Genomic DNA, 144,179 nt, shown 5'->3' with positions numbered 1-144,179 from the left:
TTGGGACGGGGCAAACTAAATGAGGACACAGCTAATTGCCGTGCAAAGCAGTCTGCCATGATAGGGAAAATCGCCTCTCTCGCTCTCATTCCTCCTCTGTGTCCTTTGCTCTGGTGAAAAAAGGGGAGACGTTTGCGGTTGTAGGGCTGTGATCTTCCTCTCCTGCCTACTTTCAGACCCACCAGAGTTCACCGGCTGTCCATAAATCAAGAGCTGCTTACAGACTGAACTAGCCTGAGTCATCAACATGCAATAAGCAGCCTGACAGATTCCATCTGACTACACAAAACTGGGCTCAGATACTCATGGTATTGGGGTGGACAAAATAGTTTTTGTAAAATGATGATAACAATAATCCGATCCTAAACTGTGCCTTAGTTGAGGTTGAAGTATTATTCAAAAGGGAACTGAATGTAAAATTGACCACAAATGTGTATTAATATAATTTCATTAATATCATAGAAAACTGCAGCATTTTTACTTTTATTTAATACTATTATGTACAATGTACATAAAGGTGCACCACTACTTTTATTTATTTTTTACATTTTTTGCTTGTTTCTCTAGAGCTGTTATGGCTTTGCCTGGGATGTTCCACAGTAGAGCATTATTGTTAGCCATTTTTCATTTATTTAATGGGGAGTTTTATTGCTCAAGAAATACCTTGAAAAACTTGCATTTTTACTGTGAGCGGGGGCCTGTCAGATCTGACCTGTAACATGATCGGGTGGTGTCATCTGGTCCCCCTCCTCCCCCACCTTTTTTAAGACAATAAATTGGCAACATCTACTTGTACAATCCACTTTTTCCATCTTTCTGTCTGCCTGGCACATATTGAACTTCTTAGACAGTCATCGAGGCGTGCCGAATCCAAAACAAAAAGCCGGTTATAATCATAAGATGTGTGCACCGTGCCAAGCGATCTGGGGGTGTACAGTGAGTGGAGGGGATAGCAGGACAAGCTATAAGTGGACCCAAAGTGCTTCCAGAGGCAGCCCCCCTCAAGAGTTCCAGAGGTGGGAGCTAATGTCTAAAATGGTGGGGTTAAGTATGCTGGCACTCTCCTGCTGCCAACTCCAGCCAGAGCCTTGTTCATTATGGGGAAGGAACAGAGTCTACTGGGGATGAGAGGGATTGGAGGTGGCACAGAGTGGAACTGATTACAACCTTGGTGATGGGACTTTAGCCCTTTTCAGCTAAGTCGCCAGGAAACATTTTGTCATTGGATTTGCAACCATGGCTATCGTCGTTTTTTTTTTTTACACAAAGTTGTTGGTGGTCGCAAGGAACACAAGAAATCTCAGTAAAATTAGGCAATTATAGTTAGTTAAAAGTTCAAAGTAGACTCCAGTCCACAGACAAATAACACAGCTATAATATTATTCAACTGGCTTACTGAATATTCTTGGACATGAAGTTTTTGCAGGAGACAAGGAAGCAAAATTAGACTAAGCCTCCACAATTTAGTTAAATACTTGCTATGTTGAGCTAAACCTATGCTTTAAAATATGAGCAACACTTGAGCAGAATTTGGCTAAAAATCACAATTAAAATGTATTATTTAAAGGGCCAATATTACGCTGTTTTATCATCTATGTTATAAGTTGTTGTTAGTTTTTTTTTTTCAGAAGCATACCTGGAGTTGTGCTTTGTTTAATTCACACATGTTTGACACACAAATCCCTCATATTTAGGCTGAGTTTTTCTCTCAAACAGAAAATAATTGTGATGTCATGTGATACAGGAAGTGCTCCAAACTCCATACACATTCACTAGAATTATTTAGATGATTTCAGCCCTGGAATTGCCAATGTACTGAACTAAAGGTAAAAGGTAATAGTTAACTGGAAAACTCCCGCTTCATGACATCAACATTTTGATTAATAATAAAGGATTACTCAAATGTGTGAATGAAACAAAACACAATTCTGGGTATGTTTTTGATGAATTAACAGCATTATAACGTGGCTTAAAGCAATTCTGTGTAATATAGAACCTTTAAGTAAAATCTGTTCGAGAAGTTAATGCTTAGAACAGTTCCCAACATGTAATTGTCACATAATTATCACAATACAAAATATTTCTTTCCGTTGTTCCACTATGAGCCTATTTTCTATGCCCTTTACCCCCAATCACCCTAATTATTATCATCTCTATTCTAATGGAGACTATGTGTGCGCTAACCAGTCTCTGCCCTTTTCTTTGCCAGCGCCACAGAGCCATAAAACACAGTGGATCCAGCAGCTCTATTACCAAATGATTGTGTCAGCCGTGAGCTTAATTTACTTTAGTCCAAGCTGTGATCTTGAGCTATTAATTCCCCTCTCAGTGCAGTGAATGAGCTCTTTTTGAAACAATTTTACCTCAAACTAATGAAGAAAGCATTTTCTTTGGTCGGCTAGCTGAGCGTCGCTAACCTCAGAGAGACATAGAAAGGCTTTTGAGCTGTCAGGGGAGCTTTTGTTTGTTTCCATCATTCGCAAAGATCTAAGATGCAAAAAGTTAGCAGCTAGCTTTGGTTGTTCTTCAAAATGGCACGGTCATACGAGGACGTGAATACTAGAAATACAACTGATATTGGCCAAAAATAAGTTGCTAATTGTACCTGGGGGCATTTTTGTTTTTCACCTCAACTTTTCCTTTTTCTATTGATTGCCAGCTTCAAATCCCATTCCTGTTCTCTTTGTTAGAACTCAATGGCTCCGCTGTTGCGTTTATCCTGACAGTAGATGAACTCAGACTGTTAGTTTAATTCCTCCTTGTCCCGATTGGAAGCACAGCAGGAAGGAGAGAGGGCCTCGCCAATGTCTCTTTGTTTATCTCAAGGTGAGAATTGTTTTTGTTCTCACAATTCTCACAACACACCTCCCTCCCCGGCCCACAGCTCTAGGGGGGCATGAGGATGAAGCAGAGGAGAGCGATTCGGTCTCTGATATCCTAGGAGTTTTTTCAGAGATTTTTATTTTGGGGAGTCTTTTTATCGGTAAACTCATAAACATCAATGTCCAACAAGAACATATACATAAGATATTTGCGCTTGTGGTATACAGTTGAGCGCAGATTAAGTTTTTTTCATACTGACATTGACATGTTCAACAATACTGTGGTTACTTAGACCGTAAATGTAATGTTTTAAATAAAAGATCCTTGGGCTGGTGTTAAAGATGCACAATGAAAAATGTTGGAGGGACCACCACCTGCTTGTATCCATGGTGATGTTATTGTGGGGATGTTCTACCATATGGCATGATTTATCTCCATGGGAACAAGCAGATGGTGCCACCAGGCCAAGTTACAGTTCAGATCTGTGGAGAGGCAAGCCCATTCAAAGTAAGAATGCATGTTTAATATATTTGAGCAATGAAAACAAGGATAAATGCAAGTTAATGCCTTAGTGTGGAACATTTCAGGTAAAGCGGTCACTGTGGAAACATGCTAGGTGACTGATACTCACCAGAAAAGTTGCACAATGTACCTTTAAAGCATTTCAGAAGTATTATTTATTTTTGGCAATACATGTCCTAAAGTTTTAGGTCCAGATACTTAACCTTAATCTATCATAATAGAAGGTAATAAAAATATGGGAAACTGCAAATCATTTTCACTCTGTATTTTATATCTATAATCAGACTTTACAGTGGAGTCATTATGATATAATACATATGTGTATAATTGTGGTTTGCAGATTTCAGTATGAGATGATGTCATACTCCCAGATGGGAGGCAAGAGCCAGATTTCCCAAATGATTACATTGTACTTCGCCATGAAATCAAAAGGTAAATTAATAAATGTTGAACCTAACAATTTCTACTTTTGACTAAACCCAAGAACTCACTGTATGAAAAAGAAAATCTGCATTTTACGAATATACATTTTAGCAGTCCCCATCTGCATTAAATATTATTGGCCTACAGAATGTTGTGATGTCATCTGAAACCCCAGCAATGTGTTTTTGTGTAGTAATGTAATTTTTTTTTATTGGGTTAAAAATCCTATATTTTCAAAAACAGGGTCAAACTCAGAATAATTAATAGTTTGCTATATATTGGGCTATATTTTGACTTTCAGAAACATTTATAAAAATTGACTATTCTGTACTAACTGTTCTTTAATTCCTCCAGTGCCTCCTCTAAACATGCCACATGTTTCATTGCTGTTAATCTTTGTTTTTAGCCATGTAAATTGAAGGCTTTAAAGAGTCAAGCAGTGGAAACATAACAGCTCCCATACAAATCCACTAGGGCTATCCTTCTAATGCGCAGCTGCTGTTCCTGATCAGTTTTTAATATAAAGCAGTGTTTGGACCAAGCCAAAGTGTCCAAAGTTAGAAGTCTCTTTTTCAACATTTTCATTACAAAGTGTTTTTCTCACTTTTGAATTTTACATTTCATTTCATTGTTGCTGGCAATGAGGAAAATAACAGGAACAAATGAATTACAACTCAGGCGCAATTCCGGCCCCAGCCAAGGCGGTTATGTAATCAACTGACAAATGAAACTGTATCCGCATATCGTCCAACTTTTTCTTTGTTTATATTTTTCATAAACTTGGGCCCGGCTGCTGAAAAACAGAACGGGTGGACTTTTGAATGAAACCTGACAAGCCTCAATAAATCACGCTAAATCACCAATCGATAACAAATGCATTCTAAATTATGAATAATGGCCCTGCGCTCATAAACCAACACAAGCACAACTCAGCAGGCTATTCATTTTGTAGCGGCGTGCAAAATAAACAGACACGTTTCTTTCACGGCGTTAATAAATTTCCCCCTGAAAAACTCAAAGAACAGTCCATCTGCTTCCAATAATTTTTAATTTCCTTTTCTGTCCTGTCCCCATTAGGTATTCCGCAGAGATATTTTGGAAATTCTTTCATTTACCTCTTCCCATATGCATCCAATTACTGTTACCCCTAGCAACAGGCCGGTGCATGGGCTCTCTAGAGTATGCCACGAAATACCCCCACCTGTACCTTAAGCAAACTTTACGCCTCTTTTATTATCTGTGAGAACCTGGGAGTCATTGGGGCTGTGTTTGGTGGAGTTTTTTTTTTTGCTTTTTTTTTTTCCTGGCGTTGGGTTTGATGTCTTCTGGCTTGGACCACAAACACCTGCACTCTGGTCTCTCTCCGCAGCCTGATCTATTAGCTGGCTAAATGGCCCAGCAGATGTTCACAGGGCCAGCAGGGGAATCGGAGCCTCTGCTATGTCCGCTACAGCAGCCGGGAACAAGCTGAGCATGGGACTGAGACACATTTAGTTAATATACAGTTAATTTATCAGTAAATCATGTTTAGGTAAATAATTCCTACGGGTGTCGTTAGGGTAAATGTGATGGAAATGACCCTGGATTTCACAAGGGACTTATCTCTATCTAGTGTCTCTGAAGATTTAAAAAGGAATTTCATTTGATTTTTTCTTTTGTTGTTTTGGCAAATTGGTTTTATGACACTGAATAAACAAGTGACATGTTTCTGAATAGGTAGTTTATGAATTCAAGAGAGTGATAACATTATATTCCCAGATTAGGAAGATTCAGTTTTCCTAATGATTACCAAGCAATTTGTTAATTGATAGCACTGTAACAAATGTATAAAATATCCTAAAAGAAAATTGACAAATGTTCAACACTTCTATATTAATGACTTTACTTTACTACTACAAAAAATCTGCACATTGGTAAGTAATTTTACGTGTCTCTAATGAGGTCTAAGGTTGCCATCTTAAAGGTGCTGTGCATGTAGTCTTAAAACTATGAAACTTCATTCTAAACGATTTTCTGGTCAATTTCCTACTTCACTATGATAATTGCACAGATTGCATATATAAATTAGTGTTGTTCCGATACAATTTTTTTGGGATGCAATTCGACTTGGCATTAGTGTACTTGTCGATACCGATACCAGTTTGATACCACATAGTGTGCAGAAGTAGACTAAGGCTATTGAGTTTTGTTACATTACAAGAGCAATAAATAAATCTACAAAAAGGCTATTACAAAAAAAATCTACAAGAACAAATTTGATTTTGAGAACTAAGCGAGACAAATATATAATGATCTTGACCATAAGTAGTGCTGGTTTAAGCACTTATACTTTTCTAATTTGTTATTTTCTACCACAGTGCATGAATGAAAACAACAGTGAGGCCTGTCAAAAGCTGCTCATCCTCAGAGCACATGGCTAATTATGCAGAGTAAACAAAGTCCGAGGTAGTGTCCGGTTGCACTCTTGCAGCACAGTTTATCTACTAAGTTCAGTGTCCACACTAAAGCCTAAATGAAGGTATCAAAGAAGTAACACAAATGTCTTTTCTGTTATTATTAGCATGTCTATTTAACCTGCTCTGGGCGTTAGCTGTAGCATTAGCCACTGATGTGAACAACAGCTGCACTTGCATCTACAAGTCCTCACTGTGGAAAATACACAGTGGTATCTGACCACCTGATTTGGGCTGAGTACTCATCGATACCAACATCTGAAAAATGTGAGGTATTGGAGCCTTTGCCGATACCATTATCCGTATTGGAACTAATATAATTGGACATAGCCGACCCACTAGCCCATTCCAAATAGAAAGTGAGCATGTGGGTGCTTCCGGCTCCATCAACTCGGTTTCCAACTTCACATTGGAAAAATGTCACCCCTTCTCTCACTGCTAAAGTGAGACTCGTCATTTTGTTCTTCAAATGTTCATATTAACCCACTCTATGTTAAACTTTTTATTCCAGTATTTTGTACATAAATGTCCTATTCCTAATATGGACCTGGCTCCAAATTCGCTCCTATAACTGCTAGCCTTGTGAGCTTCATTTCACTAGAGCAGAAAGCAAAAGGTGACATCACACTCCCATAGTCCACTTCTTTATACAGTCTATGGTTATTGCTAACAACAGCCATGCCAACAGTGCATGCAAAAATGTTATTCAACTACTTAAAGTATATGTCCATTTTAAACCCAGCAATAGTTTGTTATAGTCTCGTGAACTTAGTGTACTTTTTAATTACAATTTCTAATGAGCAGAAACTTGCAAAGAAAGCAAACTATTCAAAAGATGTTACAAGTGTGAACAAATGTTGGTCAGATGATACTTGTTTTTTTCTGCATAAACAATGTCATAAGCACCATAAATTAAAGTTGCCTTGGTCCTTTGGTGTAAGTAAAGCAGTGGAGCGAGGCCTCAGAGGTGTGAACTGCTGCTGGGCTGTGTCAGTCGCATGGTGATCTCGTGTTCGCACAGTCCTTTCTCTCACACTTTGCCCTCATCTTCAACTTGCCCTCAGGTCACCACGGCTCTAAATAGGACCCTGCTATCTCTTTTTTACACCGCTGCTTTTGTGACAGGCCGTGGAACAGGACGCAGCAGCTAATGAATGCCCCCAGACCACAAGAAGTGTCTTTATTAAAATCTGTTTTTAAAAAGTCTGCACTAGGACGCAGTACAGATGGAGATGGAGACATAGAAGGTAATAGCTCTTTTGAAGATTATTTAGTTATTGATTATTAGTTTTAGAGTACTGATCTGTAATAAGATCAATCAATTAAAAAACTGCAAAAAATATAAATGTAATGAAAGATCTTAATCTGGAAATAGTCATGTAAGACGCCATTGTCATTAGAGTTGTATTATTTTGCATGGGGCTGCCGATCTCCACAATAAATCAGTTCCATCTGGACCAAAGCCATGTTAAAGTCTCCCAGAGAATCGGTGCAGTGTTGACTTGTTGGTGCACATGGACACTGAACATGCTACCACAAAGAAAGTGAGGATTATTCACGTTTACGGCAAAAGTGGGTGGGGCAAAATAAGGTCAATATTCTCCTCACATCCTCACATCCACATTTTAGCACATTTCTGATGGACTACTGTGCTTTCACTATTGTTATCAAGAGAATCCCTCCCAAAAAGACCCCAATATTTCACTTTTTCTCCATACTGCCCACCCTTTGTAGAGGACACGATCCTTTTCAGAGAAACTTGCACTCACATTGATGGGCACACAGTTTGATTGATAAGTTGATTTGGCAATTGCTGAGCGTGTCGATTTGGAATGTTTCCTGGGCTGGAACATATGGTTTGATTTACAGAGCAGTTCAAGAGGACAAGCCTGACAAGCCGAGGTACGGATTGAATGACATTTTTGGTAAGAGAGCAATAATTTATGTTTTCCCATGCCAACTATTAATACCCAGCTGGCCTCAGCACTGCGCCACTTATGTAGGTCTTAAAGGCCAGGGAGGACATGTTGTCAGTGGCGTTTTATAAATCTTGCCCACAGGAATGCAGCACTAAACAGAAGACTGGAAACAGAGCTGTGAGTGATGCGTGTATGTGCGCAATGTGCGTGTGTGGCGGCCGTCACTATAATCTATAGCCCCCAACTTTATGACTGGGACTCCATGGTGGCACCCTCAACTCTCGTTACAGCGGATCACAAATTTCAATGTAACTTCAGCAGCAAAACTAGGCTCTGGAGATGATATCAGGACAAGACTGAGTTATCACTGTAGTAAATCATAGCATCATCATAGCAAGTGAAAGGAGCAGAAGAATAACAAGTCCAAATCATGTGGTTAGACTGAAAACATTCACCCAAGGCTACTTTATCCCTAACCAAAATGACACCAAGTTCTAAAAGTAAAAGTGTCATATCATCTTTGACTTTTTAATTAATGGGCCTCTTAAAGTTTTATAAGGCCAGCTATTATATACATCTAAGCTGAGGGGAGGAGGGAGAGCTGTGATAGCCATGCAGCAGTAAAGAAGTCTTTGCTCTTTAGAGAATTTACTGGGCCCAGCATTAAAGGGGAGCTGCCTGTTCCTGGACCTGACAGGTTGATGGCCGTGTGAAACTCAAGAAAGGCCAGGCTAGTTTGTTTTCAAGCTGTTTGGAAAGTGAACCAACATGCTGCCGCCACTAGCTGCTAATTCAACGTTGACTTTAATCACTCATCTTAATATTACTCTTATCACTACTAGACACATATACACTCTTTTGAGCATGCTGAAGTGTGGGGTGTACTGTATTTGTAATGCAAAGAAATGTATCACAATTTGGTCTCTGATGGATGTCCCAATCAGTTAAAATTTGTTGACAACGTGGTTTCAAATGTGCCGGTTCAAATTTAAAGAGTGTTATGGTCTGTATTTGTTGTTGTCATATAATCATAATTTAAAACACAGTGTCATAAGTGATCTCAAGCATGTCACTGTTAAAGGTGCACTATGTGACCTTTTGCTTGGGGGTCCATCACCTGCTTGTTTCAATGGGTTTGTCATTGGTCTGTCTGGAATGTTCCCCAGTATGATATTAAACAGCTTTATATTTATTCAATCCCAGGTGGTTTTATAGCTCAAAAATACCTAGAAAAACAGGCATTCTGACTGTGAGTGGCGTTGCTTCTCCACATATCTGACCTGTAACTTGGTCTGGTTTGGTCTCCATGAAGATAGAAAGGTTCAATACCACCAAAATTCCAGACAAAGAAATAACATTTCCACAGAGAAAAGCATTTGACGGACACTCCACCAGAAAAGTTAGACAGTGCACCTGCTTATTAAATTAGATAATAGCTCAAATGTATTAGGACACAAAGCCACTTAAAAGTTATGTACCTGATTTTAAACAAGTAAAGAAGAAATGGGTTTTGCCTCCATACAAATATATTGTAAAAATTGCTCCCAATCTCAAAACAAGCCCAATGTGTGCTGTCTGCATCTTAAAACAAAGTGTTTTTAGACGCAAAAAAATAGGTTAAAAAAATAGCAGCTTTAACAGGTACTTTAACACTTTTCTCCAAGTCATGTTTCTTTGTCAAAAATAGTGACAGCTGTATTTGAAACCACAAATTTGGCTTGCTCATTGACACCAGGTCTCTTGTGAATCTACAGTATTTCCACACTACAACAACTTCAATTCAACACTTGGAAGTTATCCGTTTCCTTTGAACTGCCTTCAGATGATCCACAAATGTCGATTCTTTATAAAGCCACACAGCTTGGATAAAGTTTACCAAACAAGACTGATTGAGTGAGATATTTTCTAGAAGCTGCTAGTGACGAGAGCAGAACTTTTATGTGGTGGTTGTTGGAAATCTGGCGAGTCTGTTTTTCCTTGGGAACTTCAAAGAAACACTTGGCTTCTAGTAAATCTTTTCAGACAAAACTCTAATGTACCAAACAGCCCCAGCTTTCTGTTTTGCTTTTAACTGCTAAATGAGTGTCCCTGTCCTGGGTTTGGGGTGCTAATCTGGGGTCCAAGCATTCCTGCCTCGTTCACAGGACACTTGTCAGCTCCTCCAGGGAACAGATGCTTCCCTGTCAGAGCCACTTCAAGGCGACGGGATGGATGGTCGCTAGGGCAGGGCAAAGACTGTGTCCATCTTCCGTGTTAACTTACAGTGGAAAATGCTAAACACATCTCATGACCCCCTCATGTCCATCAGTGAGCTAGTTAATGTGAATGTTGGAGAGCTTCAAGATGGCGGAATCTCACAACGATGGAGGGATAAGGAGTTTGGCGAGGCGCTTCTGTTTTATTTTGGTTGTGTTGCCATGGAGATTGTTATTCACACTTCCATGTGGTCTTAACTGGGTGATATATTCATCTGCCGTCAAGTTTATTAAAAGTCAAGTGCTACATTTAACTTTTATGGGCAGGCACTTAAAGAGCATGGGTTTCGCCAAATTAAAGTTTCATGCTTACGAAACTGGAGACAAAGTCCAAACACCACGTCCTTCCTTTTGGGGAGTTTATGTGGATGTTTATAGGGATTTCATTACCACGCTTGGGCAAGTTCAACACATTGGTCTGTTATCTATGGTATCAGTCAAAATAGCACTCTGTAAGCACCAGTTGACATGGGCCTTGAGAGACAGCCCAGGCACGGTCATCCCATAGCGGCTCTTGTTTCAGGGCCGCATGATTGAGGCTGCCAACCTGACAAGCCCACCTGCCCCTGTGGCCCTAGCCAGCTGGCCTGTACAGTGATTAACGGCTAGCGTAAACTTACTCAGCAGGCTCTCAGACACATTTGTGCATTCACTCACACGTAGAAGTGTTACATGACGCTAAAAGCTATTAGAGAGCGAGGCCCTGGGACCCGAGCAGGAATGACATCCATAAATGTTTAGTGGGACTGGCCTGCGAAGCTTTTCCGACCAAAAAAAGGGGCGTCAATAGGAGAACAGTTCTAGAGATCAGCCGGGCAGATTTATACACTACAGTATAATGGAGATTATAGCAAAACCTGGTTCTCATATCTGCCGTGAGCTTTAAACCTCCTGCTTCCTCCATAAAAGAGAAAATGACATCATAAAGAGTAAACTAGGCTTGATATCAGACTCCGCACTTGGCTCTGATCCCTATAGGAGCTTTTTCATACCTTTGATTTTCATTTTCCAAGGGCAGCACATTTATAATGTTGTGGTGCAGTGTAGAAAGTGTTCTCTCTGTGGGAAAGTCCTTGACTAGAAGGTCTCACAAAAACGACTTGAGCGCTAAGAAATATGATAAATATTAAATCAAATATGTATAGTGTCTTATGGGTACTATATAAAAGAGTATGTTTTTTGGTATTTTTATCTAAACAAAACCATGTGGGAATCTTTGGACATCTAGATCAAAACTTCAACTTCTGTCTGGCACATCTGGAAATTGTATTGATTAAAATGAAGAAATGAAAAATTACACTGACTTCAATGAGCTTATAACCATGTCAAAACATAACCTTGAGTTGCCAAGCAGTTTGTGAGCAGTCACTGATTTTACTACTAACTTCTAACTATTTCCCTTTTCAACACACCAGCAGTCTTAGTCCTACAGCTGGCATTTGTTTTAGATATTTCCAGTGCACAAACATGAATTTAATTATTACATATCAGTGTTAAAGGTGCACTGTTAAACTTTACTGGTAGGTCCACCACCTGCTGGATCCACTACCTGCTTGTATAGGGATGTTATTACCTTGGGCTGGAATGTTCTACTACAGTATATGAATAAGCTTATTTATCACCATGGAGATGTCACCAGGACAAGTTACAGGTCAGATCTGTGAAGAGGTGACCACAGTAACAGTAGGAATGCATGTTTCTATGGTATTTTTACAATAATTAATGTTATTAATGCCATACTGTGCAACATTCCAGGCAAAGCAATAACATCTCCATGGAGACAAGTACGCGATAGACTAAAATAGTTAGGCAGTGGACCTTTAAGGTTCCCAGAGTATTGTTTAAAAAGCCAAGCCATAATAAATCATAAAATATCATCTAAAAGGTTGTGGTCTGAACACTACCACTTGAACATGTTAATTTGCCAGGTTCCACCTCATAACAATAGTAGGTGCTTGCATATGTGGTTATCCCAGACCTGTATGTGAACTAGATGAATCTTGGTGATTGCGTATGTAAAGCATCTTTATCCCATTATTTCTCAGCTAACAATGTGCTACCACCAGGACCAGTAATGCACAGAGCCATGCCTCCCAACAGCAATAAAATGAAATGCTTCGGAGGATTTTCAAATGCACATTATCACCGCCTGTTAATTTTAGAGCGTAATTCTGCACAGGATAAAGCAGAATAGGAAGCAGGTCATTTTTTAAGAGAGCCATTTGTTCGTTATGTAGATATTGATAAGAAACCTGGCGGTGCAGCGGATAGTTAGTATTCTGGATAGGGCTCTGGGAGAAATAGGCTGTTTTTTATCCCTCCCATGAAACACCGCAGGCCATACCATTGCTCCAGCTCCAATTAATTTCTACACCCCATTCGTATTACTCTTCGATGTAAGTGCAACGTTTTCTAATTGCATTCATCACCAAAAGCCTCTCTTAAGTTCCCTCAGTATATTTATTATCACACTAACTGGGTCTAAATTATTAAACCTTAATGATGTGGGCTCTGAAAATATGTTGTCCTTTATTTTCCCCACAGAGAATCAATGTTACACATTAGCAGTATAAATTAAGTAATACTTTACCTAGGCATGTTGCCGCCTTCAATATCCCCCCTCACTGAAATGTATTCTCACAGTCCGGTGGCTCGGGGCTGCCTCTGGGGAGCAGATGATATAGTTCATTCTAATGAAAGAGCTCGCTGCTGCTAATGGTTTAAATGATACATTTGTGCAAGAGCAGCAGAGAAAATACATATGAGAGATCTGGTGAAAACAAGATAATTCACACTCCCATGGGGATATGATGTCATTGCTCGCCTGCTTTCCTGGGAGGCCCTGGATTTAAAGAATGGCTGCATATTCTGGTGTGATATATGTGGGTCAGTAATAGAAATGGGCAATATACGCTAAAGTCCATCACACTTAAAGGTTAATTACAATAGCTACTGTAGTCTTACCTCTTTATGACGAAATTGGTTGGTATTAATCAACTTTAGAAGCCCCTTTTCACATTGTACGCTATGGAGAGGTGTAATGGACTGACACAATGTAATCTCTGTCTTTTCAGGACACTTAAGAAAGTCTTTTATTTGAAAATTATTACCCTGTGCCAATATACAAACTAAATCAAAATCTTCATGTAATAAGCTCATGCGAAGGAGCAACAGAATCAATGCAACCGTTAGCGTAAGTCGCATTAACAAATGTGCGCCATTTTAAATCTCCCTTTTATTATCTTTCCCAGCAAATCTAAATTAGCTGTGGTGCTGCCACAGTTTTTCAAGCAAGGCCTCCAGATAAACGGAGATTAGAGCGCATTGTCTCATTGCAACAACATCATTTATAACACCTTTCCACAGAGTCACTTCAATTACATTAACAAGCTAAATGCTAGCAGCAGGAGGAGACATTTAGAACATGCTGATATGAAGGCTGTATAAGATGCTGCAAGAACTGTAGAAAGATATAGTAAGAAATAAAGCAAGCTGGGAAGCCATGATAGTTGCCAAAGATAGTAAAGGACTGTCTAGTGTCTCTTACTACCAGGATAAATCCCAGCAGATCACTAATTGTGTGATTCTTCTTGTCCACATCAACTTCAGCGTGACAGGTTATTTCAGCTTGTTATCGGGAAAACATTTATCCACTTGGAATTATTACTGTGCCAGGGCCTGTGGTGAAACACAAACAGTAGTGAATCTCGGAGAGTTATGGTAAGGCCTCTCCTCATTAGACGGCCAATCGACTGGCGGAGCGGAGGGCCCAATCTCAGGCTTTTATTGAGTGTTAAGGAGACACAGACTGACATTTACATCTCTTGCTTCTTCATGACTGGCTAGAGAGAAAATGGCCGCCATAGATCCTGGCACTGAGGAGCGGTACGGAAGGTCAGGCAGTACGAAGCGCCTCTGTCTGTGAGCGATGCCTCATGCACGAGATAGCACATTTCTGTACAAATAAATAAGATGAAAGTAGGGGATTGTATACGGTTGTTGCTTGCTAAAATCATTTGTCATTTTGATGAGAGCCCAACTTGCTTGCATAGAACAAACACTGTTGTTTCAGGGCAACAGATCTCCCCAAAACCCACCTAAGAGATGTAAACAAGACAAGTCACCCAATCTCATCTTGTCTGCATTGACTTATTGAGCCGAAAGAGAGGAAAACACAGTAGTGGATAAAGCACCCTAAGAAAGCACAACAGCCTTTCACTTCTGAGGTGCTCTTTTCATTCAATGGCAATTACAATCCACACCTGGCAACACACAAGACATCCCAGCGCCTAACAATGTCGCAGAGGAACTCTCTTCCAAACTACCCTCCCAAATTGGCTGTGTAGCTTCCACCCAATTAGGGCTGAAATATGGTAACAGCATCAGCCATTACGGAGCCACAGAGAGTGTGCAGAGAGAAGTCGTGAAGGTTAGGAGGGGGTACGCGTTAGAAGTGATGTGTGGTGCGAACTTGTGCTTACACAGCAGAAAAGAGTGCCATGACGAGGGGACGGCACAACGCAGCACAGGGGATGATAAATAAACAGCCCGAAATGAATCGCCCCAAAACATGTATTAAAGAAGCACGAAAGATTAGTGTTCGTACCCAGAGGTGGATTTACTCATCTGAGCATCAGCCCCCCCAATAAAGAATGTGTTGGTAAATGCTAAAATGGTCTGTTCACTGCCTCACCTAATGAGCCATACCCATACTCTTAGAATAATTTTGCTGAATTTGCAGTTCTGCATGAACTATTTTACCAATTTATTGTAAAAACGTAAAATGCAGAAGCATTTGCCCAGAAGCTCTAGAATACTAGAATGCAGACAGTGAAAATAAAACTGTATCTTCAATAAAGCACAAAGTCACAAATCAAGGTATCTATTTATTTTATTGCCGAGAAGGAAAATGATTTTTTATAGTAGCTCATCAATATCTCTGGACATTTTAGCAGAGGTGCATAAAATAACAAAGCGCCTTGGCTCTTTTTTTCTTCTGCATGGCTAGCCGTGGCCTACATGTGCTAGTGACACCAAGGTAACTAATGTTTCCTGTGCCAGCAAAGGATTCTGATTTGATATAAGCATTCAAACCTGTCTGCTGTGAGATATGGCGTGTGTCACCCTCCGCTACGATTGATTCCCCCTTGCCCTTAAATGCAGTGCTTGCAATGCAAGCCAAGGACACTGCCTGCCTGGTCAAGTAATGACAATCGTCTTTAAGGAATAATGGTCTGAGCGCTGCTTTTGAAAAGTTACTAGGCCACATTCAATAATGAATTCCTAGTCGATGACACATTGATAGATTCCCATTCTTCAGATGGGACACTGTATCTGCAGTTTAATTGACAAGAAATGAATTCAGAGGCTTGAAGAAGGAAAGAAGGGATGAGATGAAGGAGAGCGGAAGCAGGAGGGGGACTAAATTCTGTGTGATCAGCAAGGTTTCAAACAATCATTGGCAAAGTGAAGTCTCTGCCATATCTATAAGTCATCATGTTTTATAGGCCATTAGGATCTCCAGAGAAAGGCTGCATAGAGACCGTAGCTTTTTGTCGAAATTAAAATGTCAGAGAGGAAGAAATAGAACAAAACATGGAATCTGCAATTAATTACCTGGCCATAAAAATTCAATAATCTGGAGGCAATACTGTTTTCTGCACAGCAGTACCTCTGATCACAGCAAACTGGAATAGAATACATTCATCTCCCCAAATTACATTTCTAATCTAAAAGGGGATACACTGGAGAGGAAAAGCACAATCAGAGAGTGCAGCATTACACAGCGCAGTGTCCTGGCTGGGCTGCACATTCACATCACATTCAGCATGAATAATGTTCTACACTAAATAGCTGGTGCCAAATGATTTGGTGTTGAGTTTCACATTCTTTTTGTCCTTTCGAGTGTTATGATCATCAGGGATTATTCAATTTATATGGTCTTTCAATAGTTTGCCATATGTTGTCAGAATCTACATCAGTTTTGCTATTTATAACTGCAGTGTTTTTTTTGTTGTTGTTTTTTTTTACAGTTTTAATCATCATCAGTTATCGTGTTGAATGATGTATGCCCAGTACACATGAAAACACTGTTTCAACACAATCACGGTCATGAACCAACAGCTGGGGTTAGATCTGTCAGACCTCATGAGTCCATCTAGTGGTACATCCTGTAAGAAAATGCACAACAGAATGCTCTAAATAATAACTGCAACCTGTAAACACAATGTGCAAATCATTATGTAGCCTTTTCTCTGTATTATTTTACTGTTTTATTTGTGGGTCGGTTGGCACTCTGACAGCCTATTCCATATCAGATTTAACTCTTTGAGAGCATCATCCGTCACTGACAGAAGTGAAATGTGACGTGATTGTCTAGGTAAGATAAGTGCCATCCGTCAGTTTGATCGACAGCTTTCTTTATCAATGACGTAACAATGACTTCAAATTCTTTAAAACTGGTGAAGGTTATTTTAATTACGAATAAATCAGAACTGTCACTGGGACAATATAGAAAATGGAAGACAATGAATTGGGAGTGATTTATTGAGGTGTGGTGTTATAGGTCCATTCTGTGGCAGATGACTAATGTGTTCAACAGCTATTGTTCCAAACTGATCAAAAAGATTGACTTCTCAAAGTTAAAACTTTCCTTCGAGGTCATATTTTTTTCACAACTTTCACCATAAATACATATTCCTTTTGCTTATTGCATGATTCAGTTGTTTTCCATACAAAGCTCAGTGTTTCCCATAGATTTAGTTAAGACTATGGTGGCACACATCATTATTTTTTTATTTGAATTATTTTTGATTTCATTCAATTAGTGATGTATAAATGTCACTTACTGTGAATATTTTATATATGTTTAAAAATATTTTTAAGCAGTCATTTTTGACTAGTGTAGGCTCTTTTATAAGTTTATGGTAATACAATGAGCAACAAAGTCTAATTTTCTGGAATGCCTTTCACAGTCTGGCACTAAACATTTTTATCTTTATGGAAACCAAGCAAGACCAAGTTACAGGTCAGATCTTTGGGGAGGCGATCCTGCTTATATAAAACCACCTGTAACTGAATAAATGTAACGTAGAGGTGTTTAATGTCACACCGTGGAACATTCCAGGCAGAGCAATGACATATCCATAGAAACAAGAAGATGACAGACCCTCCACCAAAAAAAGTTACACAATGCACCTTTAACTTGTCTTAATTATGCAACTGCAAAGTGTAGGATATGAAGGTGAAAGAAGGGCAGTCGACAACACAGGGGGGTCTGAATGTGGGAAAAGGAGTGGTTTTAATTTAGCGAATGCAGCGGTGCCATATTTCACCCTGTGCTGTTGTCTCCCATTATCTTGGTAAACATCCCAGGTACTAATATGATATATTTCAGAGCGGGCGGTGTTTCATCCTGCTCCTGTGCGTGATTGATGAATGACTTGCGAATGAAACTGGGACAGAGATTTATGGAGCCCCGGGACATAGAATATGTATGATTATCAGCTGTGTGGTGAAAGCAGCTCTGTTTGAGCGATAGGCGCAGGGAAAGAAATTTACTAAATGACTCCATTCTCCCTGAGAAGTCACAGATGGAGGTTTTTCATCTCTGTCAATTTTGTTTTACCTTTTTTTGTATTAGCATGGATGCAAGTATAGTGCCATAAATTTACTTTAACCATCACTGTATGCACATTTCAAATTAGTTTTCATTACATTCACTTTAAGTCTATGTGTTGTGAATGATGCTTACAAGCAAACTACTTACCAAGAGGCCCAATCCAACTTTGTCCGTCATCTCACACATCACAGTCACTTTGTCTCCTCTCGTCAGCGTCTAAAAAAGGTGTGACAGTAATTATCAGAAGGAGATGCCATAGTTTATCTTGTCTTATACTGTAATTCTGTCCATCCTCTGATTCAGTTATAATACCCATTGGCATCTGTGAGTGCTTCCAACAGTCAGCTCCTAATTGATCGATAGGACGTCATCATAAATCCCAAATCCTATGCACTTTATTGATCCTTGTGGAGCGCTTGATGCGTCGCTGCATATGTGATTGCCTACAGCCTACACACTCACCAAGTGCCTAGTATATTTTATCCAGCAAAGCCATTATCATATGCAGACTGTATTGTTTTCCACATCTGTGAAATACTGCTTTCTGTCGCCGCTTGAATGACACCCAGGAGAGGACTTCATTTCCTATTCACCTCAATTTATATTTACGCCAAGGTCATAAATATCACTAATGCGCCGTCAGGGTAATTGTTTATTTGTTTCCTAGTGGACCCGCTTGACAATACTGCTAATGAACACTCACATGTCTGTTTGAAATGGCATCAGAGGGAGTGTTACATGAGACACTTCTCTATTCCCTGTTTAAAGGTTACAGCATGCCATATCAAATGATATTGTTATCATATTCATATTGATCATAACAGTAAGGATCAGATATGAGTGTGCAAAATGTATATATTTTGTGTTTAACTGTAGTTAAAGGTGCGCTGTGTAACTTTGTATAACTCTTTGTTTCTGTGGACATGCCATTGCTTTCCCTGGAATGTTTCACAGTATGACATTAAACTGCCTCTACCTTACATTTATTCAATTGCAGACAGCGATATAGCTCATAAATACCTACAGAAACAGGCATTCTGACTGAGCAGGGTTGCCTCTCCACAGATCTGACCTGTAATTTCATCTGGTTTGGTGATGATGATAGAAAGGTTTAATACCTGTAAAAGATTCCAGACAACATCTCCAGAGAAAAGCATTTTGTTTCCAAGTGCACACATTAGTAAATTTTTCTCCATCAGAAAAGTTGCTCAATGCCCCTTTAAATAATAAAAATAACATCTGTGTAATTGTTTGTTTTTCAACTTTTTTTTTTTTTACTTTTTACATCTTAGAAGGTTTGTACCTGATTATTTTGATATAAAAAAGATAAATCTGATACCACTGTGGTCATCTAATTATTACAGAGCTTTTTTTTATTTTTTATTGTGAGCCAGGAATTTACGAAAATGGTAAAAATAGCAGTTTTGGGCTAAGAACTAGTTTGTTTTTTCATGTTTTGAGGGGAAAAAAAACATATAGTGTCTTGTCATAGTTCACAGAGTAAGTTGTCCGTTATATTTTCTGACTGTTTTAGGCTATGGAGTTTACAGGGAAGATTTAAGTATGAAATGCAAGTGAAAAGTGGGGAGTAAAAAATTGTCCAAGCAGTGAATCAAAGTCAGAATGTGTTACAGCCTCAAGCACTAAACTATTGTGCCTATCACTCCTTTATATTTAGTGAAATAATTAATCAATCATTTAATTTATTAAGAGCCTTTCGAGACACCCACTTTACAGTGCATTCTTCATTCACTCCACACCTGCTGGTGTTAAGCTACTACTTTAGCCACAGCTGCCCTGGGGCAGACTGAGGCTGCCAATCTGTGTCATCGGTCCAACCAACACTCACGTACACACCACATCCATACAAGGCAATGTGGGTAAAGTGCCTTGCCTAAGAACACAACAACATTTTTTGCTACTGGCACCCCACTGTGGCACCTGGAATTCCCAAAGGTCAAAATACTAACCAGGCCCAGCCTAGCTAGCTATTAGCTAGTAATGTATGGTAATAGTCTGTATGTGAGTGGACAACACTAGCATTTAGAATATGTGGTGAGGTTTTAAGATCTGTATGACCCAAAATGACTTTGGAAAAAGGGGAATATAATGCAGAGAGGAATAACCTCCACTCAAAACAAGTAGCTATATACCCTAGTCTATAAACAGCAGCAAACTATAATTGTAAAAGTATATAGGCATAGTGGCTCCAGTAAACAGGTTTACAGAGAGAGAAACAGTCTCTGATGCCATCCATAAAAATGGTAATGATATGGAGAAATGATCAAGCTGGCTCTTCTAAGGCCACATGTCAACAATGTCAATGATTAGTTCCTTGAATAAGGTTTAAAGACTAAGAATAGTAAGTCATTACAATGGTAAGTCTTACTTCAAAAAGTTATGTACCAGTTGTAGTGGAATTATTGGTTGTTTTCCACCTGTAATTGTACCAGACAGTTCATATATGTTCACATTATGTACCCTGTGCTGTTGAGTTGCTGTGAAGAGCCAGGCGCCTGAAGGGTAAAGCCTCATCCTTGAGAAATGACTCACCCTGTGCTCATGTGACAGTGGCACGTGTCCAAGCAGAGTCCATAAGGTGGAACAATGAGAGGATTTGTCGTCTCATAATTGTAATTTAATAAAGATCTCACATGGTATCAGCCAGCCTGACAGCGAGGGCCTTCCGGCGCTTGTTAATGCAATTGTTCTGGTCAGACAGTGCTGTCACAAATCATGCTGAAAGTTAGGTGACAGGTAGCAGAGCACATGGGCTCTTCCTGAGGAGCTGGACGCAGGTTTGAATAAAAGCTCGAGTGGATGACCATTAATTGCAAACTCATATTAAATTTGTATTTTTAACAGTGTTACTCTTACCAAGAAATTGGGCTGCCTTTGACCAGAAAGCAGAGCAAATGTTTTAGCTATTGCTGCTCAGTGAAAAAACTGACAATGAAATAAAATAAAATCAGCATTACACTTGTTTGAATCATAAAGGATATCAGGGTTATCGGAACAATCGCCCAGTCAAAAGAATAGACTGTATAAAGAAGTGGACTGGGGAAGTTGGAGTTCCATATTACAAACAGGAGTTTATTTATAGCCAAAAGAGCAAAATAAAAAGACCAGGATCATGTAAAGCAGGTTAATACGAACATTATAAGACCAAAATGAAGAGGCTCAATGCAGCAGTTACAGTGAGGTGTGACAATTTTTCAATATAAAGTCACTTGGAAACCAAGTCAATGGAGCCGGAAGAGCTCCATTGTTCACTTCCTATTTGGAAGCAGTTTAGCTATGTCCATTTATATATGCAATCACATCAGCATACAAAGGCAGAATATGCTTCTCATAATTTAGTAATGATGTGATTCATATAAAAACCTCTGTAGATTAGATGAGTAGTTTTGCTTTAGATTTTGTGGAGAGAATGAATACCCATATAATTCAGGACATTCCCCGATTAAATCCTGATCCTCAATCATTTTCTAATTGACTGAAGCTGTAGCTATAACCAGAATCAGTTACTGTGCAGTCCTAAGTTTTGGTAAATGTTGAAAGATATTGTGCGATATTGTGTGCAGCTCCAATTGGCATAGTTTTCCTTTTGTGGACAATAAAGTTGACCTGAAAATATAACATTGTGGTGCTTTTGATGGAAATTGAGCTTGGTAAATATTGCAGCATTTGAAAAGATTGAAAGCAGTTTATACTGTAATTATAGCTTTACTCTGTGTTCCGTTCTGTGATGTCCCAAAGTAAATAAATGAGGTGCTGACAGTTTGAGTGAAACCATTTCCAATGTGAAGGCCGCTCGAGGCTTCCACGATGCTGTCCCTGGACACTGACACGCCGCCCACCCTCTGCTGTTCTTGTTTCACCTCTTTCTTCCCAGTCGCTGATGTACGAGTGATGTATGGTGGGGGGAGCTCCAGTAAAACCCTGCATACATGCCAAAATACATTTTACAAGCGCTGCTCTAATCAGCCTGCAGCCAGAGGGCCATAAATTGCCTCAGTGCGTCTGGAGGCAGTGAGCAAATGCAGCTTATGGTCAGTGCTGAGAGCTGGATATACAGCAGGCCATGCTCCCTGGGCTGGACCAATGCGAACAGTGGCGTTTGTGTTTGTGAGTCCATTCAATAGAAGGAGGAAGGAGTCATTGCCTTTATATCAAATGATGACAAGGGACAATAATTTATGCAACTATTTAATCAGCTGAGTGCATGTAGGCAAATGTTTGCATATTACTGCCTACATTATGTTCGGTTATGGTTTGTGAGAACATGGTCTTACAAATATACAGTCCAAGTCACACAGATGGACACTTGTACGTTAAAGCTGCCATTATGTCTGGATTTAGACACAACTGAAGAGTTCTTTGTGCTCATCTCCAGAGTCAGAATTATTCACGGCTCTGTGGCAGGTAGAATGTGTCACCATTCTGCACCACTTGTTTTGTTCTTTTTAATCTCCACCATAACCTTCAGTGTCCTCCACTGACAGGAAATGCAGTTTATCAAGAGGGGCTGACACCGGCGGAGGTGATATATGTGGGGCCGTACTTCCCCAGATAATTCTAATAGCACACTGCTCCTGTTCTTGCTGTTACTCCTGTTCAAACTAAAGGGAAATTTCTAAAGTAAGGCTTGGTCAAATAAAATAAGAGTTTAAAATGACTTTAAAGTGTGCGCTTGGGAAGACTCTGCTTAAATCCTTCAATGACATTTCAGGATTAAATAAAGGCACCTTGGAATGCATCTTCTGTATCAGTTTGTTATCTGATAGTTTGCATGTCAAACTTTTATAAAGGTCTAGTACCATACACAAGTCAATGGGAAACCCACTAAAACCCAATAAAACAAACAGATTATTGTTTATATACAACAGAAGGGTGTCATTTCATAAAGAATAGTTATTTATCTGACGCCAAAATGTGTCTCTTGGCTTTTGGACATGACAGTTTGTATTACAAGGGACAGCATGTAAAAGTATGTGTTTTAGCAATACAGATGTAACTGTTACTTTGTAAACTTTGCACACAGTGGCTTTCAGCATTAAGTCAAATTAACACACATACATATCTTTTATATCTATAAGTAAAATACCAACCACTAAATACAATATCTTTAAGTAGGCATACCCCAAATTTTGAGAGGTTTCACCTTCAGTATGTTCTTTCGTTTACACTGTGTCATATAAATGGCATGCATAGGACAGTTCATAGCCTCTCTAGTGTCCATGAAATAATAGATAGGTAGGTAGGTAAATTTGTTCCAAATATTCATTACTGTACTCACACATAGAGTACTGTATGCTTGGTCAGTCAATAAGCAGCTTGTGAGCTTGGCAGTGCTCTATCTTATTTACAGGACGTTTGTTGCACTTGACATTTATCGTGGCTCCGGGGCCATGAACTTCATGCAAACGCCATCGAAGCATTCAATGCCAAGGGCCCGGGGCCTCCTGTCTCAGCGTCATCACAAGTCTTTCCACGCTGAGATAAATCACTCGTACAGGATCGTGAGCAGTGCACAGGGACCCAGCGAGGTGGGGTGGGACGATGGACATTTGGAAACATGGGGGTTGTATGGACCAGGAGGGTGCGACCACTGAAAACACCCATAGGTTAGAGCCAACCTCATTTCTCTTGTTAATTGCTGGGTGGCCTCATACAAATATCACTAACCATTATGAAAGCAGCATATGGATCAGCTAAATACCGTTTCTGAAGGGATGTAAAGATTCTCACCATATGACCGTCCTCATGGCCACTGGCAAGGGAAGACCTTCTTTTAACTCCTATCCAATGCATACAGCGCATTAGCTATACAACGAGGCTTTGTCTTGGTACAGACCTCTTAAGTAAATCTTAAACTTATTGTCTTTCATGTGTCTTCTGCAAAAGCTACATCTGAGGTATAGGGCTCAGTTTAAGACATAAATCCTTAATCTTCTAAATTCAACATCTGTTAAAGGTTATTTGGAACTGGAGCTTATCACAACATCTTTAGGCATGGGATAGAGTACACTTTGGAACAATGGCCACCTCACTGTTGCTAATTTGGAGACGACCAACAAGGATGTGGTATAAAATGTATATCTAGGCATGAAAAAATTTGAAATGACAATATTTATGATGATATATATAGACAGTAAAGCTGAGGCCTTTACTCTATTAGTAATAACTTGTTTAGGCAATTAGTTATACGTAGCTATAAATATTCTGCTTACACTGCATAAATCCATTTCAGTCATGATTAGAATTTGTTAATATCTGCAGAGCCTTCCACTATCAGTTGTGAAGCTGTTCTAGGCATTACCCACTTGTACTGTTTACATGCAAATTACACTGCAGTATTCAAATATTCACCCAAAATACATAAATATAGCATGAGAAATATAATATGCCCTACTACTCCTAAAGCAAACTACACCATTTACATTCAATGTCCATAGGCAAACCAGCATGGACAATGGCCATCTCTTTGTTCTGCCCCTATTAAAGTAGTAACCGGATTATACTACTTAAACTTTACCTAATTCAATGCATGCTCTAAGCTACTTGTGTATGGTTAACGTACATGAATACTACTGCTGCCGAGTGAACCTGTAAGTATCCAAAGTGACTTTCAGTCGACCCTGTTTTGTACTAGGAATTAACATAATTGAGTCACAGCACTTACACAAGCAAAAGCACATTTTACAAGGTGTAGTTAACTCAATTTGACCGCTGGCAGTGTCATAGGACAAGTCAAATAGGACTACACAGTCTACACAGAGAATGTTTGCTTTTGTCTTCCATCATAAAAATGGGTAAATTTTTTCTGGACTATTTGCCCCACACTAAAACTCATTCTCCACAACATATAACCATGGACAGGTTGATAGCCAGTCAGTGCCGACTTCTCATATCCAGTACAAGACTTAATAGTAGCTGGAATTAAAAATGGCTTCACTATGGAGTGATAAATGTGCCTATTGCGCTCACCAAATCTTCCCAGCCTCTCTCAAAGCAATATATCCTGCCGCAAGTCCAAATTATAAATCAAACATCTTGCAGGTCTATATATGATTCATTACAATTTATCGACAATCATTTACAGAAGTGGTTTTCAGATGCTTTTAACTTTGCGGTGGCTGTAAATTACAAACCGGGGGAAGAAAAAATAAAATAAAAAACAACAAAAAACAACAGTCTATTTTTTCTACTTGACTGGCAGTGTCAGAGCTAAGCGATACAGAGGGGGAAAAATTACATGGCTGATGAAGGCTCATTGATTCAAATGCTTGATGTTTTCAGAAAGGCAAAAAGGATGACAGCGAAGAGTTAGCTTGGGGCTGCCTTGTAAGCATCTTACAAAATGCTACAGAGCTATCTTGACTTAGATAAACGAAAAAATGTGATAATCATTTTTAGTATACTCCACCTTAGGCAAACAACATCAAATAGTACAAACAAGTTAGTTACACAATACCTTTGCATCATTTGATTCATTATTGATAGAAACGTTTGGAGTATGGCTTTAACATCCTAAATCTTCTTCTGTGTTCATTATGGTCTCTACTGGCCGGGCTATTTCTGGTGACATATGACACCGATGATGTTGACAGCGATCGCCTTCCCACATCACAGCCTTGCCCGCGAAAGGTCAAGCCAAATGAGAGATATGTGTAAGCAGGGCCTGTCCGCTCGCCACATCCTCCTCTGGCCCCGGGGCGCTCCAGCTGATGAGGCTTAAACATCAGCGCGTGGTCATTATTTCGACTATAGAGGTCCACTTAACTTCTCTGGTCCCGGAGGAGGCTGGTGAGGCAAGGTACAGAACACAGAGAGGGAGGGCTGGTTTCCACAATGTTGGGCTTTGTCCCTTAAGTATGGAGCAGAAAGACATTTTTTCCACCCGCCTTCTTGCCATCTCAGTAAATGTAATTCCTGAACACCCCGAGTGAATTAATTAATTACAAAGCTGGCTTGGTATCAAAGGTAAATGATTTAATTATATTCCCAGTGTCTTTGTTAAGAAGCCAACTGTCAGGCAGTGGTAAGTGGGGCTGTGGCCCTGTGTGGTGCCTGAGGCAGGAGAGCTGGTGTGTGTGCGTGTGTGTATTTTTATATTTGAGAGAATTAAATCGCCTCTGTTTGTCTATATCGCCAGTGTTTGCCTCCTCCACACAGATTCTTCTCACATCTATTGCCGCTCAGAGCGACCTATAGTATGTTTATGTGGTCAAGAGGGCGATGACTGTCCCATTTCAAAGACTGAATCAGCGTGACGTTTTTATAGTGCCACAAAACCTCTTCCTCGGGCTGTTTGCGCCAGCAAAGTGCTGCTTTGGATACTACAGTGAATGCCCTGTCTTCAGAAGTCAATGCTGGACTCTCAGCCATAACACAAACTTTCCCTGACCTTAACAGTTGTTTAGTATTATAGAGAGGTATGGGAATTTCACATGAGTCACTTTGTGGAGACTCATCATGTTTACCAGTATAAAGACAGCCTTTATATGTTGCAGTAAATGTTTTTGTTGAACTTTAAACATGCTGTAAGTAACTAATGTTAATGTTACAAATATGTAATTATGATATTTCCAAGACTTCAAGCATGCTTTTATCCCCAAGTGCAGTTAGTTTTATACTGATATGGAATATTTTTTGTTAATGTTATTTACTAAAGTTAAATCTGTCTTATGTGGGTATACTTTTTTGAGAGAGAGAGCATCCAATATGTACAAATATGATTAGAGGTCTAGAGCATTATTATTATTTTAGAATAAAACATTTCAGTAGCTTAGTTTTAGAAGAGGAAACACTATGGAGCAAATAGCATTACTATAAATGCATCCTACACAGTGCACTGCCCTGGATTTTAAATGTATAATCAGAGAAAAATATTATTTTGAAATGATCTTTAGACATTCCCTACTGGCCTGTTATCAACACCTCCTTCTGATGGACTAATTTATCAAATGGACCTCTCTTTTTGCTTTTTATCCAGTACCCTCACCCATGTTTTAGAAAAGTTACTAAAGAGAGTGGGTGTCTTCTGGTTCTCACCAGTGAGTGACATAGTGTTCACTGTGTATATAGGAGATGAGAGAGACTTAACTGTCAGAAGACTTCTTCCCTTCAAAGCCTGGGTTTGAGACTTGTGAAGGTGAAACTGTCTGGAGATGCTGACAAAGCCTTCTGTAAAGAAACACAAAGAGCCAGAAGTAAGAGAAGTTATTTTCTTTACAGAAAAATAATACAGGTGTCACTCATCAACACAAAGCATTGCGTGATTTCTCAAGTGGCCACGAGCATTCATCAGTGCTACTATAATGCACTGCAGTAGAATTAGAATGTATTACTATTTACTTTACCATTTACTATGCACATAACAATTCTTGTGTTTTCTCTGAATAAGTGAAAGATAGAAATATTGCTATCAGAAAGATTATTTTAACCATTAGTTGGGGAGACTTAAATACATAAAGGCTAGAGCATTTTATGACTACCGTCAATATATAAAGCACACTTTAACATCTCCTACTATTTATATGTTGTTGTTTTTTTTTAGTTTCTTTTTTTTTTTCTTTTAGTTATATTTTGAGATCACTTTTTGACATTCACTTAAAACCTTTATATTTCTCCTTGGGGTGTTCACAAGCCTAAAAATACAATTAGTTTTATGGAAAGTGACTTCATCAGAATAGTGACATGAACCAACTGGTCACATCCGGTATATGCAGAGGGGGGCAGTAGGTGAAAAGCCAAATGGCAATGGAATTTTTACAGTTTCAGCAGGGCAAGTTATTATTCTACATGTGCACATATTATATATATTTGAGATCTACTGTTTTGAGTAGCGGGCAGAGATGAGAAAAAAAGACTCTGTACATGTCTGAAAAGATAAACTGTGGAAGAAAAAAATCCTCCATTCACACAGTTGAATAATTGCTGAAGAAGTGGGGGCCACAATTCAAGATAAATAGAGGTGTTAGTGGGGTTTTGTCACTGCACAAAGGAGCTGTTTATAGCACAGGGCCTGGGATAAACCATTTTCAGGCCAAACAAGGTAAATGAAGCATAATTGGAAGCCCATTACCAAATTGAAAAACGGGTGTCTTTTGTTTTAACTGTGTTAGAATCGAACTGGGGGCGCTGCTCCTACTCTGTAAACCTGCATCCAACTGCAGGGCTCAATAATTATAATGTTCAGGATCCTTCTGAGGGCCCAGGAAAATCAATAGACTAAGGACAAAGAACCTATAGCCATCACTTAATTCTCTTATCACTGTGATTTAGAGGAAGAGGAGGATGTTAAATAACTGTAAATCTTTAGCTATGACTTTGAGGGTGCTTTATGGCACTTCTTACAGCTTCTCCCAGACAGAATGTCCATACCTTCCGCAGACCACACAATTTATAGCTTTATTACCCTTTGTCTTAAAGAGCAGGGAGACATAGCAGGCAGGAAGGAGATAACAGCCAGCACAGCAGCACGGCACAGGAGCAGCTGGGACAAAAAAAAGTGGGATGCCATCATCTAGAGAGACATATCTTTGTGACAGCTTTACGACGCAGGAGCAGAGGCTTCTATTTGGGGATGGGAGACAAGAAAGCGTGGGTGTCCCAATCCACTCAACTCCACCTGGTAAATCGTGAAGAAAAAAAGGCCTGACCCCGCCCCCTGTGGAGGCAGAAAAAATTCAATTTGTGACTTATCCCCAGATGATCAGATTAAGTGAGATGTTGGGATGCTTCCCCGCCCTAGCACCAGGCATGTGTAGAGGTCACAGGGAGGACTGGTGGAGGGGGTAGGGTTCACTCTCAAGCAGAAAGGCTGAGTGCTTTTTCACCGCACGCAGTCATGAGTTCCTTTGGACCGGGCAGATGCTTCCTCATATTTTCTTGCGGCGCTGACAAGTGGCTTATTGTTCCCCTTGATAAGGCTACAGTGTTCCCGGTAATGGGAATTAGAGGGAGGCGTAAGTCACCGAGACACAGGGTGAGCGCGAATCAATAGATAATGGGAGATTTTTCACGGATGCAAAAGGCAGGGTTATTATCAGTGCTGTTTAAAAGAGCAAGGCCCCAGATTTGTCTTGGAGCGACTCTCCCGGCCAGTGTGATGGCTATAGGAATAAAAGTTACACTCTGCTTGAACCCTGTAAAAGTGGTTTTACAATGTTTCCAGACACATGCCCCAGACACTATGTTCTGAAGTGTGTCAGTTCATGACAAACTGACTGTATACTATTTAATGAAGAACACACTGTAGCACTGTGCAAATCAAGTAAAAGCACAAGGCCAGTAGTTCAGGGTATACAGCATCCCCAACGCATATTTGATATCTCAATTAATTTTATTGAAATATTTTTGATTTTTTTTTTTTTTTTTCATGTCAAAAATATCACTGCAACTTAAACACAAAAACTTACTTATTTAGGTTCAGGTTTAGTTGACTTTATTTATACCCACAGCTAGAAATTATTACCTACAGATTTTTTTGAAGCAAATTTAGTATTTGCTTTTAACTTTATCCAAAGGGTGTAACATAAGGAGGACCCCCTTGAAAATGAGATGGTGAGAAATTTCAAGGGGCTTATCCTCCAAACAAACAAATAAATTCCAAATAAAATACCATAATACAAAACAAAAAGAAAATACTATCACTATATGGTAGGCAAGAAACTGTATGACTGGGGTAACACTGAAGAGCATCAGTGGAGAAGAAGGCTAAGAAATACAGCACCACACTGTGGTTGGATGAACACAACAGCACAGTAGGTTACAAATATATAGTGATTAAATTTTAAATGGGCCACTTATTTATGTACTGGATTATTGTCATTATCGTCAGCTATAGTGAACACATTTCATCTGGTATTGTACTCTAATCCTTAGTTGCAGTTGGTAGCATAAAATACATGTAAGGCCACTACAAGTGTCCATTTTTGGGTTTGAGTCTGTAGGATTTGCCAAATGTCTCTCTCTTCAACCTCACCCGCAGTCCTATCTTAAAATAGCTATGGCCAAAAATGCTTTTAGGTTCAAAAAGCAAAACAAAATATATTCAATGCAATTTACCAGCCTATTATGCATCAGAATCAGAGACAGAAACTAACAATACGCTTACAGAAATGTGACTATTCTACAACAACTGGGCATTGCCTGCAAAACCACAGTCATCATGAGCCCAGGCATTGTGCTCTGTCCTCCAAAACTTTGTCACAATAAGTGGGTTACCAGAAAAGCAAACCTATTTGTTACTTTGACCCAGTTACTGACCGTCTCCCCAAACAATACCACGATCAAAGAGCGCCTGGGTTCTGCTGCTTGATAACTTATTGCTAACAGCTGCTCAAACAAGAAACTACTTGCCACGCCTTTACACTTCACTGCAACGGCCAACAGGAAGCCAACAAAACAATAGCGCTTTCATGTCATAAACACAAATGCTTGATGGCTTTGACTTCAAAACCTGCGGCAGAAATATGTACTTCATCTCTCTTTTGTGAACGCACAGGTGGATGTCACTTGCTTTCCTGTTCATCTGGGTAGCCGTTGGCGCCGCAGGATTTACAAGAACTTCAAGCATTACAAAGCATCATTGAGAGATTAATAGATGAAAAGCGCAAACATGGTCAGCAGCAAGCAGCGTGGCTATAAAGGGTGTCCTCGTCGTGACAGCTCCCCCTAGGGCCCTGGAATACATTAACCGCCACGCTCTTATGGGTGTTGGGAATAATTACTCACTCCCGTTGTGTGACACCCTCAATAAATTAAAGTCCCTTTTAAGTTCTAAAGGCAAATGCATATTGTGGCCATCACTTAGAGGCTGCCCTGTCCGTGATTGCGCATAATTTGTTGTAACAATGTGTTAGCACGACTCTGTAACTCGAGCTAGCAGCTGACTACAGATGACTGAGCAATGTGCCGATGGAGTCAGAGGGGAGGCCGCAAAGAGTATCAAAGGCTGCGTGTGTGTCTTCATAATTAATAAATTCTACTTCGTCAAGCTGTAATCTAATTATGAATTATGCCCCCATGAGCTGTGAATCATTTCAGCACTTTGTTAGCTAAATTGGGGGAAAGAATCTAGACATTGAACATACAAGCATGGTAGAAGTCAGCATCCTAATAAAAGATGATTGCTTAAGCCCTGCAGTTAAAGGTTCTCAAAGGAAATAGAATTAAGATTTAATAATTGACAAAATAAGCCTTGGGAGTTTACATTTTTTGGCAACGGCTGTGATCCATAAAATCAGTAGCGTGTCCAACCGAGGTAATTACATTCTCATAAAGTAAACACGCTTCGCAGACAATTGTAGATTAATGATGAGATGGAGACATCAGCTCATCCCCACAATGACACATCTGGATAACTGGGAACAGCATCAAATCTACTGGTGCTATTTTTTTCTCAACAAAAAGTAACAAAAAAAAAAAAGAGGAGAAAGAGAATCTCAAAGTAACTTCTTGTGCAGCCCTGACAGCATGAAGACAAACTCCATGAGCGGCGCTGAAAAACGTCAACACCTCTGCTCAACAAAAACGCGTCAGCCACCAGGACTAATTACATGTCACACCGCGCTCTTATTGGGAAAATTTTACTCGCTTCACTTTAACATACAGCAAAACAAAAACACTAATTCTTGAAATAACTTTTTTTATTCCTTTACAGTGGCTTGTTGTTGGAAATTCTCGCTCCGACATGTAACAATGCAGCTACACTTGTGGAATCGAGTGTCAGCCTTCCAGAAAGCAAGTCCTCCCCCCCAAATAACGAAACTGACAATTCTCGTCTTATTATATTCTCTGGTGCCGGCATTCTGTCATTACATGAAACGTCCAGCTTCTTCAAGTTGAGTGAAACCTAAGATTTCCCCCCTCTGTGCTGCTTTCAACACGTACTAATGATCTCGATGAGCAACACATTCTGAAGAGAGATGGAGCAAAGGACACGGCGCAGATATAGAAACAGAATGTAAAGTATAATTTGTGTAATGTGATTAGTCAAGTCCCACAACCAAGGCTCTCACTCAAAGCCAACCGGTAAAGATCATAAAGCACATTAGGAGACACTCTGTCACGACGTGAAAGAACATCTGAGTTCTCAGCTGCCTCCATTCATTTCCGTAATGACAGTGAATGCGGTTTGAAAGCGCTGGGATTCCTGTAAGGCGATGGGCTCTTCTCTTCTTTCAACTTTGATTAGGTGACTTAGGCGAGATGAAGAGAAATCATTTAGGGAGCAGATAAGTGTGTCAGGAGATAATGACTCCACAGGTTGAACACGACAGAGAAGCGCCGGCGTCCCAAGTGAAGATGATGAAACACAACAACACGTGCGGAAATCCAGGTGTGGGACTGTTTACTCGCGCATTGTTTAGCGTTTGCAACAGTGAGAGCAGGATCTGAGACATGCACCTGTTTACAGCCCCGGATGTGTGTGTTTTCAACATGTCGGCCATCTTGGAAAATTTTAAATACACTACTCAACAACATACTTGCTCATCTGAAAATGTTACACTGAATAAGGATTATACAGTTTTAAGTCAGTTTTATTATAAAATAAACATATAATTACAAAATTAATACAAAATGAAGAGGATCCAAGCATTCTACAGTACTTGCAAACTTGAGTAGTAGAGACATTATTAGCAATAAATTTCCAACTTAAGACTGTGATCTGGAAATTTACTAAGACATGCAATTTTATATTTCCAGTCAGAAGTGTTTCATAATTTCAGTAAATATATTCATGTTTTGGGTTTTTTTGGATTGCAGACTATTTTCCTGACCCACACAATAAAAAACCTTTTACCCAAATATAATTTTTAAAAAACGTGTTCACAAGTAAACAACTGACCTGATGACCTCCTAGTCAGAGGTAATTAAGACTTGCCAGAATTTTTTAAAATGTGATTTAAACCAGGACCATGACTAAACCAAACAATGGCAAATATAATGGGACACATACAATTTTACTAGGAAATTAAATGTTGGTTGAGTATACCATTTTTGCAATTGCAAATATGCAATATTTCATGCAAATGTACAAGCAGAGGTTTGACTCAGCTACTTCACTATGATGTCACATTAACAATTTAACGAGTTTCACTTTTATATTTCACATATACAATTATCTGAAAATCAACTGGTCTGGGTAATACTTTAAATCATATATAAACTAAGCTGTTTTTGAGAATCGTGAATAGAAATGGGGGACTAAGCCTCACCTGGAGATTTCACATGTATCTGAGAAAGTACTAAACCCTTCCAAATGTCTTTTAAAACTTTACGAATGTTCTCTGTACCCTGACCAAAACAAAACAAGATGACAGGTGCCAGTTTACGACATTCCCTCTCTTTATCTTTGAGTCTCCTCCATTCCCCCTGACAACGGGAAACAGGGAGAGAAGAGAGGGAGAGAGAGGAAGAGAAGGAAAAAGGCGGGTAGCGCAGAAAGAGGGTTGCAGCACGCGGGGGACCTGAAGTGTGTTTAGGAGGAAGACGCCTGTCAGTAGCTGTCAATCGTCTGGCTTTTTGATGCCATCGTCTCGGCACAGGCCTGTCTGTCTCACAGTGTAACAGCTATCAAAGACTCACTCACAGAAGAGACAGGCGCTAGGTTGGAAACACGAGGAAATCCACACGTTCACTCATTTACACCTGGCATAAAGAACTTTCAGAAATCCAGCTCTGACAAATTTCATGGCATCATCCTGACCTGGGCTTGTATGTAGTAAATTTTACAGTTGGAGGCTTAGTGTGAATGGATACACAAAGTTAACTATTTTCAAGATAATTTTTCAGTAGTAAAACATATCATACAAAAATAAAGAATATATTTGGGGTACTTGAGGCAAGTTACTTAAATTGACAAAATTTACATTTACAAACTGAACCTGTTGTCCACGCCATGTAAAATATAAAAGCATACTGTATTATTCTTCATAATACTGGTTGGCCACTAGAGGGCCATAAATAATACACTGCATCCTGAAAATGTTCGGCATGCATACATTGATTGCATTTATTGGAACTGTTTGTTGTTTTTAAGAGAAAATAAATATGATAGATTATATTCATATCTGCTTTGGGTTGGTAGCATGACCAAATACAAGATTTTGTCATTAAGCACTTTCTTAAATTTCAAAACTAGAATATAAACAATATAGAACATCAGTGCTATAAATATTAAACGTTGCCTTGAATTGAATATTCCAAATTCAGTTAACATTTTAGGGTGTTTTGTTATGAAAGTTAATATCAGAGTAAAATTGTGTTGAGTTAAATGCTTTTTCGAGTAACTGGAAACTTCATAATTAAATACTTTGGTACAAGTTCAGCTCTTTTACTAGACATGTCATAAAATATATATCAGTATAAATCAATGTAATGATCCATTTCCAGAAACTTGAATATCGATCTTTTTTTTTTTTTTTTTTTTGCCATGAACCGCTCAGTGCTGTCATTGTGATAATAACAATGTGTCCTTAGTGAAATGTCTGTTTTTCGTGTTGTTCAGGATGGATTACTCACTTTTCTCACAGCACATCTGCTCTGCTTCACGAATATTACTGCGACCAGATGACCACAAGGCCATTGTAAAAAGCAGTGTCCAGGCAAAGATCTGAGTTGCCTTTGTCAGATTGGCAGGTCCACAGTACACAGACACAGGACTGCTGCTTTCACACACAACTCAATCACACCTCACCTCTGTCCACAGTGCATCCTCAGGGAACTCCTGTCAGCGCTTACTTGGCCTTGAACCAGTGCTAAACTATTGAGTTCATCATGCATAAAACATTAAAGATGTACATCCAAAAGGCGGATGCAGCCTGTTTATTGGCACTCACTGCTCCATAAACCATTTTCATCCCATCCAGGATGAGACACACATGCTGCGCAGTCCTATTGATGACATTTAACACAGAATATAAACCATAAAACACAATAATAAACATAAGAGTAGCAAATAAATCAGATTCATTGAAACCCTGAGGTGGGATTTATGTAAGCAAAGATAAGAGTCTTTGAGCAAATTGATGGTGTGAGCTGTATCAAAGCACCACTGAGACACTAATATAGTCTTATAAAAACACTAGCAACACTCTAAAGTAGCTTCATCTCTCCTCTTTGGCTGGCCTAAGTGCTTAAGTAATGTATTGCTTTCATAAGTGTGCAACTTCACAGCACTTTCTTTGGCAAAAATATGCCTTCTTCCTCTGGGTAGTGTGATTAAGAATAAAAGAGCATTACTATGGAATAAATTCAACCCGCGATTTAAGCAGGGAAGTGTTAGCTGCTGTGAGCAGAGAAGCAGCAGTTCTCTCACTGAGAGGTCCCAGCGACAACAGCCACTCGCTCTAGAGGTATCCATCACCAGCAGCACTGTCCCCATGGCACCGGAGCTAATGTATCACCTCTGGATTGCAGTAATATCTGTCTGATGGATGTTTTCGGAGTGGAGTGGGCCACATGTACCCTATAGTCAGAAAACCCGGGCGCTGGGAGTAGCTCTGAGGAGATGGGACTCTGCTCCTGGAGGTCCATTACACCCCTCCTCCTGAATCCTACACCTCGGCCTAAGTCCATTCATCCACTATCCTTCCCCATGCTCAGTCTTTCTGTGTACGTGCGTGGGTGGGTGCGTGCATGTGTGTGTGCATGTGTGTGTGCATGTGTGTGCTCGCCTGCTTGCATGTGTTAGTCACAGGTCTCCGGTGAGGGGCCGACTGCCATCCTGGGGCGATGCCTGGGCTCCTCCAGTCAACTTTACTGCCTTCATTTGGTCTGATGAATGGCCGGCCGCCTTATCAGTCCCTCTGCCTGCAATCTCAAGTGGTTCCCTGGAGCCTCACAGTGCCGGCAGCTCCGCTAGCTCTAGCCAGCATGTACTCCTTTTGCCTGTTCCACAAACGCCTCACACAGCCGGCAACATTCACAAGGATACATAGGTGCACAATTACACATAGATAATACTATTCTAGATGTGCAATTCAGAAAATGACACACAAAAACAATTGTAGAAGAATTGCAGAGCATGCAAAGACAACTGCACACCCAAGCACATGTCAACTACCAAATCCATCATCTTTATTTCTTCCCCAATGTGCTTATATATTTTTCTTGTGGCTGCACCGTGCTCACAAAAATATTTATTTTGCTGATTTTTTTCTTTAGGAAACACAAAAGAAATCACACCTCTCTTCCTCCCTGGCTCATGCCAAAATAATCAATGCTTTCCAGAGAGGGACTTGTGGCGCGACATGCGTAGAGGGAAGGCAGAAGGATGCAGACATTGCTTCAGGCTCTGGTTGTAGATAATAAGTGAGGAGCAGTCCTTGGGTATGTTTTACAGCTATCAAGACTCATCATATTTGACATGCATTCTGGTGTTTACACAGTCTCCTCCGTAAAATCCTCTCCAGCTATAGAAGGAGCAGGGCGCAGGGAGCACACAGAGCGCAGCACGTACACATTGTGCACACACAAGTGCTTAGAAAAGAAGAGCCAGTTGTTGCCTTTGCTTTTCTCTCCCTCCTCTCTTCTCCATGTCCCATCTCTTATCCACGGCACAATTGGCGGCGTTAGCACCTGTCAGCTGACTGACTTCTTGTTCCCGGTGGCTTATGAAAAAATCATGGCTGTTGGGCTTCAGAGGCTGCTTTCCCATCAATATGAATTCACCATGGTCTTCATGCAACATTAGGCCAGGCCCTGTTTTCATACAGCCAGCCACACGTTGCTCTGTCTGTAATACACAAGAGGAAATGAAAGAGTAAATAGTCCTTTTAGAATGTTACATTCAATCATGGGTGGAACCAAGTCGCCTATGAAAGGGACTAGTATATTTGGCTTTCAAAAGCACATTTGCTTCCACTCCCTAGATATTACTGCATGATGCTATGTACCTTATTAGAGTGTCCTCTTCTCAATGAAATGAAACATTACAATTTTAGTACACACTTATCCCCTATTGTTAGAATATAAACAAGCTCTTACTGCCTAAAGCCATGGCGCTCTTCTATTTTGGTTTTAGTTCCTCAGGAATTATACTGGGAGCAGTATGTAAGTGCATGTAAGAGTGCATACTGTAACACAGTTTACAAAGCCAAGAATCTAACACAACATACAGTATAATATACTTTATTTGTTCATATTTTTAAATGTATATTATTTGCAAAATAATTGTGTTTGTATTACCGAAAACACTTTGGGCTTAGAAAGATAAATTATTTACTTACCAGTTAGAAGAACATTTTTTTCGGTCTCATTCTGTTAATAAACAAATGCACAGCACAAAAACACGGGCATGCTCCAAATGGCAAAATGCTGTAATTTGCTTCTTTCATCAGCGCACAAACATTGTTTAAAATTAAAACTGTAAAACTGTAGTGAAAAGATACTATAATTTCAAACAGTTCACACAACAATAATTCGTTTAGTCATCATTTCACATGTGCTTGGCCGGACCTGCTGCTAAACCTCTGCTTCCCTTCATCTTCCCTTATGCTTTTAAACATGTTGAAAGTCAATTATCCCCACCACTTCTCTCCGACATCATCACGCTAATACAAGCTGCTCTTGACCTTATGTTTGTGTGTCTCCGGCGGATGGGAGCACGAAGCGTCTCCCTGATTGGATTAACTTCAGATGTGCTGCGTGTCTGCCTGTATTACCCGGGCTGTTGTGATATTGAACCTAGAGCCCCAACCAACCAGGCCCCTCCCCTTCTGCAGCCACTGTCCCACCCTTTACACCTCCCTGAAGGCCTGCTTGTTCCCCATAGCGCCCCATACCAGACCGCCGCACGCACACACTTCCAGCGCAGTCATATCCCATGTGTCGGAACGCCGTGATGGAATGCCCCAAGTCCCTCTCTGCTTTATTTTCCCAAAGTCCGGAGGGGTCGTCTTGTATGGAGAGCTTAATCAACTCAATTAAGTGAGCCTGATTGCCATGGCAAATTGGTCTGGGGTATAACATTATCATTAGAGCCGCAAGCGCAATCACAATGGGACACGGCAGTCGCAAGAGAGTTTAAGTATAAGAAGAGGGTTTAGCTTGGAATTATGTTGGTTGTAAATTTTAAAGGTAGTTAATGTACATGTATTTTTTTATTTATATCTCATAAAAATTACCCATGTGTCCTTGGAGGTTCGCAAATATATTCAGATCAGTGTCTTTTATTGTGCTTTATATTTCTTGCGGTTAGAGGTTAAGGTATGGTTACTACATTTAGAAAAGGTTTATACTGAAATAGCATGGGGTTACAGAGCTATATAATATTTTCAACCCAATAAATTCTATATGTTGTGTCCTTATATGACAGCTAAATTTGAGACTTTAGTATCACTTAATAAGTTCAAGACAACTGTAACAACTGTAGCGTTCTGAGTATTTTTATTGATTTTATTTTTGGCATTTCTTGTTTTTACTATGTAATATTCTGAGACCTTTGTATTGTATTGATAATGTTGGCTGCTGCTTTTGGTCTCTTTTGTAAAAGGGATCCTAAATGTAGAACTTCGTGGTTAAATAACTTCTGGTAGAACACTGCAATCTTAAGCTGCATTATATATTGCCATATTTAAAACACTAGGAGCACATGTTACAGCTAATAGTTGGATTTAAAAAAGTTAGCATAGGAGGTTGCAATGTTGCTGTTTTTGTTTAGAATTCAAAAGTGCTATTAAGAGCATGCACCTCTTCTGACACTCCACTGACAACCACAGTGAGGTGTTGTGGAGGCAACTCTATAGATGCCAGCATGACTTTCAGCAGCCACAGAATTATAAAATTGCACGTATAGCAAACATCACCTGCAGTAATTGTTTTCACATATGACAATAGTCTTTTTGTGGTTTACTCAAGGTGTCAACCCTTTTTCATTCATCTGAATTTTTTTTTCAACGGTGGCTCGTGCCCCCAAGCAGCTCTTTTGATCTTTTTGAAAACTGTCAAGTTATCGCGTGACTCCATACAAATTGAATTCAATATTATTTGTGCAATGGGTTAATAGAATAGATACCAGGATGATTTGAAAGTCAAACAACCACTCCTGCCATTCACGTATCCTAGAGCCAAATCCTCTTGTTTGTATTATGAAGGTAAAAGCTACAGTGAGATTCTGAATTGAATAGTGAACACAAGTGCTTATTACAGAACTATTGTATATTAGAATTATATTACATCCATGTCATAAAGGGCAGTTTTAGCTATGATTGTCAGATCTTAACAGCTCTAAATAAAATCACATGCTCTCTAAATGAATATATATTTAGGTCTGTCACGATATCACTATATCATCTCACCATTCAATATATAAAAGCTAGAACAATGTATTTTGGGATTCAATATGCATCGTGTGTACAATTTGTTTGTAAAAGTGGAGAGATTTGAGGTATTTCTATTTTAATACGATAAGATTTGAGCAGCAAGAGGTTGAAAAAGTAAGTTCTGCTGCTAATTATTGGTTCATTCTGTTATTTATTTATTGCATCTCAGGGCTTTTAATGATACTGTCTATGTAAAATGGTTTACAATGATTATTTTTGCATTATTGTTATTGGATCAATGGCATAAAGTAGTTTCAATATAATAGTACATCTCTGTAGCGATATATCATGCTTCAAAATGTAATATTGTGAAAGGCCTATACATATTCAAGCTCCATAATGGCACGGTAGCTGGTTTAGGATAATATCAAAACCAGTGCTTTTCTAATAGTGCATGCAAGCGTACAAACCTTTCCGAGATGTCTTAAACAGACTTGTCAAGCTGGTAGACGCTGCTGTCAAATGGAGGACGAATCAGAGGTTGTCAATTGGATGCTGAGAAATGTCTGTCAGTCGCCTTGACGTTGGTCTCTCCATTGTGATTAGCGTCACTTGGTATTCCTGCGTGCGCGCCTGACGGCTGAGTGACTGGCGCTGAAGCTGCATCATAAGTAGGACCCTGTGATAAACACACAAATGATGCGGCTAACAGTGGGGTGTCATTACATGCATGTTACTGTGTAGTTGTGTCACAGGTCAATTCAACAAGAGGAGAGTGATATTACTGACTATGTATGGGGAGGAGGCCCAGACGTGTCTTCTGATTACTTTGACAACACTGCCACTTTCTGGTCAGATTGGTGTACTGTATATATTTACTAGTCACTGCATGGTATGTAATTCAGAAGATACAGTATTTTAAAAAGTGGATAATAACGCAGTATTTTTTCCAATAATATAAAATATATATATATAAAAACTAAATTGAGCATATTATCTTTAAAGGCCCTATTTAACACAAAACTGACTCGAAGCTTTTAGCCATATTATGTTACTGCCTCAAACACATACATGGAGTTGTGTTTTGTTTCATTCACACGTTTTAGTAACTCTTTATTATTAGTCTGTCCAAATCTTCAAAACCTAAAATGCTCTCTTCCACCTTGTGATGTCATGTAGTTGTGGTTTTCAAATTAACAGCTACCAGTTTCAGGGTTGAAGTTATCCAAATGGTTATAGTGAAGATGTATGAAGTTTAAAAACACAGTGGAGCACATCCTGCATTATCACATGATATCATAAGGTGGAACAGTTTCTGTCTGAGAGAAGAACTCAGCAATATGCAAGGTTTGAGTGTTAAACAGACAGATACTTTATTAATTCCAAGGAAAAGTCCAGTTTTGCTGTAGCAAACTGTTGCAGTTTCACAGGAGGACTGGTCAGGTAGGATCAGCAGATTCTGTCAGAGCAGTTTGAGGAAGAACCAAAGGTGTCCCTCCTCTGTGTCCTGCAGCATCACAGGTGTGTCTAGGTGGAACCAGGTAAACACAACAGGAAAGGCCTCACTCCTACCTTTTCTGGTGTTTCTGGTGGTGATGAAATGGTTCATTGCCTTAACGTGTTTCCTCTGGAAGATCTTCTCTCACATGTGTTGCCACATATGGTGCAAAAAGCATGTAGCATCTCAAATGTCCATAGCTAGCTTCTTTCCTTGTAGCCACAAAACAGCTTACCACTCTGTAGTCATGTGTGAAGGAAACGAAACACTACTTCACGGATGTTCTTGATGAGGAAACATAATATAGATCAAAAATAGCATAATATGGGCCTTATAAAGGATAGTTTCTTACATTCTGGGTATAGGCTATTTATAAGTTTAACATCCATATAATGTCAATATATGTTACCACATTAGCACCTTCATAATCAGTTAGCCTACTGATACTTTGCAGCTGCAAAGTTACTCAAGTTAGACTTTAATCTAGTTTTATTTTTAACACAACCTGACCAGAAGGATCTGACTTGGCAGGTTGGAACTAGAACAGGTGAGATGATTTGTGAGCTTAAACAAGTCTCTCACACATTAAATTACAGTCACAAGCTATCCATTAGTTAGTCACAAAATGTGTATTGTTCAAACAGATTTTGTATTTTATTTTATTTATTTATTTAGTCTGTGTGTGTCTGTATGTGCATTGTGTCGCCATAGTCTACGATATAAAACACCCGGCGTGTTGTCGCTGCATTTGTTATTTAGACTAACTTTTATTATATTTTAAATTTGATTAAGTTTTGTTAGTTTATACTATTTATTTTGTAGACTCCTTGAGGCATACACTCACAGTACTTTGAGCCCTCTGAGCACAGCTATACATGAAGCATTTAGCATGGGTAGCGAGCATGGATGTAGCGAGCAGGTGATAGCAAGCTAGCTTACATGTCTGGAATAGTTTCTTCTTTGTTGGCTTTAAAATACTGGTGGGGTACTTAGTGTTCCTGGCCCAAAACACAAACAGGAGCCTCTTGAATAATTTTGTTTCATATTATCAGTTGTACGTGTCACTTTTCTTTCTTGTTTCACTTCTCCTCACCTGAGAGTAGTGTACGGTTGTAGCACGCTGACAGACACGGGCTCGAGCAGAGGAACAGTGGAGGGCTCGTTGCAGATGGCAGCGCACATTTTTTATTCCTTAAACAGACACAAAAAGCAGCGGAGGGACCACGGCCTGTCTGCAGAATGTGCCGGGGAAGAGTAGGTACTTGGCACAAGTAGCAGAAACAATTAGCGTCACATAGGCAGAGCAGAGGCCCGGAGCAGCCGCGGGAGAGGGGGATAGAGAGAAAAACACGCGCTTCATTTTCAGTGGCGCGCATTCTACCATTACAGGTCCAGACATCCCTTCTTTCTTTTATAGTCTCAAACATTTAAAATGTGCTTCGTGTCGTAGCTCGTTTGTTTGAGATATTCCTGTTGGTGGCATGTTTTTGTTATAGGCCTAGTCTATTCTTCTTAGGCGAAGGAATAAATTTAGGGCCTGAGTGTCCTCCTAGAAAAAGTTTCCTTGAATTTACCCATGGTAAGTATGTTGCTTGCACTATTACAGTTTAAAAATGTCTACTGCAATCACAACTTAAACTGCATAAGCATGCCCTAAGGCTACAAGACACAAGATTTTCTCATTCTCAGCAGGCAGATGCCAAGAAGGCAGAACCACTGGAACTCACTGATTGAGCTGCAGAGGCTGCACCAGTACCATTATATGACCAGCACTACAGGTGCTCGGGTTTAGGTAGAGAGAACTTTTAGGTTTAAATCAACTGGATTTCAGCGTTGGAGCTGATAACCAGAATGAGAGGCTCAGGCTCTGCTTTCTAATGATCTCTAATAGATCTTTAGAACCTTAACACCAATATACATATATTGGCCATCACATTGGCCAATGTTTGTGTAGACTCTAATTAAGAATAATCAACAGTACAATTGTTAGTAGTAAGTACTAAGCTTCTAGCCTACTGGATTTGAACATATAAAATGACCCGACCACCACCAGATTGAATAAAAGAAATAAGCCTAGACCTACTGTGCTAGCTATCTTTGTGGATTTGTGGACTTACTTTCCAAAAAATAAATACATGTAAATGTAATCAATGTAATTCAACTAAGGCCTAGATGAAATGCAAATTATATCAAGTTTATATTGTTCAAACTATTAGTAACTGCTAAGGTTATGTGATGATGTGATGTGTTTAGTTTGAATGGTGTAGTTTAAACCTTATAGATGGTATTTTTATCATCATGTACAAGGGATTGATTGATTGACTATTGGAAATAAAATTCTCAGAGTCAATATACCATACTGGCTTGTCAAAGCCTGATCCTGTCAGATCTCAGAAGCTAAGCAGGGCTGGGCCTGGTTAGGACTTGGATGGGAGACAACTGGGAAAAACAGGTGACACAGGGTGGCGCCAACTGTAAAAAAAAAATGTTGCATGCAACAATGCAAAAAAAACAGGCCTTGTGTCCTTAAGCAAGGCACTTCACCCTCATTGCCTACTATGAAAGTGGTGGTTAGAGGGGCTGATAGTGCAGATTTGCAGCTTCACTTTTGTCAGTCTGGCCCAGGGCAGCTGTGGCTACAGTAGAATCTTACCACCACTGGGTGTGGACTGAATGAATAATGCTCTATAAAGCATCTTTGAGTGTCCAAAAAGTGCTATATAAAACTGATGCATTATTATTAATATAGTGTGTTACGGCCCCAGGCCTTAGTTCTAATATTTCTGCAGAGGTCTCTTGATTCCTGCTGCACGAGCCCTGGTCTGTGATTGGTGGGGCAAGTCGACGCCCACCTCACCTGCAGCCACCTCCCCCTATTTAAGGAGATTGCCAGCACCTGTTTGGGGCTACTGGCCTTGGTGGCCAGTATGCCATTTTGGTTTTGTGTTTGTGTGTTAGTCTAGTTCTGTTTTGTGCCTTTTTTGATTTGGTCACTCGATTCTGTTTGTGGGTTTATGTGGTTTAATTTGGGGAACTTGTGTTTTAGTTTAGTATGTGTCCCTAAGTTTTACCACTTGTTTTTTGTAAACCTGCGTGACCCCTTTTATGGCACAAAACTCTGTTTATTCTGTTGTTTTGTTTCTTAGTTTAGGTTATTTTCTGTATATTTTTAGTGTTTTGTTAATTTACCTTTACATTCCTGTTAATTAAACATTACTTAATTTATTCCATTTTACATCTTGGTTTTATTTTTGTTACTTCCCTCACCCCAAACGAGCTGGGTCGTAACAAATTGGGGGCTCGTCCGGGATTTGAACCCGGGACCTCTGGGTCGTAACATAGTGCAAAGCATAATATAACCAGTAGAGGACAGCAGAAACCTGAGGACCAACAGAGCACTTCAAACAAACCCCATATCCAACAAAATAGCCCAAATGCCTCTTTAAAAAAGTTTATCTCAGAGACAACACTGAGTGCACTCAAGAGCCACTTTAGACTGATTTTATTCTACAAATAATTGTTGTTAAATGGCATAGAAGATTAAGATAAGTAATGTTAAGTACACAAAGGGCCAACTTGTGACAAAGTTATTAACAACTCCCAACTATGTAAACTTTTTCCGAAAGGTGCACTTTCTCCATGGGGATATTATTGTTTGTCCTGGAATGTTCCAAAGTAGGGCTTTAAACATATATATTTGGCATTTGTTAAATTGTGAATTATATATCGCAATATAGTATATTTTGTGCAAGGTATATTGAATATACCTTGCACAAATACATGAATACCCCTTCATATTCTTAAAGTGAGGAGGTCTTTACAGATATGACTAATAACCTAAAGTCATGGATGTGACCTGTAATTGTAATTTTGTATGTATTTTATTATGAGATAATGTGGCTGGTAAGTATAAAATCAATGTGCTCAAACATGAATTGAGAAATGCTGTCAAAGGTTAACTAGAACAAACAAAGAATGTCCCATTTTCAGAGTAACCGGACTTAGTTTTTGCCTAGAAGTGCTGACCAGCAATCATAATGGCTGCATACATGGTGGTTTTATTCTGTACTGCTTTGGTCCTATTCTCAGGTCTGTATAAAGATATGCATTTGACTGTATATGCGTTGTCACAATACAAAATTTGTAAAATCGATTTCAGTGCTAAGGAATGGACTCAAAACCAATTCTGATACCAGAATGATAATTTTTAAAAAAACTCTGTTTAGACAATAAAATGTGATTTTCAACTTTAGCCTAATAATAGTACTTTCTTTTATATTACCGTGTAGTTTTATATCTGTGTAATCCCTAAATCAGTGTAACCCCTCAGTTATGTTCCATAGTGGTCCATGGGCGTATACTAGTCTTTGTGATCTACTTAAGATCATTCTAAAGCTATTCAGGAAAGGTTCTTTTATGTTCTGTGAATGTGACTTTTTTAGTATCGACAACTGCTCCAGTGAGTCTAGTTTTAATATTAGTTTTAATATTGATTTGTAATTTCACTACTTTTGACAATCCCATAATGCTACACAACAAGAGTCAAGGGTTTAAGGTTTTTTATTTGTCATTTACACATGCAAGAGAAACACATAAAATTTGTTCCTTCAGGCCCAGAGATTAAAAGATAAGATAAAAACACTAAAATTAAGTAATAAATACATGATGCATTTCTGTTACAATTCTGTTTTTGTTTGTTCTGTAGGTTTGGGATACTCTGCTTTCATTGGGAAGAGTCACAGTGGAGGCAAAGATGATCCAATACTGCAATATGTGGTCAACAACTCCTTAAGAGAACACCCTGTACTCACCAAACTCAAACTGGTAAGATACAAATGTGTATTAGAAAATGTATATACTAGAAGCTTTATTTTCATTTCTGTCTTGTAATTGGCATCACAAACTGGTAGAGGATTTTAAAGTTTTGTTACATTTGGATAGAATTACAGAGATGACCCATGAACCAGGTCAAAACATATTGGGTAGTGAGAAGATTTTGCGGTAAGTACCACATAGAAATTAGTGTTGTTTGTTATGATACTAAAATTTCAAACGCAATTTCAGTACAAAGGATTTGGTATTCAATACTGATTCCAATACCAAGTATGTTCCTTTATATTATGTGCATGTTATATCTGTGTAATCCCTCAGTCATTCAGGTAGGTTCCATAGTGGTCCACGGGTGTATATGAATCTATGTGGTCTGATACAGCTCAAGATCATTCTGAAGCTATTCGGGAACAGCTCATTTCTTTCTTGTGAATAGAACTTTTTTTAGTAGTTTTAATTGATTCTAGTCTCAAAAATTTAAATGCAAAATAAAATGTTTTGTTCTACCTTTACTACATCTTTCATTTATTTCAGAGAACTCTTGAAGATCGTTGGAGTCGTATGATGGTTGCAGCTGAAGAGGCTCAGTTTATGGCAAACCTTATCCGACTCATCAATGGAACCAAAGCTATCGAAATCGGTTAGAATACTGTACTTTATACTTCTATTAGCAAACAAGTGGGTAGCGAAAAGTAGTACTCAAGTAAGAGTAACGTTACTTCAAAATAATATTACTGGTAAAAGTACATAGTAAGAGACATAACATCTGATTTATGATTTGAAGTTAATCTAATTGTAGGGACAAAACGTTAAATAATACACATAATCTGGTCATTTCAAAGGACAGGCATAAAAATTATTATAATAATAAAAAAAAAACGAAGTCATATGGGAAGGAGCAGTGCAATAATCACAGTCATTTCATAATGTCAACATAAAGCTTTTGTCACTTATAATTACAGTAGGAGGACAGTAAGGGTATAGTTACACTTTAAGTATATTACTCAAGTAGGAGTAAAAGTATGTGGTCTGAAGCACAATTTCTTTAAAAATAAATACTCAAATAAATGTAGCTGAGTACTGCTCACCTCTGTTTGCAAACTTACACCTGGCCTAATGTGTAAATAATTTTCTTTTTTCCCTTTACTTGCAGGGTTGTACACTGGGTACAATGCACTGAGCATGGCCTTAGCAATGCCAGACAATGGACGTGTGGTTGGCTGTGACATAGAGCAGACCTACTATGAAATTGCTAAACCATTTTTCAAAGAGGTGTATAAAACAGTTTTATTTAAAAAATAATAATAACTATCATTAGTCAAATTATAGCGCTTTACTTAACTGGTGGGTTACCATAGTAGTAGATACTCCAGGCTTGAGAGTTTGAGGCGGAGAACTGTAATCTACAAAGTCCCCGCCAGATGGCAGTAGAAGTTAATCATTAAGGAACACAATTTTAACAATTATTTGACACACTATGAAAAGCTGATAAAGCATAACTCATTAACCCAAAGGTAAGTGGTTGTAACTTCATGGGAATTTCATCAGCACTGTCCACTCAAATTTCATCAACACTGTCCACTCAAATCATGGTCCTCGCATAAAAACTGTCCCTGTGGTGATCCTGAATGAATAAATCCATAACATTTCATTGTCAGGACTGGATATTATGATGATATTATGATACTACCCAATAAGCCAACTGCATTTTAGTTTGAATTATAACACTAATCACATTGATTTTTTTGCATTTTCTTACTGCCTGTGACAAGTTGAATCATTATATGTAAGAGAATTATTTTATTCTCAGTTCCCATTTTTTAGGGTTCAAATTTAGGCCTTCATTTGTTTCTTACATTTTAATTGTGTAAGAGAATTATTTTATTCTCAGTTCCCATTTTTTAGGTTTCAAATATAGGCCTTCATTTGTTTCTTACATTTAAATTGTGCTGAACATTTAGATAGAATTCTCCCAATGTGATGTCATGAATATGTTTTAGAACTGTCCTGTAATTTTCCTTTTTTTTCTTCTTCTTTTTCTAGTTTAACATTATCCTACAATATATTAAGTCAAAATGAGAGAATCATTAAAACCTGCCATACGCACTTTTATAATCCACTTTTATAATTAAATATTTATGCATATTATACATTTTACAAATCATTAAGACAACTGTTAAACCCCTAGATAAACCCCTAACTAGCAAACTACTTAAAAAAAAAAATGTTTATAGTTAATTTCAAGCTCTGACTATAACTGAGATGATATTTGCTATCATTTTGAATGCTTTGTGAGCTCAAGTCTTGATTGATGTGTGTGTCTGATCTCATTAGTGCAGCCATAGCACAGTGCCTATCTCGACCTGTCAGGCTGTCTTCACTAACTGCTGTACACAGGACAATAAAAGGTGTCTGCTCAGGAAACAGGAATGCGGTGCAAGTCAGGAAAATCAAGTTGTCTTACAAACAAACCGAGCTTCTTCTCCTTCCCCGTGCCATTTGTCTTTGTGCTTTTCCCTCCAGGCTGGTGTTGAACATAAGATCGAGGTGCGAATTCAGGAAGCAGTTAAGACTCTTGGTGAGTGAAAGTGTGTGTAAGTGACTAAATTCCATACACAGTCAAAGGTAGACTAGTACTGAAAGTACATAGTAATTTGAACAGGTATTATTAAAAAACACCAAAAAGTACAACATTTTTACCTTGTTCATTTTTACCTGAGTAGTTGTGTTTATTCATTTTCACAACTTTTTAAATTAAATGGTTGAATATTTTTTGACTATGCTGTCATGGTGACTTCTATTAGAGTTGTCAACAAGACTGTAGCCTAGTTAGCAGAATTTACTTTAAAATTACTGTTAAGATACTAAACAATACTAAAACCAGTATCACTTATTTTATTTTTCATGAAAGATTACAATTACTACTACTATTTGGTGTAGTAAATTCCATCCTATTGTTGAAAGTAGAGGTCTTGTATTGAATATTGAGTCTGATCCTTGATTTCTAAATAGGTTTTGAAATTTTAGTATCATGACAACACTAAAAATTCATATATATTTTTATATATATCATGTTTCTTTATACTCAGTATATTAATTTGATGTATTATATGTTTCAATCAGATGAGCTGATACAGGCCGGTGAATCTGGGACCTATGACTTTGTTTTTATTGACGCTGATAAGATCAACTATGACACATATTACGAGAAGTCACTAGAGCTGATCCGCACCAATGGGATTATAGCTATTGACAATGTAAGAACTCAACTCTTTACAACATTGCCTTGATACTAACCAAAATAAGTAAATAAATCATTAAAACTATGCTGTTCTGTGTCAGGTGCTGTGGAGTGGGAAGGTTCTGAATCCCGCTGAAGATGATGTCAGCTCCAAAGCTCTTGATGCACTGAATAAGAAGTTGCATAAAGACGAGAGGATCGATCTGAGCATGCTCACTGTGGCTGACGGCCTGACCATAGCAATCAAAAGGCCCTTATAGTAACAATCACCATAGACATTATACCCACAGAATTACTGCTGTTTCATTTCACAGGTTTCAGTTTCATGGTATGGGTGACGTTTTGACTCTTCAACACATGATGTAACTTTTCACGTGAAGGGTCTGTCAAATGCTTTTAGCCATGAAGATGTTATTGCTTTGTCTGAAATGATTCCCAGTATGGTATTAAACCTTTCTATCTTCATGGAAACTAAACCAGACTGAGTTACAGGTAAATTCTGTTAAAAGGAATCCCTGCTCACAGTCAGAATGCCTGTTTTTCTAGGTACTGTATGTTTGAGCTGCAATTGAATACATGTTAAGTAGAGTTGTTTAATGTCATACAGTACTGTGGAAGATTCCAGGCAGTGCAATGACATGTCCATAGAAACAAGCAGGTGATGGACCCCCAACCAAAAAGTTACATTGTGCACCTTTAAATTGTCTATAGCTACAGCAGAAGTTCTTATTTTTTTGTTCATTCTGAAACCCATAGATAGGTTATAGAATTTACATTCCAATGGAGGGCAGAATTTATGTAACTCTACTATTTGACGCTTCTGTGAAAAAATAATTTCACTTTGATTCGTAGTATTTTTAGTAAGATGTTCGACTTGATGCCAGTTTTTGTTTTGTTAGGATAGGCCTATATAAACCATATATATAAACCATATACCAGATCAACAAATTTCCAATCTGAATCTGAACTACAACAGTTTTTACCAAAGAATTTTGACCTATCCTCCAGCTCATATTACTCATTGACCTATAAAAGCATTTTCTGTTGGTTGAATGTTGTGCTGCTGATTCTGGAGAAGTGTCCTCTGATGCTGCAGTATAAACACCCACAGCTCCTGCAGCTGTCACAATGGCACTGAATGGGTCAAATGCAGAGGACAGCTTTTCCTACATGTGAGCAATAAAGTATACCTTGAATATGCTATTTTTTATGTTTTATAAATATTTTTATTAAGGAATCACAGTATATTCACAAGATATACAAATCACATTTTTTTTCCTTTTACATTTTTCTTATTTGCAAAACTACCAACTTAATAAGTGTCAAATCCAGATGTTATCAAAAATTTTAAAAGCTAAACAATTAAAAGATAATAATCATGAATAATTAATATCAAAAGGTAAAGAGGTAGAGGATGAGAAAGAAGAAGTAAGCGGGGGTCAGTCTGTCAGTCTAAAGGCTGGAAAGGAGGTTTTAATGATTTGCAGTATTTCATAAACAAACTCCATTTCTGTTTTTCTTCATTGTCCTTAGGTGCAATATTAATCTTTTCCAATGACTCAAGTTTTTTAAACCATTACACTTTTTTCTCTGTGCAATAGCTAAAATGTATGATATATTGCTTTCAGTTCCCTTCTACTCTACAACACAGACTACTACCATTGCTGATACTAAAAACTCCTAGAACACCTGATTATGATGGCACAGTATCTAGTACTCACACGTCACATCAAGAAGGTCCTGGGTTTTATTTGAGCAGTGTGGGACCTGGTGTGGAGTTTGCTTGTTATTTTCAGGGTGCTCTATCCTATCCCGTCCTATCACTAAAAGCATGTACCAAAGGGTCCCTCCAGAAATCCCCTAAAAATTTGATTCTCAATCTCAGTGCTACATTCAAATAAAGAAAGAAAAGCTTGTTGAATAAAACGAAAACGAACGAAGAACAGCTTTTAGTCTGCCTTGTTTGTCACATTTGCAAAGTAGTCCTGAGACATAAAGTCAATCCAAAGCTGAACCAGGATGTACAGCATACATAAACAAATTGCTATTGATTCTGACCTCCCTGGTAGGGTAACTGTATGTGCACTCTGCCTGTGCGTGCGTCACTGTTGTGCGCGCGGCTCCCATTTGACCGCTTCCTGGCGTTTCCCCTGGTCAGCACCTCGGACAGCGACTATGTGCTGCGCGAGCGAATAGGGGCTTCTATAAAAGCCCACGTGAATCTTTTCTTCAACGGGATTTCACACTATAAACCTACGTATACGACGCACATCATGGACCCCATAATACCGCATAGGAGAAGCGAGCATCTGCAGCATCAGATCAAACGCGCGGGAACAGACACGAGCAGGGGACTGGATTTGGAGCGAACCGCATCCACCACGAGAATGAATGAGAAAGACTTGCTTCGTGGTCTTAACGGTCGTCTCGCGGGTTTCATAGACAAGGTGCACCAGTTAGAACAGCACAACCAACTACTGGAGAGGGAGATAAGGGAGATTCGGGGGAGAGCGCAATCCGTCTCGTCTTTGGAGGAGCAGTACGGGCCGGAGCTGAGGCGGTTGAGGCAGCTGGTTCGAGACATAACTCAACAAAAGCATCAAATTGAACTTGAGCACTGCAATTTGGAGGAGGAGCTTTGCGATTTAAGAAAGCGCCACGAGAAGGAGGCGAAGAGCAGGTCGGACACTGAGCGCGATATTACGGTCATAAAGAGAGAAATAGATGACGCATATCAAGCCAAACTGCAACTGGACAAGAAAGTAAAGGTTCAGGTGGAGGAACTGCACTGTCTCAAAAAGAGCCATGAGGCGGAAGTGTCTGACATGCTGGAGGCCATACAAAACACGGAAGAAAATTATAGAGCGCGCGAATTTGGGAGCCCCGGCGTTACTGCGGCACTCAGGGAAATCAGGACGCAACTGGAGAGCCACGTGGGTCGTGACGCACAGCAGGTAGAGGAAACCTTCACATCCCAGTTCGCGAAGTTGACAGAGGCAGCCGAGAGTAGAAGGGAATGTCTGAGAGCGAGTCAGCATGAGATAAACGATTATAGGAGGCAACTACAAGCTAAGGATGTGGAGCTGGAGAGCGCTAAAGGCACGAAGGAGGCGCTGGAAAAGCAACTCCGTGAAGCAGAGGATCGCCACAAGCACGATCTCCTGCATTACCAGGTAAAGTCACACACTAGAAGTTTATGAGAAGATACGGTGGCCTGGAATGAACTCAAATATGTTTTTCTTCTGCCCCAGGACACCATTAAACAACTTGAGAACGAGCTCATAAATTGTAAATTTGACATGTCTGGTTACCTGAGGGAATACCAAGACCTGCTAAATGTGAAGATGGCGCTGGATGTGGAAATACTGTCCTACAGGTAAGACGGGTTCATGCAAATACAGTGCACATATCTCAAATGACTTTTTAATATAGGTATATTCACGATTTGCTCTATATTTCAAAGTTCATCTCGTCAAAGTTATAGCTCACAGCCATCCAGGGAACTGCTGCTTTGTAAAAGGCTTTTTCAGGATGAGAATGAAATTATATAAAACAGTGCACTGAGACTGGTGTAAACAATTTAGAGCCTTTAACGATGTAAATTATGATGGTGCTTATGTAAAACCTTTCATAATATGATTTTAATATGAATAACATATAGGTATTCACAGTGTTGTCTTGAGTTTATGATGAATCAATGAAGCTAACTGCTCAATATTAAACATCAGATGTTTATAAACATTACATCACGCCTGTACCAATAAACAGTTAGGTTGTGTACATAGTGTTTTTTGTTCTCTGCATTTGACCCATCTTTCAAAGATGCTCTGACACCGTGTCAGGAGCAGTGGGTGGTGAAGAGCTGTGCCCAAGAACCTGTCTACTACAGTAGGTCTTGAACAAAGCTTGATCAGGACTTTCTTGCTGAAGGGTTTGTCAGAAATCAGAATTGTGGTTAAAAGTGTTTTTTCTTCATGGTCTATCCAAATGGAGGAAAAATAAAACATAATCTACTGCCATATTAATGAAGACATAATGTATTTTGAGGGTATTTCATATTTTACCTTATAAATTGCAATATTGATAATGGTCTAATAATAGAAATGGCTCCTTCCTTTTCTTCCTTTTTCAAAATTACAGAACTGAGAGGCCTTGAATTAGATGACATTTCACTAAAGCAGCAGATTGTAAATTTTTTATTTTTAGAAATGTCCCAGAGCAATTTTTGTTCATTGTGACCTGGAAACAGATTTATATATATTTTTTTTACATAATCACAAGTAAGAACTGAGCAGTGGGTGGATAAGAGGAAGGTGAAAACAGACATTGTATTGTATGTAATGTAATGTATGTATCATTCAAGCTTCAAATAGGTTACATTAGGTTATTTTATTTGACATTTCTAGTTAAATAACACATTGGAAAACATGTGCAAGTAGCTTGAAGTGCACCATGAAGCATAAAAAAATACATTTTGACACTGTGATAAATAACACTGTGATAATAAACAAGCAAAAAAAATTAAGTTGCTAAAAATTTCAGTTTCTTACAAAGGGCCTCAAGGACAGAAAGGTCACAGTTCACAGTTGCAGGAGAATGTAGGATTTTTTTTAACCTGCATGAATCCATCAAAATACATCTCAAATTAAGACAGTGATGAAGGAACACTGTTAAAAGCTCATAAAGGAAGATTTTACATATGTCTCCTTTGACATATGTTCACTTATTATCTGTCATTTATTAGTATCTCTGTTTTCTTGTAGGAAACTTCTGTGCGGTGAGGAAGCACGGCTCTCCTCTGTGACGGACAGCCCTGTGTCTCTGCCCTACATCTACCACCAGTCTCCAGTCTACACTCTGCCCTCCATCAACAGACCAGGAGGCCCTCACCGCCGCCCCGAGCCCCAGTACAAGTTTGTGGAGGAGATCATCACCGAGACCACAAGGGAAATCATCTTGTCCGAATATGAAGATCCTGAAGAGACACTGGTGCTGCCAGGGCAACTGTGCAGCAAAAGAGGGAGCGAAGAAGAAAGTGACCATAGTAAAGACAGTAGACAGGAAAATACTGAGCAGGAGTGTGACAGTCAGCAGGATAACGTAAAATCACAAGGAGGTGAAGGGGAGGAGGGATCTAAGGGAATTGTAGAAAATGATATTGGTGACAAGGTTACAGGGGAAATAGAAAAAGAGCAGGATTTAAAAGAAGTTAGCGCACAACTTAAACATGATTTGAAAAAGGACGGGAATGTCACAGATGAAAGTAACACGTCTTCAGATAAGGTAAGGTAAGATGCGTTTGGGTTTATTCCAAGAGTTATAAAGTGGTCTACTGGGAGCAAAAGGAGCTACACTGAAAGCAAAAATTATGCAGCTTTTGGTTATAGACTTGAAACTGAACAAAAAATAATGTAACACTCATCTTGAAATCTAGATGGCAAATAATAATGCACTGTTGCAAAAGCACAAGAGAATAGGCGAGTTTCCAAGAGAGAGAAGCAAACTATCTATGCAGGGCAGAGGACACTGTGAAAAGCAATATAATGCCTGAATGAGTACATATTTACTATCAGCTTCAAAATATGAAATGCATAATTGTATGTAAATAAAAATCAGGAAGTTTGCATGTTTCAAAGATTGTGTAGCAGTCTGTTAATAAATTAATAAAAAAAACTATTGAAAGATGAGTTTGTCATTGAAATCAATACACTCCCTAATGATTCTGCCTTATAAGATTCGAGTAAAAATAAGTAAAAATTATGTAAAATCATTTATTCAGGTGCAAATGTTGGATGTGTTACATTACACTGGATGCAAATAGTCCACATTCAATAGAATGAAAAATAATTTTGGTACATATGCTAGCTGTAGTTATTATGGCACACACCAGGTAAGATAGAACTAATCTTTGAATCCATCGCATGAATACTTGATAATAATACCATTACTCAATTATTTATTTTCAAGACTTTATTGAAACCTTATACATAAGGACCTCCAAGACATTGATGTGGGTGTGACTGCACCCAGTACAGAAACTTAGAAGCAGCCTTTGTCTCCCTTTACAAACATTTGGCATTGTTGTGTACAATGACTTATTCCCACTGGGTGAAAGAATAGTTCTGCTTGGCCAGCCAAGATTTCGCCCTGACCTTCTGAGTAAGCTTAAAGCCAAACCTCGAAACTATCTAGTTTGAGGAAAGAGGCCAGAGTGGAGCAGAGCGTGCCCCTGTGGCTGATTCAAACAGAACACTACAGAGCTTTAGTGTACACAAAGACAAGGGCAAAGTAATAACATACTGGAGTAATGCTGTGGACAAGACACAGGAATATCAGATGTCACGGTTGCAGACAACAGACTGTAAGAAATAAAATGGAGTGGTTGAAAATACCAATAAACGAGACAACAGCACTGATGACAGGGAAACTTATGTATTGAGTTTATGGCAGTGCTGGACACACACAGTGGCGTGATTCATAAATAATATCAACAGTTGATCTAAAAAGGTAAAAACAGGGGTACAGAGACCAAAATAAGTGTAAATCGTACAGATGATTGGAGCTATAGCCTTGAACCCTCCTCCTGCTCAATCTCTTGCTGGTTGAAGTTGGACATACTTAAGGCCAGATTCTGATATTCCTTAGTCCCTTTCAGCATGTGACAGTTTAGGCCTCCAGCTCCAGGCCCAGCCCCAGTTTGTGTCCTCCAGCGTTGATGTTCTTTCCATCCACGAGGGCTGACAGGGTGAGCTTCACACCTATAAACACAAAACCATGTTGAGAACGGCAAGTTTACACATTCCCGTTTTTCACAGTAAACCTTGCTGTTAAATTGCTTTGTAGGAACAGCAAGAGAAGAGTTTGGACTACTGATCTCAGCTGAAAATAATGTACATTTCTCACTCTTTAAACTAGATATTGGGTGCAGTGTGAGCCACAAATATTACCACTGATGCCACTTAATCTCAAATGGAAATGCAATCAGGCTCTCTATATAGTATTTGAGTCCAATTTGGTCCTATATTACGCAAAACTGACTCTTGTGAGCTTTTAGTCATGTTATAATATTGTTTCCTCAAAACTATACTTGGAGTTGTTTTGTTTCATTCACACATGTTTAGAGTAATCCTGCACCATTAGTATGTCTACATCTCCAAAGCTCAAAATGCTCTGTTCCACCTTGTGATGTCATGAAGCAAAATTTTAATTAACAGCTACCTTCTACTGTATGTTTTATAAATCATTTGAATAATCTCTACAGAACAAAGTGGAATATTTCCTGTAATACCACATGACATCAAAAAAGGTGGAACAGAGTGTTTTCAGTTTAAGAGAAGAACCAAGCCTAAATATGCAGGGTGTTTGTCTTTAACATGTGTGAATGAAACAACAAATGTGGGTAGGTTTGTGATGAGGAAACATTATAACAGATCAGAAAACAGTTTAATATAATCTTTAAAGCACGTTTTGGTATTGGCAGTGCACTTTTTGAGGTCTATCAAACCACAAAAAGTACTTACAGATCATGTGCAAAAAAACTTAGAAGGTAGTATTAATAAATCAGTGTTATTGTTACATACCTGGTCTAAGAGACTGAGTGTAGCCAACACCAACCAGGCTATTGTTGTTCACTTTAGCCTGAAATGAAACAAAATAAAATTGTTAAATTCTTGTACTTTCACACATCAAATCAAAAACAGTGTCTCTCTTTTCTTACATTGATAGAGGCATCCTTGTCCAACTGGTATTTAGCTGCAATACCAAAGCGTGTGCTGTTGCTTCCAGCGGTCCATGACAGGCTAACTGCTGTCTCCAGAGTATCGTTAACCTTCTGGTAGATTGAGCCACCAAACTCTGCTCCATCATTGCTGTATACACAGGAAAATAATATGGTTTCACAAATTTCACTTAAAAAGGTGCACCATGTAATGTTTTGGTTGGGGGTCCGTCACCTGCCGTTTCTATGGACATGCCATTGCACTGTCTGGAATGTTCCACAGTATGACATTAAACAGCTTTGCCTTACATTTATTAATTTACAGGTAGTTTTATAGCTCAAAAACTGCTAGAAAAACAGGCATTCTGACTGTGAGAGGAGTTGCAGATCTAACATGTAACTTGGTCTGGTTTAGTCTCCATGATAATTGAAAGATGCCATAAATGTCATACTGTGAAACATTCCAGACAAACAGACAAAGTAATAACATCTCCATGAAGAAAAGCATTTGACAGACCCCGCACCACAAAACAATGCAAAAAAACAAAAAAACAAAAAAAAACACAAATACAAATACATGCATGACAATATAAACCAATGGTGAACTTACACATTGGTGTGCAGCTGGAAGTCCCCTGTCTTGTAACCAATGGCGAAGTTGTTCTGGCTCATTCTGGACTTAGCGGTATCGAAGGTCATCTGGTAACCAGCTAACCAGCCCTCATAACCGACGACAGCGGCGCCGTGGATGGTGGGACCGGCGAAGTCAAAGTCTACGTCACAGCCCAGGTTCACATACTCGCGCTTGTATGCGGTCTTCACTTTGCCACTCTTTTTGCTGTGAAGAACATAGACTGTAAATAAATGGATTTAGCTAACCTCGTTGCAAAATAGGAAATGAACATGGGGGCGCTTCTGGTTCCATCGACTTTGGCTCCTATTGACTTTACATTGAAAAATTGTCACCTCTCTCTGGACAACTTCTGCTGTGAGCCTCGTCATTTTGGTATTTAAATGTTCATATTAACCCACCACATGATCTTGATATTTTTAATTTGCCATTTTGTTTGTAAGTAAATTCCTATTCCTAATATGGAACTGGTTCCAAATTCACTCCTATAACCGCTCGCATCATCAGCTTCATTTGACTGCAGACAAACGCTATGGGTGATGTCACTCTCCCTTAGTCCACTTCTTCACAGTGTATGGTGAAGAAATAGCAGAGAAAATGTACTTAAATAAAAAGCAACCATTTACTCTTATGAAATTGGAATTATATGAGCCAAAGTCAAGACAAGGAGACTAGTTCCATATTGGGACTGCATCACATGGCCAGGAGCATGTGCAACAGAGATCATGTTACAAGTATTACTCAGACAGAAGAGCACAAGATGGGTAGTTCAGTATGCAGGCTGAAAATACAGATCCCATAGTCACGATTTAACACAGACACTTACCCGGTGTTTGGTGAAAAGGTAGTGTCAAAAGTCAACTTCAGTCCCTTAGCAATCTGTCACAAAAAGCAAAAATGTATACTGTAAATTTGAACTACATTATGTTGGCATACAACCATATTTAAAACTGAATTGGGGCACTTACCTGATCTTCAATCGTGATTTCTGTCCCTAAAGTGTTGTCAGTGTTCCATTTCTCAGTGAAGGTCAAACCATATTCTGCCCTCTTGTATTTTGTTTCCAGGGTGCCAGCCACTTTGCTGGTATCAGTGTTAGAGGAACCAGATGTTTTGAATTCCTATAAGAGAGTTTTGAAGAGGGACAGACAATCTTAAATGTTTTTGCCATGACATAGTAAAATATATTAGACAAAGCAGAACATGGAGAGGTTAAGCTGTCCACCATAGCTATGTGAGAATGAGTTTAATGAGACAAATATAAGCCAAGGTAAGAAGTCAACGACAGAATCATTGAAATATTTAAATACCATTATAAACAATATTAAGACAATTGAACAATAAAAACAAAATCACTTTACCACTCCACTTGCTGACTTGGTCTTGACATCAAGTTTCACCAAGCCAAAGCCTAGAAGACAACAGAGTCTTTACACGAGGTTCAAAGATCATGCCATATATGAACACATCAGTGTGCAGTGTACCATAGCCTTTGTTGAAGATGTCCTTGGCAGCCTTGCCCAGGTCAGCATATGCAGGAGGCACTGCCATTGTGTCTGAAACAGCCATAACAAGCGTTACAATAAGGTTTTACACTGTACAGAGCAACTACAGCAAATAAGCACAGTCAAGTCAAAATAGTCTGGAAAGAGAGGCCTCTTAAACTTAAATACACCACAGTTAAATCCAAAGCACATTGACACTCGTGCTATTGCAATATTCTCCAGTGAAGTGTTTCCGGGTGTCCGGCTCTTCTGTCAGGAGAAAGGACAGTGACAGAGGAGCCATGTTGGCGCAGCTCCGTAAGCAGTGCCCTGGCAGTTATTAACCCGTTTCTCCACATGAGGTGCCTGGTAAAACCAGGCGTGGCAGGACACACGTCTGTCTTCATTACTCAAATGTGTTCATTACCAATCCAATTGAACAGCTACAAGAAACATACCAATGTCAACTACGGGTTAGACAGCGCACAGCCACACGGTCAAAAAGGCCAAGAAAAGACAATCTAATTAACTACTGCTTTAAGACAATTGTAGACGCTCATGTGTCCAGTTATTCGATATTTGCACATGTGACAGAGTGCATGCTAAGTTGAGCTGGCTAAGCTAACATGCTAAAGTGCATGGTACCGGCGCCGGTAGCGCACACGGACGGGTGGCCTGGTTTATAAAGTACACTCACAGACATAAGGTTTAAACTGGAGCTTCTTACCAGTTGAAAATGGAGGTAAGTGCGTACGAAAGTGACTTTATTACAGATCTTCCTCACACCGCACGGTAGAGGTAGGCGTCACCGGTTGGAGGGCGAGCTGAAGGAGACTGCGCTGCAACGCTCTCACTGCTATCACATCCAGTGAAGGGCCCCGGCTGGCCCACAGGCTGGCCACGGGGAAGCCTGAGCACAAAGCTTTAAAGACATACGATCATAATATTTCATGGAGCATTCGTTCCATTTGGTCAAGGCATAGGATAAAGCCAAGACCACTTTCCCCGTCATCATGTTCTATTTGACTCTCGTATTTGGTTGGTCCAGGTCAGTAGAACACTTAAGGTAGGCTTAATTATAATCAGTGTTGGGAAGGTTACTTTTAAAATGTAATCCCCTACAGATTACAGATTACATACCCCAAAATGTAGTTTGTAACGTAATCCATTAAATCACTTAAAGTGAGTAACGTAATCTGATTACTTTGGATTACTTGATATTGTCATGTTTTTTTTAAACGACATGAATGTAGCAACCACATCCTGAAAATTCTTGTTTGTTGTCTTCAAATGTCTGAGCCCAAGTCTCCATGAATAAGCAACTGTTTGCTGTAGAGAAACAAAGACCATGAGATCTTAATATAAGAGGTTTTGTCTGTTAAAAGACAGTAACAAGATCAGACTTTCCTTCACCAGATTAAAAAATATTATTGATAGAGAAATTATTTTTTATATGAGATCACCTTAAATTATGTCAACCTACTGTTAGGTGTCATGTTGTTTAGTTCTGGTTTAGTCCTGATTTTAGACCTGGTTTAGTCCTGATTTTTAGACCTGGTTTACTCTTGATTTTAGACCTGGTTTAGACCAGGTCTAGACCAGGTCTTTAGTTCTGGTTTAGTCGTGGTTTAGTCCTAGTTTAAACCTGGTTCAGTCCTGCTTTAGTCCTGGTTTAGTCCTGGTTTAGTCCTGGATTAGTCCTGGTTTAGTCCTGGATTAGTCCTGGTTTAGTCCTGGTGTTAGTTCTGGTTTAGAGGCGCACAGGAGGAAGCGCGGTTTACGCGAGAAAACACAGTCCACACGCGGCGCACGAGACGGCGGTGTCCGCGCTGTAACTACGGAAGGAGACGTGGTCCGCGGGTTGTCAGGTTGATGACGATGATGAAGGTGTGTGTTTTTGTGTGTTTGTGTGTGTTTGTGTGCACGTCCACTCATGTGGCAGGTCATTATATGACAGTAGAGCAGATATTATGAGTCTATGCAGGTTGTTTTCACCAGCGCCAGTAGCTCCTGTTTCACATTTAAGTTGTAGGCGATTTTATATTAGTTTTTTTTATATATATATCTCACATCGGGAGAAGAATTTCCAAGACACAAATGCGTTTTTACCAATGCACTGCTGCTTCCACTGTGTGACTGACACCGCCAACTTTAACATGACGTTTACATCGCTATTTATTGCGCGCGTTCTGTTTGGGTTTCCGGCAATGAGTGGAATTACCGAAATAAAAAAATAAATAAATGGGATGTAGCACAAAATGTGAAAACAGGAAAATACCGCCTTGTAATCCACTTATTTCAGCAAAGTAACTGTAATCCAATTACCACTTATTGAAACAGTAACTGTAACGGAATACAGTTACTCATAATTTGTACTCTGATTACGTAACGGCGGTACATGTAATCCGTTACTCCCCAACACTGATTATAATACAGCCTAGTAAAATATCTGCACAGGCTGAAAAGACAGGCCTTTCCTGTTGAAAGCATAGACTGTATAAAGAATATATGTATATTTATGTATATTTATATTTATATACATATTTATAAATATACAATCTGTGGCTGAAACCCAACCCCATCAGGAGTGGCATTGCTGATGCAAGACAAAACCAACACACAGATGCTCTAGAGGCCCCAGTTCTCATTGCAGGACACAGTGCCAGAGTATATCAATTTATTATACACAACACTGGAATTGCTTGCACAAGAGTCTGAGTGAGCAACAGGGCAAATATACACACAATGAATCACTAATACCATATTTATAAAATAAAGCAACACCTATATTAACCATAAACCGTATATATTGTTTTTTTTTTTTACAGTTTATGGTATTAACATACCCCACATGCAAAACCAAACCAATAGCCTACATTTAATATATATAAATTATAATGTAATATTTGCAAACCTTAAATAGCCTTAAACACTATAGAGCTTACAAATGTTAGCAGCTTTCCTTTCAGGATCATTGGGCCACATAAAAGTACCAGACAAGACATGACTAGTCTATTGATAAATATGCTGATAGTTTGTCACTGTTTGTGCTACAGATCAGAATCAGCAGGTTACAGTCATTATCGTTGAGCCAATGTGCTGTACAAGACATCCTCTTCTGTAACTGCAACCTGGGGAACAGAAGAACAAGTTGAGCAATTATGTTGTCATTTGACAAATTTTTTGGAAACTGAGTGACAAAAATGTACCTCTTTTGAACATTGCCGTTTCATGAAAGTCACACTGTTATACAATACTTCATCATCTTTGGCAGCATCTGTATTCTGTAAAAATGAACAAGCCCAGTAACTTAAGCTTTTATATTTGTAAGTAGTAATCAGTGTTGGAAGAATTACAAAATTTTGTCACTTAAGTAAAAGTACCAGAGCAGAAAAAAAAATTTAAATAAAAGTATAAGTAAAATAGACATAAGTAAAAGTACTGAAGTATCAGTTTAAAACTGTACTCAAAGAGTTAAAAGTAAAAGTATTTCATTCAGATTTTGAGATCTATCTTCAAATGTAGTGATATTGACTAAGATTTATGCTGAATTTTGTTCAGCAGAAAAAAACTGAAACAGTTTTTTTTATTCTAGCTGTTTTGTTTGTTTGTTGTTTTATTTGTGTTTGCTACGACTATGTTAAAAATAAAACCCTCAGACTTTTCAGCAGGTTTCAGACAATAATAAAAAATATTTCACTTTTCAGTTCTGTTCAAATATGTAGTGGAGTAGAAAGTAAAAAGTATACACTTTAACATGTACATAAGTAAAGTACAGATATCTTTTTTTTTTTTTTTTTTTTAAGTTTTTTGGGTTTTTTTTTTTGTACAGTACATCACTACTTTTACTTTGCTACATTCCACAACTGGTAGTTATATAATTTGTTATTACTAACCTGGTGTGATGCTTGCTTTGTTGTGACATTACTATATACAGGGTTATCTACACACTGCAGAGAAAGTAGCCAACACTATAATACCATATTACTAGCAAGTACATACCATCAAACACACAACACAGGAAAATATACAATAAAAGCTAAACTTTGAAAATGCGATCTGATTTTTCTTTAAAATTTAAATTTCCTATGGTCGATTACCTCTGGAGATGATGACGATTTGCCCTTAGTCTCTTTCACTATAAGTAAGAAAATGGTTTTGTAATTTAATCAACAGTGAACAAAATATGAGCTCTTTTAAGTACAAACTTACTTTTTCTCTTCAGTGTGCACCAGGCAACCAGTGATACTATTATAATAAGAATCAGCAAACCCAGTGCAATGGCAGCTGCTATAAGGGTATCAGACATACTATGAAGAAAAAATAAATAAAATCACCCTCTTATAAATATAAATTTAAAATATACACTATAGGTCAAGAGTTTGGACACACCTTCTCATTCAGTGTTGTTTTTCTTTATGTTCACTACTATGTAATGGGAAGAATACCTTAATAATGTATTTAGTTACAGTTTATTTTGTATATTCTGATACATGGTCCAATCAGTGTAATGTATTCTGAATCTAAATATTGTAAAGCAGAGTTATGCACATTGTAGTGTATATATAAGATGAAATATTAAAAACAGCTTTTTATTTGGTTCATTGTGTTCAGCATTTCCTATCAGTAATTCGAGAAGGAAAAACTACACATGCACACGGTATATGATCAATGTTTTCAAAATTTTTTCACTATTTATGTGCAGTTAGAAGCCTAAATTGTGTGATCAAGCACCATCATGTATTCCTTGATTTTTAAAAGTATACTATCTATCTAGCTAGCTTTCTATTCCACATGTGTTTATTGGTGTTGGTTTATTTATAGTTTTGGTGCCTTCACAGAATCCACAATGTAAAATTTCATGAAAATAAAGACGAAACATAAATGAAAAGATGTGTCCAAACTTTTGTAAACTTGGCATTGACTGACCTTATGCTTCCAGGTTCAGGAATAGATGTAACTGTTGACATTATTGTAGTAGTGGCAATTGTAGCTGATTAATAATGGAAAACATACACTTTACATGCATAGCAAAAAGTGCACTATAATTTTTGGCTGTACTTACTAGTGGTTGGCCTTATAGTTAGATCTAAAAACACAGGCATCTGCAGGTCTCCGAAGCCACACCAATACCAGCCAATGTCATCAGCCTTCAGTCCAGTCATGGTAACGGCAAACACCCCAGCGTCACGAGTGTCTATGCTTATCTGTGCCTTATTTAATATTCCAGATGTATGTATGCAACGACCACCAAATCTGCACCACGTTTTTTGATCAGAACCATTGCACTTGCATTGAATAGTTATTTGGTCATCGAAGTATCCTAAAACCCACTGAGAATCCACAGACAAGTTTGATTCAGCTACAAAAACAAATGAAACAAAAGAAAGAAAAAAATGGTCATGCATTAAAAAAGGATCAATAAGTCTTTTGAAATGGCTATGCAATATATACATTTGGGATGGGACAATAAATAGTAATATCATTTATTGTGATAAAAAGGGTAGACAATAATCGTTCATGGGACATTTTATATAATCGTGATAATTGCCAACAAAGATAAAGGCTATTATAGCGCCAAAATGTGTAAAAAACCTACTTATTCATCATAATCTCCGCTAGATCATGGTTATTTTCACTTATAACAAAAAACAATTACATTAAACCTGAAACATGGAACTTATTCATAACAATAAAATTATAATTATTCATATCAATAACATTTTAAACTGTCATCAACTATAATAATTACTGTGATATAATTGTGCCTAATACACACTGTACTAAATCACAAAACAAGAGTAAAATGTTTTCCCCATGACTATAAAAGCATCTTACCTTTTCTGGTGACTGACAGTCGAAAGGTCTTACCATCGTCTGTTCCTGCTTTTTCAATTATACACCAATAAACATCAGAATCATTCAGTTCTAGATTCTTAACAGTAAAGGTAACAATTCTTTGAACTTTGTCATCATAAATAGAATACTTTGTTGAATTTTTGTCCTTTGAACGGATTTTAGTTTTGCAGTTGTTCCAAGAAGCATCCCTGCACAAATATTTCACGTGATCTGTGTACGCTGCCTCATAATGACATGGGATGTGGACAGTGCCTTCAGCTTCTATCATTATATGACCAACTGTCTCTAAACTGTTGATGCCTGAAATGAAAGAACATACCATTGTCATTTTATATAGATTACATAGATTAGATAGATTAATCAAATAGATAGATAGACAATGATAGGAAGAATATTTTGAAGATGTATGTAGTTGCAGAATACTGAATAATGTCATTTGTATTGTATTATGATACATGGACAAATATTGGGATACTTTCACGCAGCGTTGCTGTAAAGGTCAAGTTAGCTCTTATATACATTAACACGCAGTTTATGGCATTTAATTGTAAGGTTGCGCTTTTATTTTGATGACTTCCGGTGTGAACGAAAGTGAAGGAAAAAACGTTAGCTTGTTATAAAGATACGACGCATAGTAAACATGGCAACGTTAATTGTGAAAATCAAAACAACGGAGAAAAGTTATATAAAACAAAGAAAAGATTGCTACAGTCGACAGGGGAACAAGGTTTGTTTGACTTGTTAATGTATATTTGAACTTCTTGTCACTTGTATCAAATTAATGTTAAATATGGATAACGGTTAAGCAATGTAATGAGCTAGTGATGCTGTAAACGTATGGTAATTGCTGTTATTTTGTTCTTGTCTAGCTCTTACGTTGGTTCTATAACACGGCAAGGAAAGATTAAAAGTCATTTAACCATCAGTTCTGGCCTTCTCAGTTCGACTGGATGCATTTAAATTATAGTGTAAAGATGCAGCATCGGATTAAAAACTGCACTGTGTTCTGCATTTCATGTCACTAATTAGAAAAGGAAAAATTCTGTTATTTATTTATTGGTACTGCCATGTATTTGTTTGATTTTATAGAAAAGCAACTGTATTTTAAATACCACCAAATGATAGAGTAACTGTACCAGAATACTGAGAATACTGACTATTTCATATTCTCAGTACATGTTTTCAGTTCCTTCCCAACACTGTACACAGATAAATAGAAGTTGAAATGTTCCACTCCTTAATTTGTTGATTGTCGTCACATTTTACATAAAACTATTTGCACACACATTACATATTCTTATTTCTTATGTTAACAGAATGCTTATTAAACAACATATATCTTAATCTCCTTTTTTTAAAAATATAATTCTCAGTTAACTTTTGTATATATACTGTGTGTATGTTTTCTTTTTGTTCATAGTCTTATACCATTATACCATCGTTATACCATAATCTTTAATCTCATCACTGTCCAATCCATATTTCCTCCATAAACTGTTACCTATCTGTTTTGACCATACTCCTTACAACTGTACAACTCACCCTTATGTAACGGATAACCATATGTCCTGTCAATCATCATATCATTATTACACTGTTTTCTTATGACCTCTTGTACAAAGCTGTGTATTTTATTTTGACTTGTATGTCTACATTTATATAATTATGCCTTATGTAACACCTCTCTCTTGCTATCTTTTTTGCTACTTATTTAGAATTTATTATTACCATTTATATTTTTTCCTCTTTGTTATTATAATATATTGTGATGTGTGAGTTACTGTGTCCAAATTTCCTTTGTGGAAACTGGCTCTTTTTTGTAAGACGTATAAACAGATAGACTGACAGCTAGACAGATAGCTAGATAGATAGACAGATATTTTATTTGTTACTCACCAGAGAGTCCAGCACAGATAAAAAAGAATGTTACAAAAGTAGCCATTGTGAAAAAGTGAAGTCCCAGAGAAAGTGCACCAGTTTAAGAGCAGGTTCAGTACTTCCGTTTTCTTCGTTTTTTTGTTTTTTTTTTTTTTTTTTTATTATTATTATTATTACCAAACGTTTTTAGCATAACAAATAAAAAACAAACATAACAGGTCCAGAACAAAATTAAATAAATGAAAGATGAGCATTAAACTCAGACAAACTTAAAACAACAATATAACTTCACTGCTCAGTGGTCTATATATAACTTAACAAGGTGGCTTTCAGACCAGATACGATTGTTTTTCAACTTCCTTTTTCTTTTTATGTCATAACAGATTAACAACTCAGACACTGACCAAAAATTGTTCTCTTTGTGGTGTTGTGAAATGCTGTGTTTTCCTTCTCTCATACAGAAAATATTCTGCTCCACCTTCTGGTGTCATGTGGTAATAAAGGAAATACTCCAGTGTGTTTTTAAACTTAATACACCTTCATTAGAATAATTTGGATGATTCCATCCCTGGAATTATCTATCTCTACTGAACAAAATAAAGGTACCTGTTAACTTGAAAACTACAATTTCATGACATCACAAGGTGAAACAGAGCATTTTGAGCTTTGGAAATGTAGAAAAACTAATAATAAAGAGCTGTTCAAACATGTGTGAATGAAGCAAAACACAACTCCATGTTTTTGAGGAGGTAACAACATGGCAAGCCAAGTCAATTTAGTGTAATATAGGGCCTTTAAATGAAATGTCTATCTCTATGGAGAAAAGCAAGTGATTACACAAGCATATTCACAAGTCACATCTGTAGAGAAAATGCATGTTTTTTCAAGGAAACCTTGAACATTAAAACACTTGTGATTGAATAAATGTTTAATGCTCTACTGTGGAACATTCTAGACAAAGAAGTAACATCTGCACTAAGACTAGCACGTGTAAACTGTCCAGAAAAGTTAAACATTGCTCTTTTAAATGACAGAGTTTCAGCCTCTTTTGCAGTCACTTCCCCTCCCATTAAGGAAACCAGAACTTTACTATTTGGAGACTGTGCTGTAGATCACACTTTCTTCTGCTTGTCTTGCCTAAAAATAAATTACAGTCAGAAATATCCTCATTCAACAGTTAGCATTTTAAGTTGCCATAGCTTACCATTTGTTGAGATTTGTTGTGCTTTACAACAGTGGCGTATATCACACTCGCCTCACTCAGTCCATCCTATTGGAAGAAACTGTCATCATTACAAGATACAGAGGCATGGGTGGCACTGCGTTCCCTGGTGACTGAAGTATGCAACTACATTGCGGAACACAGGGACATTGGGGCTCAGTCATGAATTTTTTCTTCAAAAATATTATAACTTACCATACTCAGTGTGCGGTAAGCTACTATTGCGCATGCGTCAGTGTCTGTTTCACTAGCTTAATCGACTCCCAAACAAATGAACTTCAACAAATAGTTTTAACCAGTAACTAAGACATCATTTAGGGGAAAATAATCAAAGCAGTTATTGACTTGGGTTACTACCTGAATCTGAAATTACCTGAAATTAAGCCAACCAACGAAATTGCACCAGTAGGCCACAAACCGGCTGCGTGGCTACAAGTGAGCTACGTACTGTCTCACCTTTACATCCAGCTGTGAGTAGAATAGAGTCAGCTCTAGATCTGGTTGCTCCACTCAAAACTTAAAACATCAAAACCAAACTAAAACCTCCATGGAGAAATGAAGAGTTGAAAAAATCCAGTAGAGAGTGCAGGAGGGCAAAACAGAGATGGAGAAAAAAAAAAACAATTACAATAAACCATCAATTATTCAGTAATCAACAACGGACATACAGCAATGCAATAAGAAACTCCAGAAACCATTACTTCTCCACAATATACACCAACCACAAAAATAATCCAAAAGTTCTCTTCTCAACCACTGACAACATTTTAACCCCTGATTTCAGCACGTTTTATTTGACACCTACTGAGTGAGTAGTTTGCAGACCACTTCATGGGAAAGATAAACACTATCAGATGTGATATTTTATTTTGTCAAAGCTCTGTTTTTAATACATCTGAATGTTTGTCTGGACCAGAGGAAACACTGGACAGTTTTGTCCTGGTTAATGCTGAGATGCTTGACAACGTTTTCTCCTCATTTATTATTATTGTTATTGCCCTTCCTTCTACGGGATTTAGGAAAAGCTTAATATACCAGTTAGCCCCATTAGCGGTGCATTACATACATCAAAAAAAGTACCCGCCTACTGTCGAGCGAACGAATCCTAATGCTGCGAGGTCAGACGGTTTCTATGAAGTAAAACCGGCTGATGAATCAGGCTAATACAAAGGTGCTCGGATTGGTGAAATGTAATGTATAATGTTAATATTAATAATAAAAACCTTTTTGAAATTCACAAATGTTTTATTCTTTTTCAGTTGTATATTTTTTAGGACTATTTGATTTAAAATTTGAGCCATTAAAAAGGTTTCTACCCAGTGTCTTGAGTAGGACTAGTTTTTGTTTCATTGCAGATGCTAAAACAGTTTCTCACCAGGGTCTCAAGTAAGACTAGGTTTTGTTTCCATTGCAGATGTTAAAACGGTTTCTCACCAGTGTCTCAATAGGACTCTTGTTTGTGTCTCCCCTGTTGTTAATAGTGAATTTTAGGAAAAACAAACAAGACTCACAAGTTTTACAAATTTTTCCTCTGGGCTACTGTAATACCCTGCTCTCTGGTCTTCCCCAAAAGAGTATTTCAGGTTTGCAATTATTACAAAATTCAGCAGCACGTGTCCTGACTAGGACCAGAGGGCGGGACCACATTACACCGGTTTTAAAATCACTGTATTGTCTCCCTGTGAGTTTCAGAATTGATTTTAAAGTTCTTTTACTGGTTTTTAAATGTCTTAATGGTCTTGGGTCTTCTTATCTTTCAGAACTGCTTTTACCCTACAAACTCTTGCGAACCCTGTGCTCCTCCGGCCGCATGCTCCTGGTTATTCCCAAAGTCAGGACACACACTGATGGAGAGGCGTCTTTCCAGTACTACTTCCCTCGTCTATGGAACTGACTACCGGAGGACCTCAGGGCTACAGAGAATCTTCATGTTTTAATGAATAGGCTCAAGACCTTTTTAGCTTAGCTTTTGATTGAAATCTTACACATGTACTTGTTTTTATTGTACACATTTTATTATATTTATTTTCTGCATTTTTTTTTTTTTTTTTTTTTTTAGGATTTTCAGTGTTTCCTCTGTAGGAGCATCAGGAGTGGAGGTCGGCTGCAGCTGCCAGATCTGTCCCGTGGGCTCCTGGTGGAGGGTTGGTACTTGGGCCTCATCTCTCCCCTCCCCCACAGTTTTTGGTTGCATTATCAGAGTAACAATAGTCTAAAAGAGCTGAATGTTTTTCTTTTTGTTCTCATGAGTGCTCCGTAGGGTTTGTTCTTCTAGAAAACCATTTTCAGTCATTTCTGGCATTCGTAAGAAAAACAAATGTGTTTTTCAGAACGCTACATGAGTGAGGCCCAATGTCACTGATCCAGTACATCCATAAACTACAACACATCTCCATTTTAGATACAGTACCTTATTATTGTCTGAAGTCTTCTGAGTGACAAAGATGTTACTGTAGATCACATCTTGGTCCGTTACAGTCTGTGAGCTCTTTAAATCGAGAGAAAAAGAAAAAAACAAGACATGAAAACTTATTCTGATGAAATGCATGAAGTACAAATACTATGTGATTAGCAGATAAAAAGGCACTGCGTCCCCTGGTGGCTGAAGTATGCAACTACAATGTAGAGCACAGGGACAATGCCCTCATATGCCATCCATAAGATACAACACATCTCCATTTTAGATACAGTACCTTATTATTGTCTGAAGTCTTCTGAGTGACAAAGATGTTACTGTAGATCACATCTTGGTCCGTTACAGTCTGTGAGCTCTTTAGATCGAGAGAAAAAGAAAAAAAACAAGACATGGAAACTTATTCTGATGAAATGCATGAAGTACAAATACTATGTGATTAGCAGATAAAAAGGCACTGCGTCCCCTGGTGGCTGAAGTATGCAACTACAATGTAGAGCACAGGGACAATGCCCTCATATGCCATCCATAAGATACAATACATCTCCATTTTAGATACAGTACCTTATTATTGTCTGAAGTCTTCTGAGTGACAAAGATGTTACTGTAGATCACATCTTGGTCCGTTACAGTCTGTGAGCTCTTTAGATCGAGAGAAAAAGAAAAAAAACAAGACATGGAAACTTATTCTGATGAAATGCATGAAGTACAAATACTATGTGATTGGCAGATAAAAAGGCACTGCGTCCCCTGGTGGCTGAAGTATGCAACTACAATGTAGAGCACAGGGACAATGCCCTCATATGCCATCCATAAGATACAATACATCTCCATTTTAGATACCTTATTATAGTCTGAGACCGTGCTGTAGATCACATCTTCGTCCGTTACAGTATGTGGGCCCTTTAGATTAAAAAAAGCAAGACTTGGAAACTTATGAAATGCATGTCAGCAGCAGTGGCTATTATAAATATTTATAGAGGAGGATGGAACTTCTGCTTCACTTTAGAGATTAAAATAAGGGGCAAAGATACATAAGATTTTCTTTTCTTAGTGTATAATGACTCTGCATCACAGACATTATTGCGTCAATTTTGTGCATCATTCATTCACTCCACACTCGATGGCAATCTACTACACTACACAACTTTCATTCTAAGCAACGTAGGTGAAGTGTTTTGCCAAAGGACACAATGACATTTTGCATTAAAGCCACTACTGCCCCACTTTGTCCTGTGTTACAATGGTGGGGAATATCACACTTATTACACGCAGTTCAACCTAATGGAATTAATTGCAGTCAATACCGGATAAAGAGGCAGGAGTGTCACTGCGTCCCCTGGTGGTTGAAGTATGCAGCTACATTAAAACATTCAAAAGGTACAATACTTCTCCATTTTAGATACCTTTTTATTGTCTGAAGGCTCCTGATTGAGAAAGATGTTACTGTAGATCACACTTTGGTTTGATACAGTGTGTGGACCCTATAAATAAAAAAAGCAAGACATGGAAACTTAAAGGTACACTGTGTAACTTTTCTGGTTAAGGATCTGCCAGCATTTGTTGTCTCTGTGATGATGTAACTGCTTTGCTTTTAATGTTTCACAGTATGGTATTAAACTTAACTATCTCCATGGAAACAAGCAGAAGATGCAACCGGACAGATATGTGAGGAGGATGGCCGGCTGACTGTAGGTGTGCATGTTCTTTGAGTAATAAAAACACCCACAATTGAAAGAAGGAAAGATGAATAAGTTTAATGCCACACTGTGAAGCATTTCAAACAAAGTAATATCATTTCCATAGAGACAACCAGGTGGTGGACCCTCTACCTGAAACACAATACACTTTTAACACACAATAAATGTGATGTGTGGCATTGTGTAACTTTTCTAGTGGAGGGTTCATCAAATGCTTGTCTCTGTCATGGAAATGTTATTGCTTTGTCTTGAAAGTTACAAATCAGATCTGTGGAAAGGCAACCACAGTCAGAATGTCTGTTTGTATGGCATGTTTTATTGTTGTATCTTTTTTGGTAGAGGCCCGCCAGTTACATAGCCACAGACATGTTATTGCTTTACCTTCAGTATTCCAGTATAAAGTATGGCATTAAACTTGTTAATCTCCATAGAAACAAGCAGGCGACGCCAACTGGCCAATTTACATGTAAGACCCCCCCCCCCCCATGCATGGTTTTAAAGGTATTTTTGAGCAATAAAAACACCCATAATTGAATAAATGCATCTTATATAAGTTCAATACCATCTTGTGGAAAAATTACAGGCAAAGCAATAGTATCTTGGTAGCACTCCTTCAACCGAAAAGCACCTTTAAGCATAATACATTTTGTAAGGCCAAAAAAGTTGATAGAGAAAAACAGCATACCTCTGCAGTGCGAGACTCTGTGGGAATTCTCTTGCCTATAATAAACAGTGAAATATCAGGATCCTTGAATAAAGCACATTCATATAACAATATACTTACGGCATACTGCCATTTTCAAAGCAGCAAAAACAGCAATGACAAAAAGCAACAGAACGAATACTGCTACACAGGCGATCACAATCACTGTAGACTGGCTATAGACGGAGATACAATGAACAGTTATTTTCCTGTAAAAATATGATTGCTATAAAATAATCATTACTACTGACCTTTTGGTATGGATTGGGTGAAGGTTGACTTCTGTTGTCATGATGCTGCTAGAATTTACAGGTTGACCTCCAGTTGTTGTATTTGTGCAAATCACTGTAGATGGTTCACTTGTACTTAATTGTGTCACACCTAATCCAGTGTTAAAATGTTAAAATTATAATTTATGTGCAAAAATATTTAGTGCATGTGACAGGTTAGACTAGCAAACATCATTATAAAGTTTCACTACAAATTTCAGTGAAGTTTAACAGGTTGGACATGGACATGGGCAGCAGATATGACACTGGCCTATATAGGTCATTTTAGGATTGTTACTTAGCAACCAGAATGACAACAAGGGCCAATAGTTATGATTAGACTAATAAAAATAGATGACAACTGTTTTATATTGTTAAATGAAGGTTTAAAAGGCCCATATTATGCCATCTTCTGATCTATGTTATAATGCTGTTTCCTCATCAAAAATATACCAGGAATTATGTTTTGTTTCATTCACCTTTTAACACACTCTGCTTATTTAGGCTGAGTTCTTCTCTCAGTAAAACAGAAAGTGCTCCATTGTGTTTTTAAACTTCATAAACCTTCACTAGAATCATTTTGATGATTTCAGCCCTAATATTGCCAATCTACTAAACTAAAAGCAAATGGTAGCTGTTAACTTGAAAACTACCTCTACATGACATCACAAGTTGAAACAGAGTATTCTGAGCTTAGACAGACTATTAATAAGGGGCTACTGAAACATGTGTGAATGAAGCAAACAACACAACTTCAAATACGTTTTTGATGAGGTTAACATGGCTTAAATCTCACAAGAGTCAAATTTGTGTAATATTAAACTGGTAGAAAAAATGTCTTCTTTGTCTGTGTATTGTCACTTTCGGTTTTGGATGACATTTTGTGTGTTGGTGACATAGAGCTATTCCACTGACTACTAATTCCTGTATTTTTGTTATTTTTGTACTTTTCTTCACAAACTGCCACTGTGAAATTAATTTATATTTACCACAGGTACTATTCCACGTAGCAAAGTAATAAATAGAAAAACATAAAAGCCTGTTATATGCACTTTACAGTATGTTATCAGTATCTTACTTGTAACAAATGGCATTGTGGTGGGTGCAGTAGTTGTTACTTCTCTCATTACAGTGAGGTTTACTGGCATCTGAAAACCACCATTTTGGCAGAAGTACCATCCGCTGTGTTCTTGCTTCAGTTTCTTCATGGTAACTTTGGCACTGGCACCCCTAGCTTTGATGCTCACTTCCATGTCATTTGTCATTTGCCCAGACGTTGAGATACATTGGCCGTCAAACATGCACCAATGGAACTGATCTTTCTTTGCATAATGACACACAACAGTCACACTTCCTCCAAGAACTGCTGTTATGCTCTGCTCGTCCACATATAAATCTGATTCTAAAAAATATATTATTGTTACAAATAAATAATAATGTTTTATTTTTTGAGGAAAATTGAAAGAGCTTACCTGGAGAGATATGTAGAGATAATTTTGTTGTAGTCGACAGTGTCCCCACACAAAAAACAAGCATCCTCATCAGTCAGGTCTCTAATAGTTACATTGAAGACACGTTGTAGCTTGTCATCTAAGATTGAATATTTTGTTGATGTGCTTGGTCGGTTTGTTTCAGCCACGTTTTATGCAGGGCAACCATGAATATTTTCTGCACAGACAAAGGTATTTATTCCTGTCGATTTCCCATGAATAATAACGGCATGGAATGGAGATGGAACCACCCCTTTCAACAGATAAATCTGTGACTGTCTGACAGCAAATACCTATAAAATAACAATTATATTTGATTTATATTTAGAGTATAATTTAAAGGTGCATTTGGTAACCTTTCTGCCACCTGCTTGACATCATGTTATTGTTTCTCCTGAAATGTTTTACAGTATAGTATTAAATCTTAAGAGACAACCAAGTGAAGTGACATCATTAGGCAAACTATGCAGAAGTTGATCTCCCGTAAGAATGCATGTTTTTCTTACTTTAAGCATTAAAAACATCTGTGAATATTTTAAATGCAAGATAGGTAAGTTAAATGCCATACACACTGCAGAATATGTCAGGCAAAGCAATATCATGTCCATGGAGCCAAGCAGGTGGACCTTCCTCGAGAAAAATTACATAGCATTTTAAATAATTTACTTTTCTTACCAACTAAAGCAGCTGCTGTGAAGACGAAGATCTGAGAGAGCACCATCTTTATGACTGTGTTTTTGAGTTTCACCTGCATTTACCTCAGCTTCCCCATTTTAGTTATTACATCTATTAATGACCCTACACACAGTTATCTACACAGCTGCACTGTATCTGGACTTATACTAGTACATAAGTTTAATGGTCCAGTAGTTGATCTAGTTATCACGCACAATTTCATGAGAGAGCCAGCCTCATTTGTTTTGTGTAATGTTTAATGCAAATATGTTTGGGTTTTTTTTTGGTTAGCTGTTGGCTTTGCTCAGTTGTACTTTGACTATTTCACATTTGCCTAAACTACAGAAATAGCCTACAACTAACAGAGAAAAAGAAATTCAAATTTTGTCAACTAAACAAAAGCTTTAGAATGAAGTCATTGTGCTACTCATCCAAGTGGCTTCTTCAGTTCTTCCATACCACTAACAGCTCAGAAAAGTGTGCTCAGAAGAGTTTGGACCATTTGATAATACAAATACAAATATCCTACTTACTACAATTTAGAATCACACTGTAATGTCATACTCTCAGATGGGGAACAAGAACTAGTTTTCCCAAATATGGAACCTGAAAACAAAACTTACCATTCTGATACTAATCATTTCGTGTATTATTATTATTATTATTATTATTATTATTATTATTATTTTTTTATTTTTTATTTTTTTTATTGTTTTTTTTTTTTTTACTATGTTTTATAACCGATATGTAATAAGAACTACATCTTTCATAATGGACTTCAAAATTACGTCACCTCCGTCCCATTTTGATGACGATTTTACGTAACTCCAATCCTGCGCGAAATATGAAGCAACGCGGAAAAACAGTAGCGGTTCTTCAGTGATCGGTTGTTTTTAATCGTGTTTCGGTGTTGGGGTCGGGTATGGAGTACGGCAAGGACCGCGTGGTGGCCCTGGTGGACATGGACTGCTTTTACGTGCAGGTGGAGCAGAGATTGAACCCTGCTCTGGCCAACAAACCCTGCGTGGTAGCTCAGTACAAGACGTGGAAGGGAGGAGGGTGAGCGTTTCTGTCAAGGCTATCTCAACACTAGAAAAGCACTCAGAGAGCGCAGACCTCCGCCAAGGACTACCCCCATTTTTTATATAAATTGCGATAAAATCAGTCTTCTGGATCAGATCCGGATCAGCCTTTGGAATATGAAAGAGGATCCCTTTGTCCATCCCTGAGTCAAATTTCATGGGGTTTGGTCAGTAATTAACCGAGATATTGAGAAACAAATTTTTGGCCCCATTTACCACAATGTTAACTAAAATTTCAAAGTGATCCAGGATTTCTTCCGGATCACCCCCAAAATGAAATCAGTTGTTCCTTTTCACATTTCCAACAAATCCTGAAAATTTCATCAAAATCGGTCCATAACTTTTTGAGTTATGTTGCTAACAGACAAACAAACAAACAAACAGACAAACGCCGGCAAAAACATAACCTCCTTGGCGGAGGTAATAATAAACCTTATTTGATTTAGAAGTCCTATATTACGCAGAATTTATTCTTAGAATGTTAAAATGTTGTTACCTCATCAAAAACATACCTGGGGTTGTGTTTTGTTTCATTCACACGTTTGAGGAACCTTGCATTATTAGTCTGTCTACATCTTCTCAACTCAAAACGGTCTGTTCCACCTTCTGATTTCATGTTGTGGTAGTGGTAGTTTTCAAGTTAACAGCTACCTTTTACATTTTGTTCAGTAGAGATGGGCAATTCCAGAGTTGGAATCAACCAAATGATTCTAGTGAAGGAGTATAAGTTTAAAAACACAGTGGAGCGCTTCCTGTATTACCACATGACGTAAAGGTGGAATATGCTAAAGTGTTTTCAATTTGAGAGAAGCGTAAATATGCAGGATTAGTGTATTAAACACGTGTAAAGGAAACAAAACACAACTCCGGAGATGTTTTTAATGAGGAAACATTAACATAGATCAGAAAATAGAGTGATACTGGCCTTTTAATAAAGGTCAAAACAACTGCTTAACATTTTTTTTTTTTTATCATCTGATTCTATACTTTTAGTCGCTTTTACATGCATGCTTGATTGTGGGAACTCTATTAAGTCTAGTCTTCCCTCCTGTATGAAATGAATGGATCCCTAAAATTAGTAAGCCTGTCAGCTTAAAGATGCACTATGCAACTTTTCTGGTGGAGGACCCACCACCTGCTTGTCCCTATATGGAGATGCTATTATTTCACCTGGAATATGGCAATACACTATGGACATAAACAGTTGCAACTTCACCAGGCCAAGTAATAGGTAAAATTGGTAAAGTAAAGTTTCAGCATCAATAGCATCAGTAATCAGTAACAAAATTCCGATAAATATAATCATTATTCTTTATATATAATCTTTAAATATCTCAGTCTAATAATCCAATCCTGCTTTCATTCAGAATCATTGCTGTGAGTTATGAGGCCAGAGCCCATGGAGTCACGAGAAACATGTGGGTGGACGACGCTAAGAAACTGTGCCCAGACCTGGAGGTGGCGCGTGTCCGAGAGTCTCACGGCAAAGCAGACTTAACACAGCAAGTCTCACTTTATCATGAATTATATTGACCTCTAAGACTGTTCTAATATACGTTACCAGTCAAAAGTTTGGACTTACCCTCTTGTACCACTTTCTACATGTGACATACATACAGAAGACATCAAATATATTAATACTAAGATGTATGGAGTTATGTAGCGAAGGAAAAAAAAAAAATTACCGTAAATAACTCCAACTACAACTCCAAACTACATAATTTCATATATCTTGCTTCATATACTTGATTTATATGTGGAATTGTTTAGTGAAGAAAGGGTTAAATAAAATCTTAAACATCAATATTTTTTGATAAAGCAAAAGTGGCTAAATTGAGAATTTGTTTTTTTTTTTAAATATATAAAAAAGTTGTTAAGTTCTCTTTGCTACATACTTCCATACATCTTACTTCATATATTCGATGTCTTCTGTATGCTTATAAAATGTTAAAAGTAATAAATATAGAAAAAACATTGAATGAGAGGGTGAGTCTAAACTTTTGTCTGGTAGTGTATAATCATATTTTTTTCTATGTAGTTACAGAGAGGCGAGTGTGGAAGTGATAGAGGTGATGTCACGCTTTGCTGTCATCGAGCGAGCCAGTATTGATGAAGCCTACATGGATCTCACATCTGCGGTCCAAAAAAGATTAAAGGACATGACCAACCAGCAGATAGACCCTCATCTCCTGAAGACCACCTATGTCCAGGGTTACCCACAAAATGTATCTGATGAACCAGAATCAGCTCAAGGATTAGATAAAGGTAACTAAAGCCAGTAAGCTAGAGGTTGCTTAAAGGTGCATTGAGCAACTTTTCTGGGGCAGGTTCCATCAAAAGCTTTTGTTGGTAGAGATGTTATTGCTTTGTCTGGAATGTTTCACAGTATGGTATTAAACCGTTCTATCATCATGGAGGCCAAACCAGACCAAGTTCCAAGTCAGATCTGCATAGTGGCGACCCGTTTTTCTAGGTATTTTTGAACTATAAAACCAGCTGTAAATGAATAAATGTAAGGTAGAGCTGCTGAATGTCATACTGTGGAACATTTCAGGCAGAGCAATCACATATCTGTAGAAACCTTTAACTTTGCTCATGTAATTTTCAGTATTACTTGGTTTGATGGGACAATGCCAGTTGTAAATATTTATCATAGTTTTACATCAGATGTTTGGCAATTTGAAAAAAAAAAGTTGAGAAGAAAAATACAAAAGTTACAGGAAGTAGCGCTGTGTGACAATTTCATCATCCAGTTTTCATGCAGAGAAGACAGTCTACACCTTCATTTAACAAAGCTGTTCTAGCTTATTTCTATTAATATGATGGTTGCTAGGGAACAGTTATAGAATTACCTCTGTCATATCTGCTCCCTAAATCCTCGGCATTTCATCCCGGGATGGGGCTAAGCGGTCCACGTCAGTTAAAGCTACCTCACTGCTGCGTGCTGTATTTTGCTAGGAGAGTGAGTTAATTTCACAATCAGCAGATATAACTGGAGCAAATATTAAGGTTCAGTGACATTACCAGTATTTTTTGTGATCTGTTAAATACAGTTGACAAATAACTAACTCTCTTGTCTAAAAATTATAGCTCAATTTTGTTGAGACCTGGTTAACAGACCAAACCAAAACTGAACTTACCTGTTCCTAAAATTAAACCTGCTCCTAACTCTAACCAAGAAATATATATTGTCAAAAATCAACTTTTGCAGACTGACTACTAACACAAAATGGCGGTTATATGGGCATATCTTTGTTTGGGGTAAATGGTGCCTCTAATGCATCAACAGAAAGTAAAAGAAAAACTGAATGTTTCTGGTATAATTTGAGGTCTAAATTCAGTCTTAGTCTTGTCAAAAAGTCTGTTGTTTAGACTTGGCATCTCAGTTAAATAGGGAGTACTGTTTACAAATGGGCTGCCATGGTTGCAATAGAATGTTAAGTCAATGGACTTGCCGAGTTTTTAGGGCGTCCCACAACTGCAGCCTGTACCCTGTACCCAGGAAGTAAAATTCACCAAAATGAAAATGAAAATGAGTAGTCTAACCTGTCATATACACTTTAAAGTTCCTATATTATGCAAAATTGACTATTGTGAGCTTTAACTCATAAGAAAAAAAAAACATACCTGGAGTTGTGTTTTGTTTCATTCACACTTGTTTGCGTACTCCAGCATTATTGGTCTGTGTACATCCCCAAGGCTCAGAATGCTCTGTTCTACCTTATGATCCTGTCCTGTCCTTTTTGTTTAGTAGAAATTGACAATTCTAGGGCTGAAATGATCCAAATGATTCTAGTGTAGGTGTATGGATTTTAAAAACATTGTGGAACACTTCCTGTATTACTATGTGACATCACAGCGTGGAACAGAGCGTTTTCTGTTCAGGATTTATGTGTCAAACGTGTGAATAAAACAAATCACAACTCCAGGTCTGTTTGTGATGAGGAAACAACATTATAACATAGATCAGGACATAGTGTAATATGGGTTCTGTAATATTGATACTTGCAGAAGGAGAGAGGTCCAGAGGTTTAGAGCAGTGGCTGTCTTCTTTGCCCCCCAACCTGTCTGAAGACCAGTACCCATCAGAGGTCCAGCTGACTCTGGGAGCGGTGATCGTTGAAGAAATGAGAGCTGCTGTGGAGAAAGACACAGGGTTCCGCTGTTCAGCAGGGATAGCTCACAATAAGGTCTGGGATCACTATTTACACTATTTACTGTGTTTGGACACAGCATCTCATTCACTGTTTTTTTTTCTTTATTTTTACCACTTTCGACATTTTAGATACGTACAGAAGACATCAAATACAGGCCGCAAGATATATAGTATTATGTAGTAAAGAAAAAGTGTGTAAAAAATACCTTTAACGGTGCATTGTGTAACTTTTCTGGTAAAGGGTTTATCACATGCTTTTTTCAGGGGAGATGTTGGTGCTTTGTTCTGATGTATGGTATTAAAGCTTTCTATCATCATGGAGACCAAACCTGACCAAGTTACAGGTCAGATCTGTGGAGAGGCAACCCCCCCCTCACAGAATACCTGTTTTTCTAGGTATTTTTGAGCTATAAAACCACCTATAGTATATGGTATATAGTATAGTATATAACATATATAAATGTAAGGTAGAGCTGTTTAATGTCATACTGTAAAACATTCCACGCAGAGAAATTACATATTCAGAGAAACAAGCAGGTGACAGACCCACAACCAAATAGTTACATAGTGCACCTTTTAAAGATTTGATTATAAAATATTAAAAAACATATTTAGTATTTAGAGTTATTTTACTTTTTTCCTGTTTGCTACATAATTCCATATATCTTACTTCATATATTTGATATCTTCTGTATGTATATAAAATGTAGAAAGTAGTACAGTATTTTCCGCACCATAGGGTGTGCTCATAAGCCTCCAACCCCATCAAAAAACGACTGCGCTCCCCACAATCCAGAGCGCCCTATAAACGAATCCACTTGGGTGTCCCAGCACGACTTCAGTAAACTACAAAGCCGCACCACCTGCAGCGTACACAAACACACACGGAGCAGACAGCAACCACACAGCGAAGGAACGGAACAGATTAATGAACCGAAAAAGCGAGTGCAATGTGCCACTTCTAGCCACAACTGAACAACTGAGTCACTGCGAACACGCCAACAATCCAGCGGTCCCAGACAACACCCTCCCTACGCGCTACAATCGAACAAAGCCGAGAGTCACCGTGAGCGGGCCAAACAAAGTTCGACTGAACCATCTAACTGTTGTGTTTTGTTTAAAGTCTGGTGCTGTTTATTTGTGAAAAAAGTTCAAAAATAGACCATTCAATGACAGTGCGCCTTATAATCCAGAGCGCCCTATAGTGTGGAAAATACGGTAAACATATAAAAAAAAAAATTTTAAACGAGAAAACATTTCTAAACTTTTGACTGGTAGTGTGTATATGCATATGTAAAATATAAAGTGTTCTAATTGTATTGTAATGTGTAGGTGCTAGCCAAATTAGCATGTGGACTTAACAAGCCAAATCGACAAACAATTCTGCCTATGGACTCTGTGCCTGAGCTGTTCAACTCACTGCCCATCAGTAAAATGTAAGTGATTTTAGTTACCATTTGAAATATAAATTAAAATATTCTACAAATGATAACAAATACAATGATGAAAGCAAATCATTTGTTTTCTTTTGTTTTTCTACTCAATGAAATGAGAAGTTATTCTACTTATTTGTTCACACAGTCGTAACCTTGGAGGCAAACTTGGCACATCTATAACTGAAACCTTGGGGATAGAGAATATGGGAGAGCTCACACAGTTCTCACAGGCTCAGCTGGGGCAACACTTTGGGGAGAAGACGGGGTAAGTCGCAACATGTAAAGGTGCATTGTGTAACTTTTCTGGTGGACGGTCTACCATCTGCTTTTCTCTATGTAGATATGATTACTTTGTCTGAAATGTCCCACAGTATGGCATTAAACCTTTCTATCATAAAACCACCTGTAACTGAATACATGTAAGGTAGTTTAATGTCATACTGTGTAACATTTGAAGCAGAGCAATGAGATATCCATAGAAACAAGAAGGTGATGGACCCCTAACTGAAAAGTTACATAGTGCACCTTTAAGTTTTAAGAATACTTTCTTTAACATATTTTTAATTTTAATTTCAAAAGATTTAGGAGTAAAGATTGTCGAGAGCACAGAGATTACTATATGAAACTGTAAATAATGAAACTGACAGGCCATACACTCAAATAAAACAGTTCATTAATACAATGAAAACAAGTGTGCAGATCAATAAAAGTCATAAAATAGACAAACGTTAATGTAGTACAGCCTCTATCCATTCACAATAAACAAGATCTCGTGCAGTGGGGTGGAAGGGATCAGACTCAACATTTGTAGATTTATTATCAAAATGCCCTCACTCTAAAAATTGTGTTAAGTTGACAAAATTGAAATTTATTTTGCTCCGTTAGTGGTAGCTTATTTTTGTAACAAGTCTGTACATGATCTCTTTTAAATAAACTAAATAAACTAAACTTAAAAAATAGATTTACTGGAATTATCCTTCTATTCAAAAAAACATATTCAGTAATTCAGACAAGTTTTGCAGCTGAGTTTTTCCTTCATAATGGTCAATTCTGTTGTTTTGCAGTCAGTGGCTATACGACCTGTGCAGAGGAATTGAATTTGAACCAGTGAAGCCGAGACAGCTTCCTAAGTCCATCGGTTGCAGTAAGAATTTTCCAGGAAGAACATCATTGGCAACAAAGGAGCAGGTACTACTATCATTAAAATAGTGTTGAGTTTAAAGAGTTACTTTGTCTCTGTTATACCCAGTTGTTAAAGGTGTATGATGTAGCTTTTTGTTTGGGGGTCCGTCACCTGCATGTTTCTATGAATATGTCACTGTTCTGTCTGGAATGTTCCACAGTATGACATTAAACAGCCTTACCTTACATTTATTAAATTAGAGTTGGTTTTATTTTTCAAAAAAACCTAGAAAGCAGGGTTGTCTCTCCACAGATTTGACTCGTAACTTGGTCTGGTTTGGTCTCCATGAAGGTACAAAAAGTTAAATGTCATATTGTCAAACATTCCAAACAAAGCAATAATATCCATGGAGAAAAGCAGAAAAGTTACACAATGCACCTTTTAACATGCAGTGTCATCATGTAAGACATTTTTGTAGGTGCAATATTGGCTTCATCAGCTGGCCCTGGAGCTGGAGGAAAGGCTAATTAAAGACAGGGATACAGTAAGTTTACAGTGTCCTTCGAAATATGAAAATGATTTATCCAAACTGATTATTTTCATACATTACAGTAGATTTTCTTCAATTTGTTTAAGAATGGTAGGGTGGCGAAACTTCTAACTGTTGGAGTACGTCAACTTGGAGACAAGCGACCAAACAGCTTCTCGCGCTGTTGTGCTTTGGTCCGTTATGAAGCAAGCAAACTTTCAAGTGACAGTTTTTCAATCATTAAGAGTCTCAACACATCTGGAAACCAACAAGAAGCCTGGTAAGTTGAACAAAATGAAAAGTATGAATGTTTTTTTTTCTGGTCTAAAGTTTGACTGTTAAACTCCAGGACTCCACCCCTCACCTTGCTTCACCTGTCAGCGAGCAAATTCAACGATGCACCATCCGCCGGGGGCATTGCTGGCTTCCTTTCTAGCGATCTCTCTGCTACACAGGATCTTTTCGCTTCCACTCAACCCACAACCCAGGCATCCTCTGAAGTGAAAAATGGCACAGCGCCCAAGAGACCAGGAAGTATTCAGTCCTTGTTTCAAAAAGCTACAGAGAAACAAAAACATAAACTGTCAGTACAGGCACAAGAGGGAGGAGAAAAAGGCTCGACCTCGGTTTCTGAGGACACATTTACAGGTGAGGGTCGGAAAAGTTGCAATTCCAGTCCAGCTAACCCCAAAAGCAGCATCTCTTCATTCTTCCAAAAGAAACAAATGGAAAGAAGTGTACAGCCAATGCCTTGCATTGCAGATAAAACAGAAACTACTCTGTCTGTTGATCCTGTTTCTGAAATAAATTCTGCAGTTTTGATTTTAAAACCTACAGATGACATAGTTAACAACAACAGCTTGGTAAATTCCTGTGATGATTTCAAAAGCCAATTGGATGATGATGAAAATGGTGATTTGACTGCCAATTCTTCGAGTAAATCTGATATTCAATCCAGTGTCCCAGCTGTGGTCGACAAAGAAGACTTGTGTCAGTGTGAAAAGTGTGGAAAGGAAGTTTTAGTTTGGGAAATGCCTGAACACATGGACTTTCACTTTGCTATGGAGCTTCAGAGTTCATTTTCAACCTCTGTAAGATCTCCTTCAGCTTCTTCTGGGTCAGTTCCTCAAACATCTCTGAGGTTAGGGTCAGGAGCCGGGAAAACAAAAGTTAAAGGTCAAATGGGGCCACAAGCCAAACGACCTCGATCTGGTGGGAGTACGGGGACCCTGGATTCATTTTTCAAGAAAAGTTAACAGGAACAGGTGTTGGGGATATTTCTATTGTCATTTCATTTACTCCAAATATGTCTTTATGCATCATGAATTTGTATAGTGTGGATTGGTATATTATTGTATTTTATGTATGAATAAGATAAAGAACTATAAAACACTTAATAAAAATGGCAAATTGTTATTTAAACTTATTTAAAATTTGTAACTACCATTAGAATAACTGGTGAAAGAAGTACTCAATTTTGTTACTTAAGTATAGATACCAGAGCAAAAAAATACAAATGAAAGAAAAATCTACTGAAGTACAACTCTTAAAGTGCCTCTTTACAAATATACACGGAGAGAAAAAAGTATGTATGTAAGCTTATTTTCAGACCTAATAAAGCTTCAAATGTACTGACTTTGATAAAGACTTGTGTTGAGCAGTATAGATGCCTAAAATGTATACTTAAATACAGTACTTTTACTTCATTACATTCCACCACTGCATATAATTTTATTTACATATGCAAGGAGTTTTTATAATGATCATTAGCACACACAAGGTTCCAAATGGCTGCTTTTTATGTGAAACTGTTAACATTTAGCTCTTCAAATGAATAAAAAAATCACAATATAACAAAGGAATGTATTCATAGATAACTCTTTATTCTAACACATTAATTGGATCTGTACATAAATATTGCATTTCACCCAAATGATTACAGAATATTCAATTTCCTTTCAGAAAAACAAGCAGACAAACTTTTAAATGAATGAACTTAATTAATGTATTTGTAAAAACCAAAGCTATTAAAATATTCTATAAAATACCTCTCAGATGCATAATCAGAAACAGTGACATCTGACAGAACTAGAAAAACTTTGGTTGAAATGCTTTAGAACTAACTCCCTAATCAGCACGTGTAACAAAACATTTCACCTGTCCTCGTCAACATGCATTTAAATGTGCATTGTGTAACTGTTTTGGTGGAGGGTCTTTCAAATGCTTTTCTTCATGGAGATATTATTGCTTTGTCTGGAATGTTTCACAGTATGGTATTGAACCTGTCTATCTCCATGGAGACCTAACCAGACCAAGTGACAGGTCAGATCTGTGGAGAGGCAACCCCACTCAGTCAGAATGCAGTCTTTCTAGGTATTTTTGAGTTATACAAACACCTGAAATTGAGTAAATGTATGGTAGAGCTGTTTAATGTCATACTGTGGAACATTCCAGGCAGAACAATGACATTGTTCTATATAGAACAATAGAAACAAGCAGGTGACGGACCCCCCAATCAAAAAGTTATGTAGTGCACCTTTAAGAGGCCACAACTAGCCCATAACACACTTTGGAAACACATCTTTAAGTAGCACCAACTCAAGTAGTATGTTACTTTTACTAATGGAAGTTCATTTAAATAGTTCTGTAGGCACTGTGTAAAGCCCTGTGTGGGCTGTGACATCAGTAACAATAGGTGACACAGAAACATGAAGGCAGCAATACAAACCTGCATATTCAGATAAAGATGTTCACAAGCAACACTTCCACTGGAAAGGTTCTAACAAAGTGGCAGTTTTCTATACAAACCTGAGGAACTAAAAGCACTTTAAAGGCTATTATGAGACTTATCTCAGCTGACTGACCTAAAAATAGGTTAGAGTGACAACTCTTAACATTGATCTTCTTCAAGTGGTTTGTCAGCAAATACAAATATAACTCAACACACACAAGTGTATGAAGGCTGAATATTAAACACATTCTAGAAAAGAGAAATGTGTGTATTAAAATAGACCAAAGTCTACTGCATGTGTCTGAGGCACTCTGGTAACAAAACACTAAAAGGTGACAAAAACCTCTCTTGGTTTTCAGGCCCAGTGGTGCTGAGTGTGTTTGTGTGTTAAAAAAGAGTGAGGCCCAAGCTTCAGTGCAAGTGGCAATGTGCGATCAGTATGTGCTGATGGAGCGCACAGGTGTAAACAGTGCACTGTGTATTCTGCCACAGAAGAGGTCCACTTGGGTTTACATGTTTACATTCTAGTCTGTACAAAAGGAGATGGTGATCTCTGTCAGTGCCTCACATTAAACCTGTAGAACACCACAGAGTGAAGAAAAGCATACAGACCTGTTGTAAAAGACTAAAACATAATAGACAAGATTAGTGAGAAGAGCTTTACTGTCCATGGGGGACGTGGAAAGAGGCCTGTGTTGTATTGTGGAGTATCTAGGCCCCGTCCTCCTCTCTTTGGGATGGTTTGTACTGAGCCACTGGATGTAACTTGGTGACATGTCCGATACCTTTGGTGACACCCTCTCTGAAGAGCATTTTTGCTCCCACTTTTAGGTATTCTGGATGTTTTATAAATCTAAAACGGACCTCTGCTTTTTCACCTGTCCTTAATGCTTCCTGGAGAATAAATAAGATAAAAAGAATAAAAAGACAGTGTTAAATACTGCACATAAATCCATCAGAAAGATATTGAAATAAACTCAAGACTGACCTTTCCATATAGTTCCTCCACAATGGCAGTTTGTCTCACATTGCCTATGTGCACAGTAACCTGGAAACCTTTGTGGAAGGTCTTGGCATGGAAAAGGAGCACAACTTCTGCCTCAAATGTCCAGCAAATAGTAGGATCCATCTCTGGACTCACCATCACCATACCCTGTTAAAGCAGATTGAAGATAGTGCGCTTAGAAATAACATTTACACTTCCACAAAGTTTATTTATTTAGCACATTTAAAGAATGACAGTACTGCTCTGAAGTGCTTAAAACTGTAGATAAAAACGGAATGTCAAATACACTAGTAAAAAATATAAGTAATACAGGGCTACACTCATACCATACACCATACAACTATACAACAACTCACACTTATGTAACAGATAACCCCATGTCCTGTCAATCATTATATCATAGTAGCATTTTTCTTTTTCCTTATGATCTCTTGTATATTGCTGAGATATTTTATTATTTATTTCTATTTTATTTTATTTTTATTTGTAAATATAAATTTATATAATTATGCCTTATTTGACACCAGTCTGTTGCTATATCTTTTGAAATGATTACCATTTATATATTTTTTTCTTTTTGTTATTACAATATATTATGATGTGTCAGCTACTGTGTCAAAGTAATTTTCCTTGTAGATCAATAAAGTTTGTCTAAAACACAAACACAATAAAGTTAAGAACTCAAATAAAACTATAAAAAAGAGTTAAAAGTCAGTGTAATATTATAAGACATATTTAACCTTGGACTGACCTTCCTTAGTAATGACCGGTCAAATTCTCCTAGTGCGAGTGTGGCAGCCTGGCCAGCCTTTAATACCCTGCATGCCGAGCGATTCCTCTGTATGCTGCCGATTGTGAGCTTGTGAAACTGTCCAGCGTCTGTAGGCCCTACCACGAGGTCATCCCCTTCACGACAAATGCCACTAGTAAAGAGAAAACAGTTTAGTTATTAAAAAGATTATTTTTAATGTATTTTTATTTATTTGTACATAAGATATCCGTGTTATCCTATAGTCATCCAGGTAGAGTCCATGGCAAAGAAGAAATTCAATTCTATCAACTGGACAAAAGTTTTTTGATCAAAGATGTTTTGCAGCTCAACCAAGCTGCTTCTTCAGTTCTGGACAGATTGCTGGTGTACACTGCCTTATACCTGCCAGCAGGGAAGCAGCTACTGTAACTACACTGAAACTGCTCTAAAACCAACACACCTACTTGGTTACAATTTCTGTTTGTTGAACTGTTTCCTACACTAAGTGGGAGCTGTGCCTTAGTAATATTTGCATAATCATTCAGACCACAGATGTGTGCTTTCACACCACTAGGCATACAGGCTATTGTTTTCTTTGTTTTGATTTAGGTTTGAGGATGAAGTTGTAAATGAGAGACAGGTGATGTCTGAGCCCCCTATTTCTGTTCAAACATGGATTGTCTTTCCTAACACTTTGAATTACTTTGTGTATGAACTGTGCTATCCTAATGGTTTGAGAGGGCAGTTAAAGAGGCAGTTTTTGTTAGACAAGGCGTTTCTTTTCTTTGGCTAAGATCTGTCCCGCACTATCCTCAAAGGAGTGGTTAGTGGCTTTGAGATGGAGATGTATTGGGGACTGAGGTCCCATGCTGCTCTCATGCTTGTGTTTGTACATCCTCTTATGAAGTGGCTGTTTTGTTTCTCCAATATAATGCTGACTACACTTACTGACTTACACCGTGGACTACTGTGGTCTACTCCAATGAACTGAATTTTTCTTTTGCTATGTACATAAGTTAGATAAAAAGATGTTACCTATACAGAGTTCCTCCAACGACCGTTCCCACTTCAGGAACTGAGTAAATCTCATCCACCTGCATGAATACATTTATAGTCAGTTTCGTTTATTGCTAAATGTACATGAAATTACTTTTCCGTTTCCTTTAAACCAGGAGTGTCCAAACTTTTTTCATCAAGGACCACATGTCTAAACACAGACGAAGCAGAGGGCCGATCGAGGGCCATAGACTCGAGCTCAGTACACTGAATAATTGAAATATGTGCATGTTGAACACGTTAGAATGAGCCATCAGTCTTTATTCATGCTAAGATCCTTAAAATCACACACTAAATATTAAATATTGGCTTCATCAAGGTAGAATTTCAAAAAACTTGCAGTAAAAAATATTTTTTTAATTGATGCAAGGTCATTTGGGCCACTTTACCTGGAAGCCTGAGGGCCAAGAAAAATTTGTCTAAGGGCCGCATTTGGCCCCCGGGCCATAGTTTGGACATGCCTGCTTTAAACCAACCTGAAACTCTGTCAGCTGCTGCATTAGTTCCTCTTGTTCTTTACTGTTGCTCAGTGGAGGGATAATGTTGAAGAAAATTTTCAGTAGGTCTAAGCTCTCTCCAGACACACTGGACAATGTGAAGATTGGCGTGATACTAGAAGAAAACAAAGATATTGCTGTTTGATATTTCATGTATGCAAAAAACATATATATAAAATCGGACAAAACAGGACATACTTTGGTGACTGGGCAAACTGCTGTGCTGCTGTTACTGCATCGTCTTTATTCGCCACAACCATTGGAACTTTATTACATCCAGGTTGCTTCAGGACGCGCTCTAGCTGCCGTACTGTGCGCTCCACCGTAGCTCTCATGCACAGATCCACCTTACTGATGACAATGAAGATGGGCACCTTCAGAGCCATGGCTAACCCAAGATGCTCCCGCGTTGTACCAGCTGTAGGAAAAAATAGGGAGATATATTTTGTATTGCTGTATGTATATATTTTATTTTTGTTGCTTGTGCATATACATTATGTCTTATTTGACAACAGTCGCTTGTTATTACCATCTGTATTGTTGTTTTTTGTTATTGTAATATATTGTGATGTGTGTCTATTGTATCCAAATAATTTCCCTTGTGGATCAATAAAGTTTGTGTAAATCTAATTACTTTCTAAGTTTTCATGTTTTTCTTATTATTATTATTTAGAAAAAAGGTTGAAAAGTAAAAATAAATAAATAAAAAATACAAAAAGAGTTCTAAAATGGAGTATCTCTACCTATCTCATCAACACCAAAAAGATTAAACACTGATATCAAATCATGATAACTAAGTTTGATGTGTGATCTCACAACAGAAAACACCACAATAAAACACTAAACACTTTTCTAACTGAACCTCGCTGGCTCTCTGCACACCCAAATACACCTTCGCGTTTTTCCATCTATTCAATCTCTTAATTCTCCGTGTGCTTATAATTCATTTCTTGATAGAGCAGCCCTACATGTGGACAGACTCTACTTTTTTTATTTACATGTTTCTCCAATGTGGTCTTTAACTATGAACAGCAAACAAACCAACTTAAAACCCAACCTAGACATGCAAGTGAAATCAAAATCTTGTCAGAAGTGGGATTCGAACCCACGCCTCCAGGGGAGACTGCGACCTGAACGCAGCGCCTTAGACCGCTCGGCCATCCTGACATGTTTACATCAGTGGAAAGTTTCCCAGATTAGCTCAGGCAGGATCAGTGTGAAGTGTCAGATGTATCAGCTGTAGCTTGTAACTGTTAGGACACTTGAGTGGCAAGTTGTTTTTCCAGCTGACCTGTCCTTGTGTGTACTATGCATCAAAGTACTGAGTCAGGATCTTAAAAAGAGGCCATTAGAGGCACAGTTCTAATCTGTAATAAATAGGTGGGAGTACAGTAATCTGGACCCTCATGTCTGTGTGTTTGTCCTGTTTCCATTTGTTGTTTTTTTTCATCCATGTTTGACACAGTCTGTGAAAAAGCATTTCCCCGGGGGACAGTAAAGGTCGGTTTAATTATTGGACAAAAATATCACAGTCAAACTGAAAAATTGCTGTCAGAAGTGGGATTCGAACCCACGCCTCCAGGGGAGACTGCGACCTGAACGCAGCGCCTTAGACCGCTCGGCCATCCTGACACTATCCTGAGGTGAACCTTGTCTCACATGTGGAACCTGCACAGTATCAGATCCGGTATCAGTTGTGCGTTATCACATGTAGGAAACTGAAACCCACAAGCTAAAGTATTAAGACTGTCCAAAACCTGTCTAAGACCTATACATTCCAGGTTCATTAATGATTCTTGTAAAAGTACAGGTAGGACAAGGGACCAAATAATATAAGAAATATGACGTAATGCCATGTTCATTACTGTGCTGTTTCTCTTATTAGAAGAAGCTTATAATTTTTTTCACTTAGCAAAACTATGTGTATGTATTGCAATATTAAAAGGTGCAACTTCTTCGGTGGAGGGTCCTTCACCTACTTGTTTCTAAGGATATGTCATTGTTCTGCTTGGAATGTTCAGTATGACATTAAACAGCTCTACCTGACATTTATTCAATTGTAAGTGGTTTTATAGCTCAAAAATATCTTTTTAAAAAAAAAAGGCATTCTGACTGTGAGCAGGGTTGCCTCTCCACAGTTCTGACCTGTAACTTGGTCAGTTACTGTTTGACCAGTAATCACCATGTAACTGTTTTTTGTAATATATCTATATTAACACCTTTTACAAAACTGCAATTTTTAAATTTCAATGTATATTCTTTCAATTTTAGAAAAAAAAAAAAGCAGGTCTGGTATTTGGGACACAGACATGTTTTGCTCTTTGCACATGGTCAGCACTGGTAATAAGGACAGCATTCAGTTACTGCTTTTGGAAAGTGTCGGGTTTACGTCTCAGGGCTGCTGTGTCTAGTGGGTCAGATGTACTGTTACATGAATGGATTGAATGTGAGATATTCTGGGACCCGTGCTGGTAGGCAGGGGCAAGGGCAGTCTGTTACATAAGGTCAGATATTACAACTGCCAAGCTTCAGCTGATCCACTAAACTGCAGAGGTGTACACAAACAAACTACTGTTGCTGGAATTAAAGGTTCTAGATTATGCCAAATTGACTCGAATGGGTGTAAGTCATGTTAGAATGTAGTTACACCCTCAAATACATATCTGGAGTTGTGTTTTGTTTCATTCATGTTTGAGTAACCCTTTATTATTAGTTTGTCTACATCTCCAAAGCTCAAAATTATCTGTTCCACCTTGTGATGTTATGATGAAAAATGACACAAAACACAACTCCAGGTATGTTTTTGATGAGGAAACATTATAACATACAGAAAACAGTGTGACATAGACCCTTTAAGAAGAAAGGCAAGTTCTTACCAATGCCTGTGTTTGCACTGACGACCAGCATCGCAAAATCAGGGCAGTAGCTGGTGAGACCAAAGATGGTAGTTTTCAGATACTTGTGGTGCCCCGCCAAGTCTATGAATGTGATCATTTTAGAGGCACTCTCACAAATCTCCTCTGCTGTTCGAGACTCACTGTAATTTATAACCTAAAACAAAAAAATATATGAGTGATCTCAAAAGAAAGCACATTTTTGTTTTCTTCCCAGGGACCACCTCCCAAGTGTCTGGGGTGAGGGACATCTGGGAGTCCATGCTTAAACTGCTGCCCCACGATCCAGCCACTTATAAGCATAAGAAATGGATGGATGTTTTCTTTATGTTATTCATTCAGTTATTCATGTTCTCTCACCTCTCCTTTGCTGTTGAATCCAAGTATCTCAAAGCTGATACTTGAGGTTCTCCCTGTCTGAATTTCATGGAGGTGTCTGAAGAGGTTGAGTCTTGCCCGACCACGTCCATTGTCCAGTTCTCCCTGTGTCAAGACTCCGAGCAATGTGGACTTTCCTGAGTCCACATTACCCAGTACAGCTACTCGCAAGTCCAAGAACTGTGGGGAAACAACACAAAGGACTTAATACACAGCACTTCCGGAATTATTACTATCCCAACTAATTGCTGAGAGGCTAAAGTAGGTCTGTCACAATAATTACTATATCGACTTATTGTTCAATACGTAAAACCCGGAACTTTTTTTGGGGTTAATATTTATCACATTTACATTTTCTCTGCACTGCTGTGAAATTGCTGGTAATTTTTGACTATATGCTAAAATTCAAGATATAAAAGAATTAATAACTTCTATGACTCATTACAGATGCAAATTAAAAACTAAAGAATTTCATTCTGCTGCGTATTTATTGCAGATCATGTTTTTTTTAATTTATTTTACATTTAGAATTGTTTTTGTGATTTAAGTCTGCTCTTGGGTTATTGTGTCAGTGGCATACATTTTTCAATATTATCGTTTATTGTTTATATCATTTATCATGACAGGCGTACCTACAGTGGTTGTGACTTACCTGTTGGTCGTCTGGCACTTTGCGAATGAGAACTTCAGCAATGTTACGAGGGCAGTCAGAGTCCTCATCGACCTCACTTTGTCTGAGGACAGTGATGTCAGCTCCCACTCTGGTAAAAAACAAAACAAAACCAATATTAAAACCTAAAAGTCTCACTTACATGACCAGTTAAAAGTTTGGACACATCATCTCATTCAGTGTTTTTTTCTTACTACTTTCACATTTGATACACATACAGAAGACAACAAATATAAGAAGCAACATAAATGGAATTATGTAGTATAGATACATTTAAATAACTCTACAAAATAATTTTCGACAACGCAAAGAGTGACTAATTTCAGGATTTGGTTAGATAAAAAAAATACCTAGTAGAGTTATTCTTGTTCTTTGCTGCATAATATCATATATCTTGTATTTGATGCCTGCTGTACGTTTGTAAAATGTAGAAAGTAGAAACATATAAAAAAACATTAAATGAGAGGGTAAGCCCAAACTTTTGACTGGTAGCGTACATGAATTGAGAAGTCAATTTGAGTCGATTACTTTTGTGCCATGAGATGTAGAGTCTTTAATGATGCTCTCATATCTTCCTCCGATAGTCCCACAAGCATACCGTTGTCCTCTACACCAATCTGATAGACAGCCTCGCCTTTTCCCTCCTGGAGACGCCATTTCATTTGGGTTGCCAGGTGCTCAAAACGGTACTGAGTTGGATTCACTAGCTTCAACTAGACAGACAGTAAGATTTAAAATAAAGAATTGTACTTAAATTGTACTTAAATTTAAATATTACACACTGTTTACCTTGTATTCTATGTTTCCCTCTTCAGCCTAAGAGAGGACGAGAATAGAGAGAATGTGAAAAGGTCAGACAGACAAAAACAGAAACAAAAACTAGTCTGTATGGAAAAGACACAGCAGGCTAAAACACCCAAACAAGCAAAATATGTTATAGAAGCCACTTGTTGTTTTACACATTTGAACTTGTAAAACAGCAATAACAGTGTAGTTGTTAAAGAGTCCATATCACGCCATTTCCTTATGTATTATATAATGTTGTTTCCTCATCAAAAACGCTTCCGGAGTCGTGTTTTGTTTCATTCACACGTTTAACACAGAAGCCTTGAATATTTAAGTTCAGGCTAACTTCGTCTTTCAAATGGAAAACACTCTGTTCCACCTTGTGAACTGCCAATCTCTACTGAACAAAAGATAAAAGGCAACTGTCAACTTGAAAACTACCACGACATGACATCACAAGGTAGAACACAGCATTTTGAGCTTTGAAGATGAAGACAGACTAATAATAAAGGGTAACGCAAAAATGTAAGAATGAAAACAAAAGAACTCTGGGTGTGTTTCTGATGAGGTAACAGCATTAAAACATGGCTCAAAGTTAACAAGAATCTATTTTGTGTAATATAGGACCTTTAAATAAATAGCATACATTAACTTCCCCTGTATGTTAATGCCCTCCTCTGAACTTCTCTAAATTATTACACAACATGACAAGATATGAGATATGCTCAGACATGTCCTCAGTCTCCTTCTCAAGACAGTGGTATATGCAAGCTGTTACATAAAAAACATAAATTTAAAAAAAAAACATCTTTTTGCCATGATATACTTAATTGGACTCTATGGTCATCACTATGTCCATACAGCGTTGTTACTATGTTATTAAGTCATTATGCTTAGCTTGGCAAAGGTCACCAGACGTCCCCCGCCCCCTTTCCTATATTTACAAACACAGCTGTCTCCTCTAAGATAAGAAACCAGTCTCAAGCTAAACTAAGCTATACGTAAATAAGTTGTAAAATGCACTGTGATCATGTTAAAGACATAAAATAGCAAGTGTAACTAAATCTATTACTGAAAATCCTTTCTTTTTGCCATGTAGCCAACTTGCTACGTGTCACTTGATAGCAGGTTCAAAGAAGACGCATTGTACAGCTAATGGACAGCTAGACACCGGAAATACTATACGATTATGTCAATTTTGGTTTAATTTGAGCAGGGCATGTAAATAATACGTAATGCTAGAGTGTTTGTAGAGTTATTTAGCCACCAGGATGGATTTTCAGCTTATGCTTACCTCCGGAGGTAGATACGGCGTGTTATTACTTGGTTTGAAGTTGTTCCGAGAGAATCGCGCCCTTGCTTTTTTGTTGGCTTTTGCATTAGCTTTTTTGGAGGCTAGCCCAAGTCCGATCCCTGCTTGCTTTCCATTACTGGCACCACCAACTTGATTTCGAGCTGGGTTCATTTCCTGAGCCGAATAAGTCAGATACCCGCGCATCCATCCGCAGCAGCTACTACGCGTCCCGTCTGAACTTCAACTTTTACCGCGGAAATGAATCGAATAATGGTAAATCGGATAAAACGCGTTCGCTGTATTGTTGACCTAGCCTGATGTCAGTATCCTACGCCCCCCCAAAGCTAAAAACAAAGCGCCCACGACCCCCCACACCTCAAACCGAACAATAACAGAGCCGTCCGAGAGGCTCTTTTTGAGTTTACAGTGGACGTACGTCACAGCACCGTAAATGTCAATATGTGCGTTTGTTTTATTCAGAAGCTCGAACGGCACGGGCGGGTACTCTTATGATTAGTCTCTATCGTAAACTCCGCCTCTTTGTTTATTAAGTTTGAACTGCATTTGATCACTTATTTTATTACTTATAATTATGTTATTATGTTGCAAAATATATGTATTTTACAATTATTTAATAAAAATAAATAAATGCAAATAAATAAATAAACAGGTAGAATCCGCCCATCCAGCCATCCGGGTATATCAATCAAACGCCAAAAACAGTCTTAGCGATTTACAGCGTTTTACATCAGCCAAAAGAAGAAATTATGTTATTGATCTATTGTTTACGTAGAAAAAGCAACTGATGCAAGACGATCGAGGATTTTGACATCGCTATTATATAACTTTGCGTGCTCCCATAGAGTGTATAAAGAATGTTTTCTACTGATAAACCTCAATGACCTCATAATGTTTTGTTTTTATTGTCAGATTATGATACAATCTATGTATGTTCAAGTTGAAACAGTCTAATCAATGTTTCTGGGAATTGAATTAAACTCCAACAAATAAACAAATACAAAAATAGACCTAATTTTACAAAAGCTTTGATTGATTGATTTGTCTTGTTCATTATTGTGTGTGCTAAATATAATACTTTAATCTGTAAGGTCAGAGTTACATGACAATAAAGCCAATGTTTTATTGTTTTGTTTTTGTTTAATATATAACAATAGTGTTATTACAGTTTAATAATCATTATAGATAAATAGCTTGGTTATATTGGCTACATATGATATATAGGTTGTGAATGCTTTGGCTAGACATTTGAAGAAAAAAACAAAACAAAAAAGAGGCAAGGCAAGTTTATCTGTATAGCACAATTCGTACACAAAGTAAATCAAAGTGCTTTACAGAATAAGAAAGACATTAAATCACAATATAAACAAATGAAAACATACATAATCAACATAAATTTAACATAAAGAGAAAGGTGCAGAATAAAAACCTTTCAGTCATATGCACAGCTAAACAAGAACAACTTTTCCTTTTGTTGTTACCATATAGTGTGTTTTGTTTAAAGGTGCACTATGTAACTTGGTTGGAAATCCGTCACCTGCTTGTTTCTTGTTTCTGCTCTGCCTGGAATTTTTTACAGTATGACATTAAACAGCTCTACCTTACATTTACTAAATTACAGTTAATTTTATATCTCAAAATACTTAGAAAACAGGCTGTGAATGTGAATGGGGTTGCCTTTTCACAGATTTGACCTGCAATTTGGCCTGGTTTGGTCTTCATGAAGATAGAAAACCATGAAACATTCCAAGCAAAGCAATAACATCTCCACGAAGACAAGAACTTGAGGGACCCTCCACGAAAAGTTACACAATGCACCTTTAAATGACAAGAGTGCAAAATAAAAACCTTTCAGTCACAGCTAACCGAGAGCAACTTTTTTTTGTTTTTGTTGTTGTTACCATATGAAATAGTGTGTTTGGTTTCAGTAAAACACTTCATTGTGTTGTGTTTTACCAAATGCAAATCTCCCACTTTGAATAATGATGGCTGTGTTCCTGCGTGTCAGCCAAATCCCTTGTGGGAAATGAAAATTCAGAGGGAGAGCTGAAGTGAGCAGCGATTGGACAGTTGAAGGGGCTCAACCCATTGCTCCCTTGGCTTTGACATACATTTGAGATTTTTTTACAATTTTGTGTTCATTCCACTACCCAAACTTGCAACTGCAGCTTGAATTGTATGATATTGTCTGTATTGGACTCAAAAATGATATACTCACTTGTACTTTTTCTTGTTTTGGGACTTCTTCAAAAGTCAGTGGCTGTTCAGATGGATAAACTGGGAGACTACAAGCTTTGTGGTGATCCAGAATGTTCCTGTAAGTAAAATACGAGTGCATGGGCCTTTTTTTTTTAACTTCAACTTTATCTTTGTTTAGTTACTTTCTTTCTTTTGTGCAAACTTCAGATGTCCTGTCTATGGCCACGGCCTTGGATGACTTCATAGCTCCTGACTGCAGATTTATCAACATGAAAAAGGAGCAGATGGTCTATGTGTATTCTAAACTTGTGCCAGAGGAGGGCGCTGGAGTCTTCTGGTCTGGAAGTGTATGTGCTTATGTTTTTGTGATTGTGAATGTAATGAAATTGTGCCATTGAAGTGTGGAATCTATTTAATTTCAGGTTTATAGTGAGCGATACGTAGACCAGATGGGTATCATTGGGTATTTTCCAGCAACTATGGTGAATGAGACTTATAAGTTTCGAGAGGACACTGTTAAGATACCCACAACTGTAAGTATTTCAATCATTAAAGGCTTTTAAAATATGTATTCAAAACTGCTTTTTATATAATGATTTTTTTTTCTAGGATACAGATTTCTATTGTCACTAGGCATACCAACTCATATCTGAAAAAAGGCGTGTCTGTCAAGCTAAGTACATCAAGTTCTATGCAAAAATCTGTATTGTCTTATCCCTGATTACTACTCACACAATGAAAGTATTACAATCGAAAGCTGTTTTTCTTTCTTTCAAAAGTCTGTCAGTTTAAAGATGTTGCATTATGTAACTTTTCTGATGGAGGGTCCCTTACCTGCTTGTCTCAATATGGATGGAATTACTTTGCCTAGCAATTTTACAGTATGGCATTTAACCTATCTGTCGCCATGGAGACAATCAGAACATTACCAAGGCAATATCTGTATCTGAGTGGATAGATATGACACAGATATTGTCCTGGTAAGAATGTATATTTTGCAAGGTATTTTTGAGCAATAAAAACTGTATTGAATAAATGCAAGATATACATTTTATGCCAAGGTAAAGGTAAAGAAAAGAAGAAAAAAATCCATAGAGACAAGTAGATGGCAGACTTACATTGTGTACCTTTAATAATCCCACATAGTAAGCAAAAACATCATTAATAGTACGATAACACATGTAATACTGTTATTATCTTACCCAGACATATGTTTTATTACTGTGTTTCCATGTAATTTTTGATTTGTTACATCAAGACTGGGGCCCTGGAAATTGCAACGTTGCTCAATAAGAACACTGACAGGCAATCCACTAGGGGGAGATAGAAAACTTTCATTGGAGCTGGTAGATAGATGTGCTTCTAAAGAGCTCAGATTAAATAAATGTCAGTAACAAACGGTGATCTGTTTTAGTTGCTTTTGTTTCAGATTTGAAGAAGAAGAAGCAGACTGATTTGTATTATTAGCCTATATTATTCAAACAAGAACCCATATATTACATCTCTCACATTTCTTAAGCACACATTTCTTTGGATCAAATGAAATAAAAGCAATAAAATAATAATAATGGAGGGTGATGTAGCCTATACATTTTGAATATAAAACAAAATATTAATTGTCAATACAAAATGTGTTCAGGTGAGATGACCACATTTGAAAAAAAAAAAAAAAAAAGGAAGTTATTTTTAGCCACAGTTGCACAAGAGTCTCCAACATGGTAACATACAGATACAGCTGTTTGGCTCTGTGTACCGTCACCACTTGGTGTCACTGTGTCAAATGGGGTAAGATATACAATGATTATTTCTGTGGTGATTTGTTAGTACAGTATTGTGATTTTAATGCCATTTTTATTCTGTGCAGCACTTTGAATTATCTTGTGTACGAATTGTGCTATACAAATAACTCACCACTTGTGAACTTTGTCCTGGGTCAGGCAAAAATGAGCGTGTGGCTCAGCAGGAGGAATCACATGGCTGGCTCAGGATGTACAGACTCTGAACTCCTGTTGAAGAGACAAGGTGGAGTTTCTGTACAGTGCACTGGTGGGGCAGGTGGAGGACTTTGAGGCAGTGTGGGCGGTGAAGAGGTGTTTGTGTTTGGTTCGGGTTGGGAGATTGAGTATTATTTTGTTGTTGTTGTCTTTGGTGTTTTGTAGGATTTTAAGCCATAAGTGATATAATAAATGTATTGTTAAAGTCTACACAAATAAACTTGCCTTGCTTTACCTATATCAAAAATATAAAATCAGTAGAAATCAATGTATGTTTCAAGTGGAAAACAGAGACTGCCAACCCAAACAGCTTTCTATTTTTTGAATGTAATATCCTATATGACTGGTTTACATCGGAATTGTGTTTGAGGAATTGAGATTAAAGGTTTTATATTACACAAAATGGATTCTTGTGAGTTTTACCCATGTTATAATGTTGTTACCTCATCAAAAAACATACCTGGAGTTGTGTTTTGTTTCATTCACACATGTTCAAAATGTTCTGTTCCATCTTGTGATGTCATGAAGTGGTAGCTTTCAAGCAGCTACCTTTTATCTTTAGTTTAGCAGAGATTGGCAGTTCCAGGGCTGACGGTGTATGGAGTTTAAAAACACACTAGATCACTTCCTGTATCACCACATGGCATCACAAGGTGGAACAGAGTGTTTTCTGTTTGAGAGGGGAACACACCCTAAATATGTAGGATTTGTGTGTTAAACATGTATGAAAGAAACAAAACACAACTTCAGCTATGTTTGTGAGGAGGAAACAACATTTTAACATAGATCATAAATGTGTGTAATATGGGCTCTTTAAAAACTGCATTAAATAATTTGTCTCTTAAAAGCCTAGAGATTTTTTTATTTTCCAGTAGACTTTTGAAAAACCTCCACTCTATTTTTCAATCAGAATTTAGAATAGCCTATTTTACCACAGTGGGAAGTGGGAACCTCTGAGCTTAAAAACCCCACTTAGAAATAGGGCATTACCATATTCAGAGATTTCCCATTGGTCCTTTTACTACTTTTCATTTCATGTTGTTCCCCCAGTAGCCAGTATAATAAGTTTTTCACCTCTAGTTCTTCTTGGCATTTGGCCTGTCACACATAGCAATCAATTACGTGGTCCTATTTCCCACCAGATCACTACAAACCTATTTATAAGAATGACATTTACCACAAAATGTCAGTCAACAGAAGGCACCTTTGGCACGTCTTCTGGTCCGTGTAAACCTTGAAGACAAAATTTAACAACAGTTTCATGTTTAAAGGTCCTATATTAAGCTATTATGTTGTTTCCTCATCAAAAGCATACCTGGAGTTGTGTTTTGTTTCATTCAGACATGTTTAACACACAAATCCTGAATGCTGTGTTCCACCTTGTGATATCATGTGTTAATACAGGAAGTGCTCCACTGTGTTTTATAATTCCATATAACTTTATAATTCCATATAACTTCTATAACTATAACTGAATCATTTGGATAATCTCAGCCCTGGAATTGCCAATCTCTACCTGTTTACACAGGAAGTTGCAGGTAAAAACGACAAAATATCTGTGAAAGAATTTATGTGTTATTTTAAATATTATGAATCATTTAAAATCATAAGCATTTCTGTGTTCATTTATATTCTTAATCTTTTGTGTGTGTGATTAAAGTTATCAACAATTGCGTTTTTGGGTTTTTCCATATGTATGTCATATGTCCTAGTTCAAGAACTCCTGACTCTTTAAGATAATCTACTGAGTCGCCCATGAGAAGACAGCTAAGGGTTTTTCCCCTCATGTGGTTAGCATAAGTTTTGGGAGAAAACTGACCTGATTGTTTATCACCTGGAGCCTGTAATCAAGTGTGAAATGGGAGGGTGGTTTAGCCTAAAGATTGTTAGCATGTGATCATTGTAAACCTCGTGTGATATAACATAATGTACTGTATTGTTATCTGTGAAATGACTGCAATAAAAACTGCTGTTGGGAGAAGAGCTGGCAGAATAGAGTAGGCTTAGCCAGTGGTATTGACAGGCTCTGACAGCTCTTTTTTCTCCTTGCGCAAGTATACCTTTAACTGTCTCGTTTTGGTGTGTCTTTATTTAATGTAATTTGATGTCTTAGGGTAAATTCATTGACAATATCTTATCGGAAGTTCCTTTTGTTTAGATGGTGATGGTGTTTTTGAGGCTTAAAAAGAGCCAGAGTGGAAAAGTTGAATACGCCCCCTCCTAGCATTTCTGTCTAAACGCAAAACACTGGTCAGATATGCTCACGTCGCGTACACGTTTATGTCACATACATACAGTACACAGAAACAAACATGTCAAATGGGATGCATACTCACACTTTTGCGTCACCGTACGCACGCAGATTTCCTCCTAAAAATGTTTGTCTAAATGCAGAATAAACAGTGAAGATGCCACTTTTGTGTCTTCTGTTCAGACCATCATCATATAAACATAGCCTAAAGGTAAAATATAGTTTTAACCTTGAAAACTTTTGAGCTTTAGAGATGTAGACAGACTAATAATAAAGAATTACTCAGACATGTGTGAATGAAACAAAACACAACTCAAAGTATGTTTTTGATGACGTAACAACATTATAACATATCTTAAATCTCACAAGAGTCAATTTTGTGTGATATAGAACCTTTAATTCACTACTCATTAAATCACTTGTACATCATATTGAAAATGCCTCTGGTGATTTTGGACATTGTGATAAAAAACAATGAGGTTTTCTGCTTTACCGGTCCTGTTTGGTCCCTGTTTTAATCAGTTCAAATACTAGACAAGTCACTAGTAGCTTGGCCAGTATTTGAAAGTTGTTAAAAGAGACAATGGTGAATCAAAGGCAAAAAAAAAAAAAAAAAACGTCCTGCTGATGATGTAGAACACCCCCAGTGTGATGTCACTGCAAAGTATGAATTCTGAAATGATTGTAATGTCAAAACACCACATCAAAATATAAGTTCAGAAGCTTCTAAGATTAAATATAGGCTACTATCATCATCATCATCATCGTCATCGTCATCGTCATCATCATCATTATTATTATTAGTCCTTTACATAATAAGTAGCCAAAATAAAGTCCAAACACTACTATTTTTAGCTGCTTTTGTCCGCAGCAGGTGGAGCTCCCGGTGTGAGAGGTGTCAGCGGCTGCACAGTCTAAATCCCCGGCGGTAACTAACTCCTGCCTGAAGTCACACTCCAGTCAGACACAGCTGTAGCTTTAGGGCGTTACCATGGCGATGAGCATGGGTCTATTGTGTCAAAGGAGATTGATGCTTAAGCGTGTATGTGTGTGTGTGTGTCTGTGCATGTGTCTGGCCCGTGTTTCCCATGAGTGAATAATGAAGCAGCTGGCAGACACGGTAGAGTCGTTTCAAAGGAGGGGATATTGCAGTTCCACACCTTGACAGACCAGTACCTCACGAGCAAAGCAAAGAGAGGATCCACTGGCTTCTACTCAGATTAACATCTCATGGTGCCATCTGTAAATAGAGAGTTAGAGTATACTAGAATAAGAAGAGGTCACTGCATGTTGACAGAGGTTTTTCTACTTAAGTAAAAGTATACGGCATGATAAAAAGCATGCATTGTGTAATTTTTCTGGTGGAGGGTCCGTCAAAAGCTCCATAAAGATGTTATTGCTTTGAGTATTAAACCTTACTCTCTTCATCTTCATCTTACAGGTCAGATCTGTGGAGAGGCAACCACGCTCACAGTCAGAATGCCTGTTTTGACTGGGCTCATTCTAGTAAAGGTGTATGGCATTTAAAAACACAGTGGAGCACTTCCTGTATTACCACATGACATTACAAGGTGGAACAGTGTTTTCTGTTTGAGAGAGTAACTCGTGTGTTAAATTTGCATGAATGAAACAAAACACAACTCCAGGTATGTTTTTGATGAGGAAAAAATACATTAATATGGGCCCTTTAAGTATTGAATAACCAATTAAAAATCTATTTCAGTATTTTAGAACTACTAACGGGTCAAACGTCTGCTTAAACTGAAGCCAAATCAGTGTCTTTTATCTAGGCTATATTTTAGTTTGCTCAAAGTCAAGACCAGGTGTCAGACCATAAGGAAACTGAAAAGTAGAATTCCATTTAACTTAAAAATATAAAAATGTAGTTATGTAGAAAGAACAGTTTTCAGCCCTCAAATGTAGTGAAGTAAAATAAAATTTACTTAAGTACAGATAAAACTTGAACCTATAGAGTACTTTTACTTTTGCTCTTTGTTATTTTCCTCTACGGCTTGTTGAGAAATATGAGCTGCAAACAGTGAAATGACGACAACAATTAACACCCATTTTCGTAAGACCTATTTTTGTAAAGAAAATCTGACTGCTCAGATGTGTCTCTCAGATGTGTCTCTCTGATGGGAACTGACTGATCATTTTGGTGCTTTGGGTGTAAACTGGAACAATATTCTTGTAACTGTACAGTAGTTCTTAAAAGCTTTTTAAAAGCATGCTGCATAAACCAGTTGGGAGTTTTGTTTTCTGTCGTGTCTTGATTGAAGCATGCAGAGATTTGTATATATATCTCTCCTTTGTTTCTGTGCAGGGGGACGTGGCTGACCCTTCCTGCAGACAAGAAAGGAGCACCTGTCTGCACCTGTCCCTGACTCTGGAAGGAGCTTGTCAGCCAGTTCCCGGTCGCCACATCCTGCTTTTTGTTAAACTGTGGAATTTCATCCTCTGCTTTGGAGTCTGCTTTATTCAAATTTTACTAAGTGCATATATTGTTATGTGAAACTATGAAGTGAGCTGGCATAAAAATAAAATATATGAATAAAATATCAAAATGTAGCCTCAGTAACAGCAAGAGTTTGTTGTTTAGCATCCAATGTGTTTCAAAATCGCTTCATTGGACACAAAGATATTATTCAAATTTCCATTTCAAGGTTACTTTTTACAATTCAAATTCAGCCTCATAAAATAGTTTCTGGATACTGATACTGTTATTCATAATATGTTCTGTATTATTATTTATTTCTGTATTAGAAAACATCTGCAAACAAATGAGCCTCAAAAGAAAAGATGCAGTACATCTGACTTAACAATAACTTATAGATCAGCTCTAGTCAAACTGCAACATGAACAGACTTAACGACGTTGACCCCAAAGCCGGGACAGAGGCAGGTCATTTATTTGAGTAAGTCTGCAGTCTGTGCCAGTGGAGTCTGGTTGGAGGCAGGCTGGTCCAAAAAGGCTGCTGAGGTATACCAGGAAAACAAGAGTGAAAAGTCCTAAAAATCTAAAAAAGTACTGGTGTTTTTTGGCGTCTGTGACTCACTTGACCTTTTCCAGTCCTTCCAGTCCAGCTCGCACTTCTGCTGGTGGAACAAAAATAAGAAGAGTGGAAGCAGAAAACAAAATATCTAATCCCTTATTTATTGATGATTTAGTTATAATGTTTTTTAATTTCACACTAAAACACAAGAACAACACTGCTTAACATCTAGCGTATTTTTTCTATTTTTTTTCCAACATATATTTCAAACTAACCCACATGAACAACATTATTACATTTTAGAACTAAACAACACAATAATAACTAATACATAATACTAATAAGTTCTAAAATACAAAGTACTCTTTCTGTCAGACAGGAAGGTTTTTATCTGCTTTACATGTTTCAGCTACTTCCTGACTCTCACAACAGTCACATGATGGTGCAGTGATGTGTTTTGTAGGTTGTTTACATGGTTTTGCCAAATACAAGGAAAGTGTACAGCCTCTGTTGCCTGATGCCTTCTCCATGGTTGCATCCCACTACATCTTGTTTGTCTTTTAGCTGTTTCCTTTTGGAAATAAAAGAACAAGCAGCTCCAAAGATCATAAACTGTGAGGGAGCCAACACCTTATCACACATGGGATAAGGTGCCAGACAGTAGGGGGTGTATGCTTCTATAGAACAATTAATTACAAATTTCAGACTTTTTGACAATGTGTAATTTATAATGTATCTACCTGTAACATGCATCACAAGTACAGAAGTTATTCAATCTAGAAAACTATCCATGACTTTCAGCTTCCTTTTTATAGGTGAGATTTTGAGAAGTTTTCACTGTTCGAAAGATATATTATTTTGTTTTAAATCATTAATCTCTGTGGTCTTCATTTCTCATCATTTTGAAACCCATGGCTAGACCTGAGAAAGTGCTGTCCTAAAGTAATAGCATGTGTCAGTTGGTGTTTACTTTGTGAATGTCAGAAAATGCCAGCTCACTTCTGGTTTGAGCTAAACCACTCAATCAGTCAGTTCAAATCAACAGCAGCTGAAGCCTGGGGTTGTGCCGTGCCAGTCCCACTGGATCAGTGTCCTCCAAGTCTCGGAATGTATCTGACACTATGATTACAATTTGCACACGTGTTAAGACATGGGAAAAAAATCTTCATATTCTTGTAGATATGCTCAGATTACAGATAAATAAATCTAACTTTATTTTCAGTGAAACAAAATAACCACGTCATTACTGTATTACACTTATGAGCAGAGCCTAACACTTAAAGAGGTGGTATTTTAGTTCTATGGGGTACTAAAGGTGCACTATGTAACTTTTTTGTTGAGGGTCCATCACCTGCTTGTTTCAGTTGGTATGTCATGTTCTGCCTGGAATGTTTCACAGTATGGCATTAAACCACGGTACCTCTATTTATTCAATTACAGGTGGTTTTATAGCTCAAAAATACCTAGAAAAACTGACATTATGACTGTGAGTGGGGTTGCCTCTCCACAGCTCTAACCTGTAAATTGGTCTGGCTTGGTTGACCTCCACGAAGATAGAAAGGTTTAATAATATGCTGTGAAACATTCCAGACAAAGCAATAACATCTCCAAGGAAAAAAAGCATTTGACAGACCCTCCACCTGAAAAGGTACACAAAACACCTTTAATTACTACACATAACATATTTATATCACCGTGTTACCTTTTATTGTTCTGAAAATGCTATCACATGACAATTATGCACATCGTATAAGGTTTGTGAAGTTATAGGATATTGTTTTGTATCATACTTTTGTATATTTATGGAGAATTGTCACCTGGGAGTATGGATAATGTAGGCTTGTGGGTGAGCATTGGGTGGATCAAGTTTTGTAAACATAAAGAGGGTCAAATAAGGGCAAGGGACAAAGGAGAGATTGCTAAAACACTCAAACATGCATGGATAACATACAAAACCACTTTAAGCATGTTTTTGATGAGGGAACAATATTATAACATGGTAGAAAGCTCCACAAAGGCCCTTTTGCATAATACCCCCCTCTTCAACTTCATATCCATGTCATTATTCAGATGTCATTTTTCAAGGTTATATAGGCCATACAGTATTCTGTCTGAGCTCACTGAAAAATTAGGCCTTGATTGCAAAGAAAAAGAAAAGACAAAAAAATCTGGTTCAAATAATTATTTTTTGAATTATGTTTTTTTTTTTCATGATGGAAAATCTTGAATTAGTTTGAAAATCCATTATTTTGCATCTCAACAATAATCCAAGCACATGTTCTGACATCTTTCCTTGAGCAAGCTTCAACCCTTTTCCATCACACAAGCCAACAAAGAAACCATTGATTTCATTATTTGTGCATTCAATTCTGAAAACAATACAAGAATCCACTGTGTCTGTCAAACAATGTGTCCGCTCTATGAAAAAAAAAAAAAGAAAAAAAAAAAAGAATAGCCAACAGTATGCATCTTATTTGAAGTCTAAATTATTTTAAAGTAATATGTGTCACTTCATACTTTACTATAAAATCTGAAATACTGCTGAAAAGGATCTTAAAAACTGTACATCTTCTTTCTTTATCTCTGAAATAAACCACTTTTGAAATGCTTGTTTTGTTGTCCAACCATCTTTTGTTCAATATTTATAGTCAATTTCTATGGTAACCAGATTGATGATTCATATGAAGTGTTTTGGTAAGCCTTAAGAGGAATAATGGATGTTTAAAAATATGATTGAGAATTCCCTTTATGTAAATGACTAAAACCAATGGGAGGCAATTAGATATTGAGAGACAGATGTTAACTATGAGGCAGGAAATGAAAATTATTAACACTGCAAAGGCTTATAATACACACATAAACAATGCAGATGTTATTGAATTTTGATCATTTCTTCAGTGCTTTTCAAGTCACCCAAAAGCTTTACATTGAACGATTAATTGTAGACATTGCTGCCCTGGGGTGAAGTGATGGAAGAGAGACTCCCAATGTGATATGACTTTTTTTGTTTTTGTTTTTGTAGTTACTCATGTTTGCCCAGCAGCAAACCAACCCCTGAACCAGGGCCGCTCGATTATGGAAAAAATCATTATCACGATTATTTTGGTCAATATTGAAATCACGATTATTCAAATGATTATTTTTTAGTTACATTATGCATTTAGTCAGCATTTCTTTCTCAAAAATGTATGCAAAACTTTCAAACTGAAAATGAATATGGACTACAAATATGTATCTTAGAGCAGTTTTGGGGATTTTTTTGGGCAAGTAATGATTTACATTCTTACAACATGAAATAAGGCATACAAAAACATAAATGTATCCAAAATAAACTATATATCCAGCTGTTCTACAATCTCTATATTTAAAAAAATCAAATACATATACAAATAAAAAAAAAAATATCCCAAAATAAACTTTGTTAAGCTTTAAATCATTTCAACTTGATTATATGAGTTTGGAGATCATTTGATCCACAAATCAAAATCTCGATTGAAATTTGATTAAATACATAATCTGATCCTGAACCTACCTTTAAGACTATCTGGAATAGTGTTTTGTTTCATTTACACATCTGAGTAATGCTACATTATAATTCTGTCCAAGTTCAAAATTCTCACTACATTACATTATGATGCAATGTAATGGTATTTTTCAAGATAACAGCTATTTTTCACCTTTTTTGTTCAGCAGAGATTAGCAATTCCGACTCTGAAATGAACAAAATAAGTTTAGTGATGTTGTATGGAGTTTAAAAACACAGTGGAGCACTTCCTGTACCACATGACATCACAAGGTAGCAGAACACAGCCTAAATATGCAGGGTTTGTGTGTTAAACATGTGTGAATGAAACAAAACACAACTCCAGGTCTGTTTTTGATGAGGAAACAACATTATAACATGATCAAAAACAAAGTAAATAGCCCCTTTAAGAGTCTCATTCGCACATACTCACATATTCCTTCATATTCATATTTTTCCTGGCTGAACAGTTGACTTGGTATCCGCTGATTTCCAAAATGACAGATGTTAGAGCCGTGACTCATGGGTCAAGAGGGCATGTACTTCTAATGACTAATGAGCAGGCTATTACATCAGTCGGACACTCTTAGCCTTAAGCAAAAATGTCATTACTAAAACACATAATCTCACAAATACTGACAGCAATCATTTGTTCTAAACCCTGAATCTGAAGCGTAGATCCACTTAAACCACTTCTACTAAATATAAAAGTACATTTTATATTCTGGGGAAATTATCTTCTATATTCTGGGTATAATGTGTGTATTAATTGTAAAGATCTGCTGAAAGGTCCTATAATACACCAAATTGTGAGTTTAAGACATGTTACAATGCTGTTTCCATTTAAAGATGATTTGTGTACCTTTTCTAGTGGAGGGTGCGTCAAATGCTTTTCTCCTTGAAGATGTTATTGTTTTGTCTGAAATGTTTCATAGTATGGTATTAAACCTTTCTATCTCCATGGAACCCAAACCACATCAAAGCTACGTTTACACATACCGGGGTATGTGGAGAAACGAATATTTCCCTCCCTCCGTTTTCCAAAATAAGGTCGTGCACATAGCATAGTTTTCGTTTACATCAACCCACATAAATACATCATCGAGTGCCATCATAACTATGCCAAACCTATGTGCGCCACCTGGATTATATTCAAACCTGTAGCATTTATTTCATTACCATTGTAAGTACTTCTCACAAATACCTAGAAAAGCTACTGAGCGGGCTCGCCTCTCCACAGATATGTAAAAGAAGTGGCAAAACTGAACCTCCGAGTTCATTCGTCTCTTGGATATGATCCATCAGCTGTGTACGCAAATGCAAACACATGAAAAGGGTTTGCACCAGAAGAAATGTAACTGCTCCATCATCATCAGAGAAAAATGGAAACATGGGTCGCAGTTTTGGTGCATCAGCTCCTAAAACTCTGTTAATATCACTTTACAAGCTTTTTACTTTTTCTTTTTGGTATTTTAAAACTTACACTGCTAATTTAAATAAAGATAGACATATATTTTTGTAAGTAATATATAATTGGATATTGTTTGTGCACTGTTTTTGATAATTAGTTTTTAAATATTAAATGTAGAGTTATTGGAGTTACCTGCTCGTTATAGTGGCGTCTCCCAATTAGGACAGGGCCTTTAAAAGAAGCCAGCCTCACATTGTTCAGGGGAGGTGCTGTGTGAGCGCAGGTACTGCCATGCCTGTTTTATTTTTGGAACTTTTGTAAATAGTTTTTGTCTTGTTGGGAATAAATGCACTGGGATCTGCGCAGAAAACTGGCTCAACTTGACTCTGTTCCTCTTCAAACCGCTAAGGTTGCCATCCAGGCTATTACACAAGCAAACAACAAAATGTAGTTTTCCAGAATCTCCACTCAAGCTTGAGTTTAGAAAAATTTATTTTCAGAGGTGAATTTGCCGTTTGCGTGTAAAAGATGGGTACAAACGAAGTGAAATGTCTCAGCTTTTAAAAATACCTGTGTATGTGTAAACAGGGTCCAAGTTACAGGTCAGATCTGTGAAGAGACAACCCCACTCACAGTCAGAATGCTTGTGTTTCTAGATATTTTTGAGCTATAAAACCACCTGTGACTGAATAAATGTAGCAGTGGAACATTTCAAACAGAGCAATGACATATCCATAAAAACAAGCAGCTGATGAACCCCCAACCAAAAAGTTACATAATGCACTTGTAAAAGCATACTGGGAGTTGCGTTTTCCCACATGTTTGAGTAATCCTGCATTATTATTCTGTCCAAAGCTCAAAATACTCTGTTGATGTCAGGATGTGGTAGTTTTCAAAATCTTGCAAATACTTACAGCAGTTATTTATTCTAAACCCTGAAGGTGAAGTGTAGATCCACTTAAAAGTGCACTATGTAACTTTTTGGTCAAGGGTCCGTTGCCTGTTTGTTTCTATGGATATGTCATTGCTCTGCCTGGAATGTTCCACAATATGACATTAAACAGCTCTACTTTAGATTTATTCAATTACAGATGGGTTTGGTTTTACAGCTCAAACATATCCATAAAAACAAGCATTCTGACTGTGAGCGGGGCTGCCTTTCCACAGATCTGACTTGTAACTTGGTCTAGTTTGGTCTCCATGAAGTTCAATACCATACTGTAAAACATTCCAGACAAATCAATACAATCTCTACAGGGAAAAGCATTATCTCTACACCAGAAAATTTACACAATGCACCTTTACAAACCACATCTACTAAATGTAAAAGTACTTTGAAATTGTATATGCTGATGAATGGGCTGTGGAATAGGTTTAGTCTTGATAAGATTAGCTGTGTTCAGTCAGACCAGTGGATCTATAGCAGGTGCAGTGGTTGTTCTGAGAAGCCCTGGTTGCTACACAGGGCCCAGTGGAGGTTTATAGACAGACCAGGTTTGTTAAGCCTAATGGCCCCTGTATTGACTGGGGGTATCCTTGCAAATCGCACAGGCTGACGAACAATGTGAGTCTCATTGGCTTCTCTAAATGCATTTGGGCTTGTAGTTTTATTGACCCTCCTAAAGCAGTGACTGAGTCCTCTGTTTACACACACACGGTTTCACTGTTTTTACTAGTGCACAGTGAATCTTTAAAAGGCCATTTGTCAAATCAGTATCAGTACAATTGAATGAGTATTAACATCAAGAATCTATAGAACTCTAGACTTCACAATTAAAAAAAAATAGAAATGTAGAATATTAAACAGTTAAAACATTTTATTATCTTTAAAGGGGCAGTGTGTAACTTTTCTGGTTGAGGGTCTGTCACCTTCTTGTTTCTATGACTATTGCTCTGCCTAGAATGTTCCACAATATGACATTAAACAGCTCTGCCTTACATTTACTCAATTACAGGTGGTTTTATAGCTCAAAAATATTAAGAAAACCTACATCCTGTATATGAGCGGGGTTGCCTCTCCACGGATCTGACCCGCAACTTAGTTTGGTTTGGTCTCCATGATGATAGAAAGGTTTGAAACATTCCAGACAAAGCAATAACATCTTCACAGAGGAAAGCATTTGAAGGACCCTCCACCAGAAAAGTCACACAATGCACCTTTATCAAAGAGGGTGAGTGCATCAATTGATCCTTTAAGTGTAAAATCAGGTTCTTCTCCAGGACAAGCAACTATCATTAAGATACAAGTCACATGAGACTTGAATAAAATGTCAGAGGCACAATGATTACAAAATAAAAGTCCTTCATTATCACAAATGAGACACCTTCTGTTTTTGTTGAAGATTAAAGATGATATTTTTTGTCATATTTTTTGTAATAATATTAAAGGCATAGTTTGGAATTTTGGACATAGGGCCTCATTTCCTAGTGAGCCAGAGTGTTGGAGACGTGTGGAGACACTTTTTTAAATATTCCATCCAGTCCTTGTATTTGCAGAGGTCGCTGGTGCAAGGCTAGTGCATGTCAATGGCCATAGTTAGCCTGCCATTAAAAACAGTCTTACCCACTCCACAAAACACCCAAAGCCAATCTGTTATGACACCAGACTGTCGATGTGAATGTCTGTGTTGATAGAATAATTTTAGAAGTAAAACCAACCTTGCATCACATGAATCTTTGCATGTTGAGGGACTATTTTCTCATATATCAATCCACCACTGCCAACTCACTGTTGCTGCTCAGACATAAATCCTTTAAATGCAAGGTTGGTTTTACTTGTAAAATTATTCTATTTTATTATTTTTTTTTTTTGTGTGGGTGTGTCTGTGTGTATATGAATGTGTATGTACATTTGTATGTATATATAACATATATACTGTAATATGTGTATACTGGTATGTGTGTTTATGTAGATGCTGTATATATGTTTTTTATGTATATGTGTATATATATATGTGTGTATATGAGTGTGTGTGTATATATATATATATATATATGTATGTATGTATGTGTGTAATTATGTATATGTGTGAGTACATATGTATGTTAATGCCCATCAATAGGGAATTTAAGGGTGGGGGGTGGGGGGCTTAAAAAGGAGAAAAATGCAATGCTAACTGGAATATGTATAATTACAAATAATAACACTTGAATAAAAATTTGATCACAAAAAAGAAGTAAAACCAACCTTGCATTTAAAGGATTTATGTCTGAGCAGCAACAGTGAGTTGGCAGTGGTGGATTGATATATGAGAAAATAGTCCCTCAACATGCAAAGATTCATGTGATGCAAGGTTAGTTTTATTTCAAAGATTATTCTATCAAGACAGACATTCACATCGACTGTCTGGCATTATAATTGTTTTGCTTCACGTGATTTGTAGAGTGGGTGAGACTGTTTTCAGTGGCAGGCTAACTATGGCCATTGACATGCGCTAGCCTAGCACCAGCGACCTCTGCAAATACAAGGACTGAATGGAATATTTTAAAAAGTGTCTCCACACGTCTCCAACCCTCTGGCTCACTAGGAATTGAGGCCCTGTGTGCAAAATTCCAAACTGTCCCTTTAATAATGCTACACTGAATTTCAATTTTCACATTTTGGATGTACTGTATTGCCAAAAGCCTCTTCAACCAGCCATGCATTCACTCAGACCAGGCGTGTGAAGTACTGCTGCTCGATTAATCAATATCAAATCAAAATAGCAATTAGCAAATAGCAAAGAGTGCAATATTTGAAGTTTCATTATTGTGCAGAAAAATGGCTACCTATTCATGTATGAACTATTAATATGCATGTCACAATACATGAATTAAGTGTGAAGAGGAGACCACTTTAGAATAGGAACCATATTCATTTCATTTTGTATCAAACTAATCATTTATTATCGACAAACAAAACATCACTTTAGAATGGGGAACATATTCAGAGCTTAATGACTTCATTCATGGCTAGTTGGACTCTAGTAACACCTAATAGAGTGTTTTATTACATATGACTAAGCTGAATTTATTGCAAATAAGCAGTAATAAGGAGTGTATTAAAAGGAAAGTGTTTGTAAATGTCTCACTAATAAGATAAGATAAGATAATCCTTTATTGTCTCCCATGAGAGAAATTTGTCTTGGGACAGGGGGTAACATGTTTTATCAAAAAACAGGACAACACAACACAAAGCAGCACATAAGCAAACACCATAAAACAAAGTAAATATGAGACCAGTATGACCACGAGTGATGCACCAACAGGACCCTTAAATTATCCTTAACAGGCAAACCCTTGCATTCTTCTAGCAGATTAAGTTTATGGGGAATTAGACACTAATAAGGTCTGAATAAATACTAAAAACAAAAACAAAAAAACATAAGGATTCCAAATCAACCTTCCATTTATTGACAGATTTCTGGACACTCCTTGAGGATGCTTTCTGATCAGCTCTATCTTGTTCTTCATCTTCTGGAAACACGGTTCTTCTGGTCAGCTTCATCAAATCACTTCTGATCTGCTATTCTCCTTCATCTGCTAAAGACAGTTCTTTTGGTCAGCGTCCTCACATCACTTCTGATTAGACCCCTAGCTGCTCCGGTGTTCTGCCATGTGCTGTAGGAGCAGCGCTGATGTGTTCGTGTTGGGACAGTAGCCTCTTATTGTAGTTTTGTTGACATTGTTGGGGCGGGTTGTGAGCAGTGTGTTGTGTTGTTGGGGCTCAGATTGTGCTGCTGCGTAAACTTTGCGCATGGCTGTGCGTTGTGCTCTGATAGTTCAGCCAAAAGTGACCCAAATGACTGTCTGGATACAGGGTTCTTCTTGTTAGCTTCATCACATCACTTCTGATCAGCTCCATCTCTCGTTCTTCATCTTCTGGAGACAGGGTTCTTCTCGTCAGCTTCATCAGATCGTAGGACCACAGGGCTCAGCTGGCCCCTCCAAACCAGTCACCATGGGAACAGACACAGAAAACAGAAACAGTGTTAAGGCATGTGCACGATCAAAATAAGATACTATGGAATTTTTATTTCTTACCTGAGACCAACCATAGTCACTATTTCTGAACAGTATTCACATAGACAGTTTACAAAGGCTTAGAATTACTTAAGAACATATTTCATATTTTTTAGTTTTTTCCATTATTTCATGTTTTTTTTGTGTGGGTTTTTTTACCCTTACATAAGACTATTTTTTTTTTTAAAAGAGTATTAGTTATTAGCACAAGATTTGCAGCCACACTGCCTTTAAGCTCCATGTACAGTCTGATATTGTGTCTGGGTTACTACCTGCTAAGCTTTGTTTGGGCAGCATTAGCTTCAGTCCATCAGAAGGGGGCGCTGCATTAGACATGGTAGCTGCTGGTGAACCAGTTGGTAGTGCACCAGGCTTTTCACTATTGCATTGGCAATATAATGAAATATGATGGCTATTACTTCTACTACTTTTTTTTATTTTTTTGTTTTTTTTAGTTTTTTTTAGTTTAGTTTTTTTTTTTTTTAGAGTTAGTCCTTAGTAGTTGTACTACCAAGTACTATGGGACACACTCTAAAAGCACAAGTTTAAAGTAAATGCAAGGAGTACTATACAGGAATGTCTGTCAAACTGTAATACTTTGATTAAATGTAGTGTCAATTAGAACCCACTTTTTCAGTACAATCTAACCTGGGGCCCAATCACATATTTCATGTATTGTAATTAACATAGTTAAAAATCACTCAATTAAAATATAGACAAATCTTTACATGTTATTATCAAACTTTCTTAAGTTTTTATGAAATCCTATATAATAATCCTTGCTTTTTTCTTACTTAAAACTATAACACTCACAGCTTCACTTCTAACCATCCTATGCCCAAAAAAATGTTTAAGGTGTACTATGCAGGAATTTCTGTCAAAACTGTAATTCTCAAATGAAATGTATCATGAATTAGAGTTTTGTCAGTGAAAATTATTATTATTATTATTTATTTGTTTGTTGAAATCCTACATAGTATTCCTTTATTTATTTATTTTTTGTATTTTTTGTTTCACACAAATACAAAGTTACTACTACTACAATACTATAAAACACACTCTCACCTCTGACCCTCCTATGCCCAGAAAGTCTAAGGTGTACTATGCAGGAATATCTGTAAAACTGCAGTACTCAGATTCAAATTCAGAATAGAAATTACAGTTAAATCAACAAGAAAACGTTATGTTTTATCATCATCTTTGTTGTTTTATGAAATCCTACATAGTATTCCTTAACTTCAATCTATTCTTTCTATTCTTTTTTTAAATCAATCAATAAAGAAATCAATAAAGAAATCAGTGGGGTGATGGGCGAGGTTGAAGGTGGTAAAGTCGCCGCATTAAGCCAAGCTCTGAGTCTCAGAGGCTGAGTTCAGTCCGAGTCAGAGTCCGAGTCTTGGTGCAGGTGGAGCTGCTGGTGGAAATGGCACCTGAAGCCTCCAGACGTCCCAGAGGTGGTGGAGGGAGCTGGGTCCGATGTAGAGGGGTGTGGGTTGGAGGAGGAAAGGCACGGCCGCTTGGAGCTGGGGTCTCCCATGTCTTCATCTTCATCCCTGACGCGCTTGCCTCCGCTGAGGGGAATGAAGTCCAGAGCAGGACCCATAGGGAGAGGGCGGGGAGCAGAAGAGCGAGCGGCGAAGAGGAGTTCTCTGATGGCCAGGGAAGGTCTCTCTGCTCGCTGCTGAGGAGGGGGGGTCGGAGCGCGACCCCCGGGCTCCGCAGCTTGAACAGTAGAGCCTACCCACCTGCCATCATGCAACACCTGCACTTCAACCCTGTTGTGCTGACAACCATCCAGCTGAATCAAGTACGGCGCAGGACCCATAGGGAGACGGCGGGGAGCAGAAGAGCGAGCGGCGGGGAGGCGGGGTCTGATGGCCAGGGGAAGTCTCTGTTCTTGCTGCTGAGGGGCCATCTCTTCTACCCTCTCTTCTTCCTCTTCCTCATCTTCAGTCTCTTCTACCCTCTCTTCTTCCTCTTCCTCCTCTTCGTCCTCTTCCTCCTCAGAGAGAGTCCCGTAGCCAGAGTCAGATGACGTAAAACTCGACTCCCCACTCTCTTCATCAGATGACCCAAACTCGCTGTTGTCACTCTCTTCATCAGGTGGCTCAACCTGAGGTATAGGACGACCTACCCCATACTCACCTTGGTCGTCCACGTCCGAAGAGTAGTCTGGAAGCTCCACCACCTGAAGATCCAGAAGGACCGGAGGAGCCACAGCCACTGCAACAGGTTTGACAATGTTAAACACCCTTTAAATTGTAATGTGAGCAAGTCAGACTAGTACCAAAGGCTGTAATGACTACTACTACTATTACTACTACTACTACTCCCAGTTATTTAAGTGTCATATTGAAGAGGCCTACAGTGTTTATCTGGAGGAGCCAGAGTTCGCAAGGCCGATTTGTTATTTTGACGTTTGTGTCTTAATTAACTGTAGGTCTATGACTTTGCTTCTGATCAGTTCAGTTGGCCTATTTTACTGGTACAATCTCTTATTTTACTGGTGCTTAAGTAATAATTTGTGGTGTGTTCCAAATTCAGACCAGCTGAATACATTTGTTTGGGTATGGCGTTGTCATTACAGTGCTGCAATGCATGGTAAGGAAATAAAAACATGCAATCAAAATCGAAATGAATGATACTATAAAGATATACAACAGACAAAAACTAACACAACACTGTCAGCAGAGTAAAGCTATAAGGCTACAAAACTGCACAATAAGTGGCTCTGACTGTAGTTATGAACAGTGCAGCAGATGGACTAGAATAAACAGCAGGTAAAGTGACTTGACTATACCATATTCTTTGTACAATAAGTAGCTATAACTGTGTATTATCTACAGTGCTGTATATGGACAAATTAAATCAAGAGACTTGTGAATTGTACCAGCAAAGTTTCACATTAAGTTAGAGTATTAAGCGTGTTTAGGCCTACAGGTGGATGACACATAAAGACCTACAGGGCGAAGAACATTTTTATTGTGAATTTTTACTTATACTTGAGTAGACAACTGTGCATTTTAGAATTCATATTTATAAATGTAGTTATGGATTATTAGTAGGACAGTTTAATTAAGCATGTTTTTATAGTTTATAGGCTATATGGTGAGTCTTATAGGTTTTCTTGCACTGATTTCTGTCTGTCCTTTCCTCCTTTGCTCTGCTTCACCGTGCACCTGACAGTCTGGTAAACCCATCTAAACCAAACCTCAAAACGAAAGGCTCAAATTAAAGCCAAACACCCGCATTCTATGGAGATCAAATGTGCATCTTTTAAACATTTAGAATGGCTGGGTTACTATGGAGATCAAATGTGCATTTTTTAAGCATTCCAATTTAGAATGGCAGGCCGGGCGCCATGTTTTTTTTCAAAATGCCACAAAACCCTGATGAATACTGACACTCAGAAAATAAAACACAAATAATTTCCTATAAATGTGACAATAACTTTTCACTATGCACTCGTGCTGATATTTTTAGAGCAGTTTCACCAACTATTAATCATGATCCAAAATGAAATCGTCAAGTGAAAGTCACAAACTATCAAATTTCTTTTTTTTTTTAAATTTTCATAAATCTGGTTATAGGAACCAAACCTTACACCCACAGAAACATTCACAGGTGGACAAAACTGTTCTTGTCGTTAAATATTTGGACTATGCTGTTAATATTTGTTATAATTTATCATGGTTTAATGTTATTTGATTAATTTTACCTTCGGGGACGTGATCCTGGCGGTCAGGGTCCGGAGCGGGGCGCACCAGGTCCATGGCGAAGGCCAGTCACGGTTTGGTGTATTTTCAATCCTCCAGAAAGTGTTGACAGGCAGATATACCAAGTTGTGATGATGTTTTACAACCGGTGAGGGGCTAAGAAGCGATGAATATCAAAGTTTCGTACAAGTGTCCGCAGTGCGTCCAATAAGCGTTCTCATGTGAGAAAGGGGAGTGCAACTGAGCGCGCAGCCGCTTATATAGTGCGCACGACGTTCTATCGCTACGGCACCGACGCACCGACCGACGCCAGACCAGGCCATTGTACAGCTCCTGGGTTTAAAGCTCATTTGAAACTACAAAATAACCATATTATATCATTGTACCTCATGCGGACTAAAGCTGCATTGCTTTTATTATTATTTTATTTTAGAGGTGTTATTATTTTTTTAATTACATGACGTGACCGTGAGGCTGCGTGACCGTGACCACGTGACCACTCTGAAGAAGCCTGCTACTGAGCAGTCGAAACTGTCAGGTATGAAAACAAACTCTTAAAATGAAATAAAATAACCTAATAACAGAAGAACTAAACCAGGTCTAAACCAGAACTAAGCCAGGTCTAAACCAGAACTAAAGCAAGTCTAAACCAGAACTAAACCAGGTCTATACTAGAACTAAACCAGGTCTAAACCAGGACTAAACCGGGTCTAAACCAGGACTAAACCAGGTCTATACCAGAACTAAACCAGGTCTATACCAGGACTAAAGCAAGTCTAAACCAGAACTAAGCCAGGTCTAAACCAGGTCTATACCAGGTCTAAACCAGGTCTATACCAGGACTAAACCAGATCTAAACCAGGACTAAACCACCAGGTCTATACCAGAACTAAACCAGGTCTAAACCAGGACTAAACCGGGTCTAAACCAGGTCTATACCAGAACTAAGCCAGGTCTATACCAGGTCTAAACCAGAACTAAACCTAACTAAACTAAGACTAAACGGGTTTAGTGGTTTACTCCTTTTTATAATGAAATACAATTCATATTATGCAGAATTGAGTGAAAAACAGAATTGCCCAGCCCTGATGTCAGCTGTAGCTTTTCTGTGTTCTGTTCATCTGACATCGTACGTAGGCACATCACATTATTATTAAACAATTTGAACTGTATAGAAAAAAAAGCTCTATCTTTCTTTAGGCTAGATGTAGGCCTAAGCCTTTTACAAGCATCCTTTACACAGGCCTACATGTTACTCATGTTTAGTTTTTACAGTGTAACAATGGTTCAAATGGATAAGTGCCCAACCATATAAAATGTCCTTAAAAGACTACAAAAGACAAGACTAGATTTAAAACGGCAACTACTATCCTATCTATAACATTTAAAGTTGAACTGTGAACGTTTCAAAGTCAAACAGAAATAAAGAACTTTTTTCTAACATAAATGCACCAGCAAAAGTGTGAAATAGGTGTGCAAGCACAGAATATGCTCAAAATATAAGAGAATATGCTAAAATAAATGTTTATTCATCTTCTGGAAACATGGTTCTTCTGGTCAGCTTCATCAAATCACTTCTGATCTGCTCTTGTCCTTCATCTGCTAAAGACAGTTCTTTTGGTCAGCATCCTCACATCACTTCTGATTAGACCCCTAGCTGCTCCGGTGTTCTGCCATGTGCTGTAGGAGCAGCGCTGATGTGTTCATGTTGGGACCGTAGCCTCTTATTGTAGTTTTGTTGACATTGTTGGGGCGGGTTGTGAGCAGTGTGTTGTGTTGTTGGGGCTCAGATTGTGCTGCTGCGTAAGCTTTGCGCTTGGCTGTGCGTTGTGCTCTGATAGTTCAGCCAAAAGTGACCCAAATGACTGTCTGGATACAGGGTTCTTCTTGTTAGCTTCATCACATCACTTCTGATCAGCTCCATCTCTCGTTCTTCATCTTCTGGAGACAGGGTTCTTCTTGTCAGCTTCATCAGATCGTAGGACCACGGGGCTCAGCTGGCCCCTCCAAACCAGTCACCATGGGAACAGACACTGAAGCAGAACAGTGTTAAGGCATGTGCACGTTCAAAATAAAATACTATGGAATTTTTATTTCTTACCTCATGTTTGTTTATCATTATTATAGTCAAATGAATTTAAGTTAAGATGTTAATCACATACTGATGTAAAATGGAACTTAATGGTCTTTTACTGCAGCTGAGCTCTCCCTAAATGACATTTACTGTGTCTCCTGCACTTCTGTGGTGGACTTTTTCTCTCTTTCACAAGTAGCGTCAGAGCAGACCACAGCGCAGGACCTGGTTGGGAGTAGTAGTAGAAGTAGTAGTAGTAGTTGCAGTAGTAGTAGCAATAATAGAAGCAGTAGTTACTTACCCTAAATGACATTTACCATATCTCCTGCACTTCTGTGGTGGAGTTTGTTAGTTTTTTTCTGATCAGAAGCTGCCTCAGACCTGACCACAGCCAAAAGGCCTGGTTGGTAGTAGAAGTAGTAGTAGTAGTAGTAGTAGTAGTTTCTGTGATGATCTTGTGTACTAGAGGAGTACTACTTGCAATAATTGGTGTAGTAATCGTTATCATAATTGTACTAGTAATAGTAATAGTAATAGTAATAGTAGTAGTAGTGTAGTAATGGTAGTGGTAGTGGTAGTAGTAGTTTTTGTGAAGATGTTGTTGTGTACTAGAGGAGTACTACTTGCAATAGTTGGTGTAGTCATCGTAATCGTAATCGTAATCGTAAACATAATAGTAATGTTATGAACTGTAAACAAGTAGGTGTGTGCATTTCAGAGTAGTTTCAGTTTTTGAACATTTTCAATCAAAAAAAACTTTTGTCTAGTTGACGAATTGAATCCTTTGCTATGGATTAGGGATTTTACAAACAAATAGGAAAACTGTTAGGAAAAGCTAGAAAAACAGCTATGAACATAAACTTAACTGTAATAAGTCACCCACCCATCACCCACTTTGTCCACTTTCTTTTTGTTTCATGTGCGGACGAAGAGGAGGAGGAGGAGGAGAAGGAAGAAGAGGGTCCGAGGGTCCCGCATCATTTTGAGATGAGTTTTTGACAAAGACTTGAATGTATGGTTTCTTTTCTTGAAGATGCTACTTAAGTGTGCTGCTTATTTTCTGCAAAAAAGTGACGATGGATATTCATTCTGTCAGCAACTTTTGGGATGTACTTTGCCAGGTCATGGTCAGTCATTAATGGAATGACAGTTTCGTCAATCTGAAAAAAAGAATTAAGAGAATGTATTAAATCATATAATCAAGCATACAAATGAACACACCAAGGCTTCACATTTGTGGCACCCTGGACATATTTGCTATAAAAAGACACCCCACAATAAATTTTTATTTGGTAATGTTCTGACTGTATTTTGGTTAATTTATGTGTGGCACTAATTCACTTTTAATTATTCTTATAATTAAAATACCAAATATAATTAATACAAAATTAATCCAGTAGGTGTTGGTAATGGCACAATGACCTTTATTGTTTATATTATTGTATTACTATTGTGTATAATATTAATGTATAATTCCAGTTTATATTGCATATGTAATTTCAAGTGCAGGTGGTACAAAGTATTAAGTATGGGGTTGCTTTTATGGGCTTACTTTTTATAGGGTTACTTTTGTCTCATTAATATTCACAAATGCACAGATGGTGATCTACAAATAGTCATTGGTTTGTACATGTGTTTTGATATCCACAAATGCCAATTTAATATTTGTAACTTGTATTTTGCTATTTACAAATAGATGGGCATTTGTAAATATATATTTTTTCATTTGCAAAAAATAATTTCATTTATAAAACTGAAAATTCTGTTTGTAAAATGTGATTCGCATTTGTGGATCACCAGTTCCATGAATCCATCGATTCCCTCGATTCCCGGTATGACATCATTTTGAGACGCTCAAACTCATAACAGATCCACAAATACAGACACGTTCTTGACCAGCAGGTGGCAGCAGGTGGCACGCGAAACATTTGACTGTTGAAATGGAAGCGTTTCTTGCTAACTTAACGTCACTTAGGCTAATTTTTACCTTTATCAAACGCCTCAACAGCTGAGGACTAAACCAGAACTGAACCAGGACCGAGTGTCTGAACGACCGGAGTTGTGCCCGCGGTGGCGGTGGGTGGACCGGCTTAGAGCTCCGCGCCCCACGGGGCTAAACGCTCCCGTCACCGGAACGCGCTCCGCGGATTTGGGGTCCTCTTTCTCTCTCTCGCTCGTTCGCTCGCGCTCTCTCTCTCGCCTTCTTTCTTTCAAGTCCAGGACTAATCTTTGTGGAGAGAGAGGGGACGGGGTCCTGGTTTAGTCCTGTTTTAGTCTAGTTCAGTTCTGGTTTAGTCCTTAGCTGTTGAGGCGTTTGATAAAGGTAAATATTAGCCTAAGTGATGTTAAAAGTTAGCGAGAGACGCTTCCATTTCACATGTTTCCATTTCGCATGAGTTACACACACTGTATTGGCTCTGGATGAAATAAATCGAGGGGTTTCTTGTCAAACTGTTGTGGCCCTCTTTATTTTTTAGCGTATTATTGTCCAGCATAGCGTTAGATTTACGAAATGTTTATTACGTGGTCGTTAACATATAACTTCATTTCGATGCTAATCGCTAAGTCAATGAACAATGCAAAAACAATTCTACATGTGGCAGTGATTTCTATCAGGCTCTGGTGTTACTCACGTGTAGTTGAGTGGTTGTAAGTCTTCAAAACAGTCCTGGTATTTCATAGTTTGTGGTGATAGATGGCTAACGCTAAGACGAAATTGGGGCTAACACTGGGTCTATACAGGTCTATTTGCATTTCATCCAAATCGGTATCTTACATTCTACATGGATGTGTGTTTGGCACTTGTATTGTAGGCTATAGATGTTACGAGATCAATGTTCTGAGGTGGAAAAACAGAGAAACTTACATTTTCATCCTTCAGTGTCTGGATGACTCCCTCCTCTGTGTTACGCTCCCTCAAAAAAGCAGCAGTTGAGCATCTATTACTACATGAACACACGGTAAACAATTAGGACAATTTTACTGTCACTTTACTCCATAACATTTCAACTATAAGCAAGCAGCATTAGCTCACTAGTATTTAAGCTAGCATTTTGTTTTGTTTTCTTATTTAGCTATAGCATGCACACTATGCCACGCTACTACACGATCCTGGATTTTATATAAGCCTACATTTACATAAGCATACATTTGAGTAGGGAACAATATACGTTGTCAAAAGGGGGGGGAGACATATAAATAATGATATATCTTACCTTTATTTGTGTCTGCTGAAGTCCGAGGTCCAGCTAGCCATGCAAGAAGAACTTGCCAAATCAACCGAACACCACGCCCTGTTTGTTTAATTGGCGGCATTTTCTTAATTCGTGGGAACGATTTAATCAAAACGTGCGAACGATATATCGAAAACGTGCGAACGATTTAGCTAAAGTGTGGGAACGAATTATATATTGTGGGAACGAAATAGTATTTTGAGGCCACGATTTAATATCTTTTTTCGCGTACGTGATCGGGATGTCATCGGGCGGGCTCCGTACAAATCAACCGAACACCACGCCCTGTTTGTTTAATTGGCGGCATTTTCTTAATTCGTGGGAACGATTTAATCAAAACGTGCAAACGATATATCTAAAACGTGCGAACGATTTAGCTAAAGTGTGGGAACGATATATCTAAAACGTGCGAGCGATATATCTAAAACGTGCGAACGATTTAGCTAAAGTGTGGGAACGAATTATATATTGTTTGAACGAAATAGTAATTTGAGGCGACGATTTAATATCTTTTTTCGCGTACGTCATCGGGCGGGCTCCGTAGAAATGTGATTTATGTATTAGTTTTTTCTTTTTGTCAGTTCTGCATTTAAAGTGCCCATATATTCTCCTGTCTGTTATGTTTCCTGTTGTTGCCCGGAGTTGTGTTTTATTTCATTGACACGTTTAACACACAAATCCTGCATGTTTAAGATGAGTTCATCTCTCAAACTGAAAACAGTCTGTTTCATCCTGTGATGTCATGTGTTAATACAGGAAGAGCTGCACAGTGTTTTTAAACTCCATTCACCTTCACTGGAATGATTTGGATAATTTCAGCTCCGGAATTTCCAATCTGTTCTGAACCCAAGACAAAAAGTCGATACTATCTTGAAAACTACCTCTTCATGACATCACAGGGTGGAAGAGAGCATTCTAACTTTGTAGACAGACTAATAATAAAGAATTCCTCAAACATGTGCAAATAAAACAAAACACAACTCCAGGTATGGATAAGGATGAGGTAAAAACATTCTAACGTAGCTTAAAGCTCAAGAGTCACTTTACGTAATATAGGACCTTTAAAGTGTGAACTTTGAACAGAATCCTCTTATTTTAAATCATAAATCACACATTTAATCTCAATCACAATGACAGAAGACATTTTTAGCCAAATGGTTCAGCCCTAGTGTGAAGTAACTACTAGTAATTACTGGAGGGATTAAAAGAAGAATTACATAAAGTAGATTAGGATGTACTTAAAATTCACCAGTACAGCAGGCAGAAGGCCCTCATGCTTCACATGGAGACTCAGAATTGCAGGAGCTTATCACTGAGATGTTTTAGGCAGAGGCAGACTGGAGCTAATCCTTCTCTGATCAAACACACCGGCGCTAAGCTAAGTCCGCTCAAAGGTGTCCATGACGCCAGCTCCTCTTTGTCACTGTTCTCAACTCCATCAGCCCGCAATGACACGGAAAGCACTATGAGTCTGCCTCTGTGCACACAACACACACAAGCCCCCTGCAACCTTTGTTCAGATTAACTCAACCTTAAATGGTTTACATAACACACTGTTTACTTTACACCAGGCTGTATTGATACCGCATTGTTTAATACATTTCTTCTATTTATCCATATGTTCATCAAATCTGTCATCTTAAAGGACATCGAAACTAAATATGCCCTATATTGTTTTAACATAATTTACTGCATTGTTTCCCAAAGACTGGGTCACGACCCTCAAGTGGGTCAGAAGAGATTTTTCTTTGGGTCGCCTAGTCACACTCTGAATGTAGGTCTGCAATAAACTGTTCTGATACTGATATTTGCACTGTGCTCTCCTCCTGCACCCCGGACTGGAATGCATTACAAAAATGCAGACAGGTCCACCTATCTCATTAGAAATGTTGAAATGTTAAGACATGTTTTGTATAATTTCTAATCTTTTTGTAATTATTTTATTGACTATTTTGTTCCAGTATTACTGGTTCAGTTAAATGTTGAATAGAAAAAGAAATGGGCTGTATTTAATGTCCAAATAGGCATTATTTAATAGACTTTTATTGCTGGTTCAATTCCTGTTTTTCATTGTTTAAAACTTGAGTAATACTAATTGTTCAGAGGGACACGATCACTCAGTCAACAATAAAATATCCTCTTTAATGTTCAATAATGGTCATATCCACTTTCATTTTGAGATTTACAAATAAAGTCTATTGACTTGGGTCTTGAAGGTTTGTGACTTTTAAAATATGGGTCACCAGAAAAAAAAAGTTTGGAGACACTGGTTGGCTGTATGGCAGTAACATGACTTCAAAACAGTATTACTCAAGTAGATCTACAAAGTAGTGGTGCAAATGACTCAAGAGTAAAAAAGTATTTCACAAAAGTATTACTCAAGTAGGAGTACCTTAAAAAACTGTTGGAATGTAACATCTGACTGATAATTAAAGCGCCCATATTATGCTATTTTCTGATCTATATTATAATGTGTCATCATCGCAAACATGCCTGGATTTTTGTTTTATTTCATTCACACATGTTTAACACACAATCCCTGCATATTTAGGCTCAGTTTTTCTCTCAAACAGAAACACTCCACCTTGTGATGTCATGTGGTAATATAGGAAGTGAAACTATTGCTTCATGACATCACAAGTTGGAACAGAGCATTTTCAGCTTTAGAGATGTAGATAGACTAATAATAAAGAACTGCTTAAACGTGTGAATGAAAGAAAACACAACTCCAGCTATGTTTTTGATGAGATAAAATGACTTAAGGCTCACAAGAGTTTTGGACCTTTAAACAAAGAACAAAATCTGCTATTTTCAAAGGATGCAAATGAAATTATATCTGAAGGAGCAATGTAAAAAACACAAATAATCATTTCATATTGTCAACACAAGGCTTTTCTCACTTGTAGACTTAGTACTCCAGTAGTGGGAAGAGGAACCAAATCTCTCAAGCAAGATTATGGTGTAAAGTATGCTGCTAGAAAAATACTCTGAAAAGTTACTTGAGTAAATGTAACAGAGTACTACCCACCTTTGCCATGTATGCCTTGAGTGTATAATGAACAATATAGCTTGTCTTCGTTAATGGACTGAGTCATTTTTCCTATACGCAGGTTCTGGAAAAACACCGGGTAACCTCTGAGACCACCCCATTACTAGTACACTTTAAAATGGAAAAACGTAGGCTAAGTGTACTCCGCATGGTCATCTCCGTCTGCCAAGGTCATTCTCCCTATAACCCCTCACTGTATAAAATTGGTCTGTTAGCAAAAGAACCTGGAGCTCACTTATTTTATTATTTTTCTAAACTCCATTCACTCAAATAACCTTGATTAGTAAATTGATGTAAATGGAACGAAGATTTGTTATTAGCGGCTCCCTGGTAGCGACCTGTGGAGCTGGAAAGAGTGACGTCCTGGGCTGATTCAGTGTTTCCAAATGACTCCACTCACACTCAAACCATCCACCGCATTTAGATACAGGACCTGAATGCCAATCTAATCAACACATCAAATAGTTTAAGAATAGAAGGCTGACAGACAGTAATGGATGGTAACAAAGTACAAAAGTAAAAGTACAATGCATAACTTAAAAGATGCACTGTGTAACTGTGTAATCCAGTGAAGGGTTCGCCATTTGCTTTTCTCTATGTAAATGTTATTGCTTTGTCTGGAATGTTTCACAGTATGGCATTAAATCTCCTGTTATCATGGAGACCACACCGGACCTTACTGGCTCGATCTGTGGAGAGGCAACCCCGCTCACAACTAGAATCCTTGTATTTTTGAGCAATAGAACTACCTGTAATTCAATAAATAAATGGCAGATCTGTTTAATGTCATATTGTGGAACATTTAAAGCAGACCAATGACATATCCATAGAAACAAGAAGGTAATGGACCCCCAACCAAAAAGTTAAGCAAAAGAAACAGAAACTATGAGGAAAACCCACATGCACCAGGCTACACTGATGCTGTACTTTTATACTCTCCCCAGCAGGAAGGACCTCCTCCAAATAAGTACAGGTAAGTCTTTTCACAGGTGACAATCAGGTTTTAACTTTAGCAGTACAGAAAATCTAACTACTTAATTTACAAGAAGAGTTTAAAGGTTGTATGGAGGATTTTTTTTGTTTAAACCAAATCAATGAAAACTTAAAAGGCATGTAGCCTCCCCAAAAGCTTTAAAAAAAAATCTTTCTTCTGGACATGTGGGATTAGGTCAACTCAAACACTGCAATAGTTTAACCAAATAAAATATATTTAAAGTTAAGCTGAACTGTAATCAAACTCACCTTTAAATTTCTAGAGGTTTTCAAGGACTGAGAAATCCAGCGCTGTTTGTCGTTTTTCAAATGTTGCGCATGCGTGAAAGCACCCCCCACAGACAGTCCTACGTGAAACAACTCCTCCCGCCTCCTCCTTACGCCAGAAACAGGTTTGTTTCTAGAAACAAGTACTCATCGCTGCAAATGACTTGTAAACAACTTAAACAGTGTTTGTTAGCAATGGCAGACAGTGAGATCAGGGGAGGGGTTGCGCGGACATTTCATGCGCGGAGAAGAAGAGAGAGAGAGGAGGAGGAACGGTGCACGGAGATTCCGTGCGCGGAGAAGAAGTGAAGAGCAGGGAAAGAGCGGAACGGGAGCAGAGAGAGGAAGGGGACTGCAGAGAGGGTCGCGGAATTCCTGTGAATGAACTAGCTAAACAAGCAGCAGCAAGCGGACTCATTCTTGCATTGAAATTACGTTTTCAGGCACAGGATAATCGCATTATTGTCCTGAAAAATGTTTGTCTAGCTCTTGGAAATAAGTACGTTTTCATAATAAGCAGAAGTTTCCTGTCCAGCTTTTTTCAATTCAAATCTGACCAGGCGTCTCTTAGACCCTTCTGCTTTCAGTAGTCGCGCCACTGCTGGACTGGAATCTCCAAGAATCACCTTAGTTTGGCTTCGCTCTTTTCCCCCTTGTCTCTTCTTTCCAGCGACCTCAAAAACCGGACTTTCTTTTGCGGCTAACTGCTTGTAATTCTTGTCTTGCCATTGCAAACAACTTTGTTAACTGTGAGGAAGACATAGGTCAAAAAAAGCTGCTAAGAACTGTTGCGTTGGTGGATACAAACAGCGTCTGTGCATTTCGCGTTGCTGGATGCGTGACAACTACGTAAACCACGTAATGCAGCGTGCAGGGCAAGTCATTACCTAGAAATGTAGGGAGTTTGATTGACAGCCTTCACTAACAGTAACGAGGAGTCTTGTTTCTATTGGCAAATGTTTGGCCCCACCACGTCCAGAGGTGATTAATTTTTATTCTCTTTTTTTTGTCATCATAAATTTCAAGGACTAATTTAAATGCTAACATTGACAATTTGAAAAAAAAAAAAACTCCATACAACCTTTAAGTCACACTAATAAACTAACAATTTTTACCTGGTTGAACTTCAGGTCTTGAACACATTGTAATCTGCCAGTCAAATTTCTCAGGAAATTCAGATGGGTTTGCTGAAGGAGAGTCTAATTTAAAAAAGACATTGGCATTTATAGGACCCATATAACACTTTTTCAGATCTGTTATGTTTCCTCATCAAAAAACATACCTGGGATAGTTTTGTTTCATTCACAAATGCACATATTTAACACAGAAATCCTGTAAATTTAGTCTGAGTTCAGTAGTCTCAGACAGAAAACACTGTTCCACCTTGTGATGTCATGGTAATACAGGAAGTACTCCACTGTCTTTAAAGTGGACAGTGGACTTGGAGTATGGAGTTTACAATTTAACTTCCATATACCAGGCATGTCTAAACTATGGCCCTAAAACAAATTTTTCGTGGCCCTCAGGCTTCAATTGGCCTAAATTACCTTGCATCAATGATAAATTTACTTTTTATTGCATGTTTTTTTTTACCTTGATAAAGCCAGTATTTAATATTTAGAGTATGTTTTTAAGGACCTTAGCATGAGTAAAGGACTGATGGCTCATTCTAATGTGTTAAACATGCACGTATGTCAGTTATTCACAGTAACGAGTTCCTGTCTATGGCCCTTGATCGGCCGTCTGCTTCGACTGTGTTTAGATATGTGACCCCTGATGAAAAAAAGTTTGGACACCCCTGCCATATACTAAAATAATTATCATTTCAGCCCTGGAATTTCCAGTTGCTACTGAACAGAAGGTAAAACGTAGCTGTTAACTTGAAAACTACTGCTTCATGACAACACATGGTTGAACAGAGCATTTTGAGGTTTGGAGATGTAGACAGACTAAAAATTAAGGACTAGGCAAAGATGTGTGAATGAAACAGAACAACCTGGATATGTTTTAACATGGCTTAAAGCTCACAAAAGTCAACTTTGCAGAATACCTTTAAAGAAACAACAAACGCGTTGGACAATCATTACCTGCAGACTGGCTGAACCTGCTATGGCTCCACACATCAGACTCAAAGCGGATGACTTCAATGATGACTTAATGAGAGGACGAAATGGAGGAGCTGGCAGCGCAGGGGAGATTTCAAAGAACTGCTTTGGCTCCCGGGGCTTCATTAGTACAAATCGACCTGGAGGAAAATATTTTGCTTTCAGTTAAGGTGATCAATAACAGAAGTGGGTGTGAAGAGGAGAATTACATCGCAGTAGGTCGAAACACTTTGCGCGCAACAAGTATTTGAGTTTAATATCTACAATTTCAATTTCAAATGAGTGCACCTCCTGCTGTCATCTTTTCACTGTCAAAAAGCTCTATTGTGCAATAAGCGCGGCAGTGGCTAAGCAGCTATGAGATTCTCCACAGTATACCGCAGATGTAATGAATATGACAATCACAGCACAAAACACAAGTAATTACCCACTGTGTTCTAATGTTGGCCATGCTGTATATCTGCAGTCTGTTATATTTGACTAAATGAATGGGCCAGCAGAGCGTCTATCTTTCTATTTTAAAGAGCTCATATTGCAGCATTTTCTGATCTATGTTGTAATGTTTCATCATCACAAACATATGGAGTTGTGTTTTATTTCATTCACGCATGTTTAACACACAAAAACTGCATATTTAAAATGAGCTTTTTTTCCCCAAACAGAAAACTCTGTTCTACCTTTTGATGTCATGGGGTAATGCAGAAAAAGCTCCACTGTGTTTTTAAACCCCAGACAGCTTCACTAGAATCATTTGGATAATTTCAGCCCTGGAAATGCCAATCTGTTACTAAACTAAAGTAAACGGAGTGGTTGACTTGAACACTAGCGTTTCATGACATTACAAAATGGAACAGAGCATTTTGAGCTTTGGAGATTTAGACAGACTAATAATAAAGGATTACTTTGTGTGAATATGTGTGAATGAAACTATAACTCCAGGTATGTTTTTTGATGCGGTAACAGTATAACAAGACTCAAAGCTCACAAGAGTCAATTTTGCATAATATGGAACCTTTAACCATGTGAAAAAGTGAATATATTTGGCCTTTCCTGGAATAAACAAAACGAGTATTACTGATGTGCAGGATATTTTCAATCCATATACACTACAAATTATAAGTTTTGGCACACTTTTTCATTTATTTTTCCTTCTATATTATCAATACTGTGGATGGACACACATGGAATGTAGCAAACAAAAAATATCAACTTGTTTTGGACATCGAAAATAAAAACGTGGCCTTTACCTTTCGCTTTGAATCCCGTTTTGCTCTTTTGGCATTTCTTGACCCTGACATGGCACAAGTGTGAAGTGAAAACCATTTCATCAAGAAGATCACGGAGAAGGTCAAGTGTTTGCAATGCTGTCATCAAAACAAAGAATAGCTACTTTGAAGATTCGAATACAAATTATAAAAAAAATAGATGTGTTATTTAACTACTTTTTTGCTACATAAATGCATATGTCTTGCATCATATATTTGATATAATCTGTATGTGTGTAAAATGGAGAAAGTAGTAAAAAACTGTTGACTGACAGTATAAATAAAATAATTCTGATAGGTAATGTGGTTTTAACTAATAGGCTTGACTGAGTAACAAATGTAATGTGACATGTGTCCATGTGTCACTAAGGTTAACACACATGTCTTTTCACTTAGACTTGCCTCGGTTTGTTTTGGTTTGTTTGTGTGCTTGGCCTTTGGATTCCACACAAACCTAACTGCTGCTCTGTGATTGGTCCACTTGCCCAATTAATCTTAAAGTCTTATTGAGAGAGTCCACTTTGCTGTGCAAGGTCAAGTGTTTTATTTCCCCAATCCAAACAAATGCTCCAGTTGTCATAAATCCGTAGGCCCAATACATATGAACCTTTTTTCTTACATTTATTTTGTTCCTCATTCCTGTAGTATCAATTAGGCATAATATTAATGGCCTTTAACAAAAGTTGTAGGATTTTTTAATGTAAGTTTTTGTAGGTTAGACATGTATAGATTATCTCTTTTGAAGCTTGAAGATAACAGACAAAAGTTGCTGCTAAAAGTAGAGTCACAAATGGTCTGGAGCTGCTAATGTCAATAGTTGCACGTTGAAACTGCTTTTATAAAATATACCAGGCTCTTCAAAGCCACTGTGCCTTTGCACCAATTAATCAAATCAGTGTTCGTTTCCCCCATCTCTGCTGATGAATATGATTCATCTGTGACGTTCATTTGCATGTCCTTTATTCCCTCCTAGGTGGTGCGCTCATTAGGCTCCGCTGAATACTCACCTCTAAGTCACAAATACACAGAGGGAAATAATTATTTTGATTATGCATAATCTTTCCTTGTGCAGTTGTTTTTCTTTGCCAATTAAACCAAATTTATATTTTGAATGTGCTGTGAATAACAAAGCAGCCAGAGCGTGTCTGTCTCCTGTTTTTCATCGCCGCCTTTGTTGACTGAAGCTCGCGCACTATTACACTCTGTAATAGCAGGACTGTTTACCCAAAAAACTCACGCTGGGTCTTGGCCCACTCACACTTTATTTTTCATCCAACATTTGTAGGAACAGGTTAGAGGAAAAGGTGTTGTTCTTTTTACACTAAAACATTAACAGCGGTGTGTTTTTTTTTTGTTTTGGTGCCATACACCTTTTCATCCTGCTCCATGCACACACTCTGGAAGCAGTTTTTACCACATGCCATACATCTGTACCACACATCCCTATTGCTGATAAATGCAAGAGGATGGATTTTTAACTTTAAAGGTGCACTGCACATCTTTTCTATTGGAAACTCCACCAACTGCTTGTAGATTTTATTGCTTTGCCTAGAATGTTCCATGGTATGACATTCAACATAACCATCTGCTATTTATTCATTACAGGTTTTACGATTGCTCAAAATAGAATAATTCCTTCTGTGAATGGGGGCGACTCTCCACAGATCTGAACTGTATTGTAGTGTAATCTATATCTATCTGAAAAGTCCCTCTGTTAACTGATGGACAACTTTACTCTTCTGAAATTTAAAACAAGTGTAAGTTATTGGTTCAGATAACATTTAGACATGCCCCAAAGTAAAATAGCTTTTTTAGGTAATTGTTGCTATAGGCCCATCACTTCAATTCAGCTGTAAGCATTCTCTGTGTCTGGGGCTTTGTCAGACTTTAATCTGAGTTTTATTCAGTCTAACCATAAAGAGTTAACTTGGTTGGAATTACAGCAGGAGAGATGATTTGTCAGTTCCAAGGTAGCCAGCATCAGCCAGCAGTTTTTCATTTAGTTACTCTCACCTTTTTTTGAAAATCAGACTCCTACAATCACACTCAAACAGGACCATGAACCACTGATCACAGGCTCCTGAAAATATGTTGTTTAAATCAATTTAGTATTTTTTCTTAAGATTTCAGACAATATTTTGTCAGTGTTTGCCAATGTCTGCATTATGTTACCACAGTAACTGCTGAACATTCTGCCATACACATACATGATGTCACAATGTACGTGTATCAATGGAGAGGAGACATCATCTCATGGTTTGTGACAAATGGGACATGTGTTATACTCAGTAACATGACTTTAACATGGTTTAAAGTAAGATCTGAAATGTAAATAATTACAAGTAGCCTACCCTTAATTTCTACTCATTTACCTTAATGTGAATATTTGCATGTACATTACCATAGATTTTGTCTTTGCTGTGACATTGTCTTTCCTTCTACCCCCTGTATACCAATAAGTTAAGTGCTTTGTTCCCCACCTCTGATCCCTTTTTTTGTGTGTTTACAGCATCCGGTTCAGTGATGTGGAGCCACAGGTGGGATAGCAATGCCGTCTTTATTAGCAATAGCATCACGCAGAGAGAAAAATCAAAACATCCCAGCGGCACGGCACTGGACATCACAAATGAGAGGACATGAATTACCCACGTCCCCCGGGGGCAGAGTCTTTCCCCTGACTCTCCTTCGTAACAGTGGGGGGTAAGTAAACAACACTTCATGACAACAAGAGTATCAGAAGTGTTTAAAGAATAACACAGCAGTTTGTAGTTAGAAATGTGTAAAAATAAGTGAGGGGTGTAATAGTCTGAGGTCACAATATTATAAATTGTCCATAGTTTATCATTCTGAAGGCCCATGTGTGCTTTTCTTAATTAATTTCTGTTTGTGCAGCTTCAGATAAAAGGGAACTATCAATCTTATGGACATCCAAAACATTAGTTCATTTGTACTCTCGTAGCTTGAATGCCGCTCTCAAAATAAACATCACTGGCTGAGTGTTCAGATCCACTGAACTACAGGTTAAAAGTGCGATTCCATCTCCCACAGATGAATGCTGCTGTAGTGTCCTTGAGCAAGACACGTAAACCCTAGTGTTTGTGTACACTGTATGAATGTGTGTGAATAGGTGAGTGGTTCCTTGATGTAAAGCGCTTTTATTGCCTTAAATGTGGAAAAGAGTTATATAAAAACATTTACCATTGACCAAACACACAAATAAAAAATGACCCCAAATAAAAAAATAATAATAATGTATAGGACATTTATATGAATTTCTTTTGAACTTTTTTGCTTATAATTAAAAGTCCCCAAATCCCATGTTTAGTGATATGCTTCAGCTTTGACATAGAAAAGCTCAAAGCTCAAAAATGCTAAATCTATTGTCTCTCAGACCATCCCCAGGAACATCAGCTATACTTATTTTTATATCTACCCCAAATAATTCAGGTGCAATTTGAAATCTGACTTTCCTCTGTGTAGAGCTCTTCCCACTTAAAATGAGAGTAGATCAGAAAGAGGCTCAGAGCCTCAGCTTCACAAAGAGTCCAGCCATTTGTTTGTGCTCCAGAGGGTTCAGAAAAAAATTCAGTTTGAATTGAAAGCCATTTTACTCAGATGTTTGAGAAAAAATAGACCAGAATAGTAAAGGGTTTTAAAATGGAGCTGAAGAACAGAAGAACAGATAAACTTTGCATTTTAGATGCTTTAACATTGCTTAGGGTTAATATTTAAGTGTAATCTCTGTCATCAAAGTTATTCTTTCACAAAAGCATGATTAATTTTTCACCCCTAAGATTGATAAGGCAAATTTGTGGATCCAATTTTTCAAATTCACTGCTTTAGGAAAAAAAAACTAAATAGCTGGTGCAAAGTGTATATCTACTTTGCCATCACAATTTATTCTTTCACCATATCTTCAAAAGTAGAGCACATTTTTCAATCACAAATGTGTGATTAAAAAACGTGTGTAGGGATTGGATCTACAAATATGGAAATTTGTAGATCTAATCCCTAAAATTAATGACTTTGAAAAGTAATAACTAGATATTTTAAGCCTCAATTTTTGTAAGATATTGGGAACACACATTAGCCATATTAATCTTCTGTGTTTTAAAGGTCCTATATTACACAAAATTGACTCTTGTGAGTCATGTTATAATGTTGTTACCTCCTCAAAATATACCTGGAGTTGTGTTTTGTTTCATTAATACGTTTCAGTAACCTTTTATTATCAGTGTGTCTACATCTCCAAAGGTCAAAATACTGTGTTCCACCTTGTGATATTATGAAGCGGTAGTTTTCAAGTTAACATATTATACCTTTCACCTTTTGTTCAGTAGACATTGGCAATTTCTGTGCTGAAATCATCGTAATAATTCTAGTGAAGGTGTATGGACTTTAAAAGTACAGAGAACATCCTGTATTACCGCATGGCATCACAAAGTGAGCGATGAACTACAGAATGCTATTGATGAGGAAATTAGGGGTGTCAAATTATCGCGTTAATTGCGATTAATTAATTACAGTCATATTTAGCGCGTTATGTTTTTTAATCGCGTTAATCTCATTTTTAATCTCTAACTTTAGTGTTTCTGTATGCGAGTTGCTTTATTATAAAACCTGTTTTTATGTGTTGTTGGGACAACAACACACACACACACACAAAAACCACATTTATAAATTTTTTTATTTCGGTAATTCCTCTCATTGCCGGAAACCCACACAAAACGCGCGCAGTAAGAGCGATGTGAACGTCATGTTAAAGTTGGCGGCGTCAGGCACAGTGGATGAGGTCGAAGAGCCAGTAGAACAGAGGCAGCAGTGCACAGGTAAAAACACATTCGTGTCTTGGAAATTATTCTCCCGACGTGAAATATAAAAGAAAATAACTAATATAATATCGCCTACAACTTAAATGTCACTGGTGAAAACAACCTGCATAGGCTCATGATGTCTGCACTACTGTCCTATAGTGACCTGCCACATGAGGGGACACGCACACAAACACACACAAACACAAACACACACCTTCATCATCGTCATTAACCTGAGAACGCGCGGACCACGTTTCCTTCCATAGTTACTGCGCGGACACCGACGTGCTCCCGTGAGCCGTGTACGTTTTCTCGCGTACGCTGCGTAAACCGCGCTTCCTCCTGTGCGCCTCTAAACCAGGACTAACACCAAGACTAAAACCAGGACTTATCCAGTCCAGGACTAAACCAGGACTAAACCAGAACTAAAACCAGGTCTAAACCAGGACTAAACCAGAACTAAACCAGAACTAAAACCAGAACTAAAACCAGGACTAAACCAGGACTAAACCAGAAATAAAACCAGGTCTAAACCAGGACTAAACCAGGACCAAACCAGAACTAACACCAGGACTAAAACCAGGATTAATCCATTCCAGGACTAAACTAGGACTAAAGTAGGACTAAAGCAGGTCTAAACCAGGACTAAAACCAGGACTAAAACCAGTGATCTCATATATAAAGCATTTCTCTATCAATAATATTTTTAATATGGTTAAGGAAAGACTGGACTTTTTATTGTCTTTAAGTAAACAAAAGTTATTATGTTCAGATTTCCTCGTCTTTGCTGCTTTACAGCAAACAGTTTCTTATTCATGGAGACTTGGGCTCAACAGCCAATTTGGAGAGATTTGTTAAACAATAAATTACTTTATAAAGTAACTTTTTTTGTTCTATATCAGTGTTTTGATCTGCCACAATAATGTAATAATGAATTTAAATGAAAATACCTCAAATTGAAGGCTTTTCTCAGCAATTTTTAGGTGAGATTAAAATGAGATTAATTAGATTAATTAATTACAGATCATAATTAATTAGTCTCTAAATTTTTTTAATCGCATGACAGCACTAATTTTAAGCCTCAATTTTTGTAAGATATTGGGAACACACATTAGCCATATTAATCTTCTGTGTTTTAAAGGTCCTATATTACACAAAATTGACTCTTGTGAGTCATGTTATAATGTTGTTACCTCCTCAAAATATACCTGGAGTTGTGTTTTGTTTCATTAATACGTTTCAGTAACCTTTTATTATTAGTGTGTCTACATCTCCAAAGGTCAAAATGCTGTGTTCCACCTTGTGATATTATGAAGCGGTAGTTTTCAAGTTAACATATTATACCTTTCACCTTTTGTTCAGTAGACATTGGCAATTTCTGTGCTGAAATCATCGTAATAATTCTAGTGAAGGTGTATGGACTTTAAAAGTACAGAGAACATCCTGTATTACCGCATGGCATCACAAAGTGAGCGATGAACTACAGAATGCTATTGATGAGGAAATAACATAACATAGATCACAAAATGGCATAATATAGAATCTTTAAACTCCTTTCAAGTGACAGCAAAGGCATGAAACTTTTTGTTTCATCTGGATAAACAGAGTAACAACAGCTATTATAAACCAAGTCAAAATTTCTACATTTCATCTTAAAGCATAAAAGTGACCTGCTCCTTAAACCTTACTGATTCTTCAGTGTACTGAGATGTGTTCCCTGACATAACAGTTTTTCTGTTTACATTCAATTTCTGCAGGTCATCAAATCCCACATAACCTGGAGTGTTCCCCTGTTGGAGGTGATTCAGCTGGTCTAATGGAGGTGCCCTAATGGAGGTGCCCCACACAACAGATGCTCAGACACATTAAAAACAGGAAGAGACTGAAAATTACTACAGATCAGATAATGTGGGATTGTATGTGAGTAAAAGTTTTATTGGTTCACAAATGCAACTCTGTGAAAGTTCTGTAAATATCGGTATATTTAATTTCAAGCTGGGGTGGTTCTCAGTAGCAAACACTGCCAAATGATAGTAAAAAAATATTTAAACAACACATTTTGAGGCGGCTGTGATCAATATGAGTGTTAATGGTCTCAGTTAGGTGTTTAATTTTCAACAAAAAGGTGAAAGACACACAAGTTAGCTCAGCTATTGCAGTTCTAGTTCTAGATCTAGATCTATTTTAGTCCCTTTTTGTCAGATTCTGTTAACATAAAACTCAGATTAAAATCTAACTCGCATAATAGTGCATCAGACAGAGCAGTGCTTAAGTTAGTACACCCCCATGGATGTTGATGACATTGCTTATTCACTTTTTCAATTGTGTGGAAATCCATACAGTGCAAAATGTGGGCCTAACTTCATATAAAGTAGCATTATGTAACTTTTCGGAAGGAGGCCACCCATATTTAACACCCAAAATAGAAAATAACAAATACTAGATCAGTTGTATGTCATACTATGGAGCATTACTGTTAAAGCAATAACATTTCCATTAAAGCGAATCTAAAAAGCTACATAGTGTATCTTTAAAGAACTTCCCCCAAAACTAATAATAGACTCCAGGACTAAACACAACATCTTTGCATCTGATTTGAGCTCTTTTACTGACATCTAAGCAGCAAATGCTACTTAGTCCGTCAATCCCTTCTCCCAGATATTGACCCGTGGCTTGCTTTTAATTGACAAAAGCATTATGACATGTCCAGGTGGGACCCAGACCACAGAGGAGCCCTGGACTGACACTGCGCTAATGGTATTTCACTGTCATCACTCCCCTCAGTGCCCTCCTCACTGCGTTGTGTTTTTGGTATCTGCTGTCCTATGAAGCCTGCCATCTTATCTCCCCCAACCAGAAGCAGCCCAGCCCCCTCTATGATACAGCCAGAGTGGATGAAACCATCACAAGTACAGCTCCTGACATTATCCACACAGCAATCAATGCGGATATAGTGCCCATGCTGTCCCCCAGCCCACAGCAGCAGAGAGAGGAGAGAGGAGGAGAGAGAGCTGTATTACAAATGACAGCTTCACTATTGGAACGGTGTGAAATAAAAACACAGGAAAGAATGGTTTTTGATTTGTCAGATTTTAGTTTCAGTGGAAGATGAACAAGCTGCAGAGGGTAACAAATCAAGTGCTGGTCCCAAGACTGGATACAGAAGGTTGCAAGACAGAAGATAAAGAGTCTTGGAACCAGTGTTAGAGATGTGACAATGATAAAAAGAAACGCCTAGATATTTTTGGTGTTTTGTTTCATTCACACATGTTTAACAAAACCTGCATATTTAGGCTGTGTTCTTCTCTCAAACAGAATACACTCCATCTTGTGTTGTCATGTGGTAATACAGGAAGTGCTCCACTGTGTTTTTAAACAGTCCATACACCTTCACCTTCACACCTTCAGCCCTGGAATTGCCACTCTCTACTGAACTAAAAATGAAAGGTAGATATTAAAGGGACAGTTCCTAATTTTGGACATAGGACCTCATTTTCTAGTGAGCCAGAGTGTTCGAGACGTGTGGAGACACTTTTTATAATATTCCATCAAGTCCTTGTATTTGCAGAGGTCGCTGGTGCTAGGCTAGTGCATGTCAATGGCCATAGTTAGCCTGCCACTAAAAACAGTCTTACCCACTCCACAAAACACCCGAAGCAAAACAAATGTCTGTGTCAATAGAATAATTTTAGTAAAACCAACCTTGCATTTGAAAGATTTATGTCTGAGCAGCAGCAGCGAATTGTACTTCCTGATAGAAAGCTTGGCAGCGGCGGACTGGTATATGAGGAAAATAGTCCCTCAACATGCGACGATTCATTTGATGCAAGGTTAGTTTTATTTCAAACATTATTCTATCAACACAGACATTTGTTTTGACAGTCTGACAGTCTGGCGTTATAATTGTTTTGCTTCAGGTGTTTTGTGGAGTGGTTAAGTGTTTTTAGTGGCAGGATATCTATGGCCATTGACATGCACTAGCCTAGCACCAGCGACCTCTGCAAATACAAGGACTGGATGAAATATTTTAAAAAGTGTCTCCACATGTCTCCAACTAACTACAAAATGTGGTCCTATGTCCAAAATTCCAAACTGTTCCTTTAACTGGAAAACTATTGCTTCATGACATCACAAGGTGAAACAGAGCATTTTGAGCATTGAAGATGGAAACAGACAAATAATAAAGTTGCTCAAACATGTATGAATGAAACAAAACACAACTCCAGACATGTTTTTGAGGAGGTAACAACATTATAAAATGACTTAAAGCTCACAAGACTGAATCTTGCATAATATATGACCTTTAAGTTATAGCTGTAACTTCTTTTGAGTCTTTGCAGAACTCCCATGCACTTGTAGTCTTGTGAGTGCAGTTTGGGTCAGATAGAGATGTGTAATATGTAATATGATGTTTATTTCCAACACTCCCTTTTTAGTCAGCAGTCTTTAGTTTACCAAGAATTTATTTTTGTGACATTCTTTCGAGCTTTTGCTGTTATCCATTGTACACGTCTCCTTTAGTCTTCTTTGTTTGGTGTTTGTTTTATGGAAGAAAGAAAGCCTTTGCCTCAAAACATAGAGTGGGTTAAGCTCAGAGAGAATACTGCAGTGCTGTTGTCATAGATGTGGACAGACGTGTTCTTGTGAGGTTTGGTCTGAGCCAGCAGCTTGTACCTTGTGGCAGATACATTGACAGGCAGGCTGCATCACTCCCCCCTCTGGGCTGGATCAAATATTAAACATCAGTTTTCATGACTCCTCCTCCAACACTGCTGCAGGTGGAAGCATTTATGTGTTGCTGGTCTTAATCACAGCTGGGAATCACAACCACCACATGGATTTTAAACACGTACTCTGTTCCATTTGGAGCTCACGAATCATTGAGTCCAAAGGTGTTTTGGGGCCATTTATGCAACAGCAAAAAAATCCAAATGACAAATAACGATATGGGGAAGTAAGGTTTACGAGTAGCAAATTTACATTTGTGGATATGGAATTTTGCCAAGATGATTAACAGATTAATTATATAATATTGTTTGGTTTTGCAGTGTGCATCATACAAAAAGTAAACAACACATCTTTATAGGAAAAGGTAAAATGGGATAAGAAGTTGCATATGTGTTTTATGAATTCTTTCCAGGGCAGGGCCAAAATAAGTGAGAGGTGGTTTCATTTTTCACTTCACAAATGTACAGTTTGTGTCCATTGCCCTTCTAAGATTATTCTTCACTGAATAACAGCATTGTAGAAGTTTGTAGCAGATTTCCTTTTGCTTGTTGGTGATGAGATATTTGTGAGGTAATCCGTAGGTGGGTCTGTACATTTTTCATACATTGTCGTCATATTACTGAATACATCTTAGAATGTCTGATAAACAAAATGTGAATTTTGTGTTAAATGAATACTATTGAGTTTGGAAAAATATTGGAATAAATGTATATTTTTGTTTATTAAAATAAAATGACAAATATTGGTAGGAACTATTTTGTTTTCCTCAAATATTGGTTGTGACATGTCCCCCCGTCCCTATACAAACCTATGCCCTTGGGGAGAGCATGCAAATTGCACAGCAAGGCGGAGTGAACCCAGGACCTTCTTGCTTTGAAGATTGAGAAGCAAAGAGAGGCACTGTGCGCCTTTAAGAAGAGAAGAAAACATATTGTCGCTGGATATAACAGTAGTTTATTTGGATCACTGATTCAATCTCCTTTTGCCAATATACTACATTAATGTTAGTGTACTGCTTTTTGTTACTGATAAAACAGAGAGCTCCATTAATATGAGCCAGCAAAGTCCATACAAGCAAACGTTATTACTGCCATATCTTCTTGTTTTTATTGAAACCAATCAGAAATCAGATAAAAACTGTTGCTATAGCGATTAACAATTAAAACAAAATACTATAACTCTTCAGTTGAAAAAAAAACATCCTCTAAATGTTGCATAACTGGAAGCTGAAGTGCATGAATAATTACTAAAGGACAAAGTTACGCTATATTGGACTATATTATAGAATCCCCTCATTAAAAACCATCATCATAAGTATGTTTGTAAAATTGTCTAACATATTTAACCATAATTCTGCTTGCCTTCCTAAAATAGCACGCAGACAGGCTGTAGCTCGGGCTGACAGTTACTTAAGGGAGTGAGGGATGAAACCTCCTCACGCCCACTGCACTCTCGACATCACTGTTAGTCAAGAGAGACGCTTTACAATGCCGTTTAGCTTACAAATAATGTTAAAACACCATTGCCAGTGTGTCAGCATTAAAGGTCTTATATTATGCAAAATTGACTCTTGCCATGTTAAAATGTAAAATGTTCTGTGTTAAGTCATGTTAAAATGTTGTTACACCATCAAAAACACTCGGAGCTGTGTTTTGTTTCATCTACAAATGTTTGAGAAAGCCGTTATTATTAATCTGTCTGCATCTCCAAAGCTCAAAATGCTCTGTTCCTTGTGATGTCATGAAGCAGTAGTTACCCATTTAACAGCTACCCTTTAAATGGTTACATTTTTCTATAGCGCTTTTTCACCTTCAAGGCACTCAAAACGCTTTACAACAAGGAACCACTCCCCCATTCACAAATACATTCATACACCAGTGTACGCAGAAACTGGAGGCGAGGTGGGTTAAGTGTCTTGCTTCTGCCCAAGGAAACAACAGCATTCAACCTGTGGGTCAGAGGAAATGACCGCTCAACCCATGATTTTTATGTCGAGAGCAGGATTCGAACCACCAACCTTCAGATCAGTGGGCGAAAGCTCTACCAACTAAGCTTTACTGTCACCTTTTTTACCTTTTGTTCACTAAAGATTGGAAATTCCAGGACTGAAATTATCCAGATCCAGTGAAGGTGTATAGAGTTTAAAAAAACACAGTGGAGCAGTCCCTGTACTACCAAATGACATCACAATGTGTAACAGTTTTTGTTTGAGAGAATAACTCAGCCAAAATGTGCAGGATTTGTGCGGTAAATTTGTATGAATGAAACAAACCCAACCCCAGGTCTGTTTTTGATGAGGAAACATCATAACATAGATCAGAAAATGGCGTAATATGAGCCCTTTAATAAGTCGACGGTCAGTGAAGGGTCCTTGTTTGCCAGAGCTAAACACATCATCCCTGGACCGCACAATGGTAAGAGCGTGGGAGGAGGTCCGCGGAGAGTATGGACGCTGTACGCTGATTAGCAAAACAAATCTACTAATAGGAAATTCACCTTAATTATTTGTGCAGCCTTGGGAGATAAGAGGTGAGCTGCTGTTTAGTGGCACGTAGCTGTCACTTTGTGTTTGAGTGAAGTAAATGGGAGGTATGGTTCATCATGTACTTTGAGATGGTGAGGAAAAACAATTATGGGTGTTAGCGCTAATTGTTTCTCATCTGGGAATGTCTAGTAAAACCTGTAGGAGCCATACACGAAAGAACATAAAAGCGAAATCGTGTTGCTTGCTGAATTTGATGTTACATATTTGGAGAACTGCGGTTAAGATGGGGCTATAATGGATGGTTGTCTACTTGCAGTATTAACAGCAGCTTACTGATTGTAACTGATGCTTCTTCTCCACTAATGTTGTCATGATTAGGGGTGTGCAAAAATATGAAAAAACTGATATCGTATCATTTAATGTGATGATACTGTATCGATATCGTGGGCTGCTGTATTGACATATCGCCAAGAGTATTTTTTGGTATATTTTAATGAATTATTTTGTTACAGCGTGGCAGTTTTGTTCACCTCATTTATGCCACACATTTGACATTTTCACTGTTTTGATGATTAAAATGTTTGCGTCTCATATGAACTTTGCACAAGAAGTGGTTTAACAAAGATTTTTAGTATCACAGTCATGATTTAGCCTTTATTTTTTATTGAACTGTATCGAATTGATTTGAAATGTACCATATTGAATCGAAAGCTCACTGTAATGAGATATGTATCGTATCGTGGCCTATGTATCGAGGTATGTATCGTA

General features: G+C 38.0%; 8 protein-coding genes and 2 non-coding genes across 17 annotated transcripts; 4 read left to right on the top strand and 6 right to left on the bottom strand.

Moving 5' to 3' along the window:
* Positions 1-44,777: 44,777 nt before the first annotated feature.
* Positions 44,778-50,054, top strand: comtd1 (catechol-O-methyltransferase domain containing 1). The gene is made up of 7 exons (XM_020939647.2): positions 44,778-44,881; positions 45,498-45,616; positions 46,157-46,262; positions 46,776-46,894; positions 48,146-48,200; positions 48,746-48,879; positions 48,965-50,054. The coding sequence occupies exons 1-7, from the start codon at positions 44,830-44,832 to the stop codon at positions 49,121-49,123; spliced, it is 744 nt and encodes a 247-aa protein (XP_020795306.2). The 5' UTR covers positions 44,778-44,829; the 3' UTR covers positions 49,124-50,054.
* A 1,077-nt stretch (positions 50,055-51,131) lies between these two features.
* On the top strand, positions 51,132-54,532 carry LOC110173631 (neurofilament medium polypeptide-like). Its single transcript, XM_020939655.2, has 3 exons — positions 51,132-52,036; positions 52,115-52,239; positions 53,627-54,532. The coding sequence occupies exons 1-3, from the start codon at positions 51,137-51,139 to the stop codon at positions 54,153-54,155; spliced, it is 1,554 nt and encodes a 517-aa protein (XP_020795314.2). The 5' UTR covers positions 51,132-51,136; the 3' UTR covers positions 54,156-54,532.
* A 283-nt stretch (positions 54,533-54,815) lies between these two features.
* Positions 54,816-59,580, bottom strand: vdac2 (voltage-dependent anion channel 2). Its single transcript, XM_020939630.2, has 9 exons — positions 59,423-59,580; positions 58,696-58,767; positions 58,573-58,622; positions 58,180-58,332; positions 58,038-58,090; positions 57,191-57,418; positions 56,581-56,731; positions 56,444-56,501; positions 54,816-55,621 (listed from the first exon to the last, which is right to left on the bottom strand). The coding sequence occupies exons 2-9, from the start codon at positions 58,760-58,762 to the stop codon at positions 55,530-55,532; spliced, it is 852 nt and encodes a 283-aa protein (XP_020795289.1). The 5' UTR covers positions 58,763-58,767; positions 59,423-59,580; the 3' UTR covers positions 54,816-55,529.
* Positions 59,581-61,358: 1,778 nt separating this feature from the next.
* Positions 61,359-66,832, bottom strand: LOC110173616 (polymeric immunoglobulin receptor-like). 3 transcript variants are annotated; one of them, XM_055162395.1, is made up of 9 exons: positions 66,451-66,832; positions 64,534-64,854; positions 63,761-64,057; positions 63,625-63,655; positions 62,908-63,005; positions 62,796-62,833; positions 62,592-62,645; positions 61,905-61,979; positions 61,359-61,826 (listed from the first exon to the last, which is right to left on the bottom strand). In XM_055162395.1, exons 1-9 carry the CDS (start codon positions 66,494-66,496, stop codon positions 61,776-61,778), a joined length of 1,011 nt encoding a protein of 336 aa, XP_055018370.1. In that variant the 5' UTR covers positions 66,497-66,832; the 3' UTR covers positions 61,359-61,775. The 3 variants fall into 3 exon arrangements, with proteins under 3 accessions (XP_055018370.1, XP_020795301.2, XP_020795302.2); XM_020939642.2 differs by having other exon boundaries at positions 63,625-63,688; positions 66,451-66,745; XM_020939643.2 differs by lacking the exon at positions 62,592-62,645 and having other exon boundaries at positions 63,625-63,688; positions 66,451-66,811.
* A 597-nt stretch (positions 66,833-67,429) lies between these two features.
* LOC110173639 (uncharacterized) lies at positions 67,430-75,462 on the bottom strand. Of its 4 annotated transcripts, none has more exons than XM_055162391.1 (13): positions 74,905-75,462; positions 74,212-74,522; positions 73,818-74,141; positions 72,722-72,851; positions 72,552-72,646; positions 72,453-72,487; positions 71,474-71,551; positions 70,911-70,970; positions 70,632-70,709; positions 70,348-70,425; positions 70,065-70,142; positions 67,637-67,702; positions 67,430-67,569 (listed from the first exon to the last, which is right to left on the bottom strand). In XM_055162391.1, exons 2-13 carry the CDS (start codon positions 74,279-74,281, stop codon positions 67,522-67,524), a joined length of 1,140 nt encoding a protein of 379 aa, XP_055018366.1. In that variant the 5' UTR covers positions 74,282-74,522; positions 74,905-75,462; the 3' UTR covers positions 67,430-67,521. The 4 variants fall into 4 exon arrangements, with proteins under 4 accessions (XP_055018366.1, XP_055018367.1, XP_055018368.1 ...); XM_055162392.1 differs by having other exon boundaries at positions 74,212-74,407; XM_055162393.1 differs by lacking the exon at positions 70,348-70,425.
* A 251-nt stretch (positions 75,463-75,713) lies between these two features.
* On the top strand, positions 75,714-85,033 carry polh (polymerase (DNA directed), eta). Its single transcript, XM_055162408.1, has 10 exons — positions 75,714-75,963; positions 77,354-77,488; positions 78,025-78,251; positions 79,998-80,176; positions 81,475-81,578; positions 81,724-81,843; positions 82,643-82,766; positions 83,180-83,245; positions 83,338-83,510; positions 83,580-85,033. The coding sequence occupies exons 1-10, from the start codon at positions 75,827-75,829 to the stop codon at positions 84,484-84,486; spliced, it is 2,172 nt and encodes a 723-aa protein (XP_055018383.1). The 5' UTR covers positions 75,714-75,826; the 3' UTR covers positions 84,487-85,033.
* A 59-nt stretch (positions 85,034-85,092) lies between these two features.
* Positions 85,093-95,717, bottom strand: gtpbp2a (GTP binding protein 2a). The gene is made up of 12 exons (XM_020939634.2): positions 95,294-95,717; positions 94,003-94,029; positions 93,742-93,926; positions 93,196-93,304; positions 92,526-92,723; positions 92,148-92,322; positions 89,470-89,689; positions 89,251-89,386; positions 88,754-88,812; positions 87,719-87,890; positions 86,950-87,114; positions 85,093-86,855 (listed from the first exon to the last, which is right to left on the bottom strand). The coding sequence occupies exons 1-12, from the start codon at positions 95,495-95,497 to the stop codon at positions 86,673-86,675; spliced, it is 1,833 nt and encodes a 610-aa protein (XP_020795293.2). The 5' UTR covers positions 95,498-95,717; the 3' UTR covers positions 85,093-86,672.
* Positions 90,356-90,438, bottom strand: trnal-cag (transfer RNA leucine (anticodon CAG)). Its single transcript has one exon. It is a non-coding gene; the product is annotated as a tRNA-Leu (tRNA).
* On the bottom strand, positions 90,821-90,903 carry trnal-cag (transfer RNA leucine (anticodon CAG)). Its single transcript has one exon. It is a non-coding gene; the product is annotated as a tRNA-Leu (tRNA).
* On the top strand, positions 94,363-100,905 carry LOC110173601 (otoraplin). Of its 3 annotated transcripts, none has more exons than XM_055162409.1 (5): positions 94,363-94,459; positions 97,565-97,628; positions 97,718-97,857; positions 97,933-98,043; positions 98,120-100,905. In XM_055162409.1, the coding sequence occupies exons 2-5, from the start codon at positions 97,580-97,582 to the stop codon at positions 98,141-98,143; spliced, it is 324 nt and encodes a 107-aa protein (XP_055018384.1). In that variant the 5' UTR covers positions 94,363-94,459; positions 97,565-97,579; the 3' UTR covers positions 98,144-100,905. The 3 variants fall into 3 exon arrangements, 2 of the variants coding, with proteins under 2 accessions (XP_055018384.1, XP_020795288.2); XR_008633321.1 differs by lacking the exon at positions 94,363-94,459 and having other exon boundaries at positions 97,438-97,628; positions 98,120-99,295; positions 99,375-100,905; XM_020939629.2 differs by lacking the exon at positions 94,363-94,459 and having other exon boundaries at positions 97,438-97,628.
* The last annotated feature ends 43,274 nt before the right edge of the window (positions 100,906-144,179 follow it).

Source organism: Boleophthalmus pectinirostris, unplaced genomic scaffold, assembly GCF_026225935.1.
Source record: "Boleophthalmus pectinirostris isolate CB_2022bp ecotype Guang Dong unplaced genomic scaffold, ASM2622593v1 HiC_scaffold_5, whole genome shotgun sequence".
Lineage (NCBI taxonomy): Eukaryota > Metazoa > Chordata > Actinopteri > Gobiiformes > Gobiidae > Boleophthalmus > Boleophthalmus pectinirostris.
The sequence above is the reverse complement of the archived record's forward strand: the minus strand, read 5'-3'. Positions and strand labels throughout refer to the sequence as shown.

What these genes read in the sequence shown, in the direction of transcription:
- comtd1 (XM_020939647.2), top strand. Translation starts at nt 44,830, where the DNA reads ATGGCTGCATACATGGTGGTTTTATTCTGTACTGCTTTGGTCCTATTC. An exon ending in AACCAAAGCTATCGAAATCG is followed by an intron (nt 46,263 to 46,775) that starts GTTAGAATACTG and finishes CTTTACTTGCAG; the next exon opens with GGTTGTACACTGGGTACAAT. An exon ending in CTAAACCATTTTTCAAAGAG is followed by an intron (nt 46,895 to 48,145) that starts GTGTATAAAACA and finishes TTTTCCCTCCAG; the next exon opens with GCTGGTGTTGAACATAAGAT.
- LOC110173631 (XM_020939655.2), top strand. Translation starts at nt 51,137, where the DNA reads ATGGACCCCATAATACCGCATAGGAGAAGCGAGCATCTGCAGCATCAG. An exon ending in ACGATCTCCTGCATTACCAG is followed by an intron (nt 52,037 to 52,114) that starts GTAAAGTCACAC and finishes CTTCTGCCCCAG; the next exon opens with GACACCATTAAACAACTTGA. An exon ending in GTGGAAATACTGTCCTACAG is followed by an intron (nt 52,240 to 53,626) that starts GTAAGACGGGTT and finishes GTTTTCTTGTAG; the next exon opens with GAAACTTCTGTGCGGTGAGG.
- vdac2 (XM_020939630.2), bottom strand. Translation starts at nt 58,762, where the DNA reads ATGGCAGTGCCTCCTGCATATGCTGACCTGGGCAAGGCTGCCAAGGAC. An exon ending in ACAAGGATGCCTCTATCAAT is followed by an intron (nt 56,502 to 56,580) that starts GTAAGAAAAGAG and finishes GTTTCATTTCAG; the next exon opens with GCTAAAGTGAACAACAATAG. An exon ending in CACTCAGTCTCTTAGACCAG is followed by an intron (nt 55,622 to 56,443) that starts GTATGTAACAAT and finishes TTGTGTTTATAG; the next exon opens with GTGTGAAGCTCACCCTGTCA.
- LOC110173616 (XM_020939642.2), bottom strand. Translation starts at nt 66,496, where the DNA reads ATGGCTACTTTTGTAACATTCTTTTTTATCTGTGCTGGACTCTCTG. An exon ending in AATCGTCATCATCTCCAGAG is followed by an intron (nt 62,646 to 62,795) that starts GTAATCGACCAT and finishes CTTTCTCTGCAG; the next exon opens with TGTGTAGATAACCCTGTATA. An exon ending in AACGGCAATGTTCAAAAGAG is followed by an intron (nt 61,827 to 61,904) that starts GTACATTTTTGT and finishes TCTGTTCCCCAG; the next exon opens with GTTGCAGTTACAGAAGAGGA.
- LOC110173639 (XM_055162391.1), bottom strand. Translation starts at nt 74,281, where the DNA reads ATGAGGATGCTTGTTTTTTGTGTGGGGACACTGTCGACTACAACAAAA. An exon ending in CGGTCTCAGACTATAATAAG is followed by an intron (nt 70,710 to 70,910) that starts GTATCTAAAATG and finishes CTCGATCTAAAG; the next exon opens with AGCTCACAGACTGTAACGGA. An exon ending in AGACTTCAGACAATAATAAG is followed by an intron (nt 70,426 to 70,631) that starts GTACTGTATCTA and finishes CTCGATCTAAAG; the next exon opens with AGCTCACAGACTGTAACGGA.
- polh (XM_055162408.1), top strand. Translation starts at nt 75,827, where the DNA reads ATGGAGTACGGCAAGGACCGCGTGGTGGCCCTGGTGGACATGGACTGC. An exon ending in CACTTTGGGGAGAAGACGGG is followed by an intron (nt 81,844 to 82,642) that starts GTAAGTCGCAAC and finishes GTTGTTTTGCAG; the next exon opens with TCAGTGGCTATACGACCTGT. An exon ending in GGAAACCAACAAGAAGCCTG is followed by an intron (nt 83,511 to 83,579) that starts GTAAGTTGAACA and finishes GTTAAACTCCAG; the next exon opens with GACTCCACCCCTCACCTTGC.
- gtpbp2a (XM_020939634.2), bottom strand. Translation starts at nt 95,497, where the DNA reads ATGCGCGGGTATCTGACTTATTCGGCTCAGGAAATGAACCCAGCTCGA. An exon ending in CTACATCTCATGGCACAAAA is followed by an intron (nt 93,305 to 93,741) that starts GTAATCGACTCA and finishes GTTTTTTACCAG; the next exon opens with AGTGGGAGCTGACATCACTG. An exon ending in CAGTGCAAACACAGGCATTG is followed by an intron (nt 89,690 to 92,147) that starts GTAAGAACTTGC and finishes TTTTTCCTACAG; the next exon opens with CTGGTACAACGCGGGAGCAT.
- LOC110173601 (XM_020939629.2), top strand. Translation starts at nt 97,490, where the DNA reads ATGATATTGTCTGTATTGGACTCAAAAATGATATACTCACTTGTACTT. An exon ending in TGGTGATCCAGAATGTTCCT is followed by an intron (nt 97,629 to 97,717) that starts GTAAGTAAAATA and finishes TGCAAACTTCAG; the next exon opens with ATGTCCTGTCTATGGCCACG. An exon ending in GAGTCTTCTGGTCTGGAAGT is followed by an intron (nt 97,858 to 97,932) that starts GTATGTGCTTAT and finishes ATTTAATTTCAG; the next exon opens with GTTTATAGTGAGCGATACGT.